This window comes from Monodelphis domestica, chromosome 5 (assembly GCF_027887165.1).
Source record: "Monodelphis domestica isolate mMonDom1 chromosome 5, mMonDom1.pri, whole genome shotgun sequence".
NCBI classification, from domain to species: domain Eukaryota; kingdom Metazoa; phylum Chordata; class Mammalia; order Didelphimorphia; family Didelphidae; genus Monodelphis; species Monodelphis domestica.
Window position 1 is genome coordinate 118,314,349 of NC_077231.1, and position 144,179 is coordinate 118,458,527.

General features: G+C 38.1%; 2 protein-coding genes across 4 annotated transcripts; one reads left to right on the forward strand and one right to left on the reverse strand.

The window, feature by feature from the left end:
• The first annotated feature begins 11,970 nt into the window (after positions 1-11,970).
• FAM234B (family with sequence similarity 234 member B) lies at positions 11,971-50,610 on the forward strand. Of its 3 annotated transcripts, none has more exons than XM_007503695.3 (13): positions 11,971-12,650; positions 24,645-25,043; positions 25,805-25,903; positions 26,983-27,171; positions 29,309-29,439; positions 32,403-32,550; positions 32,888-33,029; positions 35,076-35,219; positions 35,395-35,476; positions 44,411-44,566; positions 44,960-45,077; positions 46,653-46,870; positions 47,923-50,610. In XM_007503695.3, the coding sequence occupies exons 1-13, from the start codon at positions 12,614-12,616 to the stop codon at positions 47,926-47,928; spliced, it is 1,869 nt and encodes a 622-aa protein (XP_007503757.2). In that variant the 5' UTR covers positions 11,971-12,613; the 3' UTR covers positions 47,929-50,610. The 3 variants fall into 3 exon arrangements, with proteins under 3 accessions (XP_007503757.2, XP_056655147.1, XP_056655148.1); XM_056799169.1 differs by having other exon boundaries at positions 12,171-12,650; positions 27,013-27,171; XM_056799170.1 differs by having other exon boundaries at positions 12,604-12,650; positions 24,629-25,043.
• Positions 50,611-50,705: 95 nt separating this feature from the next.
• GSG1 (germ cell associated 1) lies at positions 50,706-69,740 on the reverse strand. Its single transcript, XM_007503696.3, has 5 exons — positions 69,419-69,740; positions 68,170-68,217; positions 64,166-64,318; positions 55,936-56,047; positions 50,706-51,784 (listed from the first exon to the last, which is right to left on the reverse strand). Exons 1-5 carry the CDS (start codon positions 69,738-69,740, stop codon positions 51,415-51,417), a joined length of 1,005 nt encoding a protein of 334 aa, XP_007503758.1. The 3' UTR covers positions 50,706-51,414.
• Between the last annotated feature and the right edge of the window lie 74,439 nt (positions 69,741-144,179).

A 144,179-nucleotide genomic window follows, 5' to 3' on the forward strand; every position in this document is an offset into this window, starting at 1 on the left:
GGGCTGTGTCTATAGAATTGAATGCTGTTGTATCCTTTTGGCATATCCTTGGAATGTTGGGCTTCTAAAAACCTCCTTTTATTAATTGTAATGGATTCTATTTCATTTTGTCTTATGATCAAACCTAAACTAATGGAGTACTGGCATTGGACTGGCCATTAATATTTGAAGCAGTAAGTAATTGAGAATGAGATGGGAAGTCCTATGGTTCACACTGTGACTGAGTTCAGGAAAGGGCACTGCAGATATGAAGAATGGGACAATCATATGACTGTAGTCCCCATAGTAGTATCTGGTAACATGAGCTCTGTCGGTCAGGTATGAGGAGTCCTCTCAAGGAGACAAGGAGTCATCTTTAGCTCACCCAGAGAGATTAGCTCAGTGGTGACTGGAGGAAGCTGCCCCAAAGGGTAGAGAAAGTGCCAGGTCCAACATTTCCTGATTGCTATTGATGATCCTGCAGTTCATAATAGACTGAAAGTGAACTTGCTCAGGAACTAGAGACAGAGCTCTAGGCACTATGCAATGAAGGTTTAGGGACAACTAATGGAATTAGTAGCATTGGAAAGTGAATGGATCACTTTCCTTTCCTGGTGGGGGAGGGAAGGAATACATAGCCATTATATATAGGAATATACGGCATCCAACCCAGATGCTTTATTTCCAGATGCTATTTGACTGAGATTGGAAGCAGGAGCCAGAGAAATGAGCCTTGTTGTGTATGAGGAAGTATGTGAGAAGTAGCACTGGTGATTTAAACCCCTGGAATTATCATACTGCTCCTCCCTGGAGAAGGATGATTCCCGAGAGAGCAGAGGGAGGGTAGACTTTTACCACCAAGGAACTAAATGTGTTTCATGTCTCATGCTTAAACAGAAACCCAATGAGTCAATGGAAGTAGAGCTTCTTGTAGTGGTCTAAATGGAGTCAGTGCTGTAATGTTTTATGCAGCTGCCTTCCATTACAAAAATAGCAGTCATTGTGTAATTAAGAGTGGGTCTGTTGTTCATTTGGTCACTTTAATCAATTTAATTAATTGTGTCATTAAGAGTGGGTAGTGATGCTTTGTTGTACTGGACACAACATATGATCCACCTAACTCAGGGCAAGGCAGCTACTCTTGTCCATTGGGTTTCCTTGGATCAGCTAAACCTAAGTGATCCTCAACTTGTCCCCAGTGGCCAAAATGACACTCTTCTGTCTCAAGAAGAGGTTTGCCCCCAATGATCAGCAGTGGCATCATCACCAAACTGAGTCCTCAGGTCACATGTCTAAATTGTCTATGTTGACCACCTGCTCAAATGGGACATGAGTATAACCCAAAGAGTTCAGTTGCTTTAAAGTTTTATTCTGTTGAAAGGAAAATACAAGTTATGATGTGCTGGGGAAGACTCTTACCCAAGTCCAACCCCAGATGCCAAGGTACTGCCTTGATATATATGGTTGTGACAAGGCAGTGAAGGTATAGCTGTAACAATAGTGAAGCTTGCTTGGTGACAAGAGAGTTTTTCCAGCATCAAAGAGAGGTACAATCAATTTTTTTGTGGGATTGAAAGCCTACTCACGAGGCAGTCATTTTGCTGGAATGTGGTTTCTGCAGGTGTTTTTCATTACTCAGAGCTGACATGGTTGGTTGGTCTGAGTTGACCCATGGTTCTGGTCTGTGGTTGTGACAGTAATAGATTGATAGCAAGAGAGTTCATCCCGAGTGTGAGTGTATGCACTCAAAGGACTATTATTATGCCAAGCTCACAACACATCTTGATTGGGTGAGATATGCTCAGCAGCTAGCTGGGCCTGGAGCTTCTGGGTCTGGACCTAGGGAACATGATAAGTCAGGAAAATGAGAGGCATCAGCAAGAGGTAAATTTTGGGGTCCTGACATCTATGATGAATCAATGAGAGCACAGAAAGAGGAAGGGCTCTGAAGTCAGGTCGTTTCTGGCATCCTGTCTTCAAGAAGGCTCACCTAATAAGATTAGATTGCTCTGACTGAGCCCCTCTATCCTGTCCCTATTCCTTTCCAGCTGAGACCTGGCATTGCTCTTAAAGTCTTTGCCCCTTAGAAATATATCAGGTCCTCCTCAATTGGTTTGGGCAATTGCCTCCCAGAAGGGGATTAGAGGGAGAAAGAGTGGTATTGTTGTGGAGTACCTAGCTTTCTAATAGCAGGAGTGAAGTGAAAATGTCATTACATAAATATGGAGAATGCATATTTACTTGGGAGAAAAGAAATACCTTAGCTGATGTGGTAGTAATTCTTAGCCTCTGGATAGGGGTGAAAAGAACCCTTATTTAGACCTCACAGAAAAAGGGATAGTTCTTCCATAGAGGTTTATAAGAGGTCAAAGATTTCATTTAATTCCTTTAATGTGGTTCTTAGGAAAGAAGAAGTTTTGGTGGGTGAGCTAGGAAATACTGAATGGGTATTGGTATTAGGAGAATCTTGGTATATCAGCTTAGATATTGGGACAGGTGGCATGCAAGAAGCATATTTCTTAGTCATTTTACTGGTAAGCCAGAAGTGTCATCATCTGTGCCCTGATGTTTGTGGAACTGCTTCTGTTCATCCTCACCACTTTGCCTTCTCTTCAGGAGAAAAATCTGTCACATGTTGGAGGTGTCATCATCTGCTACTGGTTCTTTTCTGTCTCATTGGTTTATTGGCTCATTGGCCATCCTCACTTTCTTCCTTGAGGAAAACTTGTGAAATGCAAAGGTTTGATATCATCCACCACATGGACCAGATCCAGATTTGGTCCTTCCAAATGCATCATCTATCACATGGACCAAATCCAGATGTACTTCTTCCAAATGGCAGAGAAAAAACCCAACATGTCTGACTTTGTTTTCCATATTTCTTTTTTTCCCCTTCCTTTACTTTATGGTGATTCTTTGGGGGTGGAGTGAGGCTTGTAAAAAATGGAGACTTGAACCCCTGACTTCAATCCCCAGAAGTCCTTGGCCACTTCCCAGAATGCTTTGTAAATCTCACTGAGATCCTCACCTGGGCGAGATAAAAAATTTCTATTTAACTGGCTGTAAAAGCCTACTGAGTTCTCTTTTCCTACTTCAGCTTTGGAGCACACCTGGCTCTCCACCTAGCAGGCAAGATGTGAGTGGTCGTGAATAGGCTTTCTGGGCCTAACACGTGCCTTTCTTACTTGTATTTTCCTAAATTCCTTATCTTAAATAAACCTCTAAAAATATAATACTTCTAGAGAGAAACTAATTTCTACCTGCCTCAGTTTTCCCCTAATTTTAACTGTTACAGGCTGTGATTTTTAATTTTATTTTTCTTTTCTTTAGTGCTGCCCATGGCAGAAGGATTAAAAAGTTAAAGCCCTAAAAGCATTTAAATCATGAGACGTCCTTGGGATCTTGTCAGTATCAGGATAGTATTTGATAGGAGTGATATTGACCAGAGTTCTTTGCTATATCTTTGTAATAGGAATAATTTCCCACCAAAAGTTAACAAAGATGTCCCAAGAACCTACCTGACTATCCTGTGCTTCCCTTGACACAAATTCCAGGTCATATAAGGGCATAAAAAGTCTTACCCATGTGAAAATGAGGACCCTCAGATTTGGTGGATGTCTGAAGATCATGTGAGACATTTCAATATGCAAGTGAAGGGTACCCTGACCATACAAGGCCAACTAGGTAGTGGTACACTGAATGGAGCATGGAACCTGGAGCCAGGAAAACCTGAATTCAAATCCAGCCTTAGACATTTACTAGCTGTTTTACCTTGTGCAAATCACTTAACCCTGTTTACTTCAGTTTCTTCATCTGTAAAATGAACTAGAGAAGGAAATGACAAACCACTCCAGTATCTTTGGTAAGAAAATCTCAAATTGAGTCATGGAGGGCCAGACATGACTGAAAGAACTGAACAACAGCTGTCTATACAAACTAAGTGCCTCTGTATCTTTGTTCCATATCTTTCCTATATCAGGGCTTAAGAACACTTCCTTTAACTTTAGTGACCCAAATGTCTTATTTTTGTCCCCTAAATAAGCCTGAACTAACATGGCACTGGTATGAGGCCTGTTTCATGATATATATTATATACGTGGTATAATATACAGTTCTGGTATTTTAATTAAATTCCCCTTTGTGACAAAAAAATTAATAAATTGTAATCTAAAGTGTTACTCAGGACAGTGGATACTAAACAGACCTAAAGTGACCAATTTTTTTAAACATAATCTGTTCCAGGGATAGATTTATTAGGAGGAAGCTTAGCTTTAAAAGCTTAGAGGACAACAGACAATATATTATACTCTTAAGAAGTCTTGCAGTATGTTAACAAATTGGTTCATGAACCAGAACTGTTGTGCCCCTGTTTTATTAGAAAATGTATCTGGAAATGAAAACCTGTGGCCTTCTAGTAAAGAGGTAGCATGGTGTGGTGAAATGTGTTGACTTTGGAATGGGAATACTTCTGTTCAAACCCTGATCCTGTTACTTATGATTTTGGGCTTGGACCTTAGGCTGGTCACAACTTCTCCATTATTGTTGTTCAGTCATTCCAATTGTGTCTGATTTCCTGTGACCCTATTTGGAAGTTTCTTGGCAAAGATACTGGAGTGGTTTGCTATTTCCTTTACCAACTAATTTTATAGAATGGAAACTAAGGCAAACAAGTTCAAATGACTTGCCCAGGATTACACAGTTAGAAAGTGTCTGAGGCCAGATTTGAACTCAGGAAGAGGGGGTCTTCCTAACTCAAGACTGAGCAACTTTTCACTGCACCACCTAACTGCCCTAAAACCTCTCTAGCATTCAGTTTTCTCATATAAAATGAGGGAAAAGCACTAGAAGACATCTAAATTCCACTCCAATTCTATGATTCTATGATTCTGATTCTATCTTGGTATAACCTCTGAGTTATAATTACAGTGAAGAAATTGGAATGTTGGCACAAACTGAAATTTATTTGTAATTTTGTAATGCATTTTATTTTGTGCCATGGTTATTTCTGAATATACACTTCCTCCTCTTTGGCATAGTGAGTATTCTTACAACAAAAAAAAAGAAACCAAGCTAAACAAAAACCATTTTAAATACTGATCACATCTGATATTCCATACCCAGCAACCACTTCCTTTCCAACAAAAGAAAGAAGGTACATTCCTTATCTATACTTCAGGAATAAGTCAGGTTATTCAAATCATACACTGTTCAATTTTCTTTTATTGTTTATTTAATGTAGTTAGTGAATGTAGTCATTGTGCATATTATTCTTCTGGGTTTTACTTAATTAATTCTTTGTCAATTCAGAGGCTGTGTAATGTAGTGATTAGATCACTGAATTGGTGGTCACAAAGACCTGTGTTCAAATCCCGACTTAAAAACTTTTTAGCCATGTGACTCTGGGCAAATCACCTTACCTCTTGGGGTCTTCAAAATCCTCATCTATAAAATTAGGGAGATTCACTTTCATGACTTCTAAAATCCCTTTTAGTTCTAAACTGGCGATCCTATTTCTTGTTACGTTACTCTAAATTTCTCAAATTCATCATTTTGTAAGTGGGGGTAGAGAGGGGATGGGGACTGGACAAAGAAGGTCCTGTAAAGCATGTACATTATTCTCTGCCTGGTATCTACTTATTTGGAAACTTGAGAAGTCCACCATCAGAAAGGTGTAATGGAGGGGCCCTTCCCCTTTCTACTTCAGGACTGTTTTTTGTCTGTTTACTGCATGGTAATGAAAAGTCTTTTGAGCATGTTGAGGCAGTCTTACAGGTGCATACAAAAAAAGGAATAGAGGGATGAATAGAATAGCTGTCTCATTCGTGGTACCAAGGAAGGTAAGAACTTCTGTGATACTGTAGTTGGAGAGAGTGTCAGAAATGGAAGCCACCTTCTGCCTGCTGCTGGCTGCCTCATCTCCCCACCTGAATAGCATGTGCATGATTCCAAATGCATTCTGCTATTGTCTGATTCTTTTCGGATTCATCTTTCTGGATATTAAGGGAGTATCAGAAACTTAAATGAGTAAAGAATATTTAAATGAGAATCAAAAGTCAAATGGCTTAGGTTATAATCTATTATCTCAGAAAGAGTCCCTAGAGAGTCCCAGAACAAAGTTTGGTAGTAGCTTTCACCAATGACCTCACTGAGGCATGAGCCAACTACTTGTAATAGTAGATAAAGTGCTGGACCTAGAGGCAGAAAGACCTGGGTTGAAATCTGGCTTCAGACACTTACTAGCCCTGTGACCTTGGGCAAGTCACTTGATCTTTCTCTGTCCTAGTTTCTTTGATTGGAAAGAGGGATAATAACAGCACCTATCTCACATGGTCTAAGTCGAAGGAGATAATATTTGTAAGTGTTTGGCACAAAGTAGATGTTAAGCCAATGCTAGCTATTAATATTAGTGAGGAATGATGTGCGGGTTTGATCCAGTCTTGCAGTTAATCGCCCCAGAAGCTATGCCTTTCAAGCAAGGGAACAGCTAATCCTGGAAAACATTTTGGTCTCTTTGCATTTGGAATCTCTAGATTTAGGGAGCCACTAGAGAAAAATGGATAGTTTTATTTTCTCTTTTATACTAGACTGTAAACTGTAGTCATTTTCCTGGTATATTTGTGACAGTTTTCCCTTGATAGCTTTTGCTTATTTGAATGCTTGTGAAGTGATTTCGGTTGTATTACTATACCTGGTATCCTTAGCTTAGATAAAAAGTTTGGATTTTGAATCTATTAAATACTAGACCCTAGCTCATAAAGGCTCTTTTGCTGACCTTTTATTTGTTAAAAATTTTTTTCTTTTTTTCTTTAGAATATTTTTCCATGGTTCCATGATTCATGATTCCTACCCTCTTCTGCCCCTCCTCACAGAGCTGCAAGCAGTTCTACCGGGTTATATATGTATCATTGTTCAAAGTCTATTTCCACGTTATTCATATTTGCAGTAGGGTGATCCTTGACCTTTTAAATAGATTTAAACTGCTAATTGTAAGGGTTATAAATGGTTTCACTAAATTTATGAGTTAAAAAAGATGATTGTGGTCACCATTTATAAAAATGAAAAAATTAGTACCTTTATTACAGCAGAGAAGAGATAGAAAAGAGGGAAATGTAGGAAGGAGGTAGAAAATACTGCCTAGCTAAAACCCCTCTAATTTCTGATCCAAAGAAATACCGACAAAGGTTCCCTGGGGTTCTGATCTCCAACCAGGAGTCACAATAGTCTCTTCAGCAAGAGTCTTACCAGCACAGAATCAATCTGCAAAGCAGAAGTCCAAGCAGAAGAATCCCTCTAATGCAGAAGACCCTCCAACACAGAGTTACCAATGCAGAAGTCCTCCCTCAGCAAGAGCCAACAAGACAGCAGAATGAATTAGAATGCCCTTGGCTGGCTTTTTTATAAGCAGTTTTCTCCTAGGCACTTCCTGTATCTCTGGTTTCTCCATCCTTTCACTGTGGGCTGGTCTATCACATCTCAGGAACCCATCACAGCCTTTCAATTTGCCTAAGGGGGAGAAGGGGGAAGGCAGTGCTTATGGCCTTTTAGATCATGAACTTTCTTTCTTAGTGACTTACTAAGTGTTACATAGGGGTCCTTGAAGTTCTTGATTGATTAACTTAAAATAGACAAAGGAAATAAAAATTCCCTTTCACAATTCCCCCTCCCCACCATGACTCTATTGGGAGACCAACATGTTGAAATCTCGCAGATTTACATGCCTAGTTTCCCCAATGAATCATTTTAAATATCCAGCTTATACCTCTAAAAATCTTCTAGCTAAAGGTGCATTTTCTACTGCACTTTCTAAGGGGAAATTACAATAGTTGGAGATAAGAGGGAAATAAAAGAGAAAGAAAGCAAAATCAATGATTGGAAGGCACATTGACAAAAAAGCAAAAAGACAAAAAAAAAACCCCTTCAGTATAAGAGTTTACATTCAAAATAAATGTGTTCAACCCCCTTCAATTAATTTCATTATATCCCAAAGTTCATTCTGGATCTTTGATGCAGTGCTTGGTTTCTGCAGGCTTCTTTATGGCACCTTTTTAAAAAGAGTTCATTTTCTTGATTCAGAGAGTTAGCGAGCTTCTTTTCCTGAAATTTCTCTCAAAAATTTTTATTTCTTGGATTTTACAAAAATTATACAATCCCCCCCCTGAGGAAGATGTTGACTAATACCTGGATCAACCCAGGATACATGCCTGAATTATGGAGTATATGAATCATTCTCAAAAGAAAAACCAAAAACATTAAAAAAAAACCCAAATAGAAGAAAAAATTTAAATTTTGGGGAAAAAATTTATGTGTATAAAATATTCTGAATAAGCAAGAATAAGCCCATAACAGGTCCTTGAATCAGGACCCAATTAATGTGATTTATATTCTACAAGTCTGTAAGACAATTGCAGTAATATTGCACTTACCCATTGGCAGCCAGAACTACAGAAAATTGCCATACTACAGAAGAGAAAAGGGATTAGATTCTGAGGTAAAAGGGGAATATGTGATTCCCTAGTCTTATTTTATCTTCAAACTCAGGGATAGGGGAGCCAAAATGGCAGCCAAACTAAGGTACTTGTCAGAATATGACACAAGGAAGTCCAGCATCTGACATTGGTGCAAATATTCTTCTATATTTGAGCCTCCAGACCATGAATGAGAATCTGAATCTCACCAGTCTATGAGAGTGTTTCCAGTCAGGCCTTCTAAAACCAAAAACCAATGCCAAGGAGGCTGAGCCACAAAAGCCAGTGTCTCATGCCTAGGAGGCAGGAACCTCAATCAAGTAAGCATCCCTCTTCAGCCCTAGTCTCCAATGTAGGAAGCTGAATCTTCACCAGAATCCAAAGTCCGGATCAAGAAGCTGAAATCCAAAGAGCCAAAAGATGCTGAAAACTGCTGAGAACCTTCAGTGCCCAAAAGGTCAAGACCACCAAATCCCACCAGAGTTCATGCTCCCAAGGCTAAGAACCGCCAAGAATCCAAGAATGAAGAGAGTGAATCTCTTCCAGGCTCCAACTTATATACAATTTTCTCCGCCCATCAGCTCTCCTGTCACATCTTAGGGATCAATCATAGCCTTTCAATTTGCCTAGCAAGTTGGCAGAGGAGGCAGTGCTTGTGACCTTTTAGGAAGTGAACTTTCTTCTTTAGTGACTTACTAAGTGTTAAGTAGGGTCACTTCAAGTTCTTGATTAATTAATTTAAAATAGACAAAGGTAAAAAAAAAATCCCTCACAGAGTTTAACTGTGATATGTCTCTGTGGAATGCAGGTCCATAGGCTAAGGTTTGCTCAATGGCCTAGAAATCCTGAGAAATCAACCCCAAGTACTTAATCTCTTTTTGGGAACCACACAATACACACACACATATACACACATATAACATATATGTATAACATATCCACATGTATATAACTGATCCTATTTCCTTTCAGATGGAGAATGCTTGTCTCATTTTTGGATGCATTTGGAATAAAATTTAGGTTGTCTTTTCTATGGAGAAAACTGAAGAGCTATGTTGTTTCAGGGACTCAGAGGACTTGGTTGTCTTGTGTAGAAAGGAACGCTTAGAGATTTTGTCCATTAGATTCTCTATGTGTTTCAAGCCTCTCTAGAGAAAATTCCGGGTTCCCTATTATTGTTATAGGGACTCAGAAGAATTTTAATAACTTACATCTATCAAGTGTAAGCCCAAGAGGGCCACTTTGTTTTAGCATCTCATGACCTCTTGAATGTTGCTACATAAGCACAAGCCAGTTTGGTGTGGTTTTTCACCTGATGGTACAGGTGTGACTTCCAGTTGACTCCAGGCCTGTGGTGGAAAGAGCCTTTTTGAGATGGGAAGCTTGGTTTTCTTTGCTTTTTTCTTATTTTTATTGCCTTTGGTTTGGGGAAGGCCAATTCAAGTACCTAAATAAACTCTTGTTAAGTGCTAAGTAAACAGCAATATGACAAACATAGTAAAATATTCTTTGTTGACTCTGAATCACTTTTTTTAGGAGAAATTGTGATTCCTGTACACGTGGGACCATTATGTCTATGATACATTGCCTACTTTGAGACTTTCTCCTGTATAACCCTTGGGAAACAAGCCAAAGGATAATGCTTATGCTTTCCTGGGATCCCAGAGATTTGTTCTGAATTGGAGATATGGACAATGGATTCAAAATGCACCCTGACTGATTTGCTAAGTACTGCACATTTTTAAACAGGCCTGGGGAGGGGAGAATGTGATTACATGAGGAATTGGCCTAAGGGGGCCTAGTCCTTAGAGCATGGGTTCTTAACCTGGGGTCTGTATACTCTCAAAGGATTTGTGGGTAGATTTTAGGGGGATTTAAACTCTTGAATGAGAAAAAAAATCACATTTTCATTTTCATTAAGCACTAACTGAAATAATAATGGTTAGCACTTATATTGATCTATAAAGTTTATAAAGTACTTTAGATATGTTGTCATTTGAAATTTAGCATTTCCTTCAATTATAAATTTAAGCAACAATTATTATTCTATGGGGTCATAGGCTCTGCCAGGTTGTCAGAGGAATTTATGACCAAAAAAAGGTGAAGAACTAATGTCTCAGAGTAAGCTCAGAAGCCTGTATATTCTACAATTTCTTATGATTTAATAAAATTGTTATATTTGTGCACCTCAGTTTGTTTAGTAAATCTCCAAACAGTGGGTACCCATTTATTTCTAGTTCTTTGCACTACAAGGATTGCTCTGAATATTGTGATACACACACATACATGCATATAAATGTATATGTATGCCCTTTCCCTTTGTATTTCACTTGTTTGGGATATGTGTCTCATAGTGGGATCTCTAGTTCAAAAGATATGGGTCTTTTAGTTACTCATCTTTATAATTCCAAATTGTTTCACAAAATGGTTGGATCACTTCAGAACTCTGTTTATTTCCCCACAGACCCCCACCATACAACATGGATTCTTCCCATCTTTTGTTAACTTGTCACTTTGTTTAGTGTGAGATAAAATCTCAGAATTGTTTCAATTTGCATTTATTTGATTTGAAACATTTTTTCATATGACCCTTAATAATGTAAAATTCTTTTGGGAACTGTTTGTCCATATCTTTTCCCTACTTATCCACTGGGAAATGACTCTATTACTTCATATATTTGCATTTGCATTAATTCCTAATGAAGTTAGATATGAAGCCATTATCTGAGATATTTTATGCAAAGATTTTTTTCCTCAATCACCAGTTTCCCTTCTAATCTTAGCTGCATTAATTTTGTTCATGAAAAAATTTCCCCATTTCATCCAATCAGAATTATCTATTTTATTTTTTTATGATATACTCGACCTCATGTTTGGTTAAGAATTCTTCTCAAACGCAGAGGTACATCTTTCTAGTTTCTTCTAATTTTTTAAAATGATTTTTATACTTGTCATTTCCTTTTATAATTGTGATATTGAGTATAAAATGTGGTTCTAAATCCAGTTCCAGCCAACTGGTTTTTAAGAATGTCATGATTAATATGATTTGGTTCCTTCCACAGGATGGGTAGAGATTGGTTACTGGGCAAGGATATTAATAACTAAGGTAATGCTGATGAATGGCCTAAATTGTGACTCTTGGCACTCTCTGACCAATGCATAGTGTTGGCTTTGGAGTTAGAAGACCTTAGTATGAATCCTATCTTCCTAGTTGTGTGTGACCCTGGGAAAGTAACTTAATCTCTCGATGCCTCAGTTTCCTTATCTGTTAAATAGGGATAATAATAGTACCTGCCTGCCAGGATCTTGAGGATCATTGTTTTGCAAATCTTAAAGCATTATGTAAATGCTGGTTATTTTCTTTCTTTTTAAATTATTTTTTAATGTTGGTTGTTTTCAACAATCTTCTTCCATCACAAGATTGAGGATCATTTTGCTTTATGATATCTGTGACTGATTTTTTTTTTTTTTGAGAGGGTGTATAACTTCCATATAAAATCTAATGCTGTTCCTGTCTCCTAGGGTGGTTAGGTCAGAATTATCTCAATCTCCAGGTAGACCGAACGCAAGTAGGGAACAAAAAGCTAATGCTAGACTCTCCCATATTCCTTTACTTAGAGAAGAAAGTCTGCGATGTCAGGGAACAAAGTGGAAAGTGTGTGATGTCATGCGGGGGTGAGGGTGGGGGCAGAGAACTCCGAAAGAATCTGCAGCCTAGGAAGTACCAGACCTTTTCTGTCTTAGCCCAACCACTACTTGCTGTGTCTCGGCCCCGGACCAGGGGAATTATCCGGCCAGTTTGGAGGATATAGTTTACTTCCATACATCTATCGGCGTGTGTTTGGGGCAAGATAGGAGGGAGAGGAGGGGAAGAGGAGAGGAGATGGAGGGAAGCGGGCGTAGTCCACTGCCCGACCCACATTTAACAGCATGCTGAGATGCAGTTCCTTTTACAATCAGCGCCCTGCTGGCTTTCATGTACTCAGACATCCCGCTTTTGCCTGCGGATGAATCCTGAGATGCAGCAGCACACAAGCGCATAGCTAGACTGCAGCGAGCACCTCTACGGAGCTGGGTCGGTCTCACTTTCCCCTAAGCCTCGGCTCCCCAGGAACTTCATTTCCCGTCAGGACCCGAGGCTCCGCGCACGCGCACTAGTGGCCTCAGCCATGGCTACCGTGCTGTCCCGGGCGCTCAAGCTCCCAGGTAAGGAGCTGGATTTCCAGGACCACTCGGTCCCCTCCCCTGCCTGGAGGAGCCCGGGGTGGGGGAGAGAGAAGGAGGAAGCCGGACTGCCCCCAGAGTTTGATACCCCTTCTTAGGGGGGAGGGGAGTGGAGATGGGGCTGAGGAAAGTAGAGGCAGTAGAAGCCGGGTCTTGCTTGGGGTCGCCGGCGGCCGGAGAGTCTGTCCTTGGGGCATCTCCCGGCGCTTCTAGTAGGGTCCACTCGCTGTCCAGGTTCAGGGAAAGGGTTTTCAGGAAATGGGATCTATTTGGAAAATAAGCCCTGGATGGATGTGCGTGCCCAGGAGTGGGGAGGAACGAGCGACCCCGTCTTTGGCCTCGGCTGGTGGAGATCAGGTGCGAGGGGCAGGCGGGTGCGGGCCCAGCCATGGCGCTTACATCAGCTCCAACATCCTCACCCCCAGCATACTCAGCATCCTCAACCTCGGCCTCATCACCAGCACCAGGACCAGGGTCAGCACCAGTGTCTGGGGCTGCCTCAGCGCCCTCACCAGCAACAGCACCAACTAGCTGGTGCTCCGCTGTTGAGACTTTAGGTTTCTTCTTCCCCAACACTTTTTTTTTTTTTGGTGGAGCTGTAATGGGGGATGGGGTGCAGGAGTCAAACCAGAGGGTCAGTCTTTTTCCCCTCCCACCCCCACCCTCTTTTGGAGGTGGAGAATAGGGAAGGAGGGGAGGAAGGTGACCGCCTGAAAGTGAGTGTGGGGGCATTCATTTCTCTCTTCTTTGTCAGCTGAGGTTTTGCAGCCTCAAAGAAGGTATTCCAGAAGATGATATTGATAATGGTGTCTCTAGGAAAGGGTTCATCAGTACAAGACTGCTGTGCTTGCAGAATGAATTCACTATTATCATCAGGATGGGATCATAAGCTTAGTTTTCCTTTAACAGAAATAAATAATGTAAACTCAGATAACTATCTGACATTTGTTTTGTCCGAGTAAAACACTTCTCTTCAAGAAAAGTAATTCAGCTATATGTATAACCTTAATATTAACATTACACTGACAGAGAAAAGTGAATTCCCTCACCGGCTTCATCAAAAAGTGTTTGTTCCGTAGCATAGCACTCTGGTATAGGTCCTTAATGTCTTGGACAAAACAGAACTCTCCAGTGTATAATCTTAGCACTGGCTGGGAGAGTTCTGTTTTGCCTCCTAGACTTTTCGTTTCATCTGAGACCAATCTTTTCATTGGTACTTGCATTCTAGGTCACAAGGGCACTGGGATAATTATTAATGTGATCTCTCTGGGAATTTATGTAGAGACAAGGGTTAGAATTGTGATTTTATTGATATAAGGAACTCCCTGTACCAACAATGTAGGTCAGCACTTTCTCTGCAAACATATTTTTGGTACATTGTCTATGTTACTGAGAATGGCCTGATATGTGACCAGAGGTGGGACCCAAACCCACATGATCCTAGCTTTTGAGATTGGCTTTTATCCATTACACACACACTGCCTTTTCTAGGAGGTGTTAAATATATGAGAAATTTAAATTTAGGAAGCAGTATATGCCCTTACGTGATGAAACTTGTTAACTTTACATGAATGAAGATATATTGCATTCTACTCTGGTATTTCTCTAGGTCTGGAGATAAAGTCCCAATGAATGAATTAAGCTTGTACTATGAAGGTACTATGCCAAGTACTAGAGATATAGATATAAAAGAGAGGCAATTCCTGCCCTCAGCAAGTTTACATTCTAGGATGGGACCCCCATAGAGTTATGGTTAGGGAAAGATATTTTAGGTTAGGAAGATATTGGAATAATTATTAGATTGGCACCACAGGGCTGTGGATTGAATCGCCCTTTCCAGAAGCAACAGTAGTGTTGATATGAATAGTGATCCCAGGATAAGACTTAGAAAGCCAGAGTGGTGTGCTCAGGCTCCATTGCAAGATGTCTGAGAGAAGCATGGTCAGGGTCCTTGGTGAACTAGATCACTAGCAATGAGGACAGCACAGTCTATAGAAATTCTAAAATTAAATGACTCAGCTCTTCTAGAATAAGGGAAGGGCTGAAGCAAAAATATTCAGAATTTCTTCTTTAAACTTTTTTTTTTTAAACTTTAGCATAGGCTATTAGGTATGCTTAGAAGATATGGATGTAGGAAGGATATTGTTTCAGAAACTATTGAGTCCTTCTAGATTGTCTAGATTAAGCCTGGGGCTAGGGTACTCAATGAAGTGTTTAGTTTCAGAAACTTGGCTTCTAGTCAAGGTGTAATACTTTGCCAAAGTCAGTTTATATTTCAGGCTTGTATGTGGAGGTAGCATGCTTTAAAGCAGTCAGGTGTGTCTCACCTGTTTTTAATTTTAGATCTAGAAAATAATTGCTTTATGTTCTGACTTATAGAGTTGTTTCTTTTCAGTTTTTCTTTTTCCTTTTTTCCTTGGTCTCAATTATGAAATAAATTGATTTTTTGCACGAATCTTCATTTTCTCACACTTTAGGGACAGTCAGCTTGGTGATAGTTTAGAAACTCAGGAGATATAATTCGGTGTATCTCATCATTATCTTAGTTGACACTTTTAGTTAGGACAAAGGGATCTGAGGTAATAATGAGCTAATGACAGACCCTAGAAACATGAGGTTAAAAATTATGCTGATGGATTTCGAAGTCACTTAAACTTTCAATAAGGACAAAGTAAGGAAGAACATATTTGATTTATCATAATATAATGAGTTTAATTAGTAGCAGTGAAAATGTGCTTCCAGAACAATCACTGAGGTCCAGATTTTCAGGGCTATTTTAAGCTTAGTAGTCCAAGACTGATTTTTACTGAGAACTAAGCATGAACTTAGTCCAAGTGCCACCAGGACATCTAAAAACATATATTCTTAGGCTGTATCTATGTCCCTTACTCCCTAAAGTCTATCATCCTTTAGGTGTCTGTCATTCTGATTTTTCCCCCCAGAAATATTTAGAGAAGTTTCAAGCTTATGTATTTCTGACCTATTTATGTCTCTTATGTACTCTTGGTCATGCTCTGTAAATAACACCTTTTAGTTGTTTTTCCTAGGAAGAAAATGAATCACAGTTGAAAATTCACCTTTATCTGTTCTGCAATTTGACTAGGCCACTGGATTATATCTTCTCCTGATTTTATTTAAAAACTTTTACTTAAAGAAAAAACCAAACCCCTACTTTCTGTCCTAGAAGCGACTCTAAGACTGAGGGTGAAAGACTAGATTTGTCCAGGTTTACAAGTAGAAAGTGTCTCATGCCAAATTTGAACCGAGGTCCTTCTGACTGCAGGCCTGACTCTATATATTGAGCCACCTCACTGCCTCTCTTCCTTATTTTTTTTATTCTTTTTTTCTTTAAAATGTTATTCCATCATTACATGATCCATGATTCTCCCTGCCCCCTGCTCTTTCCTCCTCCTTTCCAGAGCTGACAAGCAATTCTGTTGGGTTACACATGTATCACTATTCCATTTTATTCATATTTGCAGTTGAGCAATCTTTTAACAAAAAATCCCTAATCATATCCATATTGAACTACATTATTGATCATATGTTTTTCTTCTGCATTTGTTTCCACAGTTCTTTCCCTGGAGGTCAATAGCATTCTTTCTCATAAGTTTCTCTGAATTTTCCTGGGTCATTTCATGGCTGGTAGTAGAAAAGTCTATTACATTCGATTGTGCCATAATGTATCAGTCTCTCTACATTGTTCTCTTGGTTCTGCTCCTTTTGCTCTTCATCAATTCCTGGAGGTTGATCCAATTCACATGTAATCCCTTCATTTCTTTATTCCTTTGAGCATAATAGTATTCCATCACCAACATATACCACAATTTGTTCATCCATTCCCCAACTGAGGGACACTCCCTCATTTTCCAATATTTTTGCCACCACAAAGAATGTAGCTATGAATAATTTTATCCAAGTCTTTTTCCTTATTATCTCTTTTGGGGTACAGATCCAACAGTGGTATGGCTGGGTCAAAGGGTCAGCATTCTGTTAAAGTCCTAGGGCATAGTTCCAAATTGTCCTCTAGAATGGTTGGACCAATTCACAACTCCACCAGCAGTGTATTAGTTTCCCAATTTTGCCACATCCCCTCCAACATTTGTTACTTTCCTTTGCTGCCATATTGGCCATTCTGCTAGGTGTGAGGTAGTACCTCAATGTTCTTTTAATTTGCATTTCTCTAATTAGGAGGAATTTAGAACACTTTTCAATGTGCTTATTGATAGTTTTGATTTCATCCTGTGAAAACTGCCTATTAATATCCCTTGACCATTTGTTGATTGGTGAATAGCTTGATTATTTTGTAACTTTGACTTAGTTCCTTATATATTTAGGAAATTAAACCTTTGTCAGAGAGTTTTGTTATAAAAATGTTCTCCCAGTTTGTTGCTTTCCTTCTAATTTTGGTTGCATTGGTTTTGTTTGTATAAAACCTTTTAAATTTGATATAATTAAAATCATTCATTTTACATTTTGCCATGTTCTGTATCTCTTGCTTGGTCTTAAATTCCTTTCCCACAGATCTAACAAGTATGCTATTCTGTGTTCACCTAATTTATTTATGATTTCACTCTTTATATTTAAGTCATTTACCCATTTTGCATTTATCTTGGTATAGGGTGTGAGATGTTGATCTTAACCTAATTTTCCCCATATTGTTTTTCAATTTTCCCAGCAGTTTTTGTCTAATAATGAGTTCTTGTCCCCAAAACTGGATTTCTAGTAGAAGTCAGATAAGCTGCAGAGTGAGAGGTGGTGTGGGCAGGGGGGGCAGCCTGCACCATTGAGGAGGAGGACCAGATGTTGGGAGACATCAGGGCAGGCATCAGCAGGAACAGAGGGTGACGGTCTTTCCTCCCAGGGTGGCTCTGCTCCCTGTCAAGTTCCTTCCCAGCCTGCACTTTGTTTTCAGTGCCTTTGATCTTGAAGCCCTTTCCCTCCTCATGCTCCTTCCTTCTCCCTATTTCTTAGCTCCAGGACCAGACACCCTCGTTTGTGGTGCTGGTGGCACGCCTTGGGGAGGGGGGTACCAATCCCCTTAAGTAAGACGGACCGATGGATGGACAGACGGACCATTGACTTAGTTCTTTCTGAAATGAACCCCCCCCCCCCTCCCGCCCTCACCATCTTCCCCCCCCTTCCCAGCTGCTATTGATTAGAAAGCTGAATGTACCTTGGACTGTCCAAAGCAGAATTGCTAAAGCCTTGGCAGTCCTGCATGGAGGGAGAGGTGTTGGTTTGGATTCTGGTGCTCAGCCCATCACCCTGACCTAAGCCCAGTGGGAACAAAGGCTTGGTCACACCAGAGGAAGTTTGCTCAACACGTTGCCAAATTTTGTTTGCTTTCCTAGAAGTGATTTATAAAGAGAAATGGCCACAATGGGCTCTCTTGGCTTGGATGCTTCAGATGGGAGGGGGGATACCCCCGTCTAATCACCATAATAAAACCAGGTGTACATGCAAAAAAAAATTATTTTTTTAAAGGAAAATCAATCTAGAACTTGGGGAATCTTCGTTAAGACTGGCAGGGTATAGAATTACCAAATGACTTGAGAATTGGAGCATAAAGTTTAAATTCAGTTTTGATAATTAAGAACAATCATGAACAAATCATTATATATTTTAGTACTTTTAAGTCAATTCGGGTGTGCAAGCATTTATTAAGTACTTGTATGCTAAGCACTGGTGTTACAAATAGAAACAAACAAACAAACAAACAAACAACAGGCAGCCCCTGATCTCAAGGAGCTTACATTTTAATGATGGAAGATAACACATAAAAGGGAGCTGAAAGGTTGAGTGGAATAGTAGACCTGAAGGAAAGCTGGAGAAGGTATTTGTATCAGGCATGATAATGAACCTTTGGGAACAACAGCTGGCTGGACTGGGCCCTTCCTCAAAGTGGAAGTTCCAAAAGGAAATCAACAAGGTAACCATAGGTGGGGGGGAGGTAGCTGAAACTTGGCAAAGATATATTTTACTCGGTGTCATTCTGTGAGCATTCAGGAAGTTCTCATTAATTTATGGCTTGCTAATTTGTAATTTATTGATATTGGGTAGAAGTTTACCTTTATACCATCTAGGGAAAAGAGTTTGGTAAGTAGATTTTAAAAGTATAAATAAGATATATTTAACTTGTTTTAGAATGAGGCTAAGAATTGTTTTTCAAAACCACCACTTCAGTAGCATTCTTGTTTTTATTTTTTATTCTTATTTTTTTAAAATTTTATTTAGTCAATTTAGAACATTATTCCTTGGTTACAAGAATCATATTCTTTCCCTCCCTCCCCTCCTCTTACTCTCCCCATAGCCAACTCGGAATTCCACTGGCTATTATATGTGTCCATAATCAGAACCTATTTCCATGTTGTTGATGTTTGCACTAGGATGTTCATTTAGTCTATATCCCCAATCATATCCCCCTCAATCCATGTGATCAAGCAGTTGTTTTTCTTCTGTGTTTCTACTCCCACAGTTTTTCCTCTGAATGTGGATAGTGTTCTTTCTCCTAGATCCCTCCATGTTGTTCAGGATCACTGCATTGCCACTAATGGAGAAGTCCATTACATTCGATTGTACCACAGTGTATCAGTCTCTGTGTACAATGTTCTCCTGGTTCTGTTCCTCTCACTCTGCATCACTTCCTGGAGGTTGTTCCAGTTCCCATGGAATTCCTCCACTTTATTATTCCTTTTAGCACAATAGTATTTCATCACCAACAGATACCACAATTTGTTCAGCCATTCCCCAATTGAAGGGCATCCCCTCAGTTTCCAATTTTTGGCCACCACAAAGAGCGCAGCTATGAGTATCTTGTACAAACCTTTTTCCTTATTATCTTTTTGGGGCACAAACCCAGCAGTACTATGGCTGGATCAAAGGGCAGACAGACTTTTAGCACCCTTTGGGCATAGTTCCAAATTGCCCTCCAGAATGGTTGGATCAATTCACAACTCCACCAGCAATGAATTAGTGTCCCCACTTTGCCACATCCCCTCCAGCATTCATTACTTTCCATAGCTGTCATGTTAGCCAATCTGCTAGGTGTGAGGTGATACCTCAGAGTTGTTTTGGTTTGCATCTCTCTGATTATAAGAAATGTAGAGCACTTTTTCATGTGCTTATTAGTAGTTTTGATTTCTTTGGCTGAGAACTGCCTGTTCATGTCCCTTGCCCATTTATCAATTGGAGAATGGCTTGATTTTTTGTACAACTGATTTAGCTCTTTGTAAATTTGAGTAATTAAACCTTTGTCAGAGGTTTTTATGAAGATCGTTTCCCAATTTGTTGTTTCCCTTCTGATTTTAGTTACATTGGTTTTGTTTGTACAAAACCTTTTTAATTTGATGTAGTCAAAATTATTGATTTTACATTTTGTGGCTCTTTCTAAGTTTTGCTTGGTTTAAAAATCTTTCCCTTCCCAAAGGTCTGACATGTATATTATTCTGTGTTCACCTAATTTACTTATAGTTTCCTTCTTTATGTTCAAGTCATTCACCCATTCTGAGTTTATCTTGGTATAGGGTGTGATATAGGTTGATCCAAACCTAATCTCTCCCACACTGTCTTCCAATTTTCCCAGCAGTTCTTATCAAATAATGGATTTTTGTCCCAAAAGCTGGGGTCTTTGGGTTTGTCATAAACTATCTTGCTGAGATCATTTACACCAAGTCTATTCCACTGATCCTCCTTTCTATCTCTTAGCCAGTACCAAATTGTTTTGATAACCACTGCTTTATAGTATAGTTTAAGATCTGGGACTGCAAGTCCACCTTCCTTTGCATTTTTTTTTCATGATTTCCCTGGATATCCTTGATCTTTTGTTCTTCCAAATGAACTTAGTTATGGTTTTTTCTAATTCAGTAAAGAAGTTTTTTGGTAGTTCAATGGGTATGGCACTAAATAAGTAAATTAATTTGGGTAGGATTGTCATTTTTATTATGTTAGCTCGTCCCACCCATCAGCAATCAATGTTTTTCCAATTGTTTAGATCTAGTTTTAACTGTGTGGTTAAGTGTTTTGTAGTTGTTTTCATATAGTTCCTGTGTTTGTCTCAGCAGATAGATTCCTAGATATTTTATATTGTCTAGGGTGATTTTAAATGGTATTTCTCTTTCTAATTCTAATGATTTTCCTTTAACCTGGAGTGAATTGGTGAGATTTTATTCTTCAATAATCAGAGTCGAAAGGGACTTTCGACATGATGGAGTCTACAAATGAGAGAATTGAGCCCTAGATTAAATTACTGGGTTGATTGGAATAACTAGTTAGTGATAGAGCTGGAATTAATAATCCATATCTCTGGGTCTAAAGTCTAGTGCTCTTTCTACTGTTACTTCCTTTTATCAGTAATATCAAAGTAATATCATTTTCACCCAAGTGCTACTTTAGCTTGAGGTTTAAAGTTTGAAAAATTCTCTTTTGATCACTGTTTAAAATAAAGTATTTTAATTAAAAAAATACTCCTAATGACAAAAGGCTACAAGTTCTATATAATAACTGTTATCAAGAATGAATCCTGAGCAAGTACACATATACGTAATTTACACATACAACATGTGTGAATATAAGTTAATAGCTATGGTATTGTTTTATCAAGCTCTTGAGCTAAAATGAGGAAACTGCTTCTTCCTCTACAGACCAACAATTGTTCTACGATTTATGAATACGGAGAGTTGTCTCCAGCACTGAGAGTTTAAATGACTTGCCTGGAATCAAAAAGCCATTATATATCAGAGTTAGACCTGAACTCAGGTTTTCCTTACTTTAAAGACCTTTCTTCATATTCTATATCACTCTGCTTTTTAGCTATTATATACTTGTATCATCAGTTATCATCAAAGTAGAACATAATAGTAAAATATAGTTAATGCTAAAGTTGCACTGAATATCTGTTTTAATTCATCAGTGCTACCTCTATAACATCTCTCATATCTCTCTTCTCATGTCAGTCCCATCCTAGTTCAGGCACACATTAGCTCTCACCTGACTATTTGAAATAGTCTCCTACTTGATTGATTGGTGCTTCTTCCTTTCCCTTTTCCAATCCAGCCTTTACATTGTTTCTAGGATAAAATACACACTCCTTTATCTGACATGAAAAAGCTTACTATAATTTGGTTCTAGTCTGTCTTTTCATTATCATTTTTACTGATTCCCTTGCACATAATAATACCTATTAGCCAAACTGTTCTATTTGCTGTTTCCCTGTATAGTAGTAACTTGATACACGAACACCTTAAGTCACAAGCAATTTGAGATATGAGCTGTCAGGATCTGGATTTTTTGCTTTAAATCACAAGCAGATATTTGAATCACGAGCTTCCACTACCCTCCACTAGATAGCCTGCTGAACGATGGATTTCACAAGTTACAAGAGGCTGTCTCTTTTAGTTCAGCATTTATCTGGATGTGCGAGCATCTGTTTTGAATTACTTTTGCTTTCTTTTTTATTTTTGTCTTTATTATTAGTTTTGGGGGCAATTTTCTTAATTTTTAACCATGGAGCCTGACAACAGAGGTATTGAAGGAGTTCGAGCAGCAGCAACAGATGGAGGTTTTGTAGGAAATTAGTGGAGAGGAACTTGGGGTGGATGAGGTAATCAGTACAAGTGAGATTAAGAAAATGTTGAGGATTTGGGAAAAAAATAAACAGTTTATTGAAAAGATACACCCAGAAAAAGTTGCAATAGGTTGTGTGTTGGAACTGTGTAACAACACTTGTTTCATACATTATTGAAACCTTCTGAAAGGGAAGAATAAACTAACTTCCATGGAAAGATTTTTGTTGAAATGGTCTCTTAAGTGAAATCAAGGAAAGTGTGGCAAAATAGCCAAAATTCAATGAAGAAAATGGTGATAATTAAGTAAAGTAAAAAAATAGCAATTAAGTTTTGCAGTAAAGTTACATATCATAAGTAATGTGTAAGATCAATTTTGCATTTAAATGTAGCATTACATGTGTAGAGAGTAAGTTATGGTAAGCGATAGCACATGAAAACCTCCACCAGCTTCTTTGCCTGACCTTGAAGGTAAATAACATTTTATAAGTAAGTTTATTTCTTTACATTCTTTCTTGTTATCTATAAATATATTTATTTGTTATTTATGAAGTACATTTTTGTACTTAAAAGCATATGAAACAAAAATCCTTATGATTTTTTGGGGCCAGAATGAATTAATTGCATTTCCACTCATTAAAATGGGGAAATTCGATTTGACACATGAGCAATTGAGTTATGAGGTTGGCCATGTAACAAATTCATCTTTCAAGACATTCCATCTTCTGCTTCTGCAAAAGTTGCCCTCATGTTTGGAATGGTTAACCTTTTCCTCAGTTTCCTCAACTGTAAAATTGGCAGAGAATCTACTTCCAAGGGTTGTTGTGAAAGTCAAGTGAGATATTTGTCAAATGTTTATTGTAGTGCCTAGCACATAGATAATGGAAGAAAAAATAGTTTCCTTCCTTCCTTCTCCCCCTATTTCATATTTATTTTATATTGTATGAATGGGCGGGGGCTTTGTGCCTCATCTCTTCTTGCCCAGCCTACTCTCTAGTTGCTGCTTTTTTTCACCCTCTGTTAAATCAGTTTCTTTCATGGTATTTACTGCTGCTGTCCATAGCTTGGTTTTGGCCATGTCAGCTTCCAGTTGAATAACTACCTTACTCTTCTACTGCTGTCATTTGTGTCCAGCAGTTGTTGGAGTTATCCTGTCACTACTTGTCTCTCTTACCACAGATGACTCATTGCTTGTAGTTCCCAATTTCCCACAGTCCTGTTTCTTCATGCTTTAGAAAAGAGTTTCATGATTTGTTCTTCCCCAAAATATCCATCACTTCGTGGCCATTTCTTTATATATAATCTTCTCTGAAATTAGCAAGGTTGATGCAGGTAACCATCCATCCTAGGGCATGTAGGAAAAATGCCTTGATAGCTTGGTAGGATCTTCATGAGCTTAGACTCTTCTGAAATGTGTTCAAGGAAGCACAGTGACTTCTAAGTTATAGCAAAGCAGTGAATTAGGACTGTACACATATTGGGTTTCATTTTGTTACTTTGATTCATTTACTTTATGGTACAGCCAGACTGGCCTTTTTGCTTTTCATCTCATCCACCTTATTTCTTATCTTTATGCCTTAGCACTCATTGTTCCCTCCTCAATTACTTTGTATTTACTTTCCTCATGTTTACATAGTTGTATATATGTTTTTGTTGTCTGTCCTATTAGAATGAGAGCAGGGATTGTTTCTTTATATTTGTATCCCCAGTGCCTGGCATTTATTGTGATTCATTGTGTATAACTCTTTGTGACCCCATTTGGATTTTTCTTGGCAAAGATACTGGAGTGGTTTACCTTTTCTTTCTCTAGCTCATTTTATGGATAAGGAACCGAGAGGCAATAGGACCATAGTTAGTAAGTGTCTAAAGCCAGATTTGAACTCAGGAAGAGAAGTCTTCCTGATTCTAGGCCCAGTAGTCTATCTACTACGCCACTCAGCTGCCCCTACTGCCTAGCATAGTGCCTGGCAAATAGTAAGTGCTTAATATATGTTTGTTTACCTATGTATTCCCAGTGACTGGCTTTTGTTGTGATTCAGTTGTGTCAAACTCTTTGTGACCCCATTTGGATTTTGACTGATTGATTGATATGTAAGACAGTATTTCATATCAGCTAGAGAGCTGGCCTTGGAGTTAGAAAGTCCTACAAGTACTGTCTCTGACAAATATTGGTGGTATGATCCTGGCTAAGTCATGCCTTTTCTCAGAGCTTTAGACTTTTCTCTAGGACTCTAAATTGCAAAGTAATTGCCACTATGAATTAGTAGAAGGGGTTTTCTCACTTAGAATTCATAAACTACAGAAGACTCTGGTCTGCACCATAAAGGAATCCACTCTCCAAAGAGCTCAGTGTTCATCTGGGGTTTATCTTTTTTTCCTTTTTATCCATGATGATAGCTCTCCTTGTCTTTAGGGAAGAAGAGCCCAGATTTAGGAGAATATGATCCCCTCACCCAGGCTGACAGTGATGAAAGTGAAGATGATCTTGTTCTCAACTTGAAGCAGAAAAATGGAGGTGTCAAAAATGGAAAGAGCCCTCAGGGAGAAGGGCCAGACCCTGACTCAGATGCAGAAGGAGGTGGGCCTGCCAAGCAACATTTGTCTGAAGTCACCACGGAGGGCTATCCCTCTACACCTCTTGGCAGTCTGGAGCAGAAGACAGCATCTTCGCTTGTGTCTCATGTGCGCACATTGATTTTCTTGCTGACTGTCCTGATTTCAATGATTCTGGTGTTAGTATGTGCCTTTCTGATCCCTTGCCCTCCTAGGGATCTGCAAAGCACATGGAGCCGCCACTTGGGTCCAGAAGGAGGTGAGTAGAACCATTTTCTGAGACTTCATGAGGCTCCTGATTATTTCATTATTCTTCAATTGTAATTAATTAACCTCTCTGCTCAAACAAACACCATTCTAGTTTCAGGCCCTTATCATCACTCACCTAGACTATGGAAATAGCCTCTAATTTATATCCTTGCCTCCCCTCCAATCTATCCTCCATACAATAACTTAGGAGATTTTCCTAAGTTATTTAGGCCTGACTATGTTTCTCCCCTTCTCAGTAAACTCCATTCATTTCCCATTACCTCTATGACCTCTGTTGGCTCTGTTGTCATTGAAAACTGATCTTTTCAGCCTCATTATCATCATTCATCATCTTTTACTTTACAGTCCAGCCAGACTGGTCTTACTAGTGTTTATCACACATGACACACCAACTCCTTTCTCTGTACCATGGCTTTGTCCCTTTCTCATTATACAAAGTATGCACTTCTTCCTTAATGCTCCTTCTGAGAATCCTATGTTTTTTTCCCCAAGGCTTGATTCCAGTATCACATTCTCCTTGAAGTCTTTCCTTATTCCTGCAGATTACTGTTACTGACCTCTACATTCCCATTACTTTGTATGTACTTTGTGTATATTTTTGTACATATTGTCTCTCTGATAGACTATAAGCTTTTTTATGAAGTTTGTTTCATTTTTGTTATTGTATCCCAAGTTCCTAGAACAGTTTCTGGTGCATAGTAGGTGTTTACTTGTTGATTGATTTGCTAAACACCTTATTTTCCATAACAGGGGGGGACTTGTCTCCACTGGAGCTGGTTGATGTCAATGGTGATGGGTTGCCTGATGTCCTGCTTTCCTTCATGAACCTAAGAAATGGGAGTATGATAGGTAAGAGTCATGATGCTAACTCTACTTGATTGGGAGAGTTTTGGGGAAAATATCCAATTGAGGTGTCTCTTCCTATGTGGATGCAACATCAATTATAGAGGATTAGAGCTATGTAGCTTGTGAAATTGTCACTTTTTCTCCCTTGTATAGGAGAACAATCTATTCAAGTTCTTGTCCCAAGACATTTATTTGGGCTTCCATTATGAAAATCTAGGCATTCATCAAAAGGATCAAACTTTGAACGTTGTTTTTGCTGTTAGAATTTTTCCTTTTTAAATTTTTTGCAATGCATACAAATCATTTGGGCATAAATAGAATATTTAAAAAAAAAGTCCAGCCTTCAATTAGAGGGCATTACACTTATTTATTGTATTTATTTAATGCGTAGTGTTTTGTTCTTCATTTTGAATTTAGAAAGTTGATCAGTGAAATATTTTATATATATGGTTCTTGCTTTTTTTGTGTGTGCATACTTTAGTAGCCCTCAGTACAAAAACATTTCTTTTACCAGCTTTTAATAGCTCATATGTAGGGTAGCTCCCAGCCTTATTATGTTTCATGTTGTTGGTTATATAGCACTGTGGTTATGATCACTTAAACCTATGATTAAAATCATGGGTGTATGCACCATTAGACCTAGCTAGCTTTATTTTGATCCATGGCTACAGGTCCACATTGTACTCATACTCTTGGAAACTTGCCTCATAAATAAGTGCCATTCATTGGTTACAAGAGGGATGAATGACAACATATAGATGGATAAATGCCAACCCATCACCACCCCTAGACAAACAATTCAGAGCACTCATAATAGGGTCAATAGCATTGTCTATTTATATGTAGAGAAGCACAATTTGTTTTTCATAGACAAAAAGAATCACTGTCTTCATTTTACAGGAGAAACTGAATCTTCAACTGTTATTTGAATCTTATTCTTTAACATTTCATACATTTTTGTGTTGATCCCCAAATAGATTAGAAACTCCTTGAGGAGAGAGCCCTATGATATATTTTTTTGGGTACATAGACAGTATTATTAGATAACTCTTTTTCTACTCCTTTTTTGTCTATGCTTTCAGGTGTCCCTAAGCAACAGGCCTCTCTTCTAGCTCTTTCAGGGGTAAATGGTAGTACTCTTTGGACCAGCACTCTCTCAGAGGAGGCACAAAGTTTGCAGTGTTCTGGGCTGACTTCAGTAGACTCTGCAGAAGCCATCTGTCTTGTGACTGGGATATCCAAGCTGCTCAGTGCACTCAATGCCACTTCAGGTAAAGAGCAAATGTCACAGAGAAATGACTATGAGCCATGACAGTAGATTAGATTATTGCAGCAGAGTGGGAACCCTTGCCCTTCACCATAATAGGAAGTTTGATTTCTTAGTATGAAAGACACATTTTATAAGGCATAGGGAAAGAATTTATAGAATATTAAACAAAACCAGATTTATCTGTTTTGTGTAATTTGGACAAAAATAATATGCTATTCTTCAAACAAAAAATTCCCCGAAATCTTTGGTTTGCAAATATACTTCCCTATTTATTTTTCCCCAAAGACAACAGAGTTTTGTAATGTCAGAATTGGCACACAAGAGTTAATTTTTTTTTTTAATTTTAAACATTATTTTATTTGGTCATTTCCATACATTATTCACTGGAAACAAAGATCATTTTCTTTTCCTCCCCTCCCCCCCTCCCACCACCTTTCCCTCTCCCATAGCCGATGCACGATTCCACTGGTTATCACATGTGTTCTTGACTCGAACCCATTTCCCTGTTGTTGGAATTTGCATTATAGTGTTCATTTAGAGTCTCTCCTCAGTCATATCCCCTCCAACCCTGTAGTCAAGCAGTTGCTTTTCATCGGTGTTTTTACTCCCACAGTTTATCCTCTGCTTGTGGATAGTATTTTTTAGATCCCTGCAGATTGTTCTGGGACATTGCATTGACACTAATGGAGAAGTCCATCACCTTCGATTGTACCACAATGTATCAGTCTCTGTGTACAATGTTTTTTTGGTTCTGCTCCTCTTACTCTGCATCACTTCCTGGAGGTTGTTCCAGTCTCCATGGAATTCCTCTACTTTATTATTCCTTTTAGCACAATAGTATTCCATCACCAACATATACCACAATTTGTTCAGCCATTCCCCAATTGACGGGCATCCCAAGAGTTAATTTTTAAACATGTAATCTAGCTACTTAGAAATTCAAACTAAGTTTGTTAAGTGATGCTAATTTGGCTATTTATATGCTTACTTAATTGAATAAGCTGAATTGCACTTTTGCTACTAGAATTATTTATATGCTACCTGTAAAATGCATAACTGAGGCACATTTTGTCATTGGATTTTGCCTCTCAGGTTAAATTTTGGAGTAAAAATAAGAAAAACTTAATATGTATGATTTATGAAATGACATGTCCAGATTTTTAGCAAATGTTCCATAATTTATACATTCAGGTGAGTATTATTTTCTTTTCAAGTAGTTATCTTGGGGAGCTATATATTTATAATTGTTAGAATTCCAGGGGGCAGCTGGGTAGCTCAGTGGATTGAGAGCCAGGCCCAGAGATGGGAGGTCTTAGGTTCATATTTGTCCCCAGACACTTCCCAGCTGTGTGACCCTCGACAAGCCACTTGACCCCCATTGCCTAGCCCTTACCACTTTTCTGCCTTGGAACCAATACACTGTATTGATTCCAAGACTGAAAGTAAGGGTTTAAGAGTTAAAAAAAAAAGAATTCCACTTTTAGAATTAAAGCCTTTTTTTGAGCTTTCATCAGAGCTAAATCAGGTAAAGCTCTGATGCATTCTTTTGAATGCCCTTAGCTTTTGTTCTTTGAAAAGACTATCTAGTTGATTCTTGGAAACAACTTAAAATCATTAGAAACCAAACCTACAAAATAAAGTGTGTGATTAATCCAGGAAATGCAAGATTTTGGTTAAAAACAGGTAGTAATATTGGTGTTCTCATATATGATTCATAAACTTTCTTTGAAGGCAGTTTCCAGAGGTTTTTTTTTTGTCATTTGTTTAAGTGACCTTCTGGTAGACACAATAGAATAGTTTTTCTGAATAAATAACTATTCCTTGTACATATGACAAGTCACACTATAAGTCACCTGCAACACCCCCTCCAGGAAGAAAAAAATCATCTGCTCTTTCCCAGGATGATTTCAGTTACTTTTTTTGAATTATATATGAATTTAATACATTGTCTTTTTTAGTTACACAAATCCCCCCCTCCACACCCTGCCTATGAAATGAAGCTGTAGCAAGGGAGGAGGTGATTGCATTTTTCTTTAATACAATTTTTTTCTTCTTTTGGGTGGTGGTGGTGGTGGTGGTAGTGAAAGGTTTGCTAATACAAAAACATAGCTGTAATTATTCTGCTTGTTCTCCCATAGGCAAAACCATTTGGACTCTAAACCCAAGCCATTTGTTCAATGGGACTTTGACCACCCCAGCTGTGGTGCTTCCAGATTTGGATGATGATGCAGTTAGAGATCTCATGGTTCTGACCACTGGGGTATCAAAGGTATGGCCTCAATTAGGTGATCCTAATTTTTGAAAGACTGTGAAAGTAGAAGTACCTCAATTCAAGTTTAGTTATTTCTTGGTTTTCCCACTATACTGAAGAGATAATATATGGGAATTTTTTTTTAACCTAAAAAGGACTCTACAGATACTGAAATTTTTCCTTTCCTATAGATAACTATGATATAGCCTTTTCTGTAGGGTCCTGCTAGTTGTTTCAGTGGATATAGTGCCAGGCCTGGAGTCAGGCTTTTATTCCTGACTTTAAATCTGGCCTTCAGTACTATCTGGTCAAGTCACTTAACCCCATTTACCTCAGTCTCCTCATCTTTAAAATAAGCTTGAGAAGGAAATGGCAAGTACTCTAGTATCTTTGCCAGGAAACCCCAGAGGAGGATAGAAAGGGTCAGACATGACTGAAACAACTGAACTATAGTAAAAAACAAAAACGAAAACGAAAAAAACCATAGTAAAAAAAAATTGTAGAATAATCCCAACCCCTACTTCACCTCCTTTAAGATAGAATAAAACAAATTATTTATTTTTTGTAGTCTTCTAAGGTTTTTTTCCCCCATTTTTCCTGCAGATGTAGGTAGTTATTAGTTATTCTCAGTGAACTAAGACCTAGGCCAATAATGCCAGAATCAACCACGATATTTATTTTGTTTAAGAATCTGTTAAATTGGAAGCAAATTTCTTGATCATTATCAATAAATCTAGTCTAGGGACTCTAGGGACTAAGTGATAGTTCCTAACTTTGTGGAGAGTAAGTTTCTTTGATGAGATTATGATTCTGTGGAAAAGGAAACAAAAGAGCAATGGTTAAATCAGGTTTCTTCCCACTCTAGCTTCTTTCTGGGGTAGGGCTTCTTTCAAGATGGTGGATGAGGCTAGGATTAAGGCCTTTATAAGGAAAAGGCTTTATGGAGGCTTTAATTTCTTGCCTGCTCTAGATCCAGCAGAAGTTCTATGCCTTCCCACCTGGCTCCCTCCTTCCTCCAAGCTATATCTAGGACATGGCATTCTAATTATTGTTCTATGTAGGAGACACTAAGTGATGGTATAAAGGGAGCAATTCTCCCTAGGAAGTGGTAGAGATAATAATGGTGAAATCAAAGATAATAGAGAAATGGATTTCAATCTTTTGTTGACTTCTTTTGTTCCTTGCAATAGCAACACAAGGTCTGTGATAGTGTCCTATTTAATTCAGGATATGTGTATATCAAGGAGATGATTGGATTTATATATAAGGTCTCTCACTATGATAGAGTCTCTGATAAAATTTAAGCCTATGTTAGTCTCCCATCTCTGGAGGTTGTCTAGTTCTCTATATTTCAGTCCTGACTGAGGTGGACCTGGTTAGTTCAGAGGAGGTAGCTTACCTTAAAACCCAAGACAACTAATCTAAGATCATCCCACTAAATGGAGGGGATCTGTGAAAGGTGGTTATCCAGAATCTTGCTCAAACAATTTAAGAGATAGGGAACTTTCTGCAGCCCATTTCACATTTGTATTGCTCTCTTCAATGAAATATATTTTTATTGATTAATTTCCTACTGGGGGCAATGAGATATTTGATGTATGAGAAATCACTTTCACTTGGTAAGGTGGGGCCAGAGAAACACCTAAGTTTAGACCTGGACGGAAGAAAGGTATAGCAGTAGGTAAAAGGGAAAAAGGTAGGAGTCCATTCCTAGTATGGGGAAATGGTGTGAGTAAAGACAGAAGTCTAAATGAGTATAAGAGATAAAGTTGTTCAATTTACAGTAATATTAGATATGTGGGAGTTGATGGGATATTGCTGGAAATTAAAGTTGTAATAAGACTGTAAAGGGCTTTGAATGACAATTTTAGGTTATGTATTATTTGATATAAAAAAGGGATAGACAAAAGGATTTTGAGTAGAGGAATGAAATTAGAGCAGTGCATTTATTAGTAGGATAGCAGTACAAAAATAATAAATTGTAAAGAGATTATTATGGTAGCAGTACAAAAAAAAGTAAATTGGTAAAAGAATAGAGTATAGTCAGGAATACTAGTTAGTAGGATCTTATGATAGCTTTAGGTAAAAAGAGATGAGGGCATACACGAAAGTAGTTGCCATGGTAATGGGAAGATAGAGAAAGACTGAAGAGATAATGAAGGTAGAATTGGCTTGACATGGCAATCACTTAGATATGGGAATTGAAGGACAAGATGACTCTGAAGCTATGAATTCTGGTGACTAGTAGAATAGTGGTGTCAGCATGAGATAGAGCAAAATTAGTGGGGAGAGCAGAACTGGGGATAAGAATTTAGAGACAGAAATGAGGAGAAAGAACAGATTTGACAGAAAGAATTTGAGTTCAGTTTTTGAAATGCTGAATTAGAAATGTCAATAGAAAGCTGTTAGCAGCAGGAATAGGCCTGCAGGTCCTGTTTGATAACAGTCTGGGGTCTTCGAAGGCAATAAGAAGAGTGATTGTGAAATATAGCAGGGACAGAAGGGCCAGAGATGCTGATGGTAACCAATGGAAACTTTATTGGGAATAATCATTACTTTTACAGGGGGGTGAAAATTCTAGATTTCCTGGTGTCTTCTTATGTTAGTGAAGAAGACCTTCTGGCCTTCCCCTAATCTGTAGCCACACCCTAAACTGGGCTGGTTACTGAGGATGGAAGGATGATCTAATAGCTGGTATTTACCTTGCCTGGGCATTTACCTTTGTGCATTTTTAGTTCCATTAGTATGAGGGATTCTTTTTACCTTCATACTAGTAGATGATGAGCAACATAATTTTGACTATATGTATACTGATTCTGGGATGTGTTAATGAGGCTAACTGACTGAGGATTTCAACTAAGGGGGATAAGTCAGATAATCTTTGCCATTCATTCCAGTATGATGTTTGATAGGAAATGGTGCCTGCCATTAGCTTATCACTTTCTTTTATAGCTACCAACCTTTTCTTTTCACTTTTACAGGGAGATCTCTGTTTCCTGCTAATTTCAGGGAAGACAGGGATTCCTATGGGCCGGCCTGTGAAATACAACATCATGAGAGAGGGGAATCTAATTGGTCCTCAGGTTTTCATTACCACACACGGAGCAATTTATATCCTGTTTGGCTTTGGTAAGAAGCAAAACTAGATTCTGTTGCTGTTCTGCCTAAGGGTTTGATGAGGCCTCTCTCATGGGACATGATGAAAGCAGGAGAGACTTTAGCCTGTCCCCCACAGTAGCTCCTGCTGGCAGAGGCCTAGGAGTCTTCCCTGTCCACTTGCTTGTGCTGACCCTGGTCTTCCCTATTATATCTCCTAAGAGGCAAGTAATCTTTCAGTTGCCTTAGTCACTTCCCTATTCTTTTCTGGGTCAGATCCGTCTAGTCAGGCTGTGTTGGATCCTCTTGTACAACCTGGACTCTGTGATTAGCTTATTAATTCAGTGTTGGTTTCTTCTTGTGATGCTAGGTAATGTTCAGGCTGTCGCTCTGAGGGATATTTTTGTCCAGGCCCAAAACCGGGACAGCTCACCGCCTTCTTTGCAACTAGAGGAACCAGAGTGGGAGAAGAGAAGATCTATTAATATGTCTGAGTTCATCGAGGTTTATAGGTAGGACTGATGTCTTCTAGCTTTGTTTATGGTAAAGCAACTTGGTTAATCAGCAGATACCCATGTGCTATAGGATCCTACAGTGCTGTCTGAATCACAGGAATAGCAAACAGACTGTATTAATTATAATATGCCACCATGTGCACCTGTTGCTGTATATTAGTTTGTCAGTAATATCAGTTTATGTGGAAAAGCATGTCATGGTCTCCTCCTTCCCTCCCTAGCTCCCTCCCTCCCTCCCTCCCTCCCTCCCTCCCTCCCTCCCTCCCTCCCTTCCTTCCTTCCTTCCTTCCTCCCTCCCTCCCTCCCTCCCTCCCTCCCTCCCTCCCTCCCTCCCTCCCTCCCCTCCCCTTCCTTCCTTCCTTCCTTCCTTCCTTCCTTCCTTCCTTCCTTCCTTCCTTCCTTCCTTCCTTCCTTCCTTCCTTCCTTCCTTCCTTCCTTCTTCCTTCCTTCCTTCCTTCCTTCCTTCCTTCCTTCCTTCCTTCCTTCCTTCCTTCCTTCCTTCCTTCCTTCCTTCCTTCCTCCCTCCCTCCCTCCCTCCCTCCCTCCCTTCCTTCCTTCCTTCCTTCCTTCCTTCCTTCCTTCCTTCCTTCCTTCCTTCCTTCCTTCCTTCCTCCCTCCCTCCCTTCCTTCCTTCCTTCCTTCCTTCCTTCCTTCCTTCCTTCCTTCCTTCCTTCCTTCCTTCCTTCCTTCCTTCCTTCCTTCCTTCCTCTCTCCCTCCCTTCCTCCCTCCCTCCTTCCCTCCCTCCCTTCCTCCCTCCCTCCCTTCCTCCCTCCCTTCCTCACTCCCTCTCTCCCTTCCTCCCTCCCTCCCTCCCTCCCTTCCTCCCTTCCTCCCTCCCTCCCTCCCTCCCTTCCTCCCTTCCTCCCTCCCTTCCTCACTCCCTCTCTCCCTTCCTTCCTCCCTCCCTCCCTCCCTTCCTCCCTCACTCCCTTCTTCCCTCACTCCATCCCTTCCTTCCTTCTTTCCCTATCCCTTACCTTCTTTCTCAGTAATAACTCTAAATCAGAAGGGGAAGACTTAGGCATATGGGGTTAAATGACTTGCTCAAGGTCACACAGCTAGGAAGTGTCTAAAACCAGATTTGAACCCAAGTCCTCCTGACTCCAGGTCTGATGCTCTATCTACTAAGCCACCTAGTTGCCTTGCATATATAATTTTTTTAAATTAAAAAACCCACCTTTCCTACTACTTTAGAATCTAAATATCAATTCTGAGGCAGAAGAGTGGTAAAGGTAGGCAGTAGGCATTAGGTGACTTGCCCAAGGTCACACAGTTAGGAAGTGCATAAATATACTTTTAAGTCTTGCAGGGACAGGTGATGATGCATGCATTCATAGCTAGCATTTATTTATCAGGTATAAAGGACCCAGGAATCTTTTAAACTTTTTTAGTCTATAACAAGACTGTAATAAAATACTTACTCCATAGTTTATCCATATACTTCCTTCAGTTTGAGCATTTTTTTCTATTTTTGCATAAATCACGTTAGCATGATAACCCTATTTTCTTATTTATTATCTTATTGGGGGAGTATCTTATATTAATAGACTTTCACTGTAATTTTTGCTTTTCTCTTTGGGACTTTAAAGGGCTTTTTTAGCATTCTGTTACTAACTCTCTTTGTATCTCTAGGAGGTACATAAGTAATAAATGCTATGGTCCCAATTTTACAGACATTAAATAATTTGATTATGTTCAACCTGTCTGATTGTAATGCAAGATTCAGGCATTCAGTTTTTCCATCATACTTTATCTTCCATCTTTCTGTAATTTTGTCCTGATCATCTTTCCCACGCTCCTAGAATACTTAATTGGGAGGTGTGTCCAAGAAATACTCTCTTGTGTGCCTCTCTTGATATTATATGAGGACCAACAAGGAGTGTTCTCAGTATGTATCCTAAGGATCAAGAAAATCAAGTTAGGTAGATTTTGGCAGTATTCCCATTTGGTAAGTGAAGGTGAGAGAATATAAGGATATCAGTATTCAAAGGGCAATCAGAAGGGCCAGAGAACATAAATTGCTGATGTTTTATTTCCCTTAGTGATGATGTTGAATTCCTTCAGATGGTAAAAGCTCCAGACAGCAACTGCAGCAACCTTCTCATCACAACCAGACAAGGTCTTGTCCTACTTCGGGGTCAAGACCTTGCACATCATTGGGTACTGAATTTCCAAGGCCTGTACAGGTTTGCAATATATCTATTGTAGTGTCTTTTATTTTTTATAATTCCATTTTCCTTCCCTATCTATATCTTAGCATTGCCTAGAGTAATTGCCCAGTTTGATGCCTGGGACCTGTACATGAGAAGAGGGAGGGAACTTCCTTGTCACTCTGAGTGTTTCCTTTGTTTACACTCTTAGCCAACCTACTCCTGGATATTTCACAAATGACCAGACCTTGGATTTCCTCCTGGAGGCACAGTATGGAGACGGAATGAAAAAGGTAAAATTGCAGAAATTCATTTGTTAGTCAGTAAATACTTATAAATAATGATTCATATCACAAAGTATTGGGAAAAGGATAAGATACTCTTTCTATCCTCTAGAAGTCTATAGTTTAGTTATGAAACAAACACAAACCTTTAGAGAACAACTAAAATTGTGTGGTATTGATTTTAAGTAGAATTTAATAAGAAAGAGAAAAGATCAGTAGGATTTTAAGTCAGAGAAAGCTTCATGAAGATTTAACACTTGAACTAAAGCTTGAAGAATAAATCTGGCAGTTCATTTCAACAAACATTTGTTGAGTACCTAGTAAGGCACTAAGGCACTATACAAGGTGCTGAGGATACAAATGAAAATGAAATGATCCCTTTTCTTGAAGGAGCTTGTATTCTTCTGTGGGGATACTATGTGTATACATAGAATATTTCCTACAAGCAAAACTTGTACTATATTATAGAGTATATGAAAAATTGAGGAGTGAGAAGCTATTTGTGTTGAATTTTGAAGAAGAATTTTGAGAGGGAGAGATAAAGGGACAGGAGGGGAATGCATTCTAAGTATAGGCAATCAATAAGTCAGTCCATTACTATTTAATGTCTTAAGGGTGGCTATGTGTTATTTGCTAGAGACAAATGAAGCAATCCTTGTTCCAAAAAGTAGCTTCTAATGTATATGTAAGAGGCGCCTTATACCTATGCAAGAAAATACAAAATAGATAAAAGATAACAGGGATGGGGATCATTAGAGCTGTGGAGATCAGGAAGGGTTTCAGGTAGAAAGGGGGACCCTTGAGCTTTACCTTGAATGAAACTAAGGATTCTAAGAAGCAAAAGTGAGGCAGGAGTACATCCCAGGAAGAATGGACTAACTCCATTTGCAGACATACAAAGATCATGTGTAAGGAAAAGGAAGAAAGCAAATTTGACTAGATTGTAGCATGCATGTATAATAAGTTTGGAAAGGTAGATTGGATCCAGGTTGTGAAAGACATTAAATACCAAGTGGAGTTTATATTTGATCCTAGAGATAATAAGGAGCTATTGGAATTTATTAATTGATATGGACAAGCCTGGGCTTTAGGAAAATCACTTTTAGTAACTATGTGGAGGATATATTAGAATGAGAAGAAACTTGAAGTGGGGAGAACCATTTGATTTGTTCTTTTTTTAAGAGTACATTTTAAAATTTGTTCTTCTAGTTTTTTTGGGGGGGTTAAGAATTTAGAGATATACATTTCCACACAACTACAGTTTTGGCAGCATCCCATAAATATTGGTATATTGTCTTCTTGTTGCTGTGCTCCTTAATGAAATTATTTTTTTCTTTTTTTTCTTTGAATAAGTTTATTTAGTCAATTTAGAACATTATTCCTTGGTTACAATAATCACATTGTTTCCCTGCCTCCCCTTCACCCACTCTTCCCCCAGCCAACCGCAATTTCATTGGGTATTACTTGTGTCCTTGATCAGAACCTATTTCCATGTTGTTATTTACACTAGGATATTCATTTAGAGTCTACATCCCCAACCATTTCCCTTCGACCCATGTATTCAAGCAGTTTTTTTTTTTATGTGTGTTTTTACTCCTTCAGTGTTTCTTCTGGATGTGGATACTGGTTTTTCTCATAGGTTCCTCTGAGTTGTTCAGGGTCTTTGCATTGCCACTAATGGAGAAGTCTGTTACAATCGATTGTACCACAGTGTATCAGTCTCAGTGTACAATGTTTTCCTGGTTCTCTCCTTCTCACTCTACATCAATTCCTGGAGGTCGTTATAGTTCACATGGAATTCCTCCACTTTATTATTCCTTTGAAAACAATAGTATTCCATCGCCACCATATACCACAATTTGTTCAGCCATTCCCCAATTGATGGGTATCCCCTTATTTTCCAATTTTTTTGCCACCACAAAGAGCGCAGCTATGAATATTCTTGTACACATCTTTTTCCTTATTGTCTCTTTGGGGTACAAACCCAGCAGTTGTATGTCTGGATCAAAGGGCAGACAGTTTTTTAGCGCCCTTTGGGCATAGTTCCAAATTGCCCTCCAGAGTGGTTGGATCAGTTCACAACTCCACCAGCAGTGCATTAATATCCCAACTTTGCCAGACCCCCTCCAGCATTCATTACTTTCCTTTGCTGTCATGTTAGCCAATCTGCTAGGTGTGAGGTGATGCCTCAGAGTTGTTTTGATTTGCATTTCTCTGATTATAAGAGATTTAGAACACTTTTTCATGTCCTTATTAATAGTTTTAATTTCTTTAACTGAAAATTGCCTATTCATGTCTCTTGTCCATTTATCAATTGGAGAATGGCTTGAATTTTTGTACAATTGGTTAGCTCTTTATAACTTTGAGTAATTAAACCTTTGTCAGAGATTTTTGTAAGGAAGATTGTTTCCCAATTTGTTGCTTCCCTTCTAATTGTGGTTGCATTGGTTTTGTTTGTACAGAACCTTTTTAATTTGATGTAATCAAAATTATTGATTTTACATTATGTGATTTTTTTCTAGCTCTTGCTTGGTTTTAAAGTCTTTCCTTTCCCAAAGATCTGACAAATATACTATTCTGTGTTTGCCTAATTTGCTTATAGTTTCCTTCTTTATATTCAGGTCATTCACCCATTCTGAGTTTATCTTGGTGTAGGGTGTGAGATGTTGATCTAAACCTAATCTCTCCCATACTGTCTTCCAATTTTCCCAGCAGTGTTTTATCAAAAAGTGGGTTTTGGACCCCAAAACTGGGATCCTTAATGAAATTATTGGTTGGTTTTATGATTTTTTTGATGCACTCATTCTTTATGATAAACTTATTTATTTTCCAATGAATTTTTAGTCTTTCTGCTATCTTTTATTGAAAATAATTTTTATTGTATTATGGTCTGGAAAGGATGCATTTAATAGTTCTGCTTTTCTACATTTGTTTGTGAGGTTTTTATGTCCTATTATATGGTCAATTTTTGTGAAGGTGCCATATGCTGCTGAGGAAAAGGTATATTCCTTTCTATTCCCATTTATTTTTCTCCTAAGGTTTTTCATATCAAACTTTTCTTAAGTTCTGTTTACCTTAGGGAGACCAATTTGGAGGCTATTATAATAGCCTGGGGAAGAGGTTATGAGTACTAGATCTAGGGTGGTGACTATGGGAGTGGAGAGAAGATAAAAGATTAAAAATGTTGTAGAGGTAGAAATGATAGGAGTTGTGAGATAAGGAAGAATGAAAAAGAAAAAAGGATGGGAATTTAAGTGAATGGGAAGACAGTGATGACCTTGACAGTAATAGAGGTGCAGAATGAAGTATATTATCAGACATTCCCTATGTGTGGAGTTGTTTTGCTTAAATACACATATTTATTACAATATATTTTTGGGGTTTGGTAGAGAAATATGGGAGAATGGGGTGGTAATGATGGAAATACCCAAAAAAAGAAGGGGAAAAAAAGGAATGAGCATAAATGAAATATTTTTTTAAAGCAATACGCAAAACAGAAGGCGGTTCAGAACAGGAGACAGAGACTACTTAGGTAACTTTGGTATTACTGTGTTAAATTGAATATAAATTTTTCCTGTTTGTGATGTGAATTCACAGTTTCATATAAAATCTGTTTTCTTTATATATGGAAATGTTTGTGTTTGATGTTTATAAAGTTTGGAATTAAAAAAAAAAGAAAAAAATGGGACAGGCTTTGAGGGAAGATGCTGAGTTCCACTACCCAAACCTCAGAAGGTACATGTAGTTCCTCATGGATTTTTGTACTCATGTGACTTGGAAGGGATGTCAATAGCCTGAGCCTTTAGTCCCCGGAGCCAGTCAAATTAAGGATGATTTTGATAACTTTTAAGGAAAGAAACAAAAACTCAACTAGCCTAACTTACATAAAGAAAAGGGGTTTAGGATATTGTTTCTAAGACAACAACTTATTGGGAATGGTAGTGGGGGGAGAGGAAGAGATGAGGGAGAAGGAAAGTCAAGGTGACTGAAAGGATAGTGGTACCCACAATAGAAATAGAGAAGTTTGAGAAATAGAAAGTTTTTAGGAAGGAGAAAATGAGTTATGATTTGGAGATGGTGGGATCTAGTGACTTTATTTTTTTAAGGATAGAAAAGACACAGGTGTATTTGTAGCAGGAAAGGAGCCAATAGCTAGGAAGTGATTGAAAAAGAGAATGAGGGTGGGTGATGAGAGTGGGAAGAAAGATGGTAGGGAAGAAAATCAAAAGTTCATGTAAAGGATTTGGCCTTGGCAAGAAGGCCCACCTCATCAGAGACTGAAGTAATAAGGAAATAATAGGAGATTCTGTACATCTATAAGGTGAGAAGGAAGGGAGGAGAGGGAGCTTTTGTGAAATGGCCTCAATTTTCTCAGTAGAATGTGAAACAGAGTCCTTGCTCAGAGATTTGTAGAACAGGTATTGTGGGTGGTTTGAGAGAATAGAGGGTGAATAGGTGCTGTAGTGGATAGACTAGAGAATCAATTAGGAAGGAGTAAAAGGATTGCCTTGCTGCTGGTTGAACAAAGTAGTGGTCTGACTTCTCTACCTTCAATTACATCAGTGGGAGCAGAGAAGTGGATGATGGGAGTGATGGAGTATGGCCTTGTAAGGCATGAGCAGGGATAGACAAAGGAAAAGAGAATTAGAGAGTAGGACACAGTTGGACCAATTCAATAAGTAGTCAAGGTAGGGAAGGGTGGAGAATGACAAATCAGACTGGAGAAGACCTGAGGGTGGGAGAGATTATGGGCCACATAATAAAGGATAAAGAATAAGGTCAGAAGGGATAAGATATACAAAGAGATGTAGTAATAGGAAATTATTATCAGATAAAGGATAGTTAGAGGTCTTGATCATGGAAGCAGAATGCTTGTGTGTGGGATTGCTTAAAAGGACCTTCCAGATTATTGTTTTATTGGTGGCAAAATTGAGGCCAGGGTGAGTCAGAAGCAGGACTAGAACCTGATTTGCCTAATTAGTTTCCTGGTCAGAACTTTTTCTCCCACACCATGCTGTTTAGGGTGAGCTTTTAGATGGGTGTTTTTGGGTTTTGGTTTAAAGTCAAGGATTTCAGGATTAGTGCTGGATATTTGCCTCTTCTTGAAAATTTAATGGTAACATTTTCTTGAGTAACTTTTCTATATGATTCTACACTTTTTGGTGCTCAATCCTGTCCTACAACTGCCTACTCCACAACTCCTGCCAGATTTACAGATAGTAGTAAGATTATATTTTAGATACAAAAGACCTTGGAGATAATCTAATCTAGATCTGAGAAGAAATTGAGGCCCAGAGATATTAAATGACTGCAGTTTTAGGTAGTGAGTCATAAATCCCAAGATTCAGGCCTGGGTCCTTTGATTGTAAGTTCTGTGCTCTTTCTTCTAATCCGTTGCTGCCTTTCTCTATCTCTTATTAATTTTCTGCTGCCCCAAACTCCATTAAACTTCAGTCTTACATCTTCAAATGCCTTTTGGATATCTTGAACTGGATGTCCAGTACACATCCTAAACTTAATATGTTCAAAATAACTCTTTCTCTTTCCCCCTAAATCCTCTCTCCCTCCCACCTTCCCTATTACTGTAAAAGGCAACATCATTTTCCTAGTCCCTTAGGCTCACAATCTAGGAATCATCCCAGATTTATCACTATTTCACCCCTATCCCCCCACCCCTGCCCCAGTATCTAAACTGTTGTCTAGATATGTTAATTACATTGTTTTTTCAGCATGTCTTGAGGAATCTCCTCTCTTCTGACACTACCACCACCCAGGTACAGGCTTTCATTACCTCAAACCTAGACTATTTCAATAGGCTGCTGGTGGATCTACCTCTCCCCACTCTAATCTATTCTCCGTTCAGCCACTAAAATGATTTTTCCTAAAGTACAAGTCTTATGCCACCATCTTATTCAATAAATTCTATTGACTTCCTCTTACCTCCATAAGCAAACCCATAATTCTTTGGCATTCAGAACCCTTCCTAACTATCCCCTTCCCACCTTTCCAGTCTTCTGGACTTACTCCCCAACATATACTCTTCAATTCAGTGACACTAGCCTTCTGACTATTTCAGAAACAAAACATTTCATATCTTGTCTCTGGGTATTCTTTCTGACTGTCCCTCATACTTGGAATGTTCTCTTTCTTTTGCTCCAACTGCTGACCTCCCTGGCTTCTTTTAAGTTCAAACTAAAATCCTACGTCCTATAAGAGGCCATTGTCAACCCCTCTTAATTCCAATACTTTCATTCTTTTAAATTATTTCCTATTCATTCTGACTATAGCTTGATTTGTAAATATTTGTTTGCATGTTGTTTTTTCTGTTAGACTGTAAGCTTCTTAAAGGCAGAGCCTATCTTTTGCTTTTTTTTTTTTAAATACCTAGCATTTAACACAGTTCTTGGATCACATAAGGAACTTAATGTTATTAATTGATTGACCCATTTTTGGTCTCCCTGGAACTTGCATAGTTCAGAGTCTGCAGGGCTGCTAAAAATGTTATTCTTTTGCATTTCCTGTGGGCTACAGAAAGATGTTTCTCTTTCTGACATTTGCCAGGGCCACAAAGAGACAGATTTCAAAAAACTCTTGATTCATTAATATTCCTTTAGTTGTTATATTATTTGAATTTGCAGTCAGATAAGTGGACCATCTTTTCTGGTCACAGAGGGAGCTGAACTTCAGTTTAGTCATTCCAGGAAAAACAGTTCTTATCTGACCCCTGACGCTTCCTCTCAGCAGGGGGCATCTCCCTCCCTTGCCTCACCAAGCAATATTCCCTCTCTCCCCTCCATACCTTGCTACAAACCTCCCATTATCCCTGTTTCCCAAATTCCCATTTCCTTTCCCAATAAATATTACATAGTTCATTGCATTTAAGTAGTGAAACCTTGTTGGGAGCCATCAGACCACGACACCTTGACAGAGTCACGCGTGGTAGCTGGGAAGACCACAGAATGGTCCTTGGTGAGATGTGACTGCACACTCTATACCCCTTTATATGACCTCTTTCATCAATGCCCCTTACCTATGAATTGGCATGATTATTATTCCCTTTAGTCTCAAAAGAAATAATGCAAGAGCAAAACACCTGTACTCTAATTCCCTAAAAATATCACCAAAAGATCAGACCCTTAAACCCAATCCCAAAAAGACTATCATGGGTTAACTTTCATTTAGGTACATAATTCCCAGCAAAACCGCAGCTACAGGCCAAGCCCAAAACTTTTTCATGAAGCCAGCACACAAATCAACCATAGAGGCCCAAGTGATAAGTACAAGTACATCGAGCTTCAGTATGCCTCAGTGACTTGATTACACAAATCAGTAACTCAGGAACTCCCTAGAAGCCACCAGTCTAAATTTGAATTATGTTCCCAGTACCCCTCAGCCTCAATGATATGATTGTTGAATTGTCTTCTAAGAACTGCTGATTAATTATTCCATTTTATTAAAAGCAATAAGTAATTTTCCTTGATTGTGTAAACCTTAAAATTTCCCAGACCCTACTTTATAAGATTGGATTAAGACTATTCCCCATTTGGGCCGTGAACTCTACTTAAAGCAGGAATGTGAGAATTCTACTTTACCTACTTGGGTCTGCCCTAGGGGAAGATAAAGCTGGAAACTCTTTTCTGAACAATGAAAAGTACTTAAACCCATACTTTTCTTAAGCTAAGTACCTATAAAGGTCAAGCAACTTGTGAATTTACAAGGAACAAAGAACTGGAAAACTTACTCAGAGCTTTCCTGGTGTGAATTACTCAAAAATCCACACCTTCTTAGGTGTGGACTAAGAATGGGCGGTCCTTTAGAAACATCTACAGTGATTGGTAGATGTAAGGACTTAGGGGAGGTGACAGAGGAGATTTTGCCCTTAAAAATAAGAGCTCAGGGGAGAGCTGGGAAGTCATTTCTGAAACATTCAGATTGGAGAGACTCATTCTGAGGAGACTGATTCTGAAACATTCAGATGGAGGAGGGAGCTGGTGAAAGCAGCTGAGATGCTGCTGGCCTGGTGTCAGTAGAATTCCTTACTTAGACAGATCTTATGGTGAGTTATAAAAAACTGACTGATTTCTCTTTTAAGACTCAGGTCTAGGCCATATTGGCTTGAGGCTCTTCATACTTATTCCTTTCTTACTCTCTCTCTCTCTTTCTTTGATTACTCATTGTATTGTTAATTAAAATCTCTATAAAACCCAATTGACTTGGGTATTTGAATAATTGGGAATATTTCCCTGGCGACCACCTTATATTTGATTTTAAAACCCAAGACACTGTAGTGAAACATATTTCTGTGGTCAAATTTACTCACCCTCTCTTATATCTATCACAATTTATATCTTCCACTATTTTAATCACTACAGTTTAAGACCTCAACCATTTTAAATCTCACAGTTTATGGCTCCCACTCTTTTATCTACAACAATTTAAGCCCCACGACTAATTTAAATATTACAATTGTAAGCACAAAACCTCACAGGGTAATGAGAAAATCAAGCCACCTGTGATGAAATAATTTATTTTGTGTGTAACCTTTATTCTGTCTTTAATCACAATACAAAAATATAGAATGTTAATCAAGTGATTTGTTAAAAGTTAATGTATCACTTTTCCAATTATCTCTCTTTGATTTTGTGTACCTGCATGCCAAGAAAATGGGTATAAAAATAAAGACCAGAAGGATGGCAGAGCAGCTGTTAGATGCAAAGCAATCCCATGGCTGTTATGATTAAGCTATCTTCCGTTTGTTATTTTAGTTGACTGATTATTCACCACCAGTCAGGAAACCCTGGCATCATGGGCAAGGGTGGACTTTGCCCGTGGCAAAATCTGTTGCCACATTCTATAGTTTTCAATATTGCTTTCCTTTTTCTGATTTCTCACAAATTTCCAAGAACTTGATTGTACTTACTCTGTATGTTTCCTGCTTTTCAGGTGGTGGTGGTAGATGGTAACTCAGGCACAATCATTTGGAATTCCAGTTTCTCATGTCACATGAAAGAATCAGCAGCTATTTCAGTGATGACATCAGATCAGAAATCTGTTTTTCTCTTTTGGGCTGAAGGCGTATCAGCAGAACCATCCAATTCAGTGAGTAAAACTATGAAAGAGAATATTTTACTGCCATTTCCTCTGTCAAAATGATATTCTTCAGAATGGCCTATTGACTTTTTAAGGAACTGCTTGACCAATTCCGCCCCCCCCCCCCCCCCCCCCCCCCGCCTCTTTTGGTGAGAACATTTTTAGCAATAAGGGAAAGTTAGTGGTCCAAGGATTTTCATATATTTAAAAAGTAAAACCTCTTGTTTCTGGATATGTAGGGTTTTGCCTTGTAATTGGAGATCCTTCTCATGGGAAGAGGATTTAGTCTTTTACTGTGAAAGGAATTCAATCTTAGCCAGATTTATCCTCTGCCCTCTGAAGTAGCTGAGCAGGATATGTATGGGTTTGTACTTTTCTTTCATTTTTTTCTTTTCCTGTTAGGATCTCAACTCAGGAACTGAGCCACCTGGGCTCCACCATCTTTACCTTCTGCATCCAACATTCCCCACAATCCTTCTGGATCTGGCAAATTACACAGGCACGGTGAATGCTTCAGCAAGTGAGTTTTCTGATGGTAGAAGCCTACATTCACAGGGAAAACATTTTCTAACTGTTTTATATACTACACATAAAAATTATTCCATTGAATTATCATTTTTAGGACATCCTTTTGAGTTTTTCCCTCTTTTTCATGAACAACATTTATCCACAGACTCTTTTGCTTAATCTCTGTTGTGAGCAGCAGCATAAAGAGATGCAGTAAAAAATATGTGCAACTTATTTGGAATTAGTTAGCATTGGCCTTTAAATAATCTTAAATTCTCAAAGTTAAATAGTGTTTATATTCATAGAAGTCAGGACAAATAAGCTAAGAGTTATTCAGGAATGGCATCATGGGGTAACTGATTTTTAGAGAATTTTTAAAGGAGGAAGGGATTTTTTATAGGAAAGATAGTTAACAGGACATTGGGAAATTGTTTTAGTCTTCATCATTTCAGGATTAGAGAGAATTACATTTACTAAAGACATGGAAAATTAGCCACTGTCTCTTATTGGACTGGGATTCCATTCCCTTTTCTTCATCATCATGTTCCTTTTCATGGCATTAGCTCTGAAGAGTCTTCATACTTGAGATATAACCACATTGTCCAAATTCCCTTCCTTATCCTTTTCTATCTGCCACCTGGAAGCCAGATTTCCCATTTAAAGACCCACCTATTACCTCTAAGATTGAAACCCAGTGCTAATGATTATGGTTCTTTTGGGCTTTTGTTGCCACTCTTCAGATCTTTTGATGTAGGCATATGCTTTGTTTCTCTAAAGAGGAGACAATAGACTATTCAAGAGAGGGATGCCTATTGGTTGTGTCTCTCAGTATTTTAAGTGCCCCGTGCTTATAAAATTTTTATATAATATAAAACTGATTGATTTTTAACGTGTCAACATCAAACACATTAAAAGTCTTCAGAAATTAGTGAATAATAATGATAATTGAAAGCCATCTTTTTATTACAGTGCTTATTATAAAGGTGAGGCAAATTAAGTAATGACTAGAAACATATTAGGCTGCCAAGCCAGCATTACAATTCTCAGCCTTTTTAATCTATTAATCTATTAATCTATTTAATCTATTAATTAGTTCATTCTCTCCTGATTCCTTCTAGTTGCTGCCATAAATATTTATCACAAAGCAGTAATAACATATGTATTATATGTAAATCCAGTAACCCAATAATGTTAATATACATTGTCTCATTTGATTCTCATAACAACACTGTGAGGTTGATAGTGAAGGTTTTATTATTCCCATTTTGCCTGTGAGGAGACTGAGTCTCAGACTGGTCAAGAGACTTTCCCAAGATGATGTAGCTAATAAGTGGTCAATTCAGGATTTAAACCAGTTCAACTTATTCTCTCTCCGGTGATCTTTTCCTGCTAAATAATAGTTACCTATCAACTCCTTTGTTGTACTCTCCAACTGGAAAATAAGACAATGTGTTGATGCTGTTGGAAGCCACAGAAAGAAAATTCTGCTTTCCACACTTCCAATTGCTACAAAAGATGGCTTGCTCTCCTTCTAAGAGAGGAAGCATGATTCCCTTTGTTAATTGTTATTTCCTTTGTTTTTCCACAGTTGGAATTAATGATGTCTGGAAAGATGCTTTCTATGTTACAAGGAAAACAGGGCCAGGGTCTGAAAACCATCCGAGACCTCTAGTTGTCAGCAAGGTGAACTTAAGGTGGGCCCTGATGGAGAGCCAAGTGGTTCTGTTAAAGGAGACTACCCCAAAAATTGGCCGGGGAGAACTAAGAAGATTCCTTTCTAGGCTAAAGTTTATTTCCCCTCAGAAGGTAAGTGGATTGCTTGTGAAAGAAGTATTTGATAAATATTGTGACTTGGCATAGATAGCTTCATTTCCAGTCTTGATAATTAGAACCATAAAATCATAAATCTCAGAAGACCTTGGAAAAAACCTTGGTCTTTATCTATAACTTATAGCTGAGCAGAAATCTTCCCTCTATAGCATCCCAAACAAGTCATCAAGCCCCCATGTAAGGATATCCAGTGATGAGGAACTCATTATGTCCTGAAGGAATCTATTTTAGTTTAGGATAGCTCTTTTATAAGAGGAAAAGAATGTTGGAAGATAACTTTATTGATGTAGTGGTTAGAGTGCTAGACTTGGAGTCAGGAGAGACTTTACCTAGCTGAGGCTTAGTTTTTTTTATCCATTGAATGGGGATAATAATGTCTATAATATTTGCATTACAGAATTGTTGTGAGGATCAGATGAAATATACCAATAATGCCCAGCACTTTGCAAACTTTACTGTGCTATGAAAAAATCTTCTTATTGTCATTGACTAGATTCTTAGAAAAAAGTTCTTTGAGGTCAGCGCTGTTTCCTCAAAGATTCTGTGCCCTGTGAAAAAGCTCAGTAGCAGATTAATGGGGGAAAAAGAAAGTCTCTGTACTCAATAGGAGGACAGCTAAAGAGTTAAGGGAATAAAAAGGGAGAAAAATTGCGAATATTGAGTACCTGGAAAGAAATAATTTCTACTTAGAGGTCAAGTGGAAAGGTGGAGTGTTAGATTTAATGTCAGGAAGAACTAGGTTCAGATACTTTTTCAGACACCAGGTGTGTGATCTTGGACAAATAATTTACCTGTCTGATCCTCATTTCCTTATCTGTAAGATGAAGATAATAATATCTACTTTACAACAGTGTTGTTGAAGCTAAAATGAGGTGATGTATGGAAAATGCTTATAAACCTTAAAGCTCTATACAAATGTGAGCTATTTCTATTTCTTTTACTCTGAAAAATTTCTATTTCTATTACTCTGAAAAATCTCTATCTTAAAACAAAGTCTAAATAAAATATATGTTTATGTTTTTCTCTAGGTCTAGTCTGAAGTACCTCCGATTTCAGATGGGACTAATGAGGAACCTCTCTTTAGGCTAGAATCTTCTCAGTCAAATCTATAAAAGTCAGGTATATGGAGAGAACAAAAATACTTCTTTCTCCACGTTGTCTTGCCACTTGTGTATAACACAAAGCACTTTGGAGAGTAGGCTGTTACTTTTTCATAACAATTCCATTTGTCCAGCAATGGTATGTTTAGCTTTCCTTCTTGACTTTCATATCAAGACCATCCACAGGCTTTCTGTGGGTTGTTAAAAAATGTGAAGAGAGAGAGAGAGAGAGAAATAGAGAGAGAGAGAGAGAGAGAGAGAGAGAGAGAGAGAGAGAGAGAGAGAGAGAGAGAGAGAGAGACTGAATAATTTATAAGCAAATGCTGAAAAATGAGAGAGAAGTATTTATATATAGGAAACATTTTTTTGCTTTGCATTACTCCATGGGTTTTGAAGTATGGCATGTTTACTAGATGTATTTCAGACCCATTTCCTTGCACATGTGAAAGGGTCATTTGGTCATCTCCACTTCTTCAAATTTCCTACCTCTTATCGTAAGGCCACTATTTTTTTTGACCCTTTACTTCCTCTTAATCCATGTCAACCTTGAACTATGTCATTTGTCAGTCATTGGCACCAATTTAAAACAATATGGGAAGACTGGCTATTCTTATCCCTTCCATCTTTTATTTCTAATCTCCTATTCAAGTGCCCAGAGGCTATGAGAACAGCTACCTTCCCATCACAAATATATTAAGAGAAATAAGTTCAAATGAATTGTCTCTGACAATGCTCCATATTATTTTGGTTTTCTCTGTATTAGGGATGTCCACTGTTTTTTCTGTGATGTCAGAAGTAAGTGGGGCATTCCCACTACTCATAAGAACACTGAAATAATTGAGATTCATATCCTTTTTCTCATATTACATTAACATTTCCATAATGATTAGTATAATTCCCTCATGAAACCTCCTTCCTACCACTTGTTCTTGCATTCTCTATTGTTGAAGAATAGTTTTGCTTTGTTGTTCAGAATTCTTATGGGAAGGAAAACTATTACTGTGCCCTTCCCTTTCAACCTAAAGCCCTGATGTGTAGGTAATCTGTCCCACTGACCATATTCCATTCCTTTTAGAGCCATGGAACAGCTTGTATATATTTTGTGGTGTTTCTTTGTAAATACTGTAACTTTGTAAATAGCAAGTTCATTGGCGTAGTTTCCAGTTTTTAGTGCTCTTCTAGTCTGTTCTTAATAGAACCAGATTCTAGCTAGCCCTTCTAATAGGGGCTATGTATTGGTCTCAGCCTTTCAGTTGGTAAACCATAGGAAATCCCAGTCAGGAGTAGGTAGGAGGACTCTTCTTTCCTTTGAGCTATATTATGATTTGCCTTCACCGAAAACTTCAGTGGTTCTCCCTTGATCTATTTATCTTATGCTAATCTCAGATTTCACTGATGCATTGCTAAGTTTGAAAGGACATGTGTGCTTTTATCCAGTAAAAGTTATATAACATGTTATTAAAGAGTTAGGGTTAGTCACTGCCACTATACAACATGTGCTACTTGGAATATAGCCAATCTAGGTATATTAGATTTCCAAGCACTTGATCCATACCTGTGAAGACAGAATCAGTTCCAGTGTTGATTATGTCTCAATGCAAATTGGGACAGAAGAAGGAAGAAAAAGTATCCAGTTGGATCTAGAAATACCTTAGTAGGATAAAATGGTTCTGTATCATCTAGATTTTAGATCAGTTTTGAAGGCTCTGGTGGTCCTAGGTCTGCTTTGATCAAGGATCTTTCTCTGCTTTAAATAGACCCAGTGGCTGGAGTGTGTCATAAAGATTAATCTGAGTCAAATTGAATGTCATGTTGAGGAATTCCCTCTCCTACACCACTGAGAACTGAACATTTCATATTTCCCTAGTATCCCCAGGCTCTCTGACTGGCTACTCATATTTAGGCAGAGACATATGAGACATTTGTTATGGAATATGTGCTATGGAGATAATTTTTAGCAGTCATACTTCTTATTTGGTTGTCACAGAAATACAAAATATAAAAACTGGAAAGAATGTTTCACCTGAATTCCAGGTGATGTGCCTGCTGAGCACCTTAAATGTTCAATTTTGGTTATATTTGACATTGCTCTTTCTCTTTCTCAGCAAAGCATGAGCTCTAGATTCTCCTTGTAGATCTTTGCCTTTTTTCTCTTCCCCAAACCACTTACTGGACAATGAGTTGTGATGGAAGGTTAATATCTGAACAGTTTGGTTACTAACCCCTGTTCAGTTGTATCTAAACCTCCCTCTCTTCTCAGGGAACCATTACCTGGATGAATGAACATTAATCTTGGTCATAAGTGTTTTTTTCTTTTTTCTGCTCACATTGGGTCCCCGATATAGCTGAAGCAACAATACTAAAAGTAGTAATAATACCTTTTGCATCTTACTGCAAATGAATCTGTCCCATCTGTACTCTTTCTTGTCTTTGCATCACACTTCAACCAATTTACAAAGGATCCTTCTTTAATTTTGTTATTCTATAATATTGTTACATCAATTCCCATAAATGTGAACTGTTGTCTACATCTTCTGTATAAAAGAAACACCAGTCTATGTATTGTCAGAAAACTATTTGAAATATGAAGAACAAATAAATACCATGTATAGATTATTTATGTGTGCTACTTTTAATTTTTCTTAGCTTTGAATGATGGTTTATATTCACTTATATAAAAGGTAAGGAACAACCAACTGATGTATGGCATTATTTTGTAGAATAATAAATAAAAGGAAAGTCACTGGAAGGAAGAAGGAGAAGGAAGAAAATAGGATTTAGAGATGGGACAAAGATGAAAGTATGTTTCTTGGCTCTTCTCAGTCGTCTTGAACTAGAATCTTGGATTATGCCTTTTTTGGAATGTAGCATATGGGACTTTTTGGAAACCAAATACTCTCACATATATAGTAACAGCTTTCTTGTGCTAATACCATTGTATGGACTTCTAGGATAATGATTAATTAATATTTATTGAGTACTTCATAAGTGAAAGGTACAATACTAAACACTGTGGAGAATACAAAGAAAACTAAGACTTCACATGTGATGATGTATTGTGTTTTTATCTCATGTTAGCCAGGATGGCTCTGGTGTACTTGTCTATAAGAAAAGTGCTAAAAATGTAGATGCTAACCAAAATCACATTCATAGCTTCTAATTTTTCTGATTCTGGACAAGCTATGTATTAAGTAGGAAAGAGACCCTGGAAATGGTGAAGTGGCAATAGGAGGTATCTGGGGGAATATGGAAAGTTCTGGATTTGTACTGAGATAGCTTTGCTCCTAGTGCTTAAAAGCCTTACTAAAGAAAGTTAGTCTGGAGTTGTACACATATTCCCAGTGGCAGTAGAAGGCAGGACTTGTCTTTTCCATACCTCTTCCTCCCTCTTCCTCTATTCCCACCCCCACTATTATAGTCCTAACATTGTTCTTCCTCAACTAATGATTCAAGCACTTCACTCTGTTCCATCCTGGGCTCTTGTGGAAGCTCTTTCTCCTGTAGTTCTGAGCAAAAGTCAACCCCTGCTGAGACCAAGTGAACAGACTGATTTTGGTTCTGGTAGTAGCTGCTCAGTTGATCCCTGGAGTGTGTTGGAGATAGTGACTGCTGCTGCTGCTGTTGCTGCCGCTGCTGCAGAAAGCACTGGTAATGTAGTGGTGATGGGTGGCTCAGCTTCTCTTTGAAGGATTTGTAATGGCTACACTTGAATTCCAATACCATCTTAGTGTAGGTGTTGAGGGTAGTGACGGCTGATATCATACAACAGGTGAAAGAAACCCAGGCCATGCTAAGCATAAAGGAACAGAAGAATAAGACAATGAGAATCTGAATTTCTTTTCCTTTGTGATTTGAACTTGAGTCTATAAGAACAACAGTGCTTCCGCTTTTGCTGCATGTTATAACAGGAAGCTGTATTTTAGAAAATTAGGGTGGAGAAAACTCCCTTTTCTGAGGACCAATGGGGGAAAGGATATATAGTTTATTTAGGAGATTGTGGATCACATTATGGCTATCTTGGGGGTGAGTGAGCAGTGAAATCAGCCAGTCAAGCTGTATGAAGATTTAACTGTTATTTTATAACTTAACAATGTTGGGCAATAGATCAAAATTATCAATTATATCAGACACAGACATAGTCTAATGTGGTTTTCTATGGGCAAAGGTTTAGAGTTTGGCAATCTTATCCACTAGTCTCATGTTTGTTGGTAACAGTTTTGAGTACACAAAACAAAGTCTAGTTTCTTCCCATATTCTGAGTGCCAGGAAGTTTGTGTTTCTTCATCTAGGTCTCTAGTACCTATCTTTTGGCATTGTTACTGAGGAATTCTATCTCCTATGCCCATGTTGGCAAACCAATGGCATGTAGGCTGTTCCCCTCCCCCTCTCCATGTGCCTGAGAACATTTTCCCATCACCTGCTCCTCTGCCCAAAAGTCCAATGGAAGTGCTTCTTCCCTCCCCTGTATGAGGTAAGGTGGGGGTTCACATGTGGCATGAGGGTTGTAGTTTGGGCACTCAGTCTCTAAAAGGTTCATCATTAATGTCCCTTGCCTTTCTCTTTGGCACCTACCTAACCTAAGAACTACTGGGTCTGAACTTTGGGAGACAAGTTCTCCAATAAAGAGCAAATGTAAATTCATTAGAATCCAAATGCCCTTTGCCACATTCTAAAGAAATTTATTTAGTTTGGAGGAGATGCAATGTTTACTTCCAAAGACTTTAAAATAGAGTATAATGAAGGGGCTGGACAATTTAGAGAAGTATTTTAAGGCAGAGAAGGGAAATTATGCTAAAAAATAATCAGTAAGAGTTTCAAAAATCATTGCCTTTTCCCCCTGCCCCCTTTCTCAATAGTTCTGAACAGTTCAAGGTCAAAAAGTTTTATAAGTTTAAGGAGGGATCAAGAGGTGTTTTTTTTGTCCTCTGTCTCTAACAAACTAATCAGAATGAGTCTAGGTTTGCTTCTGCTATATTAGAACAAATAGCCTTATTCTGCTTAGTTTTCTTAGGAGACTTAAGGTCAAAGCTAAGAAATGCCCCAGTACTCTGCATTTATTATAAGGGAATACTGTAGCCACCCAAGAGAGTTTGTCAAGAGTCACCCTAAGTATGTAGTAGTTGGTGAAGATTTCTCATAAAAGAAATTCCAAGATCCTGAGCTTCTGAATTTACTCTTTAAAGTAGTAAATCTCAAGAGCAGGTAAGAGGTCAGATACTAAATATTTAGCCAAAATAGAACAACCTAAAAGCCTCCCCAAATATTCCTTATTGACTTAGGATTTTTTCCCCCTAGAATTATGAGGTTCAGTTGAAATATACAGCTGGAATAAGTGCCCACAGGATTCCATTGGACACTTAATAAATGATAATGCTTTAGAGGAGGGGTTCTAACCTAGTGCCCACTGAACCCATGGTGATCTGTGTATAGAATTCAGGGAGTCTGTGAACTTGGGTGGAAAAAAATACATTTTAATTTTCACCAACTTCTAATCAAAATCTAGCTTTTTTCAATTATTAATGTATGCAACAAAAAGCATTCTAAGAAGGGGTTTGGAGGCATTGCCAGAGTTCCCAAAGGGGTCTTTAGAGAATGGTTAGTAATTAGATGAGGACAGCATTGAGAAAAGCAAAATGATTTTGAAGGAAGAAAAGATTCTGATTTTTCCTTCTCTCACTTTTTTTTGGGGAAAAACTAAGATTTATAGAGCAGATAAATTTATAAAACAGGGCAGTTAGTTGGCACAAATGGATAGAGTGCCAGGACTGGAGTCAAGAAGACTCATCTTCCTGAGTTCAAATCTGGCCTGAGATTCTTGCATGCCATGTGATGCTTGGCAAATCACTTAACTCTGTTTCCTTCAGTTTCCTCATATGTAAATGGAGCTGGAGAAGGAAACAATAAACCACTCTAGTATCTTTGCCAAAAAAACTCAAATGGGGTCATGAAGAGTTGGACATGATTGCAAAAAAAAGATAAATAATATTTTTTCTCTTTTAAAAGTTATAGTATGGTGAGATAGGGGACACAGCATGGTGGCTCAGTGAATTGCGATCAAGGTCTAGAGATTGGAAGTGCTGGGTTGGAATCTGGCTTTAGTTTTCTGTAGCATCCCAAGCATATTCACATCTATGAATCATAAATAACTGTGCGGCTACTGTATCTCCAAGCACAAGGTTTTACCAATAAGATTTCTGAATGTAGGGGGCAGCTGGGTAGCTCAGTGGATTGATAGCCAGGCCTAGAGATGGGAGGTCCTAGGTTCAAATCTGGCCTCAGACATTTCCCAGCTGTGTGACCCTGGGCAAGTCACTTGACCCCCATTGCCTAGCCCTTACCGCTCTTCTGTTTAGGTAAGGGTTTAAAAAAAAAAAAGATTTCTGAATGCAACCTTGAAATGGCCATGCAGCCCTTGCCTAGGGCAAACTCATTAATATGATCGGAGCCTCCTTTGCTAGGGAAATCCAAGAAAGCGCAGTCTATAATCTACACGCCCAAAAAGGTGTTACTCTCACCCCACTATCCAATCCTTATTGTCCATGCTTTGTAATGTGGTTACTATGTGCTTGAGAATACTTCCCTAATCAGAGGAAGGCAATAAATACAGAGGTGGTGACCATGAATATCTCTCTTGGATCTTCAATCTTCTCTAGCAATGACTCTGTCTCTCTTCCTCTCTAGACCTTCTCCTTCCCGGAGGCTGTAACCCATCTCGGCCTGTATTCCTTGTCTTAATCTCCTCATCTACCTCGTGTTCCTTTCTACTCATATTTTCCTATCAAGGGGAGTATCATAGGTTTGTCTGCCTATTCAAACACTGACTTGTCCCTGTCTTTCATTCTCCACCCTGGTTCTCGGTTCCTATCTCTCCTCAGATCCCATCACAAAGGTGAGCCCCTTCCCTTGTGGGACCCTGCTGGTCAGAGAAGTCCATTAGGGACACCCCCACATTTTCCTGACTGTGATCTTGAGCAAGTCACTTGACCACCCCCCCCCCCCCCATTACCTAGTCTTTACCAGTCTTCTTCAAGATGCAAGGTAAGGATTACAAAACAAAACTACAATATGATTATGAGGTGGATTAGGGGGTAAAATGTAGGATTTTATAGAAAGGAATGAAGTAGATGACTTCCCAAATATGGAAGAATGAACTATTCATAGATCTAGGAATTAAACTCCACTTACCCGTGTCCCAAATATCAAAGGATCATAGATTTAGAGCTGGAAGGGACTATGGGAGTTATCAAGTCCAACTTTCTTAATTTTACAGTGGAGGACCAAAGAGTTGAGGTGACTTGTTAAAAAGTCACAGAGGATATAAGCTGGGCTTGGAATCCAGATCCTCTCATTCAAATCTAGTGTCCTTTCCAGTTGCATCATGGAACCTCTCACCAGTAAGATGTTATTCATTCTCTCTCACTCCCTGAACACCTAGAAATAGATGTATTCTTTAAGTAAGTGAGACTGATGTCTACAAATCACAAAAATATCTCATTACCTTCGTCACAGCTCTTATTTCTCATGGACAACTTGGATACCAACTAGAGAGACATTTGGATGGCGATGCAGTTGATATAGCTCTAAGAAGCTATAGAACAATGTACCATCATCAGTAGGACAACTGAACTGGACAGAGTACTTAAAAAAAAAAACAAAAAAAAACCCTAGGGGAAGCACATCTGTAGTTGCTGAGGGGCAGGTGAATTGGGTGTCACCTAATAGGCCTTTTCATTTGGCTGCATTCTTTTTGGGAGATTTAGTCTTGGTCTCAATTCTCTTAATTTGACAATGACAGCATATGAGGGATAAGATGAAGGCCAAGGGATACTACAGGAAATCTCTAGAATATCTTACAAAGGTTTTTGGGAGGTGACCTAGTGGATTTGAATCAGAGAAGAGGGCATGGCTAAGGGAGTGACAAGAACCTTTTAGTGAACATACTAGAAGGCCCAGCCATAATCCCAAGTGTGTGGCCTCCAGTCTTCTGGTCCCAAGTTGACTGTTGCCTGGAAAACTTGTGTGTACATCATGTGTGCCACCATTCCTAAAAGGCCTGCAGAAGAAATAAGAAAGCAGAACATGTTACTGTGTTTTATTATTTCACTAGATTCCCTACTTTGGAGGAAATGTTCAATTTCATGGATCATAATTTGGGAAACTATGGATTGCTGCAGAGTGGGTTGGGGCAGAAAGTATAAAAATGGAGGAGTTCCAATTGGCATTTGTCCCGACAGATTAGGAACAACTCCATCTCATAAAAATCAAAACCATAATGAAAAGTGGTTGAAGGGTCAAGAGCACTACTTTGATTAGTCAATCAGTAAGCATTTATTAAGTACTTACCACATGCCAGTCACTGTCCTGAGCACTGGAACTACAATGAATGTCAAAATACAGTGCCTATTCTGAAGAGGCTTATAATCTATGGTTATAAATTGTTTGGAAATAGTACTTAGAATTTTTAGGTCCATAGCTTTTGGAAATTTCTTATTCAAATAGTTCCATTTCCTCCCTCTCCCTTGAGCTTTCCTATCATTTCTTTTTCCTTCTTGGATCACTTTTTCCCCCTTGGACCTATATGTAGATAGCCTTCAGTATATTTAGTACATCCCTGAAAAGTTGTGTTAGCATCAAAAGCTATTTTAAATGCACTAGAAAAAACTTTAAATTCAAAGGGTCTTGTGGTAAATAAATCCTTATGAAAAGAAATGAAATTTTAGAAAATATAAATTAATTTCATATTTCATGTATCTGGTTTTAAAAAGTCATGTAGAAATTAGAAAGCGAACAAATGAAAAATCCTCAGATGAAGACTAAATTAGAGATCCTAAAACTCAAAGGAGAAATTAATAAAATTGAAAGTCAAAGAACTATTAATTTAATAAATAAGACTAGAAGCTGGTACTTTGAAAAAACAAATAAAATAGACAAAGTACTAGTCAATCTAATTAAAAAAAGAAAAGAAATAAACCAAATTGACAGTATCCAAGATTAAAAAGGAGACCTCACCTCTAATGAAGAGGAAATTAAGGCAATCATTAAAAACTACTATGTCCAATTATATGGCAACAAATATGCCAATCTAGGTGATATGGATGAATACTTACAAAAATATAAATTGCCTAGACTAAAAGAGGAAGAAATAAATTACCTTAACAACCCCATATCAGAAAAAGAAATTGAACAAGCCATCAAAGAACTCCCTAAGAAAAAATCCCCAGGTCCAGACGGATTCACAAATGAATTCTATCAAACATTCAAAGAACAGCTAACCCCAATACTATACAAACTATTTGACAGAATAAGGCAAGAAGGGGTTCTACCAAATTCATTTTACGACACAAACATGGTACTGATCCCAAAGCCAGGCAGGTCAAAAACAGAGAAAGAAAAATATAGACCAATCTCCCTAATGAATATAGACGCAAAAATCTTAAATAGGATACTAGCAAAAAGACTCTAGCAGGTCATCACAAGGGTCATCCACTATGACCAGGCAGGATTCATACCAGGAATGCAAGGATGGTTCAATATTAGGAAAACCATCCACATACTTGACCATATAAACAAGCAAACTGCCAAAAATCACATGATTATCTCAATAGATGCAGAAAAAGCCTTTGATAAAATACAACACTCATTCCTATTGAAAACACTAGAAAGCATAGGAATAGAAGGGCCTTTCCTAAAAATAATAAACAGTATATATCTAAAACCATCAGCAAACATCATCTGCAATGGGGATAAACTAGAAGCCTTCCCAATAAGATCAGGAGTAAAACAAGGATGCCCATTATCACCTCTATTATTTAACATTGTACTAGAAACACTAGCAGTAGCAATTAGAGAAGAAAAAGAAATTGAAGGTATTAAAATTGGCAATGAGGAGACCAAGCTATCAATCTGCAGATGATATGATGGTTTACTTAAGGAATCCTAGAGAATCAACCAAAAAGTTACTCGAAATATTCAACAACTTTAGCAAAGTTGCAGGATAAAAAATAAACCCGCATAAGTCATCAGCATTTCTATATATCTCTAACCCATTTCAGCAGCAAGAATTAGAAAGAGAAATACCATTTAAAATCACCCTAGACAATATAAAATATCTAGGAATCTATCTGCTGAGACAAACACAGGAACTATATGAAAACAACTACAAAACACCACACAGTTAAAACTAGATCTAAACAATTGGAAAAACATTGATTGCTGATGGGTGGGACGAGCTAACATAATAAAAATGACAATCCTACCCAAATTAATTTACTTATTTAGTGCCATACCCATTGAACTACCAAAAAACTTCTTTACTGAATTAGAAAAAACCATAACTAAGTTCATTTGGAAGAACAAAAGATCAAGGATATCCAGGGAAATCATGAAAAAAAATGCAAAGGAAGGTGGACTTGCAGTCCCAGATCTTAAACTATACTATAAAGCAGTGGTTATCAAAACAATTTGGTACTGGCTAAGAGACAGAAAGGAGGATCAGTGGAATAGACTTGGTGTAAATGATCTCAGCAAGATAGTTTATGACAAACCCAAAGACCCCAGCTTTTGGGACAAAAATCCATTATTTGATAAGAACTGCTGGGAAAATTGGAAGACAGTGTGGGAGAGATTAGGTTTGGATCAACATCTCACACCCTAAACCAAGATAAATTCAGAATGGGTGAATGACTTGAACATAAAGAAGGAAACTATAAGTAAATTAGGTGAACACAGAATAGTATACATGTCAGACCTTTGGGAAGGGAAAGATTTTTAAACCAAGCAAAACTTAGAAAGAGTCACAAATGTAAAATCAATAATTTTGACTACATCAAATTAAAAAGGTTTTGTACAAACAAAACCAATGTAACTAAAATCAGAAGGGAAACAACAAATTGGGAAACGATCTTCATAAAAACCTCTGACAAAGGTTTAATTACTCAAATTTACAAAGAGCTAAATCAGTTGTACAAAAAATCAAGCCATTCTCCAATTGATAAATGGGCAAGGGACATGAACAGGCAGTTCTCAGCCAAAGAAATCACAACTATTAATAAGCACATGAAAAAGTGTTCTACATCTCTTATAATCAGAGATGCAAGTCAAAATAACTCTGAGGTATCACCTCACACCTAGCAGATTGGCTAACATGACAGCTATGCAAAGTAATGAATGCTGGAGGGGATGTGGCAAAGTAGGGACACTAATTCATTGCTGGTGGAGTTGTGAATTGATCCAACCATTCTGGAGGGCAATTTGGAACTCTGCCCAAAGGACACTAAAAGACTGTCTGCCCTTTGATCCAGCTATAGCACTGCTGGGTTTGTACCCCAAAGAGATAATAAGGAAAAAGACTTGTACAAGAATATTCATAGCTGTGCTCTTTGTGGTGGCCAAAAATTGGAAAATGAGGGGATGCCCTTCAATTGGGGAATGGCTGAACAAATTGTGGTATATGTTGGTGATGGAATACTATTGTGCTAAAAGGAATAATAAAGTGGAGGAATTCCATGGGAACTGGAACAACCTCCAGGAAGTGATGCAGAGCGAAAGGAGCAGAACCAGGAAAACATTGTACACAGAGACTGATACACTGTGGTACAATCGAACATAATGGACTTCTCCATTAGTGTCAATGCAGTGTCCCTGAACAATCTGCAGGCATCTAAAAAACACTATCCACAAGCAGAGGATAAACTGTGGGAGTAAAAACACCAATGAAAAGCAACTGCTTGACTACAGGGGTTGAGGAGATATGACTGAAGAGAGACTCTAAATGAACACTCTAATGCAAATACCAACAACATGGAAATGGGTTTGAATCAAGAACACATGTGATACCCAGTGAAATCGCATGTCGGCTATGGGAGAGGTGGAGGGAGGGAGGAGGGAAGAAAAGAAAATGATCTTTGTTTCCAATGAATAATGTTTGGAAATGACCAAATAAAACAATGTTAAAAAAAAAGTCATGTAGAGACTAACATGAGCTAATGAAGAATGAAATGAGAAAAACTAGGAAAACAATTTATATAAATATAATACTATAAAAACAACTTTGTAAGACTTAAGAACACTGATCAATTCAGTCACTAACCATCATCGGGGAGTACTGATAAGGAAACATGTTCCCTATCTCCTTATAGGAGTGATAAACAGTGCAGTATGAGGCCTACTTTTGGGACATGGCCAGTTTGAGAATTCTTTTTACTTGACTATGTATATTTATTATAAGGGTTTTCTTTTTCTTTGTTTATGGTGGGGGAAGGGGAAAGAAAAATCTATGTTTGTTCATTGAAATAAATACAATTATTTTAAAACTTTATTGTGATATCAAAATAGATCTATACCGAGTCATTCCCTAAATGGATGAATGGTCAAAGGATATGAACAAACAGTTCTCAAAAGAATTTCAAACTATTAACAATTCTTTGAAAGATTGCTCAAAGTCCTTCATAATGAGTCAAAACAACTTTGAGATTCATTGTACTTCACACCTGGAAAATTGGTAAAAATGACAAAATATGGATGTAGTCAATATTGGAGGGTTGCAGAATGTTAGGCACACTAATACATCATTGATTGAACTAAATAATCCTGGAAAGTAATTTGGCATTATGTTAGGAAAGTGACTAAAACGTCTATACCTTTTGACACCTTTTGATACTCTCTGCTAGGTATATACCCAGGGGAAGACAAAGATTGAAGGAAATTTTCCATATCTACCAAAATATTTATAGAAATACTTTTCATGGTAGCAACAAAGCATGCTCAAAGGGCAGGTCATGTCAGACTAATCCAATTTCCATTTTTGATAGGATTGCTAGACAGATTAGGATAATGCTAGGAACACATTTACCTGAACTTTAAGAAAATATTTGGCAAAACCTTATTTATCCACAGCCAAAGAAGGAACTGTTGGAGTTTTAGAGCGGATCACAGCATGCCATCTTCCACTTTATTTTCTTCATGAGATTTTTATTATAAGCGTGATATGTGTCTTCTATTATGACATGAGCAATGTACAAATTACAAATACAAAATACAAAAATACAAAACATGTATTACATGAAAGTATTGTTATAATCTATATAAGACTATCTGCCACCTTGAGGAAGGTGGGAGAAAGGAGTGAGGGAGAAAATCTGAATCCTAAAATGTCAAAAAACAATGGTCAAAAATTGTTTCTACACGTAACTGAAAAATAAAACATACTCAACTTCACCAAATCCTTTTTTACATTTGTCTGTAAAAATATCCCTTTTTATGGGTATTATACTTTTGGGGGAAAATGGTGAGAGGTGTGCTAGACAGTAATATAGTTGAGTAGACTTTGAATTGTTGAATGGCAATACCTTGAAAGTGGTTGTCTACTTGGGAGGAGAGCTGTTGAGGAGTGCTCCACAGATCTGATTTTGACCCCATATAGTTTAATATTTGCATTAATGACTTGGATAAATGCAAGACTAGTGTGTTTTTCAGATTCATAGGTAAAAAAAAACAAACAACCTATCCAAATGGATGACTAAACCATAATCTAAAGAAGTCTTGATAGTTGCAAGTATGCCTATTTGAAAAAGTACAATAAGATGAAATTTAATGTAAAGTATTGCATTAGAGTTTTAAAAAAAGTTAACTTTATAACTATAAAATAAGAACATGGCTAGACATCAATTCATCTAGAAGTATTTGGGGATTTTGTGAACTACAAGCTCAATAGAAGGAAAAATATGATTTTTGGGGGATGCAGGGAAATAAGTAGTTCAGGACTTGTGATCCCATCAGTGTTAGAAACTCCTTCCACTGATACAGAAGGATTATTCTTCTGCAACCTGCAGTGTGTTGCCTGGAGGTACTTAGAAGATAAATGATCACACAGCTATTATGTATCAGAAGCAAGTTTTAAAGCTAACTTTCCCTAATGCCACGATTCTCTCCACTAAACCAAGCTGTCTCTCAAAGCAGTGTGGTATTGTAGTCAAAAAAGCTAATAAAGTCTTAGATTGTCTTGAAAAGTATAGTTTAGAAAGTATGTTTGTGGGGGAGGCAGCTGGGTAGCTCTTTGCATTGAGGACCGGGCCTAGAGAGGAGAGGTCCTGGGTTCAAATCTGGCCTCAGGCACTTCCTAGCTGTGTGATCCCAGACAAGTCACTTAACCCCCATTGCCTAGCCCTTACCACTCTTCTGCCTTGGAACCAATACAAAATAGTGATTCCAAGATGGAAAGTAAGATTTTTGTTTGTTTTTTAATTTAAAGCATATTGGCAAGTTAGATAATGTCTAGAGGAAAGCAAATGGGATGATAATAGACCTCAAGATATAAGGATAAGTTGACAGATTGGGAATATTTAACAAGGAGACCAGAATATTTATGGAAGATATATTGCTGTCTTCAAAATATATAGTCTGGGGGGCAGCTGGGTAGCTCAGTGGATTGAGAGCCAGGCCTAGAGACGGGAGGTCCTAGGTTCAAATCTGGCCTCAGACCCTTCCCAGCTGTGTGACCCTGGGCAAGTCCCTTACCCCCATTACCTAGCCCTTACCACTCTTCTGCCTTGGAGCCAATACACAGTATTGACTAAGAGGAAGGTAAGGGTTTAAAAAAAAACCATACATACATACATATATATGTATATATGTGTATATATATATATATATATATATATATATATATATATATATATATATATATATATAGTCTGTCATAATGAAGAGGAATTGGGCTGGTTTTGTTTGGTCCCAGAGGATAGGAGCAATGGGTGAAAGCTTAAAAGAATCATCAACTTAATAGGTAGGAGAGAAGGAGGAAAAGAATGGAGAAGGGGGGGTGGCATCTTGTTTTAGAGGGTAATTATTTGAGGCAAAAGGAAATGGCAAACCCTAAGGGCTCGCCTAGGTGGCAAGGAGACCCTGAACCTTAAGTTGCTGGTTACTTTCGGCCTTTTTGTTGCCTGTTCTAAGACCTGACAGTAGACAGCATTAAGTGCGGGCAGTGGTAAAGTCTCTCTAGAAACACATGGCAGAAACAGATATGTGCTTGACCATATCTCACCCAAGAGGGAACGTAATGGACATTGTTTCTGAATTCCTACCTTGTGTAAGGGAAAGGAATTTCCTAGGCAGTTATCTTGGAACTTAGCAAGGAAGAGAAATTTCTTGGGCAGTGCCCTGAGACTAATGCCAAGTTTGGGAGTTCAGGGAACTGTTTCCTGAAGAAAGAATTCCCCAGCATCCTCTTGTAGAAAGTTGACCACATGACCTCCACTCCTGAATGGGCAGCAAGGTGAAAGCTATGCCTAGAGGGAACAAGGTATCTCCTTTGCCATTCTGAGATGTCACTGTAAGTTATTTAGACACAGTAGATGCAAAGGAAGAGGTTATCTGTCTGGTTGCTCCAAGGCATGTTGATTCTCTGAGGAGTCCAAACTCCAGGGAACACAAATAAACTGGGAAGGACTAGAATAGTTCCTTGTAGGAGAGCTGAATATTCACCAATAGGTTGAATTAAATCCCTGGTAACTCTGAGCTCAGTTCCTTTTAAGGGGAAGTACTGTGAGTGTTTTGTGTTTTCTTTATCTGTTTATGGAACTGGTATGTCATTGGTGTCCTGTATTTTCTGTGGAGTGGTAGAAAAGCCTTCCTATGGGCAATATTTATTTATTACTTGAGCGTTTATAAGGAGCAGGGAACCCTCTTTACTCACATCTGTGAAAGCCAGACACAGACCATATTTGAAGGTTTCTTAGGGTAAAATGGGTTCAGTCATAGTAAACCAAAGAGAAAATGACCCTTCAGAGTTAATCACTGAGATCATAACTATTTCAGGCACTTATATCTGTATGTTGGGCTACTTTTGTATATATTTGGAATTAACTGTGTTCTTGTTTCCCACCCAAATAATACAAGAACCTTTAAAGCAAGCATTGCTTTGCTTTGTTTTGTCTTTCTATCCCCAGAACCTAGCACAATGCTTTACATATAGTAGGCACTTGAGAAATGTTTATGGGTAAAGGTGTGACCAGTGAATTTCCAATGGATTCTTGAAGCAAAGGCTGATGGTCACTTGTTGATTATGTTGTAAAAAGGATTCTTGTGCAGGTATGAGTTGGATTGGATGACCTTTGAGGTTCCTTCCACCTCCTGAGGATTGTGACTCCTTGGCCCCAAGGAAGAGACTTACCTGACAAGACTGAGGAAATAGCAGCAAAGGCATTAAGCTTAAGCCCACAGCCAGGGTTCCCTGGGAAGAACATTTCCAGCAGCATCAGCAGGAGGCTCATGGAGAGCAGACTAATGTAGACAATTTCTGACCCCAGGGATAGCCAAAGTATTCCTGCCAAAAACCAGAGCAAGGAGGCACCCTCACTGTCAGAACAAAACAGTAATCCAAAATGCCAATGGGGGAAAAAAGATTGTACACACAAGAGTTACTATGAGCTCTAAGGTTAGAAGTTAGTAAGAAAAACAGCAAAGGCGATATTGTATTCAAGTGGAGAATAGCCAACGAAATCAGGAAAGTCTGATCTCGTCCTCTATGTCCAACTTCCTTTTCCTTGAGATTCCCTTCCAGAATAGTCTTCTCTGCGCTGCACACAATGGCTATTTCATGAATGTTGATGACTGAATAAATTTATAAACTGCGAGAGAAGTTCCTAGAAAGTCATTGTATTCTCTTAGAATCTTTTATAGATGGAACTGTTCCCATTTCCAGATTTAGAGAAAATGTCACCTCCCACACCATTCTCTCTTCCCACTTTGTTTGCTTCTTCAATACATGGTTAGGATAATGGAACCATTGGGTGAGGGTGGTGAAGAGAGTGCAGAGCATGGAATTAATAATAATAACAACAGCAACAATAACTAACATTTAATTTTCAGTGCTTTGAGGTTAGCAATTGTTTAAAGATAAATGTAAATATAAATGATACATTTAAGTACACATTCATTGAGAGTAGCTTAAGTTGTTTTACACATGACTTGAAAATAAGCAAATAGTATTAACTTGTAATATGAAGTTACAAAAAGTTTTTAGAGACAGGTGAGAAAGATGAAATTCTGGGCTTCGAGTCAAGAAGACCTGAGTTCAAATTTGGCCTCAGATAATTATTAGCTGTGTAACCCAGGAAAAGTTTGCCTGCCTCAGTTTCCTCAACTGTAAGATAAGAATGGTAATAGCATCTTCCTCCCAGAGTTGTTGTGAGGATCAAATGAGATAATATTTGTAAAATACTGAACACAGTGCCTGGCACATAACAAGTATCATACAAATATTGCCATTATTATGATTATTATTCACACACATATTAATATATATTATTTACACATATATTAATTTCATTTTGTGCAATCTAAGAGCTATAAAGGATCTCTGAGGCCATCTACTCTAACTTGTATATATATGACCAATAATCCCTTCTACAACTTTCGCAACAGGTGGTCAATCAATCTCTGCTTGAAGACCTCTAGTAAGGTATATTCAATCTGAGTAAGGGGATGTTTAGCCTGAGAGGAAACTTTGGGGAAGAGGGTGATGGGAAGAGAATGAGCAGAGCCTTTATTAGGTGCCTTCCCTGTGCCAAGCACTATTCTAGGGACTTTTTTCTGGATTAAAATTTTTTTAATTTAACTTTTTAAAAAATTATATTTTTATTTTTTACCAATTATAAGTAATAACAAGTTCTACACAAGTTTTCCAAAGTGATATTATCAAACTTATCTCCCTCTTAGTGCTGGCAGGAGGTTCAATCTGGGTTATATATAATATCACGCAAAACATTTCTATATTGTTCTTTTTTGTAAGCAACTGAAAAATTCTATGTTTTCATCTGCACTTTTACTCCAACAGTTCCTTCTCTGGAAGTGGATAGCATTCTTTGTCATAAGTCCCTCATAATTGTTCTGGATCATTGTATTGCCGATAATAGCTAAGTCTATCACAGTTGATCATTCTATCATATTGTCTAAGCATTTTAGAATATTAAACTATTTAATGGGGACACAAGAACTATCTTGAACTATCTGAAAAGTTGTTATGGGGAAGAAGGATTAAATTTAGTGCTTTAGAAGCTGCTCCTTCCTTGTGTTAAAATGATGACCAGTTATAGCTGCTCTGTGATTCATGTCTGAATAGGGGAATTGCTAGGAGTAGGCATGGGAATGGCTGGGATTTGGTACAGAAAGAGTGAGACAGAGGTCTGAATCTTTCATATAGCTGGGATTTTATCAAAGCTTTTTATCAAAGTGCTCTAAAATGCATTAAGATAAAGAATGCCAAAATCTCAGTTATAAGTAACTTTACCAAAGTAGAATTTATCTTCTGTCTCTTAGATTAAGATCATGGTTTAGGTAGCTATCAGAATCTGGTGAAGGGGATAGGTGCATGTGAGCTACAGCTGCCTTCTGCCTTTGTTTCCTCTCTGAGTAGACCAAGGAGAAGCGGTTGGTAAGAGGAGTACCTTGGAGAAGAGGGACCATACTCCTCAATTAGAAAGGTGGGAGCCAGAGCAAGAAAGCAAGCTCTTGTCTCCTTTTGCTTTTGCTTTCACTTTCCATCTTAGACCTCCAAACCTTGACAGGTACAGGTTTACTCCCTGGTTACAAGTTAAAAAAAGAATTGCCTACTGAGGAAATATAGTTAGTGGCCAGTGTTGTTGTATAGAAAAGGCATCTGAGCTTTCTTGGAATATCCCCTGGCTCCAACCTCAACCAATAAATACAAGTAGAGTTGTTTATCCCTATGGGTTATTCTATCCTTGAACCTCACACAGTACGCAGTCCAGAGTCATGGATAGTATCTGGACAGAAGGAAGTCAGTTATCAATAATTTATCATGGTCACATGCTACAAGCTGACAGACAACATTTGGATCATCTAGTCCTCCAAGTATCCCTTTATCTGAATTATGTGAAAATGTGGTTGTCTAATCCAACTGAGCCAAACAGTCTCAAATGAGAAATTTTGCATTTAAAAGTTCTAAAAGGTAGCTGTTGGCATGACTCAAATGTGGCACAGTGGAAAGACCATTGGGTTGAAGCTTTTGTGCAAGTTGCCTTTAACTGATTGGTCTTGGCCAAATTACTTGTCCAACATGGTCCTCAGTTTCCTCATTTGTAAAATGAGAGAATTGAGTTAAATGATTTCTAAGCTCTTCTCCAGTTCTAAATTTGAACCAGAAAATTCACAATTCTCCTGGTTCACATTGAACTGAGCAATTTAATTTAATTTAATAAACATTTATTAAGTACCTTCTGTGTGCCAGACACTATGGTAAATGGTGGGAATATAAAAAGAAGCAAAAGACAGTACCTGCCCTCAACATTACAGTCCAATTAGGGAGACAATGGACAAACAAATACATACAAAGCAATCTATATACAGGAGAAGTCAGAAATAATTCAGAGAAGGAAGGTACTGTAAACCTTAAAATTTCTTAGACTTTAAAGTGATTTCCTTGTCACATACTAGAATTAAGAGGTGTTAGGGAAGGCTTTCTAGGGAACATAGGGGTAGTCAAATGTAAAAAAAAAAAGAAGCGAAAAACCAAGCCAATTGCTGTTGAGAGGCTCAGCATGTCTTCCCTTTTACTTGTTCTCAAGAAGTGACATTACAAAGAGGAAGGAAGCTGACATCATGTGGCTGGTTTATATCTGGCAGCTTAGAAAACCACCCATTTAAGTCCAACCTTCAGGAAAAGTCAAAAGAAGACCGAGTTTGACATCAAGAGATGTCCCTTATCGGCATCATCAACATCTCTCTGTCCTCTCCCAGCACTCATCTCTTAATGCTGTCTGGGTGTGTTATAACCAACACGGTTCAGTACCAAGAATATCCCTTTCACCTCTCCCAGCTGCACTGATTCATTCTATCAAGGTCTTGAGAGATGACGGCATCCTCAATATATAATGAATTCATTAAAAGTTAAATGTTGATCCTTTAATGTCTTATTCTTCCCAATGCTATTTGCTTTAAAAAATGAATTTCACTTAGGTTCAACAGCTTAACCCAAAGGGAATTCTAGGGATCCGAGGAAGGGGAAGGAGGAAGAGGACTGAACATATTTAGGGAAGGACTTTCTTTCCTTACCCTCACATCATATCAGGAGGCAATAATATACGCTGCCCACTAGAAGGCAAGCAAGCCCCTTTATGCTCCATTTTACAGAGAAATATCCAGACACAGTCTTACCTCTTTCTCCTGGGGGTGTAAGGTCAATGAAACTTCGACACTTCTCCCCTGAAACAAAAACAATAAATACACATAGAAGCAGGCTAGATGATATTATGAGGAGGTAGAAGAGACCACACATCCACCATTCATCAATTTTCCTACTACCTAAGCTTCCTTAAGATACAGAGCATAAAATAAGTTTATTGGCATCATCATTATTAATGCACCAGAGGTTGAATTGGAGTCTTCTCCATGGAACCTGCTTGGGAATGGAGCTGAGAGATAGGGCGGACATCCAAGGGAGCATACTTGGAGTTGAGCCATTTTCAGTGACACATGATATGAACTGGAAAGGATTTTAATGGTGAACTACTCCAAACTCTTTATTTTATAGGTGGTGAAGCTGAGGCCCAAGAGATCAACTGACTAAATCACAAAGCTAGAAGGAGACAGGGACAGGACCCAGATTTCTTATTTCCCATTGGTTGGTTCTTTTCACTATAGAAATACTGCCCTCTCTTTCTCCTTACTGGGTTTACTCTAATAAAGCAGGCTTTCTTTCCTAGGGACCTATGAATTTGTTCTACCTATCTCTCCATATACACATATGTACATATATAATAACTATTTTAATATAATCAATTTTCTTTTAAGCTCTGTATATTTTCTTTCATGCTTTTAAAGACATTCTCCTGAGGAGCTCTTGGGCCTCACCAGACTGCCAAGGGAATTCTTGACATTAAAAAAATAAATAAATTGAGCAATCCTTATGGTGTAAATTATTTCTGTGCAGAATTTTTTATAAAATGTGAGTAGTAAAGGAAATTCTCAAAGTTAATCATTTTTTTCATTCGCTCTCTCTACAAAAGAGCTCAGAAATGAAGAGAGTCAATGAAGAATACTGGTTTTTGATCTTTTAGGGGTCAGCAGTTTGAATCCTGGCTTGGCTGTCAGGCTACCATTGCTCTAACATTGGCTCAAGTTGTGTGACTTTAGACATGTTATTGTCCTACTCTTTGGGTCTCATCTGCAAAATAAGTGGCTAAGATTTTCAAAGGTACACTCTATCCTACCAGTGAATGGGTCCATGGGAGATCCAAATGGAGTAGAGGAGATGCAAAGATTTATTAGTTTCAATATGTATGCTTGGCGAGGATTTAGGGCTACTTATTATTGTATTACTCCTTCATTTATATAGCCCCAAACCATTTCTGTGTACTGAACTTATTTGAAAAGTGACATGAGGCTTTTGGAATGGAGACATTACCTGGGCTTTCCACGTTTTCCTCACAAGAGAGCCACATGCCAGTATGGAAGTAGCGAAAGGAGAAGCGGTCATCTCCTGTCTCCCAGCTGTAGTTTACCACCTCCTGGCTTGATGTATTGCTGCCACCCCCATCCAATGGCACTGGCATGCCAATACACTTGGTGGTCAGACTCTTCCCACACAAGGGCTTGGGCACTTTCTGGGTGCCCACACACCAGTAGCTGCCTAGGAAGGATGTGGTGGATAGGCAGAGGGCCATTATGTTGAGGATGACTGCTACAATGGTATGGTGGTGGAGGGTCAGGAGCTTCAAGAAATCCATCTGCAACAGACAAGCATTTGCAAGGGAAGGAGCAGGAATACCCTTTCAGATCTGGCTACTTTGCCCTCCCATTCCTTGAATTCATATCACATTTCTGCCTTCACTGGAAGCTAAGCCCAAGATGAAATCTTTTCTCTGTGCTTATATGAGAGCTCTATTGTACTCAATAGAGCCAAATAAGAACTTGTTATTTTCCTTCCCAAAGCAGGCAGCCTTTCTTCTAACTTCTGTGTTTCTATTGACAGTACCAGCATTTCTCCTGGCACTAAATTTCCAACTTATGGTAGAAGTCATCTTTGTTTATGTTTGTCCTTATCCTAACATGCCATCTATATCCAGTCTGTTGCCATGTCTGATTAAGTTTGCCTCTGAATATCTCTTACATTTGGCCTTTTATCTCTACTCACAAAGCCATGGCTCTAATTCAGGCTCCCATCCTCTCATCTGGATAATGCAAGAACTTCTTAACTGGTCTCCCTGTATCCAGTTTCTTCTCTCTCCTACACATTTTCTACACAGACACATTTGATATTCTTAAAACATAGTTATGACTATGTCACTCTCCTGCATAAGAAACTTGATTGGCTTCTATTTTCCTCTAAGAGAAGAAATCCTCCATTAGGAGGTTAAAACCTTTTACAATATGGTTTTAATCTCTACATCCAGGCTGATTACTTGTTAATCTTTTTCCTGTTCTATATTTTGTCAAATTGACCTACTTGCTATTTCCTGTATATGTCCTTCCATCACTTGCCTCCATGCCTCTGTATGGACTGAATTCATCTGGAATTCTCTCTCTGTCTCTGTCTCTGCCTATGTCTCTCTCTCCCTCTCCTCCCTCTCTCTCTCTGTCTCTGTCTGTCTTTGTCTCTGTCTGCCTCTGTCTGTCTGTTTGTCTCTTTATCTGTCTTTGTCTCTGTCTGTCTCTCTGTCTCTGTCCCCACCCCCATCTTTGTCTCTGTCTCTGTCTCTTCTTGGAACACCCCTAGCTCCTTTCAAGTCTTGGTGGAAATGCTACTACTGCCAATTCTCCCAGTTTTCAGAGCTCCTCCATGTAGTATAATTGTTTTGCTTGAAAGCATTCTTGAGTACTAACCTTATTCAAAAAGGAACATGAAGGTCCTGGGTTGGAGAGGTTACCTGGGATTTCTATGTCTTCATCACATAAGAATAGCATGCTTAGCACAGTGCCTGGTACAGGGTATATGCTTAATAAATATTTATTGACTAACTGAAATGTTGTCATGGGAATGGTGAAAGAAAAAGTGAATACCTCTTGTTTCCAACTATAGTTTATCCCCTCCTGGTATCTATGTATGTATTATTCTTATGTATCTATGTATGTATTATTCTCCACCAAATCTTACTCCATTGTTATTTGTGGTGTGGACATGAGCCAGGATACAGAGAAAAATGAAAATTTCTTATTTTAACTTTCTTATTCTGCAGTGAGGGGTGGCAGAATATCTACTTTGATGAAATAAAATGCTTCTATAACAATGTCCAGAAAACACTAAAAGACTGCCTGCCCTTTGATCCAGCCATAGCACTGCTGGGTTTGTACCCCAGAGAGATAATAAGGAAAAAGACCTGTACAAGAATACTCATAGCTGCGCTCTTTGTGGTGGCAAAAAACTGGAAAACGAGGGGATGCTCTTCGATTGGGGAATGGCTGAACAAATTGTGGTATCTGTTGGTGATGGAATACTATTGTGCTAAAAGGAATAATAAAGTAGAGGAATTTCATGGAGACTGGAATTACCTCCAGGAAAGTGATACAGAGTGAAAGGAGCAGAACCAGGAAAACATTTTACACAGAGACGGATACACTGTGGTACAATCAAATGTAATGGACTTCTCCATTAGTAGCAATGCAGTGATCCTGAACAACCTGGAGGGATCTATAAGAAAGAACACTATCCACATTCAGAGGAAGAACTGTGAGAGCAGAAACACTGAAGAAAAACAACTGCATAATTACATGGGTTGAGGGGATATGACTGGGGATGTAGACTCTAAATGAACATCCTAGTGCAAACACCAACAACATGGAAATGGGTTCTGATCAAGGACACATGTAAAACCCAGTAGAAGTGTACATTGGCTGTAGGAGGGGTGGGGGGAAGGGAGGGAGGAATAGAAAATGATTTTTGTAAACAAGGAATAATGTTTGAAATTGACCAAATAAAAAAACAATGTAACCCCCCCCCCAAAAAAAAATGGCCAGAAAAGGAAATAGGGAGTGCTAAGTTTTTAGACCAGCTATCAATCTGAACATAGTTACACATGACACTTTGACCAGTGATCAAGGAGTGAACATTCAAATGAAGGAATCATAAACATTTTGTCAATCTTACAGTAAACAAAACAAGAAGAAAGAAGTCGCATCTAAATGGAAGGATGGCTCACTGATTCCCCTTGGAGAAGAATATAAAATAATTGATCCAGTTGATTTTATCCTGTCCCCAAAGGCAAAAAGAAGCATCATTGGGGGCAGCTGGGTAGCTCAGTGGATTGAGAGCCAGGCCTAGAGACGGGAGGTCCTAGGTTCAAATTTGGCCTCAGCCACTTCCCAGCTGTGTGACCCTGGGCAAGTCACTTAACGCCCATTGCCTAGCCCTTACCACTCTTCTGCCTTGGAGCCAATACACAGTATTGACTCCAAGACAGAAGGTAAGGGTTTAAAAAAAAAGCATCATTTTATGAGGCAGTGGGTAACCTTATACTGAATACTCATGACAAGTATTTAAAACAAAGGCCAGTCTAAAAACCATTGCAGCTCATACTCTAATGTCTATTAGAAAGAATGATGTATACGTGTGAATTGGGGATTGGCCAATGAGGGCTCATTCCTTAGGATATGTACAATATGCTCTGACTGCAGCCATTTCCACTAGAGTTGTGGTGCTCCCACTCATAGAAATGTGTGCAAAGATCCTTTATCTCACCAGCCTGGCATGCATAGGGATTTTTCATTTCATGTTGACTTGATTTGTGATGATGAAAAGCCTCTTAATTGCTACTGAACTGGAAATGTGTGCACATAAAAGACTAGGACTGAGGAATTCTCCTTTATTTCCTTGGTCACCATTAAGGCAGTGACTCCCATAAGCCCAAGGAGGAGAGGTAGGAGGGGTAAAAGGCAGTGACCTGCCACTGGCTAGCTTCCTTCTTCTTGGCTACCATGGGGCCATGAATGTATGTTAGCACTGTTTCATTTGTCTTTATTGTAGTTATTCCTTACTGATCTTAGGGGAATAATTATTGGAGGCAGAATGGTTCAGGTGAACTCTGAAAGATCAAAAAAGCCACCAGAGGTTCAGCCACTGGTACCCATAAAGAAGTTGGCAGTTAGCTGTAGCAGCTTGATTCCTGTGAAGAATTATATAGCCTTAAGACTGGACTTGCTTGACCCAGCCTAATTGTGAATCGGCATTGTATCTGGGACACTATGTCTTGCAAGCAAAAGAGTGACTTGTGCCAGATCCAGAAGTGAGTTTGGTGGAGATTCCTAAAAGAGAGAAAAGGGTTCTTTGCGCCATGAAGTATCCCTCTGCCTGCACTCAACTCTATGTGGAAATTTTTTGTAGGATTGAGTGTAAGTTCGAGTCCAGTCTTCCCAGGAGTCAAGCGGATGACTAGAGGGGAGAGCGTGCTTTTTGTTTAGAAAGTTTTTATATTTTAATCTTTGCTATGCTTTTCCGGTAAATATTCCTTTGTAAAGTTAATTTTAATTGTGCTGGGGAGATATCAACTGCTTGATTGAGATGTGGGGATCACATCAAATGGACACTGATGAGCAGGAATAGCATTCGATTCTTTATTTCTCAGTGTTACTGCTCGGAGCTTCAGGGTAGACATAGCCAGCTTCACCTCGGGAATCCAACCTGCTGCTCTGCATACATTGATGGGTGAAAGATGAAATGACTGAGGGAACACAGCACATCTATTTTATTAAGCAGTACACACCAATTACCCAACACATGAGACCAGTTGCCTTCCTTAACTTTGGCACTGAAATCTGAATACACGGGGATACACTTTTATAGATTAAAGACAATCAAATAAGACCAACTAAAATAAAAGACAGTTATCAGGGCAGCTAGGTGGCTCAGTGGATGGAGAGCCAAGCCTGGGTTCAAATCTGGCCTCAGACATTTATCAGCTGTGTGACCCTGGGCAAGTCATTTAACCCCAATTGCCTAGCCCTTACACTCTTCTGCCTTGGAACAAATACTTAGTATCAATTCTAAGACAGAAGGTCAAGGTTTAAAAAAATACAACCAATTAGCCAGAATACAAAATTAGGTACTATGGTTTCAAGAGGAGGAAAGATCAGGGACTTTCCAAGTGGGGGGGGGGGAGTGAAGAGGTGCAATACCTAAAATCAAATAAGGAGGTGTCCCACCCCTCACAGTATCTGGATTCAATAAAAGAAACATGGAACAACAACTAATTGTTCAGCATGAGGACAATTTTCAGATAAGACATATAGGCTGCCTGAGCTGTATAATTATGAGAAAACTCTTTGCATCAGGTTTAGGATTAGATTATGTTTCCAATCAGAATAATCTGGGTCTCCAAAGAACAGTCAGAGGTGGTCCGGTTTCTAGGTCCAAACAGTGCAATAAGGTTTCCCTTCATCCCCCAACTTCCACAACTGAATAAAGTTGTCTCACAGGACGGAATTTTATTCATAATTAAATAGTAAGGGAGCTGAGCTAGCTCCAGAATCGAGTGACAACATGGAGATAGACAGTGTGGTTCACTCAGTTCCCACTAGGAATCACTTGCTGTCCTGATCTTCTCAATTTCTGCAGGTTGAGAAGTGAGCCTTAGAGCTTAGAGTTATAGGATTTTCCCTAGAAAGAAGTCAACACACATCTGAAACTTGGCAATGCCCATGCAGGGGCAGCTGGGAGACACGGAGCACCGGACCTTGGGCTCAGGAAGGTCACGTTCTGGATTCATCCAGCCTCAGATAATTCCTCCCTGCATGACCTAGATGCTTAATCTCACTGTTTGCCTCAGTTCCTCATCCATAAACTAAGCTGGAGAGGGAAAAGCAAATCTCTCCAGAATCTTTTTCAAGAAAACTTCAAATGGGGTCACGAAGAGTCAGACGGGACTTAAACATGACTGATGAACGAACAATGGTAATGCTCACACAGAAGCAGGAAGAGAAGATGATGATAAGAATGTCAGAGTGCATGGATGAAGAACAGAAAATAAGTGATGCTAAGGATATAGAGACAATGCAGAATCTTTTCCTGGCTTTTTCAAGAAAGTAATTGGTAAGTGCTAGACATAGCATGCATGAGATATAGCATCACAAACTTCTTTAGGAAAGTGTGTGGTAGGATCTAGACATGATGACTATATATCATGTAACATCACACACACATACACACAAGAAATTGATTATAAAAGGGTCAGAACCAAGATGGCATAGTAATGGGAAGGACTCATCTGTGCCCTCCCAAATTCCCTTCTAAATAACTTTAAAATAAGGGGCCCATCTGGGTAGCTCAGTGGATTGAGAGCCAGGTCTAGAGACAGGAAGTCCTAGGTTCAAATCTGGCCTCAGACACTTCCCAGCTGTGTGACCCTGGGCAAGTCACTTCACCCCCATTGTCTAGCCTTTACCACTCTTCTGCCTTGGAGCCAATACACAGTATTGACTCCAAGATGGAAGGTAAGGGTTTAAAACAAAAACAAAAACAAAAAATAAATAAATAACTTTAAAATACATCTCAAAATGAATTCTGGAGTGACAGAATTAATAAAAGGATGAGAGGAAACCATTTTCCATCCTAGGAAAGATCTGTCTCCATGGGGTGCTAGTAAAGTACAATCCAGTATAAGCCAAGCTGTGGCAAATGAGCAGCAGGCAGCCTTGGGGGGGTGGAGTGGGGGAGTAGATTGAATTAGCAGCAGCAACTTCCAGAATCTTCAGATCACAGATGGTAAAGGTTTTTTTTTTTTAGGTAGGTAAAAAAAAAATTAATAGTAACTTCATAAAAGTAAACCAATATACAAAAATCAAGTATTTATTTTTGAATGTTAAAGATAATATATAGAATAACTTCAAACATAGTACTTCTGTCAAGCCTGTTTTTATTTTTAAACTCAGAGATTTTTTGCCAATCAGGCTACCTTGGCTCAAAAGTGAACATCCTCTATCTGGGATGTCAGACATTTTTTTAAAAAATGTGACAAGTTAATCACATTTATCAATATTAGAAGGATCCAACATGTCAACTGATAATTCCTCCCATCAGCACAAATACATTTTAAACACAAATAACTACAAGTAGTTATTATCATTTTACTTTGAACACAACGTTGTCATCCAACTACCTCTATTTTGTTTGCCTTATAAATTAAAAAGCAAAACACACCAGCAGATGATATAGTTTGCTCCTTCCAGGTATTTTTTTTTTAACCCTTACCTTCCGTCTTGGAGTCAACACTGTGTATTGGCTCCAAGGCAGAAGAGTGGTAAGGGCTAGGCAATGGGGGTCAAGTGACTTGCCCAGGGTCACACAGCTAGGAAGTGTCTGAGGCCAGATTTGAACCTAGGACCTCCCGTCTCTAGGGCTGACTCTTAATCCACTGAGCTACCCAGCTGCCCCCCCTTCCAGGTATTTTTTAATTCTAGTCCTGCATTTATGATATCCCAGGCCATAATGGTCTTACTCCCAACTCATGTAAGTCTTCAGACTCTAACAAAATTTTGTTTTTTTAAACCCTCACCTTACATCTTGGAATCAATGCTGTGTATTGACTCCAAGGCAGAAGAGTGGTAAGGGCTAGACAATGGGGGTTAAGTGACTTGCCCAGGGTCACACAGCTGGGTCTAACAAAATTTTAAAAAATAAGTTGTTTTACTCTTTAGCTCTCCAAACAAAATTAAATAAGAAATGACACTTTGTAGTGGGGTTATCTAGAACAAATAAAAACAAGAGGAAATCCATTTTAGCAGGCACAGAGAGGACATGTTCTGGTGATCTGTGTAGCTGGTGGCACATATATGTTTCTGACACCAGCAATTAGCAAGCTTGCCAAAATTAAGTAACTCCTAACACACTGGGTGACAGTCTAGATCTGACAAGATGTGATTCTCTTTCACCCTAGGACCAAAATACAAATCCTCTGTTCAGCAGTCCCTCCTTTTTAACCTACCCACTTCCTGCCTTTTCAGTCTTCTTATTCCTTACACCAGTGATGTTTACCTCCTGACTATTCCACAAACAAGACACTCCATCTCCCTCCCAGCTTTGGGCATTTTTTTCTGGCTGTCTTCCATGACTGGAATGTCCTACCTCCTCTACTCTGATCACTGACCTCTCTGGCTTCCTTTAAGTCCCAACTATAATCCCACCTTCTACAAGGAACCTATCCTCCCCCCCCCCCCCCCCCCCGCTTCTGTTAACTCTTTCCTATTTATTCTGTATGTAGCTCGTTTTTCTCTGTCTCTGTCTGTGTCTCTCCTCTTTCACAACCTGACTAACATGGAAATAGGTTTGGTATGACTGCACCTGTATAAACTTTCAAACTGCTTGCCTTCTCAGTGGGGGGGGGGGGGAGAAATTAGGCAGGAAGGGAGAGAATTTGCAATTCAAAATGTTTAAAAGGGTTAAAATTTTTTTCACACGTAATTGGAAAAATATTAGTGGAAATTGATCACTAGAAGTGGCTCATCACTGACATGGGAGTCATTTCTGAATTAGATTTTTATATGTAGTTATTTCAGCAAAATTTAAGGGCAAAAATCAAAAGTATCAAGCTAGCAAAAAAGAATGCAAGGGACGTAAAGATATGCCAATTGCCACAACTCAATCCTGACTCATCGGACAAGGTACTGATAGTGAAACATGGATGATGGTTGGGAGACAGAACACAGGCACAGCCTATAATGATTCTACATAGAAAATCATGATGTAAATCATAACCAGTTGTAATGAAAAGTCCAAAAAAAGCTGAAAATCATACTTGAAAGTAAATACTTGATGAATATGTCAAGTAGGCAGAGATGGAAATAAAAAAATACCACAAATTTAGTATATAAAACTAATTTTTAACATCTCACAGAGAAAGATGATGGGAAATTCTGGACAGGATTGCCTCACAAAGAGTGGTAAGTAATAGAGGATACAACACTTTTAAAGGGAAGTTTAGTAAGAGATCCAATTAAGCTAAATTATCCCAAGGACATTTAATCATGAATCTGGAAAAAAGGCACCAGAAATAATAATTTAAAAAAGTCTGCAAAGATTTTTATAAATAAACTTTTTATATAACTAAGAGCAGTAAAGTCACTAGTTTTAGCTTGAAGGAGCCAAACTTAGCATAATTACCACTGCATAATAAAGAACAGCTTCAAGGATACAGGAAATTTTGAATTTAAATCTTTGTCCAAAAGAATGGAAGGGGGAGAGGGGAAAAATATGGAGGACAAAGAAGGCACTCCTTGAGGTGTAAGGGAACTTCCCTAAAGGATGGTCCATTCTGGTTGCAGCCTGTGGCAAATGCTGGTGTAGACTGGCCCCATTAACACCATTTCGGCTGCCTCTACTCTAAAAGCTGTTCTCCCTCCTTTTCCCTCTCTTTAAAGACCTATTTAACCTGCTGATTCATGTGATTTTACTCTGCTGTTTTAAGCTGAGAAATAGTTTCATGGCTAGGAAAATAAGCAAAAACTCTAAAACCTAGAATTCTCTGCAAAGCAAAGGTATAAATGATTTCCCTTGTGATAGATATGGCATCACCCTCCAGCCTGCAGAATGGGGTCAGATACCTTGGAATACACAGATATAATACGCACATACACACACACACACATACATACACACAGGCACAATTTAATTAGGTAATAACAAAACTATCTTATTTGCTGACCACCATCACTCCATCACTAGGGTTTTTAAGTAAATTAGACAAATATTTTATTCATGCCCTCCCCCCTTAGATCTCACTCATCTAAATGGAATCCTTTGCTTGTTTTTTAAAAAGCATAGTTTTAAGTCAACTCTTTGGTCTTATCTGAGTCATTCAGCTTGGACAAATGTTCCTCTTACCTAAGAGGGAGGCATCCATGTGAGGAATGTGAGGGATCTTGACAACTCCCAGAGTCAGAAAAGTCTCTCTCTAGGAGTTCATGCAGAGCATCAACATTAAGGAAAATTCATGCTGGATTATATTATTTATAACTAATATTTCTCTCTGATCCATCCATTTCCTTAGACTCTCATTTCTGAAGGTCAGGCAGTTAGTTCCTCAGGGGATAACTGAGTAAGGTTACTCCCAGATCCTTTTCCTCCAATAAGCAAAAACCAGCCCAAGCCAGACTTTTCCCAGCACCTGCCCTTTGTGTCCTTTCCATTCCCCTTATCAAGATTTGGGATTCCTCTACAATAGAGGAAACTTAGCCAGCAAAAACCTGATTGATAGATCTTCTGTTTTTCTAGTCAAAGATTGCTAGGGGAAGTTGGGTTTCCTAAACCAGCTAAATTTCCATTTCTTAGTGCCAGAGAAGCCTGGGTCAGCTACATTTGCCTACTTAGCTTAGTGAAGCTGTAAGGATCCACTCCTCTGAGTAGTCTTTCCCCTCCTTATGATGAATGGGGGAGAAGCTGACCTCTCTAAGCCCACCATCTCATTAAATATTCACCAATCAGGATGACCAGGAGAGGTCCAAATGATGCACCATCAAGTCAATCAGAAGGAAGACATACTTAGGTATAAAAGACATTGCCAGGACCTTGCTCTAGGTCTTTGGCTTAAATGGAAGAACTTCATTGACCTGTCTTTTATTAATAATTCACATGTTCCTATTAATAAAAGATATTATATTCAGAGAAATGATCTCATTAATTGGTTAAAAATTCTGGGTGTTACAGCACCATGCACTCAAGTTGTTGGGGAAAGGGTCACCTTTCCCTCCTCCTTAGTCCCTGAGACCTCCCCAAAATGGAATGGGATTTTGATCTTTTTTTTTTCCCTTCATCCTTTTCAGTTCTAGCTACAGAGAGTGTAGTTGCTGACTCTGGGGTTCAAGCCAAGATAACCTTGGAATTAGGTTTCCAGGCCAGAGTAAATTACTGTTACAGAGGAAAATATCTTTTTAATTCTCTACCTCAAGTTCAGAACCTTGCTGTCAAAAGGTGGATTGTTCCATGCCCCAAGGTCTATAAAACTGTGTATACCCTTTGATTCAGCAATATTGCTACAAACTCTATACCCCAAGGAGATTATAGAAAAAAGGAAAAGACATATTTATAGCAATTCTTTTTGTGGTGGCAAAGAATTGGAAAGTGGGAGGATTCCTATCAATTGGGGTGTGGTTGAACAAGTTATGATATTTGAATATGATAGAATGTTGTTGTGCTATAAGAAATAATTATAGGGATGACTTCAGAAAAACCTGGGAAGATTTGTATGAACAAATATACTGAAATGGGCAGAAAAAAGAGAACAATTTACATAGTAACAGCAATATTATAAAGATAATCAATTTGAAACACTTCATAACTCTTATCAATACAGTGATCCAGTATAACTCCAAAGGACTTATGATTAAAAGTGCTATCCAGGAGGAAGCCACGTGACTCAGTGGATTGAGAACCAGGCCCAGAGATGAGAGGTCCTGGGTTCAAATCTGACCTCAGACACTTCCTAACTGTGTGACACTGGGCAAATCACTTAACCCCCATTGCCTAGCCCTTACCTCTCTTCTGCCTTAGAATCAATAATGATTCTAACATAGAAAGTAAGGGTTAAAAAAAAAGTGCAATCCACCTCTGGATATAGAACTAGTATACCTGGAGTGGAGATTAAAGCATATTTTTCTTTTTTCTTTTTCTTCTCAGAAAATGGCTAATGTAGAATTATACTTTATGTAAATTTATATAGACATCATATTTGTTGCCTTCTCAATGGATGAAGGAAGTGATAGAGGGAGAAAAAAATTGGAATTCAAAATTTAGAAAACTACCAAAAAAAAGGTAGGTTGTATGTTTCATCATCAGATTTTTGAAATCATGATTGGTCACTAGTTTGGAAATTGCTTTTAGGTCTTTCAAAGTTGTTTACTCCGCAAATTATTATTGTTCTCATTACAAAACCTGTTTTTGTGTATTTCACTCTGCATTGTGTCATACAAGATTTTGTATATTTTTCTGAACCTATAGCATATTCATAATTTTTTGTTGCACAATTTTTCTCCTTTTAGTGAAGGATTTGATACTATTCTTGTGATTATTCCTACCCCTCAGTATTCTCAAGAACTAAAATCTCTGAAAAGATATATGAAATGATGCAAAGTGAAGTGAGCAGAACCAGAATGATATATACAGTAACAGAGATATTGTACAGGCTTCAACTATGAAGGACTAAACCATTATCAGCAAAGCAAACTTATCATGGCTTCACTATATTGTAGTTAAAAAAAAAATCTAATTCTGTGTCGCAGAGTTTCACTATATCATGGGATTTTGTGGATGAAGACTGTACTGTAAATAATGGAAATGCAGTATGCCACTACCACTTGTGCAAAGGTGACCAACTATTGTGCTGTGTTCTATATTGTGGGCATTGATTGACTCAGTGACTATAGCATCAATCTGTTTACTCTCCTGCTACTTTGGGAATTTTCACCTATCTCAGGGGTCTCTGGAATGAATGTAACTCCTGAGATGGGTGAGAGATCACTGTACAGCCAAAGAAGAAATTGTTGGAGTCTGAATGCAGATCAAAGCCATCTTCAACTTCATTTCCTTCATGAAATTTCTATTGTATGTGTGATTTATATCTTTGAAAGCACAGGCATAACCTATATCAGACTATTTTACTGTCTCAGGGAGGGACAGAGAAAATATGAATCTTAATATGTTGGAAAACTATTGTCAAAAATTGTTTCTACATGTAACTGAAAAAAAATAAATAAAAAACATAAAAACATAAAAAACCCCAAACTATTAGCAGGATGGAGATCTATTTGAAGGAATTGAGATAGGCAAAAGGATTAACCCAAAGATGATTGTTTTTTGTTTTGCAATAAAAAATAAAGACACTTGTACCTTTTTCTTCCCTAGGTCAGAGCAAGCTTAATAATAGTGTTCACATGCTTTATTAGGAATCAAAAAATTTCCAGGAGAAACAAACTCTATTGAAAGACACTGACCTTTCAAGTTGTTCTATTAGATTGTTTCCTCTGAGAGAAAATGAAAAGACAAAACAAAAAACAAAAAAAAAGAAAGAATAAAGATTCTCCAGTTCTGTTCAGTTAATCTAAATTTAGTATTTTCCTCCACTTCCCCCTTAAGAGTTTCTATTCCCTCTTTCAAACACTTTGAATCCTAAGTTGGGAAATGAGAAAAATACTTTCAACAATCAGGGATAGGATGATTTAAAGCAATGGACTTTGACTAATATCTCTACCTTTTGCCAACACACACAGAGGCTTACTGGCTAGGATTTTTATTTTAGACCCTACTCAAAGGCAATATCTGTATTAAGATGTTGAATACCAAATTGCAAGCAGGGGTATTAGAATTTTTCTTGGGATCTAACATATCAGAATAAAAAATACTTGTTATTTTAGCTTGAAAGATAAAGCCTCATCTCTCATTATTCTTGGCACATAATTTTTCTCCTTTTAGTTAAGAACTCTATCCTAAAAGTGTGATTATATTTTCTCCTTAGCATTCCAAAGAACCAAAATCTCTGTGTACTAATAATTATCTAGTGGAAATAATTTATAATGTATAAATAATTTACATGGAAAATTGTTTTTAGATCAAATACGATTTCAATGGCATAGGGAACTATTAATGAAGTATAAATGTATCTGGGCTGCCCACAACATTACCATGCCATCTCTTGAAAGAGGTATCAGGCCTTAGAGCCCAGAACCTGTGATCACTCTACACTTAGAGAGGATCTTCCTCTGAAAAGCTCAGCTGAGGCTGGGGTCACAGTCTTACAAAGTTCCATTATACCAAGTTTTAATCTTCTTATCATCTATCAGTCACTGCTGTATCCCCCAAGGCTAGCAAACTCCCTCTTTCCTGCTACTTTCACAATCTCTCTGATATTGAATTGTTGCCCACTCCTTTCATTGTGCCTTTGGAAATACTTGTTCCATAACTAATAGCTTCTTTGAATTTGGGATCTCTTTTTCTCCTTGGTCTTCTCTCTTTCTGTGCTCACAGACACTAGGCTTCCCCCCAGGTGATGCTGCTTCCCTGGTCATCTCTAGAACAGATTCTTATATCATACTGGTACTGGAGGAGGAGTGGAATATTCATTGTTTCCCATTGCTATTTCTAAATTCTTTCTTTGCCACAACCACTTAACAACTTCTTCTCCTCTGATGTTCACTCTATCAAAATTTATTTTATAGTGCAGTTCATGCTAGTATCTGACACTCTCTGACCTATTCCAGGAATTTTTCCACGTTTCTCAGAAAACCCAGTACTTGGCTCTCTGTATTCTTTTCTCTCCCAATTCCTTCTTTCATCCTAGAGAGGACTTCAAAATTCATATTCAGGATGCCTCAAATTGCTTAACCTCCTGATTCTTTAAATCCCTCAAATCTATGCCTTATTCTTCTTTTCTCCTTCAGTTATGCACAGGGATGATCATATGCTCTAGATCTTGCCATTATCTATGTGTTCTACTTCCTTGATAAAAACTCTAGCATTCTGCTATTTGTTCACACTATCATTCATCTCTCCCTTTGCTTTCCTATTCCCAAACCTATTCTTTTTTTTAAATGCTTACTTTTCATCTTGGAATCAATACTGTATATTCTTTCCAAGGCAAAAGAGTGGTAAAGACAAGGCAATGGAGGTTAAGTGACTTACCCAGGATCACACAGTTGGCAAGTGTCTGAGGCTAGATTTGAACCCAGGACCTCTGGTCTCTAGGCCTAGCTCTCAGTCCATTGAATAAAACCTGTTCTCAATCTTGACCTCCAAACTCTTAATCTTTTAGTATTTCCTTAGGATCTGATTTCATTCTCCTCACTTTCCAAATTTTGACCTTAGAGTTAACTAGTTCATCTCTATCTGAGCCTTTCTGGTTGAATCCCTTATTCTCTTGTTCTGTCACCATTACTCCCTTTACAAATCCCAATCCTGGGAAAGATTCTTCCAGTTGGAGGAAATCTCACAAACAAGCTAATTGGGTCTAACAAATTTGTTTGCTAACTTCACCTGGTTTTTTAGTATGACAAGACAATCCTTTCACTCTTTCCAAATTCATTTCTTATTCTCCCCACAAACATTGTCCTAAACCTTTTCTTTCTTCAAATCTCTCACACCTTTCATTTCTCTACCTTTTAGCTGAGGATTCTGTTTCATTATGAGCTCCCCTTTATCCTCTGATTTAAAACCATTTATTTTCAAATCCTTGGGTATCATCTCCCATTCTCTTTTGCTTTATTTCAGTCTGTGATATCAAGGGTCTTTGTCTTTGCCAACTCATCTACATGTGCCTTTAATCCCTTCTTTTCTTATCTTCTTCAGCAATAATGGTCTCTCAGTCATACCCCTCTTTTTCTCTTTTACCCTTTCCATTGGCACCTTTCCTGCTGCTTTTGAATATGCTTCCCTTTCCCTTCTCCTTAAAAAAAAATCTCCAATAGTCCCTTCCATTCCCTCATGGTATCTATCACCCAACATTTCTCCAGAAAAAGTTATCTTCTCTCATGGCTTCTTTCTTCTCTCCATCTACTTTTCATCTCTTACTAATCTGACTTCTGGCTTCATCACTCAATTGAAATAACTTTCTCCAAAGTTATTTGTAGTTTTTAAATTGTTGATTCTCAGTCTTCCTCCTTTTTGACCTCTCTGTAGGGACAACCCCACTGTTGTCCAACTTTTCATCTGAATAATTAATCTTGGAGTTTTCTGAGTTTTGTGATATAACTCTCTTCTGGTTCTCCTCCTACCTAGCTGGCCAGTCCTTCTCAGCCTCCTTTTCTGGTTCATTATCTATTGCAGTGAACCTTTCATGACTTCATGGAATGGAGTTCTTCTTTCAGGTGTTTGTGACCTACCATTCCTGCTGAGTACGCCAAAACATAGAAATCTCAGTTCAAGGCTGCATAAACAGTTCCAAGAAATCCTGGGAATGGGTTAACTCCCCTGTTCACATTCTGGGGAGGATTGGGGAGGGTAGATTGTGTCACTCAAGAAGAGTTTAAAATCTTGTGTGCTGCTTACAATAAATGTTCGTTATCCCTCTTTGATAATGTTCCAGGCTTTCTTTCTTGTGACTCCATAGCTGTTCTCCGACAGCTCTAAGCTGTCCCCCAACAGTTCTAAACTGTCCCCTATTGCAACTCCGTGGATGTCCCTGGCAATCTATGCTACACTCATTCGCTGTGGGTGTATGTCAAGACTTTGTTCTGGGACCTCTCTCTATACACTTGTAAAAACTGATATTATCAACTCCAATGGACTTAATTCTCATCTCTATTCAGTGATTTCCAGTTCGAGGTATCTAGTCTGTGTTTCTCTATACTTTTCCCAAGTATTAACGGATATCTTCCTCCTTCCTGCATGTTATTCTCCAGACAATCTAAACTTGCTGTTCTTCACATTGAGAACTCCATTTTCCACCTCTGTGCTTTTGCATGGTTATCCATCATGCCTGAAATTCACTCTCTTAGCATCTTTGCTTCATGAAATCCTTTACTTTCTTTGAGACAACTCAAGTGTCACCTTCTACATGAAGCTTTTCCTAGTTTCCACAGTTGTATGGACTTAAACTGTTTGTTACATGCAGTTCTTGAAAGAATGTAAACTTCTTGAGAACCAAGAATGTTTCATTTAGTCTTCATGTCCCCAATGCCCTACAAATAGTGGGCACTTAGGGGGTGCTTATTGATGGATCGGCTAAAGCTCCTTTGGCCAATGCATATTGGTACATATAACTTTATCTTAGAGTGTTGTCTGTGATGGGGAAGTCAACTGATTTGCTCAGGGACACACGAAGTATGCATTAGAGGAGGAACTTGAACCCAGGTATTCCAGATTCTGAGGCCAAATATCGATCTCCTATGACATACTGCCTCTTTTACTCACACATGTATTTGGTACAAATATTTTATATATAGGTTACATGTAGAGTTTATATTCCTATACATACATTGATAAAAATTATGAAGACTTACTTCTAAGTAATGCTCTTCAAAAACAAAGCAAAGCACATGAAAGTATTCAGCAAATTGGTTTCTTTCAGGGACAATCCTCAGCACTGCTGAGTCTGTGATCTTGCTTGGCTCAGCCAGTCACTCAAATGGCCATAGTGGCTTGAAGATATGCAAATGGACTCCTGGTGTCAGAATCATAGCAAGATTTAACACTGGACCCAGGCAACTTCACACTCCATTGGATTGCACTTCTGTTTCTAGGGATGCTGAATCAGAGAGGACTATTTCAACTTGATTATCCCAAAGTTAAATTACCTACTTATACTGGTGAGATAAATTTATCTATTAGTACAAAACATGAGGTTTATGAAAGTATTGTGTTATATGGAAACAGGGCTCTGCCTAAATTACACACTGGATTCCACTAAAATGGTGGGTGTAGTAGATGCCTGCACTATGCCCGTCTAACCCTTGCCGAAAAGCAGTTTTCCTCTCTCTGACACTTCGATCAGGTATCTTACCCTGGGGGCTTGTCACACACACATACACATACATATAGATACTTATATACACATATACATATAAATACCACACACATATATATGTGTGTGTGTGTGTACACACACAAATGTCACTGATCCCAGATACACACACACACACACACACACACAGAGATAACTATTTCAATAGAATTTGTTTCCTTTGTAATCTTATGTATTTTATTTTAGGCATTTAAGAATATTTTTCTGAGAAGTTCATAGGCTTCTGCCAAATGGGTCTATCACATGCCAAAAAGGTGTTCCTGTCCTAGATCAATGTCTTAATTGGTATCTCCAGAATTGCCAAAATGAGGTTTTGGCAGCTTTGCAGTAAACCTTTCCTCTCTAGATCTGGGAAAGGGAATGGGTTCTCTGGGAGGTTAAGGATTGAAAATAATTATGTGTCATAGAATATACTGCTCTCTAAGGTAGACTGATAGGAAAAATTTCCAGACCTAAAGTTCATCATTAAATGGTTCATGAGGACCAGAAAACTAATCCTGTGGAACAGAGAAAAATATGAAACTGAGCCAAGAAACATTTAAAATATGGAGGTAAGAATTAAAAAATGGTCAATGAACATTTGGACCTTGAACAAGGATGCCAGACACAAAAAAGAATAAAAACAAAAACTAACATGTCAACAATGTCCTCTTTCTTCACCTCTGCCTTTTAGAATCCTTGCTTCTTTTAAAGCTCAGCTCAGGGGCATCTATAATAAGAAACTTTCCAAAATTAATTTCCTGAGAAATGAGAGAACAGTTACCTTGCTGTGATGAGGTTCCTTTTACATTGGTGCTGTGTACGGCAAAGCAGTAGGGCTCACTTCTTATTCCAAGTCTTTTGGGTTAAATGATGAAGGAATTAAAATTGTTTATATTCTTCCCACTACCACCCTGTTTCTACTTTCCCCTCCCATCTTGCACTCTTGGAGTGCATTTCGATTAAATGTGACCTTGCAGGAAATATAGGCATTTAATAACTTACAATGTAATCATGGTCCAGCTGTTCTGGAAGATTACACAAGCAAGATAGTGCCAATGGTAGTCTATGATTAAGGAGAGAGAAGAGTTGATCTGCATTTAGAGAGGATTTCATTTAAAATAGAAAAGGAGATTTTTCTTCTGCCTAAAGGCTATTCCTCAAATTGTTGGTGAGAGTGAATCATGTGCTGTTTTCTGGCTCTCTAGAGATAATGTCACAAGGTCACTACTCTAGACTATGCCAGCTGAAAGACCAAGGCTTCACACTAGTGTGTACGGTGTCTTGAACATAGTAGGTACTTAGTAAATACTGATTGAGTCAAATGCAATTAATCAGTTTAGAATCTGTTCTCTTTGTGCTAGGAATTGCCTCCCTAGTTTTGGATGTACTTTTAAATAGAAAAGAGTTAGGTAAAGACCATTTGAGATAATCTGCCAGAGTTTATAAATGAAACATTTGTGAATTGATAGTATCATTGTTTCACTGATGTAGGTAAATAGCAGGTTAAAATGAAAGCTCCAAAGAGATGTCTATAATAAGTAGGACTAAGAACAGAATAAGTAAGACAGGCTGGACGGAATTTACAATGATAAAACAAATACAGAAATATGTACAGAAGTATGAAAGTTTCACAATATCTACAGTGGAATTGGCAGATTGTTAGTCTTGAAGCATAACTAGGCCTCTTCGGCTTCCAAGAATGCAATCTTTCTTCACTTTCCTTTTCTGCTCATGTTTCCTTCGTTGATCTTCTCTGGTCTGGAGATGTGGTTGTTTGTAAGTTTTTTTGTGGAAGTCAATTCTTTTTGCTGTCTCCTTCAGGGAGTTATTTTTATTGTGGTGTAGTATATTTATGTGTATGAAAGAAATGAATAGTTATCATGGGCTGAAGTTTGGGTAAACTAACCAGATAAAATGTATTAAAATCTATCTTCTGTTTTGAAAGGCCATTCTAGAGCTTCTCTCAATAACATCCAATCATTTAATCAACAAATATTCATTACCACTGTGCTCAGTACTATTAGATCATGTAAACCTGGTCCCTACATTCAATTAGATTTAATTTTTTAAAATTTAGAATATTTTCCTATGGTTACATGATTCATGATTTTTCCCTCCCCTCCTTTCCCCCCTCCTCCTGGAGCTGACAAGCAATTCCACTGGGTTATACATGGATCATTTTTCAAAGCATATTTCTATATTTCATATTTGCAATAGAGTGATCATTTAAAGTCAACATCCCAATCATATTACCATCAAACCATGTGATCAAACCTATGTTTTTCTATTGCATTTCTGCTCCTACAATTCTTTCTCTGGATGTGGATAGTGTTCTTTCTCATAAATTCCTCTAGATTGTCCTGGATCATTGCATTGCTACTAGTAGAGAAGTCCATTACATTTGATTGTGCCACAGTGTATCAGTCTCTGTGTACAACATTCTCCTTTCACTCTGCATCAATTCCTGGAGGTCATTCCAGTTCATACAGAAATCCTCCAGTTCCATCATTCCTTTTAGTACAATAGTATTCCATCACCAACAGATACCACAATTTGTCCAGCCATTCTCCAATCAATGGACACCTCCTCATTTTCCAATTATTTGCCACCACAACAATCATATCTATAAATATTTTTGTACAAGTATTTCCCCCATTATAAAAGCATTCATATTCTAATGGGAAAAACAGTGCTTAAAAATGAACCCTTAAGTGGACTGAAAGCAGAGAAAAGGTATGTACATGGTGCCTTAAGAATAGAGATCAGATAGAAATGAGGCATAAACATGACTGACCAAGGCACTTTCCTTAAAATGAAGGTTCCAGGAGGAAATGACCAATCTGAAGAAGAGTGAAGAAGTTGATTCCTGAATCAGTGCTCTTTCTATTGTTTTGAATGATCCATGCTCTTATTGGTATGAGTACCTTCTCTACTAGTACAAGGATATAACCCCTTTTGCCTTTTCAATTTTTGTTAATCTCATACTTTCAAAATCTCTTCCTCCAGAGAGGATTTGCTCAGTCTTCTTGGGGCTTCTTCCTCCTTTTAAAAATATCTTTCAGGTACCAAAATAGCATTTGGAGTCTATTGTTCTCACTAAAGAATTGGCCTCCCCTTTTCTCCAGTAATATATGTTCTTTAAGCTGTCTTATATATCATTTATCAAGTAGAAGTGATAACTTCTGTCTATACTTACCATGCATGTTTATAATTTGCAGTACACTTACTGAATTTACTTACCATGCATGTTTATATCATTTGAAACTTCAATTCTTGGGATTGTGACATTTGGTGGAAGAATGTCAATACTAATGAGATGGGTTTTGGCAACAATAAGTAGCTTAAGATCATTAATAAAAATAATGTTTTATATCCTGGATGTAGAAGTAGAGGAAATGGAAGAAATTGCTAGTGATGAGGTTAATCACTGTTTCTGGAGAAAGATTCTTTTGAAAATAAGAGCAGGGTCAGAGCAAGGATCCATGAGTTGAAAAACAAGAATCAGGCCAGGTCAAAATTAGAACCATAAATTGGGCATTCTAACAGTAGAGGTTACTGCCATAGGTCTCCACCTTCTTCTGCCTCCCAAGGATTCAAGCCTTGTCTCAAGCTGAGTCTTCTCAAGAAAAGGAGGAAGAGAAAAATGCCTGTTACTGAACCTCGTCTTCTGTGATGTGCTTCCTTTTACCACTCTTATCCCCATGTTCCTTCTGGGAGCAGTACCATACATATACACTTGCTTAGTCTGGGTCTGATAATCCTACTAAATCTGAAAACTTTTTCTGTTTTCTTTTTTCTTTGCCTCTTTGTAGCTCTTTAGCAGTATTAAATGTACTATTCTTCTGAGTACTTTCTACTCACTCAGCTTTAGTGACATTGTTCTCTCTTAGTTTTTCTACTGCCTGACTCCTTGATCCCTTTCGATGAATAATCATCCAAGTTCTGCTTGCTAACCATGGATAAATACCCCAAAGTTCTGGGATTTTTCCTCTTCTTCCTCTAGGTAATCTTATGAATTCCTATGGGCTCAATTATTGTTTCTTTCAGATGATTCCAGATCAATGGACCTAACCCTGATCTTTTTCCTTAACTCCAATACTGGTATCAACAATTGCCTGCTAAACCTATCTCAAAATCAACATGTCTAAATGGAGTGCAATGATCATCCTCTCTAATACTCACCCCTCCTTGTGACTCCCTTATTTCTGGCAAGTTACCGCCATACTTTTCATCACCCTGGCTTTGAATCACAAAGACTTCATTCCTCCCTTTTTCTCACTCTCCTCATATCCAATTGGTTGTCAAGCCTTATAGATTCTGCCTTGAAACCATCTTTCATATCTCCCATTATCTCCACTCAAGGTCAAGCCATAGTTCAGGTCCTTGCTACTTCCTTCCTGGACTATTTATTGTTAAAGCTAAATTAAAACTCCAGTCCTTAATTTCCATAGAGTTTATTAATATTTACTTGAATTAGAGAGCATAGAAATAGAGGGAGATTTAACCCTATTCTAATTTCACCACATGGGTGCTTCTTCACATGGCTATTTCTCTCAGCCACAGTCCTCCAAGGAGAGAGTATAAGAACCTTTTAACCTCCCCTTTCCCTTCCAGGTCAAACTCAATCATCTCTGGATCAAGTACATAGACCACAGTCTTATGACCTATGTTGGGGTGCACTCCCATGATGTACACTCCTGTGACATAAGGAAAACCCCAGGGGCTTCCCTTCACACACTCCTTAATCCTGGCTTCAGGGATCTCCTCTCTCTATTTCATCCTTCACAAAAGCAACCAAAATAATCTTCCTAAATCTCAGGTGCAGCCACATCACTTCCCGTTTCAAGTACTTTTAGTAGCTTTCTAAAATACAAACTCTTCAACTTGCTATTTTAAAAAATTATTGATGTGTTATTTTTATGTTTCCTACATTTACAGATTATTCCTACTTTGAAAGAGGTCCCTTGGACCAAGGTAAAACAGCGAAATAAATCTGATCTCCTCTGCAAGTGCATGTAACATTTCACATTGACAATACCCTCACATCTCTATTTCTAAAATAGAAAGGACCATCTAAAGACTATTACACAAATTATTTGTGAGAATCAACCACATGCCATTTTCTGGCTGCCTGGAGATATGTCATGGGGTCATCACCAATAGGCTCTCCAAATAAGATCAAAGCCTCATGCCAGCATGCACAGTGTCTTGAACTTAGTAGGTACTTGATAAATGCTGACTGAATTAAATGGAATTAATCAGTTTAGAATCTGTTCTCTTTGTGTCAAGAGCTTTCTAGCTGTTTAGAATTTTGAGAGAGTTATTAATGCTACAGTCTTTCTTTACTTGATTCCAGATAGAATAATAATGTGACTCAACACAAGTCATACATGAAATTAGCTTGATAAGGCCTTTTGTTTGCAAAAAGAGAAGCATCCCTTTATTTCAAAATTGATTCATTTCTTCAATGGGATTACCTTTAAGAGATCTTAGAACTTGAAATATAGAACATATAAAGGGTAGGTAGGTGGGTAGAAAGCTCAGGGGTAAGCATAGGGACAAAGGAGAGGCACACATTATGACACTTTGGAAAGCAGAAACTACCTATATTTAATTGGAGACCAAATGGTAGCGATTAGTTGGATATTTGTCTGTGGAAAACCTCCAGTGGATTAAATTCAATCTAATAAGCATTTTTCTAAATTTAAATTTTCTTTTATATATATTATGATTTTGTTAATCATCAAAAATACATTTTAACAATGAATATAAAAGAAAATTATATATGAAATCATGAACTTTTTTTGCATTTTTTTTTCTAAAAGTAGACATGAAACTTATCAGAACAGAATCAAAATTGCCCTATTTTTTTCCCTCTTCTGAACTTCTTTTTGTTTTCTTTTGTATATTTTTAGTGTGAGTCTAACAAGAGTGACAGTTCTAATCCAGTCTAACAAGAAATTTCCTTTCCCTATATTGTTCCATGCTGGGTGGTAGAAATATTGAAGGGCGGGTTCGGAGCTAAATAATATTCATATTCATCCTTCCACAAGATGGCAACCTTTATCAGTTTCTTTCGGCCAATGCTCCCCACCCTATGCTCTCGCCCAGCTTTCCTGGGAAGGGAGCAATTGCTAATTCATATGTCTTTTGTTTTCTCCTTTATCTCTCTCTTCTGATGTGATGCCAACCCATAAAATGCAGTCTCCCACCATCTTGTAATGCTAGGGTTCTGATGAACTTCGGGGACTTTCAATCTACCCCTCTGGGAGGAAAAAGGAGGAATATCATGAGATTATTTCCCATAGCAAGCATATTTTCTACTCCCAGTTCCAGTTCTCTGTGACTCAACAAGACTACAATTGCTTCCTCTGGGAGAAGCAGTTTCAGAGAATTAGGAGATTCACTGTTAAACCAATGCTTCCTGTTAGGTCTTCCTCACATTTTTCTTTGCTTAATGGTATCTCAATCTCCCTTCACCCCAGAAGGGTGAACAATTCTTTTCCCTCCTCTGCACTTACACTCTTTGAATACTTGTGGACACTTCTCATATCCCGCCTGAGTCACCATTTGGCCCAGCCACATGTCTTCAGTTTTTATGGTCTCTGCTCATAAACCAGTTCCCTCAGGCCTTAGTAACAAGAAGACTGACTTCTCTACTGAGAGAATGGGAGAGTCCATCCTTAATAGCATGTTAAATAGCATGGTAGTGTACATTGGTCTGTGTAGTTGTGTACCAACTCTCTGTGTGGCTGAATGCTAGAGGAAATACATATTTGTGAGCCCACCAAGGCCCCAAAGACAACAATGTCTTTGGATTTCCTCTTCCTGGCTAAGGACAAGTTTTGATGACTCCCTACTAAAATCAAGATATTTCATTTATTTCCTTTCAAGGTAAATTGAGGATAACAACTTCCTTTTTTCCTCTGTTCTCTAAAGATAGAATAAAATAATTGCCAAAAACCTTGCCAGAGCAATATAATCAGTCACTCAGGATTTCAATGTAACTAGGTTAAGAAGTTCAAAAGTTAAAGTTTTCATAGTGATTCACACAGATGTGAATTATTTTAAGACATTTTTCTAAGCAGTTTGCCTTTATATCCTTAGAGTTCCTGGTACATATTAGGTGCCTAATAAATACTATTTGACTGACCATTGGTGATACTGCTTTAGGATTCAATAAATCAGCTTTATTGTCTTGATAATGATCTGTAAGCAACCCTAAGAGATATAGCATAAGTCAACACACACAGTATCTCACAAAAACAAAGTTTGGAAATATTTAACTTGAGAGGAGAAGACTTGGGTTCAAATATTAGCTATATCACTTACTAACTGTGTGATCTTAGATGAGTCATTTCATCTTTTAGGGTCTCATTCAGTTTATTCATCTATAAAATGAGAGTTGGGCCAGATAATTCTAGTCTCTTTTAACTCTAAAATTCTATGATCTTAGATGTTATACCCTGACATGTCATATCCCTAGAGAAACATAAGACCATTTTCAAGTAAAGATTAGGAAAGTGACAGTGACCCAGGAATATCTACATGTGAATTGTTAGCATAAATTAAAATTATTTGGGGGTGAGCAAAACAGACTGAAAATAATATATGATGGATGTAAAGCCAATTGATCTGGGTTCTATTCCTGGCTTTACCACTAATTAGATGGATGACATTTGGCAAAATCACTGGGACTTGAGACATCATCTGATTGTGGTGTATGATTCTTATGATAAAATGTTGTAATCTTCTTGCTAGTATTTTATTTAAAATTTTTGTATCAATGTTTATTAGGGAGATGTCTTTTTGTTTTAGCTCTTCCTGGTTAAGTAATCAATACCATATTTGCATTAAAAAATAGCTTGGAAGGATTCCCTCCTCCCCTATTTTTCTGAATAGTTTGTCTTATTGGAGTTAGTTGTTCTTTGAATGTTTGGTAAAATCCATCTGGCCTTGGGGCCTTTTTCTTAGGAAGTTCTTTGAGCGTTTATTCAATTTTTTCCCCCATGATTGGGGTTAAGTATTCTATTTTTTTTTTTGGTTAATCTAGGTAGTTTATACTTTTAGAAGTATTCATTTATTTCACTTAGATTGTCAGATTTATTGACATATAGTTGGGCAAAATATCTTCCAATAATTGCTTTAATTTCTTCTTCATTGGTTGTGATTTCCCCTTTTTTCATTTCTGATATGAGAAATTTGGTCTTATTTTCTTTAAAAAAAATCAACTTAACCAATGATTTATTTATTTAATTTATTTTTTCATAAGACCAACTCCTTATCTTATTTATTAGTTTGATAGCTTTTTTAAACTTTCAATTTTATTAATTTCTCCCTTGATTTTCAGGATTTCTAATTTGGTGTTTAATTGGAGATTTTAAATTTGTTATTTTTCTAATTTTTTAAAATTTTCATGTCTAATTCATTGGTCTAATCTTGTTTGAATTTCTTGATAGAAGCATTAAGAGATATGAATTTTCCTCTAAGTACTGCTTTGGCTGCATCCCATAGATTTTGATATCTTATCCCCTCATTGTCATTTTCTTTAATGAAGTTGTGGATTGTGTGGAAGAGGCATGGAGGAAGAGAGAATTTCATGCTTGCAAAACAAAGCTAGGGACCTGCCAATCAAGGTGAAGATTCCAAATGGAATGTTCCCAGTGAAAGGTAGTTGGAGCCTGGCCAGAGGACGAGAACTGAGGACCTTTTTCTCTGGGGTTCCTGACCAAGGGAGACTGGCTTCGTCTGTCCTAAGTTGATGGATCATTGGGGGGGGGGGATTCTGGAATTAATCTGAGAAGAAATTAACTTCTATTGGTAGCTTTGTGTAATTAGAAGAAGAAAGAAGATTTAACATTTGCCTTTCATCTCTCTAACTGTCTCTGAGTCACAGTTGTGATAGGACTGACATCTCCCAAAATCCTCCCAATCCTCCTTGTAGATTAGGGACAAACCTCATCCCTCTCACCTCAATCTCCATCCTGTTGTTCCCAATAAACCCCTTTACTTGAGAAAGGAAGAGTGAAGGATATTTCTCTGAAATCTCATAGTTCCCCTGAGTTACATAGAAGGTGACTGACTAAGATTGGGGGAGGGGAAAGAGAGGCAGAAGGGCATGAGTGGAAACTGGGATGTGAAGGGAGGAGAAGGTTAGGAAATATCTTGATCTATTAGCCATCAATAGTGATCAATAGGCAACCCCAGAGTAATCCCTTTAGTAGCATCTCTATATCTCTCATTATCTCTCATCTATCTCCAGTACAACTAGACACTCACAGGTGTCCCCTAGCAGCTCTCTAGTCATTGCCAGAGTACCCAGTTATTGTAACCTGAAATAGTTACAATATTTCAATAGTCACAGATTATCTATCTTTATTACAATTGGCACCCCAGATGGGACTAAGTTACTAACGAACTAATTTAATTGGAATAGTTTATTAATATTCTAACTACTAACAATAAGGACAGCCTAGTGAATTTGTTCAAGTCTTAGGAAAGTAGAGACTAAAGTATAGAAGTAGATTGCATCATAATTGTAGATTAGCATTTGTTAGTGATAGGAAATTTTACTTAGTGAATTTATATATAACAGTCGTCCTGCGACTGCTACATAAGGAATTCTTTGGTGGGTTGTAGCCTGAGAAGGAGCATGGAATCTGAGGATTATGGATAATCATTCGAGAGACAGACAGAGAGTTAACAGATAGTTAAGTTTTTGTAAGGAACGGCTTAGTTCCTGATAAGGTTTTCCTTTGAAAGTAAATTTAAGGAAAAACCTGATGATAGAAAGAATGGGTGGAATTGAGTATTCCGAGATAGAAAACAGGTGGTGACAGAGTGCTGCTAGGAAAGGTGGGGAGCCTTAGCTCCTGGTGCTAAGACACGTGGGGGAGAGAATAAGTGGTGGGAAACAAAAGAACAAAAGAAGAAGATCTTTAGAGACCAGAGTAGGGCTCCAGAGAAGGAGACATCCAGATAGCAAAAGCCAAAGCCAGAGAGAGGGAGGAGCTGTGCTGTTCCTGTCTTTTATTTTGGTGATGATTGGGAGGTACATAATGCATATGTAACAACACAGTGGATTGACATTAGTTTAAATGCTATTGATGTACATGATAGGGGTGTGAGTGAATCTAGCCTGCACTTTGCAAATGAGCCTACTTAGAACAAAGGCTGCTGCCCTGCCCCCCCCACCCCCTTAGGATCTAGCTCAGGAATCATACATTGGAATGCTACATTATAGATAATAGGAAATAGGACAATTGCATATTCTGAATGTTAGTGTAATTGTTGGAATGATTTGAAAAATTGTTACAGGATTTGTGATGTAAAACTATGTTCATGTAAACCCCTTACCTAAACCATTTTCCTATAACCCATTCTTAGCTTAGCATCTAGATAGAATAGCTAATTTAGGATTTTGTTATTTTGGGGGGGGGGTAAGGGAATATTTAAGATGGCACAGAGCTGAGAATAGATTTTATTCTTTGATCCATTCATTATTTGGGATAAGATTGTTTAGTTTCCAATTAATTTTTAGTCTTTTTTTCTGCTGCCCTTTGCTTAGTTTAATTTTTATTGTATTATAGTCTGAAAAGTAGGTATTTAATATTTCTGCTTTTTCACATTTGGTTGTGAGGTTTTTACACCCAATTATGTGGACAATTTTTGTTAAGGTGTCATGTACTGCTGAGAAAAAGGTGTATTCCTCTTTATTCTCATTCAATTTTTTCCAGAGGACTATCATATCCAACTTTTCTACTGCTCTATTTACCCTCCTTAACTTCTTTCTTGTTTATTTTATGGTTTAATTTATCTACTTCTGTAAGGGGAAGGTTGAAGTCCCCTACTAGTAACATTTTACTGTGTATTTCCCCTGTAACTCGTGTAGCTTTTCCTTTAGGAATTTGGATGCTGTACCATTTGGGGCATATGTTTCATATTGATATTTTTTCATTGTCTATGGTGCCTTCATCACAATGTAATTGCCTTCCTTATCTCTTCTGCTTAGATCAATTTTTACTTTGCTTTGTCTCAGATCATGATTGCTACCCCTGTTTTTTGTTTTTGTTTTTTAACTTTAGCTGAGGCATAGTAGATTCTGCTTTAGCCTCTTACTTTTACTCTGTGTATCTCCCTGTTTTAAATGTGTTTGTTATAGAGAGAATATAGTGGGATTTTAATTTTTGTGAGATTTCTAATCATTCTAATTCCAATAATTGTGGGGGATTTTAATTCACTCTGCTATCCTTTTCTGTTTCATGGGTGAGTTCATTCCATTCATATTCACAATTATGATTACTTATGGTATATTTCCTCCATCTTATTTCCCCCCTGTTTACTCTTCTTATACATTCTCCTTTTAGATTTTTCCTGTTCATAGATGTTTTGTCTTCAGTGACTACCTTTCCCTGTTTACCCTCTTTTTTGTCCATTTTCCCCTCCCTTATTCTACTTATCTTCCTACTTCCCTATTGCAGAAGGTAGGTTTCTATAGCTGGTTGAATATGGGATTTTTTTCCACTTTGAACTTGTTCTGATTAAAGTAAGTTTAACCTTAGTCACTTAACCATCTTCTTCATTGTATTTGCCTCTTATGTACCTCTTTTTTTTTTTAAATTAAAACCCTTACCTTCCATCTTGGAATCAATTCTGTATATTGGTTCCAAGGCAAAAGAGTGGTAAGGGCTAGGCAATTGAGTTAAGTGACTTGCCCAGGGTCACACAGCTGGGAAGTGTCTTAGGTCAGATTTGAACTTAGGACCTCCCATCTCTAGGTCTGGCTCTCAATCCACTGAGCTAACCAGCTGACCCCTTATGCACCTCTTAATGAAAGATAATTTATCCCCTTCTATCTCTCCTTTTCTCTTTTCCCCATCTTCCTATCATTTTTGGGTGTGTGTGATATCAGCCCATCTTATTTAGCTTCCTTCCTTCTTTCTATGTATACTATTTTTTCATTCCTCTGATAGTTATAGATTTCTTAAGTATTTTAGGTACTTTAGTTATCTTGTATACTTTAGGTACCTTATATTTTTTTTAAGAATATAGGTATTTAATTACTTCAATTATCATCTTCCCAGATATGAATGTATACAACTTATCCTTATCAAAACCCTAAAAATTTCATTTTACTTTTTATGCTTCTCTTGACTATTGAATTTGCTCATTGTTTTCTTTTTAACTCTGATTATTTTGTCAAAGTCTGAAATTCTTCTATTTTGTTAAACATCATTTATTCCCCCTGAAAGTTTTTGCTTAGTTTTTTTGGGGTATATAATTCTAGATTTTAGTCCTAGGTCCTTTGCCTTTCAGCATATTCTGTGCCTTCTGCTCCTTTAATGTAGAAACTGCTAGGTCTTCTGTAATGCTGTGGCTCCATATTTGAATTTTTTCCTTCTGGCTGCTTTTAGTACTTTTCCTTGTCCTGGGAGTTCTAATATTTGACTGTAATAGTCCTGGGGTATTTTATTTTAGGGTCTCTTTCAGGAGGATATTGGTAGAGTCTTTCAATTTCTATTTTTCCCTCTTGTTCAAAGATACCAAGGCAGCGTTCCCTGATGCTTTCTTGTAATATGATGTCCAGACTCTTATTTTGATTGTGACTTTCAGATATTCTAGTTATTCTTTTATTCATTTCATTTTTATGTTTCCTCACATCTTATGGTTTTATAAACTTCTATTTGTCCCATTCTAATTTTCAGGGAGTTTTTCTTCCTTGAATTTTTGTTTTTCCTTTTCCATTTGGACAATCTTATTCTTTAAAGAATTATTTTTCTTCTTTTTTGCCTACATTTCCATTTTGGTCCATTCTATTCTTTAGGGAATTGTTTTCTTCAATTTGTTTTGTGCCTCACTTTCCTTTTGGCCTATTCTAGTTTTTACGAAGTTGATTTCTTCAGTTGATTTTTTCTGAGCCATTGAGTTTTTTTTGTCAATTCTCTTATTGTTTGATTTTTAAACTTCTTTATTAGTTCTTTTTGGGGCCTGGCATCCTTTCATACTTTTCTTTTGTGAAAGGGAATTCTTAATTCCTTTTCTAATTTAACAGGGTACCTGGAGGTCCTCTTACCATAGAGATATGTAGGGATTAATCAGCCCACTATGACAGGAAGTAGAAACCATAGAGACAGAAAGTGAGGTATGAGGAGTTTATAAAAGGGGCTGAGTGTCAGTTGGTTGGTCTGTCAGTTGCTTAAATTTACAGTCTGTCAGTTGCTGACAGTTAGAATTGGCAGTTGCCAGGAAGTTGGCTGCTGGGTGTGAGTTGGTCATTGGGCTTTGGTTGCTGGTGGTGTGGGTTGGTGATTAGTTGGTGGTTATCATTTAGTTGCTGGAATATAAAGGCAGTCCTGAAGTTTCTGAGAGGACTTTTGGCTTTAGACTTTAGAGGGCTTTTTACCTTTTGCGTTTTTGACTTTTGGTTTGGACTGTTAGGTTTTTTCCCCTTCTTTGCACTTTTTGGTGGCTGGTCTTCATTGCTAGACCTAATTGGGGTTGGATTAAACATTGATTAGGTTGGTTTTGATTGGGATGGATTGGGTTGGAATTTTGTGGGGTGGTTGTTATTAGATAGCAGTTATAGACAATTGTAGGATAACTAGATAGCAGTTATAGACAATTGTAGGATAACTAGTAAAGATATTAGAAAAATTTCTTTCTTTACCTCTTTCCTATATTTCCCTCCTTTACTATATTCATTTTACTATATTATTTTACTATCTCTATTTTAATAAACTAAATTGTTAATTGTTAAAAGCTGCTAGTAGTTTTCTTTGCTCTGGCTTAAAGGGAAAGTATTAGTTTACTGCTCTACTATATTCTCATTAAAACTTAAGTTAGATGTTCTCTTATTTTGTCAAAACCCCTATTTTAATTCTTACACTTTGAAGCTTCATGTTTTTCTTTTTTGGCATTGTTGTCCCTTTCTGAGTTCATATTTTGGTCTTCCCTGTCACTAAAGTAACTTTCTAAGGACAGGGGTGTTTTTTTTTTTGTTGTTGTTGTTTTGTACTTTGCTTATTTTTCTAGTGTTTTTCTTTTTTCTTTACTTCCATTACCATATCTATCTGTTAAAGAATTCCTCTCTTCCTGGGATAGAGGGCACACTACCCTAAGCTTGCTAAGTACTCTTCTTTGGTGCTTGGGGTGGACCTGGCTGTTTTTGTTTCTCACAATGTATCTGTTGAGGGGATGACCCTGCTGGCTTACTCTGGAGAAATTTGCAACTGTTTTGTTCAGCTATATTCAGCACCATGTGTTAGTGTTAGTCATTCCCCTATTGTTTGGTGGGCTGGGCTGGTGGTGATGTAGTTGGAGTTCTGCTGCCTTAGGCCCTCTGCTGCCATGTGGAAGTGTAGGGTTTCTTATGGTTTCGCCCATCCCCTCTCAGCTCCCTAGTGGACTCAGGACTTCACTGCCACATGGAAGTTCAGGGTTTCCTGCCTTCTTTGACTTCTTTGACCTATGTAGAGTGGCTCAGGCTGGGCTGCTACCCATTATACAGCTTTGTTGCCTCTGTTGGAGTCATGGTATATTGGACTGCTCTGTGTTTTGCTGGTTCTCACAGATGCTGTGCTGCCTGGGAAATTCTCTCTTCTTACCCCATTGCAATGTGTTCTTTCAGTTTTCCTTTGTTTTGAGACAATTCATTTTGTGTGTGTGTGTGTAAAGATCAGGGGGTAGAGTGTCCTTTACTCTACCATCTTAGCTTCAAGACTTATTTATCCAATTCTTAGCTCTACATTTTTTGAAAGGACATTGATGGAGGAGAATGATAACTTAGCACTGTTGTTCACTAAGGTCTTGTCCTGAGCCCTCTTTTCTTCTCCCTACATGGCCTTTCTTAATGATCTCATTATTTTAGTTACCATATCTGGAGACATGTATTCTAATCTGTATCTCCATTTTTTTTGGTTGATAAATTTGTTGTTTGTTACATTAAAAGTCTGAGATTATCTCCCTTCCTCCCCTCCCAGAATTAGAGAAGGCATCATTTGACAAAAAGATATATATATAAAACTATGTCTTGCTTGTTTTTATTTATCATTTCTTTCTGTGGAGGTGTACAGACACAAGTCATTCCTCAAACAACATTTCTGTTGCTATACATGCTTTCTTGGTTCTGCTTATTTCATGTAGGCCTTTCTATGTTTTTAAAAAAATTAATCTATTCATCATTTCTTATGGCACAGTAGTATTCTATCACAATCATTTGTGCAAACTTGCTTAGTCATTCCCCTAATGATGGGCATCCCCTCAATTTCCAGTTCTTTGCTACCACAATGGGAGCTGCTATAAATATTTTAGAACATATATCTCCACTTTCTAATCTCCATCCTGAATTCATCTTTCATGATCTAATGCCTGTATCTTATCTTTATGGATGATTCATTTATGCCTCAAACAGAAAAAAGTCTAAAATAAAACTATCCTTTCCATGAAAGTAATACAAGTTTTAACTTTTATTTCTGTTGAGATAACCATTATCCTTTCAATCACCCATATTCAAAAGTTCAGAATCTTCTTCAATTTTTCCACTTATCTCGCATCCTATATCCAGGTAGTTGTCAAGTTTAGTAAAAAAAAAAAAACCCAACAAAAAACCAAACAAAAAATCCCCCTATCTTCAAAACTTCTCTTCTATTACCTCACTCATTTGGCTACTACACTAGTTCAGGCCTTCATCTCTTAGACTAGTGCAACACCTTCCTAATTGCACTCTCAGTTTCAAGGTCCCTCCCTCCGAATTCTCTTCCTTTTAGTTATCAGCATACTTATTTTATTCCCTCCCCCAGTAGAATATAAAGTTCTTGGTGACTGAGGCCTTTTCATTTTTGTTTTTGTAATCTTGGCACCTGATAGCGAATGTGGAATATTAGATAGAAGAGGTCGGGAAGATATGGGTTCAAATACTGCCTCTGACACATATAAGTTGTACAACCAAACAATTTAATCTCTTTGTTTCCATATGACCCTTTATTATTATGAATCTCTGGTATGCATCAGTAGAGGGAATTTTCTCACCAGAAGTTCCCGACATGGATGAAATTAAAAGCCAAGTCTAAAAACACCACTCCCCCCAAACAATGGGAAACATTCATAAGCACAGTGGCTTGCACATAGTAGATACTTAATACATTGAATGGAATTGAATGATCATTACCAGAAAATTCTCTGCTCAATGGCCAAGCATTTGCTTATGACTTTCTTTGTATTTTCTAGGATCATTTCTGTAGTTCAAGCTTTGCCAGAGCTAGTCCTCCACTGATATAACCTTCCAGAGCCCAAGGTCAACTCCACAAAATCATGAATCATTGGAATAAGACTTCTGTGGATGCTACATAAAATAGACTCACCCAACCTCCTTCCCACTCCTCTTGAAGGCCTAACTCACTTGTTAGGTGTTCCTGTACTGTCATACATCTTCCTGCCTATCTTTACTTTCCCATTCTTCCATGCAATAAGCCTAGAATACAATGATTGTTTCATTTGTAACAGAATTTATAGAATCTCCTTCTGGGGGTCCGACCTTTCTCCTTCCTGAGCAGGCACCTGCACTTTTCTTCTCTTTGGAGATCTCCAGAGAAGCCTTAGGGGGTGACTTTTCCTAGTAGGTCATCTATCTTAGTGGCTGCAGAGGATTAATGATCATAGCTATCACTCACATAGTGCTAATATATGGAATGGTGTATCATTTGAATCTTACAATATCCCTCTAAGAAGGCACTACAGGTATTATTAATAGCCTCATGTCACACAGAAGGAAACTGAGAGGGCAATTTGCCCATGGTCATGAAGCTAGTAAATGTTAGAAGCTGAGATTAAACTGATTTCTTCCTGATGCCAAGGACAGTGCGTTATCCACTATATTTTATGGTACCTCATGGAGGAAGATGGTAAATGATGAGGAGCAGATCTGAAGTGGTAGAGGGAATTTCCATACCTAGAAACCTTTACACAAATGAAATCACTGATCCAGATGCACTAAAAAATCATTTACATTTTGTAAAGTGCTTTCCTTATAGCCCTGTGATATAGGCAATACAGATTTTGTTATCTCAGTTTTACGGATAAAGATACTGAGGCTTAGGAAATAATTTGCTCAAGGTTACACAATTAGTAAGTGGTGGGCTTGAGCCAAGTTTTAAAAAAACTGCTAAATGCTACTATGTGACCTTGAATCTTCACCTTGGTTTTTTCTATCTGTAAAGTGAAAGGTTTGGACTATAATGGCCACTAAGATATTTTCTGGTTTTATATTTAATGATCCCACGATAAATAAATAGGTAAAAAAAAAAAGTGAACATAATGCCATTTTGAATCTCAAAAAGACTCAGTGAGGAGTGTTTACCAAGTAGGAGACACATGACCCAGGTTGAAAGAGGGAGGAGTGTCAGATAAATTCACCATAATGGAAAATGTTAATGCCTTAAAGTGATCTAAAATGGACTTTCCATAGCTGCTAAAGAAACTCTTTTTATGAGAATTGATTGAAAGAGTAGAAAATTTTGAATAGCTCAGAGGCATATCTTAGACCCAGATGTGTGAAAGAGCTGAAAATTAAAAATAACCCTGTAGATTGTTGACTGTAGCTATTTCATTAAAAAAAAAAAATTCTTACCTTCCATTTTAGAATTAATACTGTGTATTGGTTCCAAGGCAGAATAGTGGTAAGGGCTAGGCAATGGGGGTTAAGTGACTTGCCCAGGGTCACAGAGCTAGGAAGTGTCAGAGGTCAGATTTGAACCTAGGACTTCCCATCTCTAGGCCTGCTCTTGATCCACTGAGCCACCTCGCTGTCTTCCAGCTATTTTTTTGTAAAGAGCTCTGACATTTGTGACCTTTCTCTCTCTGTCTTGCTATTTGCACTATCTCTTGGGAAGAAAGAACTAGAGAGCATTGTCAGGAAGAGAGAGATCAGTGGAGAGAAGAACTCATGATAGCCACTGGAAAAGAAGGGTCAGCGTAGCAGGAAGATGGAGCAGCAAAGTCAAACTGAGGTCAGTGGCAGCAGAGACATAATGTATATGAGAAAAGAAGCTGTTAACAGTAATGAGATGAGGACTGATGAGAGGAACTGCAGCAGAGAACAAATGAATGGTGCAAACCTTATCTTGGCTCCCAACAGTCTCCTCTAGAATAGAATGATAAGTCATGTGGACTTTATAGGTCTCTAGAGAGGGCTAGACAGAAGGGAGGGATCTCAACTCTAGTGAGCCCTGAGCTCTTTCTCTTTCCTTAAGACTCCTCCCAGGGAAATAACTTAATTTTAGAGGACTATATAGGCTTCTGAGAGGAGACGGGGGAAGGAGGCAGAGCTACTCTGGAAACAAAAGGGGATTTCTTAACTGGTTATAGATGTGAATCTTTCCTATGCCCTTTAGTACATAAATACAGCTTGTTCTATTTCTGAAGTCTTATAAACCTGAGTACTTGCTAGAGGAATTAGTGGCCATCGTTCGAAGGGGAATAAATATGCTGATGTTCTTAGTTTTCATCTGGGTGGTACTTGGATAAGCAAGAGAAGTTGGAGAAAGCTTCAAATTGTATCTAGGTGTTTCATATCCAAAGAGAGCTTCTGGCACAAGGGTTATACATGTTATTGTTATAAAGGCTTAGATACAAAGAGGCCACATAGAAACCTGTGAAAAATGACAAATACTATATCTTTTCTCAAACCAGCTGCTCCTGGATACAGGTATTTGGGGAGAAATGATGTTTGAGTTTATCCTAAACCTTAGAAACAGTAGTATATTTCATTCTTCAATGGACCACCAAATCACAGGTAGAAAAGTAAAATTGACACCATGGAAAAGGTCTTTTAGGCCAGAAAGGAAGATTGACTTCCTCATTCCTACCACCAAATGCATGTGTTGAGTAACTATTACTAAATTGAAATCTCAGGTGGCACAGTGGATAAAGATCAGGGTCTGAGGAAGACTTGATGTTTCCCAAATCTGATGTCAGACACTTACTAGATGCTGTGTGACCCTGGGCAAGTCATTTAACTCAGTTTGCCTATGTTTCTTCATGTCTAAAATGAGCTGGAGAAGAAAATGGCAAATTGTTCCAATATCTTTGCCAAGAAAACCCCAAATCAGGTCAGAAAGCATTGGGCATGACTGAACAACAACAAGGAAACTTAATTCTGAGACTTCCCAGCTTTGACGTATCTAATTCTCAACTATAACCATGTTTAGTACCCACTGTCCTCCAGGGGTGGGGTGGGGAATGATATTTCACAAGGAAAGAAAGGTCCTATTTTAAACAATTTGAAGCCTAAGATGTTGGGACCTCTTAAATGTCTTCTGCATGAAGACTGAAGATTTTTAGAGCCCCTCCTCTCTTCTTTTCTTTTTCTGCTTTTAAATGCAATTGTTTGAGGCCTTTTGCTAATGCAGTCATTTCCAGGGGGAGGAAATGGGCTTTTCTTTCATTTCCCAAGCAGCTGGAGTGAATCAGAGACCAGGCATCTGCACATCCTGTGTAGCAATCACATCGAGAGCTGGAGATGGTCTGTTCCGAGACTGCATGTGAGTGGGTGGGGGCACAGCCAGCAGTCCTGGGTCTCTTTATCATGAGAAGAAGGAGTGATGCTGTAGAACGTGCCCTCGGGTTGGGTTAGATGGACTTCCTTCCTTCTTTCTGTGAGCGCTTCCATCTTGCTCACGTCTCTCCTTTAGGGACTCTCCCCTCCCCTGCCCACCCCTCCTGCCTGCGAGCCTTTCTCGGGCCTCTCCCCTGATCCGTTTCCTTCTGGCTATTTCTCCGTGTAACTGACTCTCTTCCTTCCCGTTTTTCCTCTTCTCTGGCTGGTCCTCTCCTCTGTTTACTACGGGGCTTCCCGTCACCTAGCAGCCAGATGCTCCGTTGTCAAGGCAACTCACCCTGGGTGTGTTAGGAATTGTTTGGCGGGGCCAGATTTTAGTGGCAGGGAATGAGCTTTGGACTTCCTGAACGGGTGGAGCAGGGGAATGGGGGACGGGGTTGTTTCTTCCTCCCTACTTTCCTTCATCATGAGAACAGCTTCCCAGGAACACTCCCAGAGGCTGAGTGAAGAAGATCGAGGATGGGAGAAAACGGGGAAAGAGTAATAGGAAGTAGTTATGACCACTGAGAGTCCAAATTCTGATGTCACAGTGAGGACCGTGAACAAGATTTATTTGAGGGGACATGAGATGTGGTGAGGGAGGCTGATGAGCCCCTCACTGCTAGCCTGGCCCTTGAGAATTGGGGTCTCAGGACAGCCAGGCTATTCTGGAGCCTGCCTGTCTGCCTGGTTGCCTGAGCTACTGCTCCAGCTGCTGGGGAAAAAATTGGCAATAAAACAGCTTCATCTGATAATTCCTAGCATCCCAGGCACTTTGCCAGATGGGTGGGGTAGGGAGTTGCCATGGAGTCTCATGTTATGTATTGCCCCACCCCCAAGGGCCAGATCCCTCCTCTGCCAGCCAAAGTTTAGCAAGGGACTAGTGCTAACCTTCCGAGAAGATTCACAGAATCAAAAATTTAGAGCTGGTTTGGTCCAACAACCCTGATTTTAGAGATGAATGAAGTGGGACACAGAGTCATACTAGTGTTAAATAATGGGCCTAGGATCTAAATTCAAGTTGCTGGATTCCTAATGAAATGCCCCTTTCACTGGATCTTTACGAACCCATCTGGGTTTGAATATAGACTGCCCTGAAAAGAGTTTGCATCCTGAAGGGAGATGCTGTTGAGGAAAAAAAAAACGTAGGTAGACACTGGCAACATAATACTGATTAGAGGCCCTGCTCTGATTTTATCTCTGCCAGATTTGCAGGCAAAGTGTGACCTATCTATAATTATGTCACTATGGTACATATATGAGTGTCTGCACTTTGTACCTCTGCATATGTGAGCTAGGACAGAGTACAGTTAAAAAAAAAAGGAGTAAAGAGTAAAGAAAAATTTATAGCATGAATGATGTGCTTGCTCTAAGATCTCCAACCTCCCTTCATTTCTTTAATGCATGTTCAGAGACACATTAATGATATCCCATGAGAAATGAAATATTGAACAAAGTATGTTTTATGTCCTTTTCCTTCATTTCCCCTTCCCTCCTCATTAAAACATACCAGAAAAACACAAAGAACATATACTAGCAGCTCTTCACTCTTTTTGGTCAATTTTATAGGATTACAGATTCAGAGCTCACAGATCTGAAGGTCATATGGCCTAATTCCTTTAATCTTATAAATGAGGAAACTAAATTTCAGAGAGACTAGTTCTTAATCAGACAGCAAGTGGTTTTGAAAGCTGGTCCTTGGACTCCCAATTCAGTGCTCTTTCTGTAGCCTTCTTATCAGCTCAGACGTCTTGCCTATTTCCTTATCTTTATTGTTCCTCTTAAATTATTGGTTCTATTTGTTTTTACGTCAGTTTACTTCTAGTAGTAAATGAACTTTGCTGCCAGAATTGTCTCTTGATTCAATATCTTCATTTTCTTTTCTTCCTAGGGATTTTGTAGACCATGAATCAGACCCCTTATTAGCTTGGAAGGCTATTGTAACACAATACCTTTATTATATCTACCCAGCTGAGTTGGACAGCTCCCCAAAGATGGGGATCTCTATTTTTATTTCTACTGAAAGTCTCTCAAATGCACCGTTCTGTTTATATAGCAAGGACCCAATAAATATTAAACAACATTGGCATGACTTTCAGAATCTATATTTTCTTGGTTTCAGGAAATAGCAATCACATTCAACATTTTTATTCACTTATTTACCAACCTGTTCTCCTGGACATTTTCTTCTCTCTAGATTTTTGTGATGCTCTTTCTTGGTTCTTTTCCCAAGTGTTTGACTATTCCTTTTGAGTCTGCTTTGCTGGATCACCAACTATATTCCTTTAATTCAATAGTGAATAAGTATGTATAAATCACATTATGTGCCAGGCAATGTGCTTAGTGATTTGAATATAAATACAAACAGAAAGACACTTCTTGCCCTCAACTAGTTTACATTCTAATGAGAGATGACAACACATATAAGGGACCTGAAAAGAGGGAGATAAGAAAATATCCTAAAAAAAAACCACACACACAAAATAAAAGAAGTTATAGTGTGTTTGTATGTACATGCATGCATGTACAGGTACAGGTGTGTGTGTGTGTGTGTGTGTGTGTGTGTGTGTGTGTGTGTGTGTGAGTGAGAGTGTTTGAGATTTGTAGAGGAAGTCTAGGAAGTCAGAAGGGCTGCCTGGAGAGGAAAGAAGGCATAGCTGACCTGAGCTTCCTCCTTAAAATGATGTTCTGGCAGGGAATAATCAGAGAAAGAGGCCACAGGGGAAGAGGTTACTTCCAAAACGTGAAGTGCATGGGTGAAGTAAAACTCCAGGATCAAGATTTTTCAGGGATATTCTAGAGAAAGACCTGGAGAGTCATGAGTGCCCCAGGTATGTTTCCTAACTATTGATGTCTCCTAAAACTCTGACCTAGACCTTCTCTATTCTATTTTACTTGGTGATTCTCATCAATTCCTATAGACTTAATTCTCAACTCTATGCAGATGAATCCCAGATCAATATATCTAGCCCTGGTCTCTCTCAAGCTCTAGTTCTACATCTCCAACCACCTATTGGACATTTCTCATTCAGTGTCCCATGGGCATCTCAAACTCAACATGTCTAAAGCAGAACTCATTCTTTCCCCTAAAACTCATTATTATTATGAATTTCCACAGTTCTCACAAAGATTATCATCATCATCATCATCATTCTAGTCACCTGTAAAACTTTTATCTAAACTAATAGATACTTTTACTCGATGTTTCCAAAAGTATCTTGTAGTTTATTGTGAGGTAAAACTAACTACCCAAATTTTCTATTCTACACTAATCTATCACTAATATTATTATTACTATTGTATACAAAATTTAATTTTGTCTCTAGATCTCAAAAGCAGCAAGGGTAAACTGACTGAGACTTAGTCAGTTTGCCTGTGAATCTGAGTCTCATGGTGAAAGATAAGATCTTCTATGTCTTCTTAAACGCCAACAGCAGTAGTCAACAACTGTTTTCAAGTCCCAGTGATCTCCAAAGGTCATGAAAGGAAACACCAAGATCTTCCAGAATTTATCTTCTTTCCCTTCAACTCCAAGGCTGAGAGGAGAGAGACAGAAAGTAGCTAGCCCTTCTCCAGCATCCAGAGAAAGATGAACTCCCTCAGAAAATCACTTAGACTTCATCTCCTTTCAACATCCCACAGGATCTTCTGCACCAACCCTTCTGCAGCTCCTGAGACAAATTCTAGCTTACTTATCGATAAATCTATCTTATCAATACTCAATATTTATTCCAATATACCTAAATTTGTAGTCTTGACTCTCATATATATTACCTCATACTCAGTCAGTTTCAGTGTCTTTTTTTTGAAAAATTAATTTAGTCAATTTAGAATATTTTTCCTTGGTTACAAGAATCGTCTTCTTTTCTTCCCCTCCCTCCACCCCGTCCCATAGCCAACACGCAATTCCATTGGGTTTTACTTGTGTCCTTGGTCAAAATCTACTTCCGTATTATTGATGTTTGCACCAGGATGATCATTTAGAATCTATATGCCCAATCACATCCCCATCAACCATGTGATCAAGCAGCTGTTTTCCTTCTGGGTTTCTACTCCCACAGTTCTTACTCTGAATGTAGATACTGTTCTTTCTCATAAATCCCTCCGAATTGTTCTGGATAATTGCATTGCTACTAATAGAGAAGTCCTTTACATTTTATTGTACCACAGTGTATCAGTCTCTGTGTATATTGTTCTCCTGATTCTGCTCCTTTCACTCTGCATCAGTTCTAGAAGTTGTTCCAGTTCACATGGAATTCCTCCAGTTCATTATTCCTTTGGGCGCAATAGTATTTCATCACCAACATATACCAGAGTTTGTTCAGCCATTCCCCAAATAAGGGGTGTTTCAGTGTCTTAATAATACTGCCTCCACAACATGTCATATCCCTCCCCTCCAAATTCCTTTTAGCTAGGTACCTACATTTCTTTCCTGTGAGATAATTTCTGCCTAATCTCAGGTGGTATTGTTTGTTCACCATCCTAATTCTATTCCTCTTAACATCTCAATTGAGCTATTGAAATAGCTTCTTTATTTACCTTCACATTTTCAAGTCTTTCCCCTCTCCAGTCCATCCTTTATATAGTTGCCAAAGAGATGTTCCCCAGCCACAAGTATAAACTCTGCAGAATAAACTCTCTTGACTTCCTATAATCTCTAGAACAAAGACTTTTAAGCTTTTTTATTGATTTATTATTGTTGATGTCATAGACCCCACTGATAGTTTGGTGGTGCTTAGGGAATCCTTCTTGGAATAATGTTTTTATTTAGTTATTTTTTTTACTTTAAACATTATTTTATTTGGTCATTTCCAAACATTATTCATTGGAAACAAAGATCATTTTTCTTTCCTTCCCCCTACCCACCTTCCCACCACCTTTCCCATAGCCGATGCACGATTCCACTGGGTATCACATGTGTTCTTGATTCGAACCCATTTCCATGTTGTTGGTATTTGCATTAGAGTGTTCAATTAGAGTCTCTACTCAGACGTATCCTCTCCACCCCTGTAGTCAAGCAGTTGCTTTTCATTGGTGTTTTTACTCCCATAGTTTATCCTCTGCTTGTGGATAGTGTTTTTTAGATCCCTTCAGATTGTTCAGGGACATTGCCTTGACACTAATGGAGAAGTCCATTACCTTCGATTGTACCATAGTGTACCAGTCTCTGTGTATAATGTTTTCCTGGTTCTGCTCCTTTCGCTCTGCATCACTTCTTGGAGGTCGTTCTAGTCTCCATGGAATTCCTCTACTTTATTATTCCTTTTAGTACAATAGTATTCCATCACCAACATATACCACAATTTGTTCATCCATTCCCCAATTGAGGGGCATCCCCTCATTTTCCAATTTTTTGCCACCACAAAGAGCACAGCTATGAATATTCTTGTACAAGTCTTTTTCCTTATTATCTCTTTGGGGTACAAACCCAGCAGTGCTATGGCTGGATCAAAGGGCAGACAGTCTTTTATCGCCCTTTGGGCATAGTTCCAAATTGCCCTCCAGAATGGTTGGATCAATTCACAACTCCACCAGCAATGAATTAGTGTCCCTACTTTGCTACATCCCCTCCAGCATTCATTATTATCCATAGCTGTCATGTTAGCCAATCTGCTAGGTGTGAGGTGATACCTCAGAGTTGTTTTGATTTGCATCTCTCTGATTATAAGAGATTTAGAGCACTTTTTCATGTGCTTATTAATAGTTTTGATTTCTTTGGCTGAGAACTGCCTGTTCATGTCCCTTGCCCATTTATCAATTGGAGAATGGCTTGATTTTTTGTACAATTGATTTAGCTCTTTGTAAATTTGAGTAATTAAACCTTTGTCTGAGGTTTTTGTTATGAAGATCGTTTCCCAATTTGTTGCTTCCCTTCTGATTTTAGTTACATTGGTTTTGTTTGTACAAAAACTTTTTAATTTGATGTAGTCAAAATTATTGATTTTACATTTTGTGACTCTTTCTATGTCTTGCTTGGTTTTAAAATCTTTCCCTTCCCAAAGGTCTGACATGATACTATTCTGTGTTCACCTAATTTACTTATAGTTTCCTTCTTTATGTTCAAGTCATTCACCCATTCTGAATTTATCTTGGTTTAGGGTGTGAGATGTTGATCCAAACCTAACCTCTCCCACACTGTCTTCCAATTTTCCCAGCAGTTCTTATCAAATAATGGATTTTTGTCCCAAAAGCTGGGGTCTTTGGGTTTGTCATAAACTGTCTTGCTGAGATCATTTACGCCAAGTCTATTCCACTGATCCTCCTTTCTGTCTCTTAGCCAGTACCAAATTGTTTTGATAACCACTGCTTTATAGTATAGTTTAAGATCTGGGACTGCAAATCCACCTTCCTTTGCATTTTTTTTTCATGATTTCCCTGGATATCCTTGATCTTTTGTTCTTCCAAATGAACTTAGTTGTGGTTTTTTCTAATTCAGTAAAGACGTTTTTTGGTAGTTTAATGGGTATGGCACTAAATAAGTAAATTAATTTGGGTAGGATTGTCATTTTTATTATGTTAGCTCGTCCCACCCATGAGCAATCAATGTTTTTCCAATTGTTTAGATCTAGTTTTAACTGTATGGAAAGTGTTTTGTAGTTGTGTTCATATAGTTCCTGTGTTTGTCTCAGCAGATAGATTCCTAGATATTTTATATTGTCTATGGTGATTTTAAATGGTATTTCTCTTTCTAATTCTTGCTGCTGAAATGGGTTAGAGATATATAGAAATGCTGATGACTTATGCGGGTTTATTTTGTATCCTGCAACTTTGCTAAAGTTGTTGATTATTTCGAGTAACTTTTTGGTTGATTCTCTAGGATTCCTTAAGTAAACCATCATATCATCTGCAAAGAGTGATAGCTTGGTCTCCTCATTGCCAATTTTAATACCTTCAATTTCTTTTTCTTCTCTAATTGCTACTGCTAGTGGTTCTAGTACAATGTTAAATAATAGAGGTGATAATGGGCATCCTTGTTTTACTCCTGATCTTATTGGGAAGACTTCTAGTTTATCCCCATTGCAGATGATGTTTGCTGATGGTTTTAGATATATATTGTTTATTAATAATGTTTTTAAATGAAACAATAAATATGTAGAATTCCAAAGGAAACAAAAAAGTCCATGAACTCAGGCTAGGAATACCTGCCCTAGGATAAAATCCTTATTAGCTTATCATTTAAAAAATTAAAAAAAAAGCTTATTAGCTTGTCATTTAAATATCTTTCCAATATGGCTCCAAATGACTTTTCTGGCATTATTATTTGTTTCTCTCCCCTAAGTATTACAAGGTCCAATGGAACTGGCTTTCTTCATGTTCTCATGTTTGACATTCTATCTCCTGGTTCTGTGCTTTTTCTTCTTTATGTTTGCCTCTTAGTTTCAACTTTAAATGTCTTAAGAATTCTTATTAAAATTTATTTTTTATTTTTTATGTCTTACCTTCTGTCTTGGAACTGATACCAAGTATCAATTCCAAGGCAGAAGAGAAGTAAGGGCTAAGTAGTTGGTGTTAAGTGACTTGCCCAGTGTCACACAGCTAGGAAGTATCTGATGTCAGATTTGAACCCAGAATATCGTATCTTGGGGCTGGCTCTTTATCCACTGAGCCACTGAATTGTCACATGACTTAAGAATTCTGATCAATGCAACTACCACCTTTAATGTAACAATATGCTTCCCATTGCCTGACAGAGAAATGATGAACTCAGGGTGCTCACTGAGTGCAGGGTACAGACTAAGACATATATTTTTCAAACAAGAAAATTTGTTCAGCTTTCCTATGCATACCTCTTTCAAGAATTTTGTTTTTCCTTTCTTCGAAGGGAAGGGAGCAATGAGAGAGAGAAAATTTTGTCAATTCAACAAAAAATTAATTAATTAAAAAACAGCTATAGGTTTATTCAAAGTTTATTTCAAGAATCACCTTTCTCCTAAGTCTATCCCTGATCCCCATACTAGTACATGCCCTCAAATTATCTTTTATTATTTTATATATATTTTGTTTATGCTTATACACGTGGTTGCTATATATAATTATGAAGCAACTAATTGGCTCAGTGGCAGAGCACTGGGCCTTGGAATCAGGAAGACCTGAGTTTAAATCTGGCTTCTGACACTAGCTGAATGACTGATCAGATCACTTAATACCTATTTGCCTTCATCCACCAGAGAAGGAATAGCATTCTAGTATTTTTGCCAGGAACTCCCTATGGACATGATTGGCATGCAATATAGTCTATAGGGTCATAAAGAGTGAATGTAACTAAATGCCTAAATAACAACAATGATGATGCATAGATATAGTGCACTTTATCACCAGATAAAATGTAAGCTACTTGAGGGCAGACACTGCTGCTCCATTTTTCTTTGTATTTATGGTGTCTAAGCCCAGTCTTTTCCATTCATGCCCATTTTTGCAATAATTATTTATAGATTAGGAGCTATAAGCAGATCCCACTCGCAGAAATCAATTCCACGTGTACATTCTTACATGCATAAAACTGGAGGAGTCCATAGTGGTTGAATCATTCTTGGTCTCAAGGACCCCTATTAGAATTCAGAGAATAGAGAATTTCAGAATGGGAAGGAACTATGGAGGACATCTAATCTAACACATACCTGACCAAGAGTCTCCTCAAAAACTCCTCAAGGCAGTCATTACACCTTTGCTTGAATACCTCTAGTGAGGAAGAACTCAGTATTTCCCAAAGTATCCACTTGCATTTTTTGATATTTATAATTGTTAGGAATCATTTTCTTTCACTGCCTCTTGATAGGCCATCCACTCATTGCTTTTAATTCTACTCTCCACAGTCAAGCAGAATAAAACAATTTCAATTTCTCTTTACATGTTACCCAAGTGCCAGACAGAACTAAATCCTCATAAACTTGGTTTCATAACTGCTGGGGATATTTTCTGGTAAATGTTCCCCAGTTGAAACTTCCACTCCAGTGTGAAACTGAGGACCTCTAAAATCAACTTCAGTATTTATACTTACCAATTTTAATGCTAACAGAAACCAAGACTAGTCAGAGTATGGAAGCAATAAAAACATTTACCTGGAATGGAAAAGGAAACAAAAGAAACATTATTAGAAACCACCCAAATGAATATGTTACTACTTTCTACTTCCTAAGAAGGAAATCCTTTATCTAAGAAAAAGCTTCCCTTTATTTAAATTACCACTTGGAATGTGGAGAAAACACTGCAGTCTCCCAGCATCTCACTCATTAATAACACATCACCAATCTGTTGGTCAGTCTTTGGCGATCTCTGTGAACTGGGACTGCTTACCATCTCTCTCCATCTTGTCATCTAGCTGCCTAGAATGGAATACAGTTAAGTACTATATAAATGCTTATTCCCTTCCTTTCCCCCTGATTTATAGTCATATGAACAAAGATTGAAGGATGAGAAAGTAGTGTCATAGAACTGAATTAGTGTGGAATGAGGGAAGGGATTTGACTCTCTCACCTCAATCATCAACAGACACGATTAGGTTTTAAAATTTGTAAGTAAGATTATATTCACCCTTTATTTTATTCTTCTTTAATTGTCAATAAGAGAATAACTGATTGGCTAATTAAGCAAAATAAGCATCCCTTGGGGGCTTTAAGAATCTGGAGGAAATTCAGAAGGGGATAGTCAGTAGAAGACCAATTGAATACTGGAGAATTTTTGACTTGTGAATGCCTTTAGAATGCCTTTTTCTAGACCAGAGAACAGCAATGGGTATAGATGGGAAGTGACCTGAGAGACAGGTTACACTCCTCCCTGCCTATCCCTATTTTGACCCCCTCATCAGCCATGGTGCCTAAGAGACTAGATTATTAGCAGACAGTGCATCCAGGAGACATACATAGGACAAATAGAGGCACAAACAGATATAGAAGAATAACAAACTATAAGAGGAAGCCAGCTTTGAGGATCAGAACCTTATTTCAGAGAAGAATGCTGGCTATCAACTGGAGAAAGGATTTCCAGCAACCTGGAATTTTGAATTTACCCTTTGGTCACATGCATTTTCTACATATATACCTCATTAATATTCTATTTTGAGTTTAAGGTCATTCTTTCCCTGAACTCTGTATATATTTGTGGAAAAATGTGTCCCAGGCTTTTTTGGAGGAAAATAGTACTTTTTAAAATCTATTTGTAAATATTATTTTCTAAAAGTTAATTATAGTCTGGTGGCAATTTGCTAATGGGAAAACACTAATGGGGGCCTGTTAACAATGGTACTAGAAACCTAGCCTCACAGAGTGAGGGAGAAATAGTTGGCTACCTTCTAGGAACTCTGAATTGTGAACAACTTGGGAGAGTAGTCTTAAGACAGAGCACGACAGAAGCAAAAAGAAGAGGACAGATGAGAGGACCTCAGGGAGAAGAAGGGACCTAGGAAGGCTGAGGGAAAGTAGAAATGAGGGGTTTATTAATTTACTACATTTTGTTTAGATACAATAGACATACACCAATGAACATCCCCACAAAGTACATTTCCAACAAACACTAAGCAAAATTGTCCAAGAAGAGGATTGTATATTTCTCTCAAATCTTTGTTATTTTCCATATGTTTATAGAAAGGCCAAATATTTTTACTTTAAAACTTTGGTACCAACATTGTCCATTGCATCTGACCTGAGTAGTTTTGGCCTTTTCATGCTGTCTCCATTTAAATTGTTGTATACATTGAGAATTGTTCTTTTGACTCTGCCTTCTTAAATCTTTGATTGTGCTCTGAAGGGGGACTGCTTTACCCCTTTTTGTTTGTTGGTTTTTTCCCTTCTGTTTTAAAATTAAAATTTTTTGGGGGGTTATATTTTATGTTTCATACTGTTTCTCTCCCTCCCCAATTTACACTAGAGAAGGCATCATTTGACAAAGATATATGTGTATATACATATGTGCATATATATTTAAAACCACATCATGTAAACTTCTATTTCTCTGGAGATTGATATTCACAGTTATTCTTTAGAAAATATTATTGTTGCTGTATACAAAATTCTCTTGGTTCTGCTCATTTCAATCTTCATTATTTCATGCAAGTCTTTCTATGCTTTTCTAAAATCTAAAATTGCTCATCATTTCTTTCAGCACAATCATATACCACAACTTATTTAGTCATTGCTCAATTGAGGAGCATCCCCTCAATTTCCAGTTCTTTGCCACCACAACAAGATACTACAAACATAGAATATATAGGTTCTTTTCCTTTTTTCTTCATTGCCTTGGGAAACAGATCTAATAGTGGTATTGCTGGATCAACAGATATACACAATTTTATAACTCTTTGGGCATAATTCTGGATTATTCTCTAAAATAATTGGATCAATTCATAGCTCCACCAACAGTGTAGTGGTCACAGTTTTTCCACATCCCCTCCAACATTTGTCATTTTTCTCTTCTATCATTTTAGCCAATCTGATAAGTAAGAGGTGATATGTGAACTGTTTTAATTTGTATTTTTCCAAGCAATGATTTAGAGTATTTTTATGTGACTATACATAGTTTTGATTTCTTCTTCCAAAAACTGCCTGATCACATCCTTTGCCAACGGATCAATTAGAAAATCATTCATATTCCTATAAATTAGACAAACCTCTATATATTTGAAATATAAGACTTTTATCCAAGTTAATATCTATAAAATTTTCCTCTCAAATTTCTGTTTTCCTTCCAATCTTGATTATATTGGTTTTATTTGTATAAAACATTTTTAATTTATTAAAATTATCCATTTTACATCTCATAATTTATTTTTTGTTTATTCATAAATTTTTTGTTTATTCATAAAATCCATAAGTCTTATAGATAATGTATTCCATGTGTAGCAGTTAAAATTAGCTTCTCTTCTAAAAGTATTATATTTTTCTGAGGTTTATTAAAGATTAAGAAATAAAGAGAATACAAAATAAGAAAGCAAGTGTCTAGGCACAGAGCCATTCACAACCACTTACTCTACATCTTTCCTGTTGGGTAGAGAACCACATGTGCTCAGAAGCAGAAGCAGGGAGAGAGAGCAAGTAGGCAGTGCAGTTAGTTTAAATACCCCTTTTGTTCTCAGCCCAGGTGAGGACCTCATGTGAGATTTTAGGGCATTCTGGGAACTATCAAGGACTTCTGGGAATTGAAGTCTGGGGTGCAAATCTCCATTTTACATTCCCCCTGTTTGATCCTATTGGGAAAAATTTCCCCAAAAGGATCATGAAAACACAATCAACTTAAAGATTAAAACAATTTGAGGATAAGAGGAAAAAAGAACAAAACCAATAATTGCTAGATGCATTGACAAAAAGCCAGTTGGGGGCAGTCCCCTTTGGCATGAAAGTATACATACAAATAAATGTTCAATCAACCACACCCAAAGTTCATTCTTGATCTTCTCATGCAGCTTGTGGTCTGGAGGCATCTTCATGGTGTCTTCTCCAAACAGTTCAGTTTCTGGATTCAGAGAGGTAGCAAGTTTCTTAACCTAAAATTCTTCTCAAAAGGAATTTAAACTTTGTAATTAAAATAATAATATTTTTACATTCCCCCATGAAGAGGGTGATTTAAAAACACAGGAACACTTAGGGATTCATGACTGAGTTATGAGGTATCTGAATCAAATGGCGAGAGGAATTAAAATGACATCAGAAAAATCCAAATAAAAAAGATAATTTCTGGATGAAAATATAGACTAGCAAAGTATTATGTGTAAAAATTCCAAGTAAAAGAAAAGTAAATCTATAACAGGTCCTTGAATCAGGGCCCAATTAAAATGATCTAAGCAATTATGCATTTACCCAGTCAGTAGCTAGGACTACAGAAAGTTTGCCACACTAAGGACAGAAAAGGGACTAGATTATAGAAACCAGTTTAGGAGCCAAATTTGGGATACTCGTCTGTAAGTATTTTCACAAAGAGTGTGGATACAAGGAAGGCCTACGTCTTAATGTATGTTAAGCATAGCAAACTTGAGTCTTCACACTAGGTTCAAGTCCTTTGTATTGGCTTAGAAGTACATCGATTCATCCTGGATTGGTTTCTCTTTGGCCCTGTGTAATGGCTCTTTTGTATATCTTGTCCTGGAAAAAGACAGAATCATTAAGCAAAGTCCCATAATTTTTTTTAAACAATTAGTGGCATAATTTTTATAGTCTCAAGTTTTTGGGGCATGCATTGATTATAGCAAATGTATTTTAAACTTATATTACTGCAAAATCAAAAAAGTTAAAGGAAATCTTAATGCTGGTGACATGTGCTCCAAATATAAAAAAGAGAGAAAAAACTGAAATAGTATTTTGCACATGAAAATATATCATAAGAATATATAATATACATAATATAATAATATAATAAAAGAGTTTTAAAAATTCAAAATGTAGCTTATAATCTTTGACACACTGTGTCAGCCAAGAAAATATAGAATACAAAGCTTTCTCACCAAAAATGAGATCCATTTCCTCTTTATATCTGGCCATGATCCACTGCGAGTACAAGCAAATGAATTTTACAAGGTAACAGTTTTTTTAATAAAGAACAGTAGTACAAATATTATCCCCCAAATTCTCAATAGCCCAGTTAATTACAATAACAAAAAAATCATGATCATATTTCATAGCATCATAGCATAAGTTGCTATATGGCATTTTTAAAAGCCTGATGGATATTTGTCACAATTTTTACAAACATAGCAAATCTTTCAACCTTGGTAAACATATTTTTAAACAAAGTAAAACTTATTTCGGGTTTTGAACATCATCAAGAATTCTAGATATCATTCTGGTGAAATGGTAAAGTGAACTGAAGTGTTATAAATGAGAGATTCTCCCCCTTTTTTTGGAGGCTTCTAGGGGTACAATGCCCTGGGATTAACTTCCCAATTTCCATTTCCATTTTTATAAATGTGGGAGTTGGGGTTTATAATTGTATTTCACTTCAGGTACTAAAATAGGCCTTACCTCATGTTAGGGGCAGGCAAAATGACCAGAGATTGTTAAGAAAAAAATTCAAAAAATCATGTCTAAAGAACTCTTAAAATCAATTTGAGATATTTAGCTCATTAAATTTTCCAAAGGTTGTTATAGCAATTTTATTATGGAGTCCATCTATCCTCTATGTGACAATTTACAAAGTCGAAAATAGAAAAGCTGTTTTTATATGGGCCTACTCAATAATGTTTGTTCAGGATAGTTATAGGGGAAAAGCAACAGAATATAACAGTAGTTAAAACCCAGTACATTAAAATGATCCAGTGTAACAGAATAGTATTGAATTCAGTAATATATGAACTTAAAATCACAGTTAAATCTTAAACAAAACAATCAGTAAAAGAAAAGAATGCAATAGAATACAGAGATTTTTATAAAACATTGGTGTCTGAATATAACCTCCAGTCTCTTTAAAGTTCCTTGGTTTTTTTATCCATTTAGATGCCTATTGTCAGAAGTCAGAAGATTGGTAAGGGCAAGGCAATGAGGGTTAAATGACCTGCCTAGGGCCACACTGCCAGGAAGTGTCTGAGGCCAGATTTCAACTCAAGACCTCCCATCTCTAGGCCTGGCTCTCAATCCACTAAGCCACTGAGCTGCCTTCCTATAGTGAGGGTGGGTTTTTGGAATCTCAGTTTTCCAAAGAATTGCAGGGAGTTGAATTTTTTCCCTGGCTCCTGGGTGAGCTAAGTGAAAGAATCAATACAGTCAAAAGATATCCTTTTAAAGTAGCCATGCTTTAAGTTCAAAAGTCTCTTCTTTCTCTTTCTCCCCCTCTGCTATCCCCTCTCCCTTGCTGCAGAGGCTAATCATAGCCTAAGGAGTGAGTCCTGGGCCTGGGGCACTCCCGAGGCTTGAGTTTGCTGGGGCTGAGCGGGCAGGTCATGACCAGGTGAGCAAGATCTGGGTCAAACAGGTCCGGATTGCAGGCAACAGGAGCCGGGACAAGGAGGCCTGGGAGCAGGTGAGCGAGAGAGAGACCAGGAGCAGCAGCCAGAGCAGGAGCGATTTTCTGAAAATTCTTGGAGGAACTTGGCTTAAAAAAATCTAGGCAGTAGCTATTAAAGGCTGAACTTAGTAACAATAGAGAAAAAATTTAGGAAAGTTAAGAATATTGAGGGTATTTTGTCACAACCGACATGGTTTGCCAAACTGTAGCAGTTAAAATTAGTTTCTCTTCTAAAAGTATTATATTTTTCTGAGGTTTATTAAAGATTAAGAAATAAAGAGAATACAAAATAAGAAAGCAAGTGGCTAGGCACAGAGCCCATTCACAACCACTTACTCTACATCTTTCCTGTTGGGTAGAGAGCTGCATGTGCTCAGAAGCAGAAGCAGGGAGAGAGAGCAAGTAGGCGGTACAGTTAGTTTAAATACCCCTTTTGTTCTTGGCCCAGGTGAGGACCTCATGTGAGATTTTAGGGCATTCTGGGAACTATCAAGGACTTCTGGGAATTGAAGTCTGGTTCAAATCTCCATTTTACACATATTCTTCTAATTTGCTTGTAATATCTCCTTTCATATCTAAGCTATATATCAATTTTGACCTTATCTTAGTAAATAGTTTAAGTTTTGGTCTATACCTAGTTTCTGTCAGACTTGCTTTCCAGTTTTCCCCAGTGATTTTTACCAAATAATGAATTCTTATCCCAAAAGCTAGAATCTTTACATTTGTCAGACTCAGGGTTATTATAATTAGTTACTACTGTATGTTGAATATCTTCTCTGTTCTATGGATTTACCTTTGCAATCCATTTCCTTTCTATTCAATTCCAAACCCATTTTATTGTCCATCTGTAATGTCTTTCTAGACTACATCTGTAGGCTCTTATTGGCAAGGGGACTGACATAAAGTATAATTTTTCTTAGATCTGAAGAGTGATAGAAGTGGAAACTGTATTGGGCCGGGGAATTCCAGGAACTTTGGAATTAAGCAGGGAAAATAAGCAATGGTGCAAAATGCCAACACCAACAGATTGCAAGTGAAGGGCACTTGCTACCTTAAACTGAATATAACCATGAATTGACTCATGGTCCTGCTTAAGGTCAAAATTGTTCTGAGGCTGAATTTTGCTGACTGAGACCTGGTAAATTTGTCTCCTCTCCATGGCCTGCCCTTCTTCTGCCTCATGGCTACCTGGCAAACTCATCCTTTGCCCTTAAATCTTGAATATTTATTTGCTGTCTCTACATTAATAATTGGTTATATTTCCAGATAAAAATAGAAGGGTTTTCATTGTATTCTGAGTGAATGTTTGCTATTAAAGAATGTACCATATAATTTGAAAAGGCTAAAAAGGATCCATGTTTCTAGATTTAAGTGTACACCTATATTGACATCCTTGTTCTCTTTCTGAAGACTTGAATATGCAAAGCTTTCTATTTGTCTATCAATCATCTATCTCTCATATGCCAATAATCTATCGAACATCTGTCTCTATCATCTATCATTTATCTATTAGATTAGCTCTTTAAACTACACTCTACACCAAATTACACCAAACTTCACCTCATAGTATGATCAATAGACATAGTATTGATTTATAAAAGAAGCTATTACCTTGAGTTTTCATCTTGGGATCTCTTTCAGATGGTGGTCAGTAGATATTTTCAATTTCTATTTTAATTTCTAGTTCTAAAACTTCAGGACAATTTTTCCTTAATTTCTTGAAATATAGTGTCTAGACATATATTTTTAATCATAATTTTCAGGTAGTTCACCAATTCTTATATTGTATCTCCTCAATCTTTTTTTTTCTAGATCAGCTGTTTTTGTAATAGTTCATATTCTTTTTAACTTTTTTTCATTCTACTGATTTTTTTGCACTATTTTTTGGTGTCTTATGAAGTCATAAACTTCTTGCCCAATTCTAATTTTTAAGGAATTATTTTCTTCCATGAACTTTTGAATCTCTTTTTCCAATTGGTTAACTTTTTTTTTTTCTAGAGCATCTGGGAGACAAAGCAGTGGAAGATAAGGATATGTGGCTAACTTTTTCCCCTATAATTTTCTTGATTTTGCTGTATTTCTCTTATTTTTCCCTAATTTTTCTTCTCTTGTTTAATTTTATTTTTTTTTGTTTTTTTTTTAATTTTATAGTATTTTATTTGTTCATTTCCATGCATTTTTCATTAAAGACAAAGATCATTTTCTTTTCCTCCCTCCCACCCCCCGTGGCCGACGCGTGATTCCACTGGTATCATATGTGTTCTTGACTTGAACCTATTGCCATGTTGTTAGTATTTGCATCAGAGTGTTCGCTCCGAGTCTTTCCTCTGTCATGTCCCCTCAGCCATTGTAGTCAGGCAGTTGCTTTTCCTCGGTATTTCTATTCCCTCAGTTTGTCCTCTGCTTTTGGATAGTGTTTTTTTCTCCTTGATCCCTGCAGATTGTGCAGGGACATTACACCACCACTAATGGAGAAGTCCATTATATTCAATTATACCACAGTGTGTTTGTCTCTGTGTACAATGTTCTCCTGGTTCTGCTCCTCTCGCTCTGCATCACTTCCTGGAGGTTGTTCCAGTTCACATGGAAATCCTCCACTTTATTATTCCTTTGAGCACAATAGTATTCCATCACCAACATATACCACAATTTGTTCAGCCATTCCCCAATTGATGGGCATCCCCTCATTTTCCAATTTTTGGCCACCACAAAGAGCGCAGCTATGAATATTTTTGTACAAGTCTTTTTGTCCATTATCTCTTTGGGGTACAAACCCAGCAGTGCTATGGCTGGATCAAAGGGTAGACATTCTTTTATCGCCCTTTGTGCATAGTTCCAAATTGCCCTCCAGAATGGCTGGATCAGTTCACAACTCCACCAGCAATGAATTAATGTCCCTACTTTGCCACATCCCCTCCAGCATTCATTACTTTCCATAACTGTCATGTTAGCCAATCTGCTAGGTGTGAGGTGATACCTCAGAGTTGTTTTGATTTGCATCTCTCTGATTATAAGAGATGTAGAACACTTCTTCATGTGCTTATTAATAGTTTTGATTTCTTTATCTGAAAACTGTCTATCCATGTCCCTTGCCCATTTATCAATTGGGGAATGGCTTGATTTTTTGTACAATTGATTTAGCTCTTTATAAATTTGAGTAATTAAACCTTTGTCAGAGGTTTTTATGAAGATTTTTTCCCAACTTGTTGTTTTCCTTCTGATTTTAGTTACATTGCTTTTGTTTGTACAAAAGCCTTTTAATTTGATGTAGTCGAAATTATTTATTTTACATTTTGTGATTCTCTCTATGTCTTGCTTGGTTTTAAAGTCTTTCCCTTCCCAAAGGTCTGACATGTATACTATTCTGTTTACCCAATTTACTTATGGTTTCCTTCTTTATGTTTAAGTCTTTCACCCATTTTGAATTTATCTTGGTGTAGGGTGTGAGGTGTTGATCAATTCCTAATCTCTCCCACACTGTCTTCCAATTTTCCCAGCAGTTCTTATCAAATAGTGAATTTTTGTCCCAAGACCTGGGATCTTTGGGTTTATCGTATACTGTCTTGCTGAGGTCGCTTTCCCCCAGTCTATTCCACTGATCCTCCTTTCTGTCTCTTAGCCAGTACCAAATTGTTTTGATGACTGCTGCTTTGTAATATAGTTTGAGGTCTGGGACTGCTAGGCCCCCCTCATTAGTGTTTTTTTTCATTATTTCCCTGGATATCCTTGATCTTTTGTTATTCCAAATGAACTTTGTTATGCTTTTTTCCAAATCAGTAAAGAAATTTTTTGGGAGTTCCATGGGTATGGCACTAAATAGATAAATAAGTTTGGGCAGGATAGTCATTTTTATTATGTTGGCTCGTCCTACCCATGAGCAGTTAATGTTTTTCCAATTGCTCAAGTCTAGTTTTAGTTGTGTGGCGAGTGTTTTGTAGTTGTGTTCATATAGTTCCTGTGTTTGTCTTGGGAGGTAGATTCCTAGGTATTTTATTTTGTCTAAGGTGATTTTGAATGGGATTTCTCTTTCTAGTTTTTGCTGCTGAGTTGTGTTGGAGATATATAGAAAAGCTGATGACTTATGTGGGTTTATTTTGTATCCTGCAACTTTGCTAAAGTTGTTGATTATTTCAATTAGCTTTTTGGTTGAATCTCTAGGATTCTTTAAGTAGACCATCATGTCATCTGCAAAAAGTGATAACTTGGTCTCCTCCTTGCCTATTTTGATGCCTTCAATTTCTTTTTCTTCTCTAATTGCTACTGCTAGTGTTTCTAGTACGATGTCAAATAATAGAGGTGATAATGGGCATCCTTGTTTCACTCCTGATCTTATTGGGAATGCATCTAGTTTATCCCCATTGCAAATGATATTAGCTGATGGTTTTAGATATATACTGTTTATTATTTTTAGGAATGACCCTTCTATTCCTATGCTTTCTAGTGTTTTTAATAGGAATGGGTGTTGTATTTTATCAAAGGCTTTTTCTGCATCTATTGGGATAATCATGTGGTTCTTGTTGGTTTGCTTGTTAATGTGGCCAATTATGTGGATGGTTTTCCTAATATTGAACCAGCCCTGCATCCCTGGTATAAATCCTACTTGATCATGGTGGATGACCCTTCTGATCACTTGCTGAAGTCTTTTTGCTAGTATCCTATTTAAGATTTTTGCATCTATATTCATTAGGGAGATTGGTCTATAGTTTTCTTTCTCTGTTTTTGACCTGCCTGGTTTTGGAATCAGTACCATGTTTGTGTCATAGAAGGAGTTTGGTAGAACTCCCTCTTTGCTTATTATGTCAAATAGTTTGTATAGTATTGGGATTAACTGTTCTCTGAATGTTTGATAGAATTCACTGGTGAATCCATCAGGCCCTGGGGATTTTTTCTTAGGAAGTTCTTTGATGGCTTGGTGGATTTCATTTTCTGATATGGGATTATTTAAGAATTCTATTTCCTCTTCTGTTAGTCTAGGCAGTTTGTATTTTTGTATATATTCATCCATATCACTTAAATTGGTATATTTATTGCCATATAATTGGGCAAAGTAATTTCTAATGATTGCCTTAATTTCCTCTTCCTCAGAGGTGATGTCCCCCTTTTCATCTTTGATGCTGTTAATTTGCTTTTCTTCCTTCCTTTTTTTAATTAGATTGACCAGTACTTTGTCTATTTTGTTTGTTTTTTCAAAGTACCAGCTTCTTGTCTTATTTATTAAATCAATGGTTCTATCACTTTCAATTTTATTAATTTCTCCCTTAATTTTTAGGATTTCTAGTTTGGTTTTCTGCTGGGGGTTTTTAATTTGGTCACTTTCGAGTTTTTTTATTTGCATTTCCAATTGATTGATCTCTGCTCTCCCTAGTTTGTTAATATATGCACTCAGGTATATGAATTTACCTCTGGTTACTGCTTTGGCTGCATCCCAAAAGGTTTGAAAGGATGTCTCGCCATTGTCATTTTCCTCGATGAAATTATTAATTGTTTCTATGATTTCTTCTCTAACTAAACGATTTTGGAGTATCATATTGTTTAGTTTCCAATTAGTTTTTGATTTGGTTTTCCATGTACCATTACTGATCGTTATTTTTATTGCCTTGTGGTCTGAAAAGGCTGCATTTATTATTTCTGCTTTTCTGCATTTGTGTGCCATGTTTCTGTGACCTAATGTATGGTCAATCTTTGTGAATGTGCCATGTGGTGCTGAGAAGAAGGTGTATTCCTTTTTATCCCTATTTATTTTTCTCCATATGTCTATTAATTCTAATTTTTCTAAGATTTCGTTCACTTCTTTTACCTCTTTCTTATTTATTTTTTGATTTGATTTATCTAAATTTGATAATGGTTGGTTCAAGTCTCCCACTAATATGGTTTTACTGTCTATTTCTTCCTTCAATTCTCCTAGTTTCTCCATTAGAAATTTGGGTGCTATATTATTTGGTGCATATATGTTGATTAGTGATATTTCCTCATTATCTAAAGTCCCTTTTAACAAAATATAATAACCTTCCCTATCCCTTTTGATCAGGTCTATTTTTGCTTTGGCTTTATCAGATATCATGATTGCCACTCCTGCCTTCTTTCTGTCACTTGAGGCCCAGAAGGTCTTACTCCATCCTTTAATTCTGACCTTGTGGGTGTCTACCCGCCTCATGTGTGTTTCTTGGAGACAACATATGGTAGGGTTTTGGATTCTAATCCATTCTTCTATTTGTTTACGTTTTATGGGTGAGTTCATCCCATTCACGTTCAATGTTATGACTGTCACTTGTGGACTCCCTGGCATTTTGATATCCTTCCCTAATTCTAACCTTTCTTCTTCAGCTCTACCTTTTAGTCCAGTGATTTACTTTAAATCAGTCCCCCTTGTATTTCCCTTTCTACCCCCCTCCCTTCTAATTCCCTCCCTTATTTTCCCCTGTAGTCTTTTTAAAAATCCCCCCCCCACCCTCTCCCTCCCTTGTACTGCTTCCCTCCCCACCAGTCTGTTTTTTACCCTTCTACTCCTCTATAGGGCGCAAATCTATTCTCTTCCCCAATGGATTGGATTGTTCTTCCCTCTTTGGGTCAGTTTCAAAGTACGTAAGAGTTGAATATTTCCTATCTCCGACCTCTTTACCCTTCCAGTGTATCGATGTTCTCCCCCCTCCCGCCATGAGCTTCTTTGTGACATATAAATTTACCCCCATTTGTTTCTTTTCCCATTTCTTTTAGTCATAACCTCTTTTCTTTTTTAGCTTTAGTCATGTATATATATATATATATACATACACATGTATATGTATTTATGCATGCATATCTCTATATACCTATTTATGTCTTGTCCTTTCATCCTATACAGTTTGTCACTGTTCCCTCTGAGTGTAGTTTTTCTAGCTCCTTAGGTGATAGCAACAGTTTTTAAGAGTTGCCAATGACCTCTTTTCTTATAGGGATACATATCATTTTAACTTATTGAGTCTCTTAAAAAAAACCTTTGTTGTTGTTGTTGTTTTTCCCCTCTTTTTTAATTACCTTTTGATGATTCTCTTGAATTCTGTGGTTGGACTTCGAATTTTCTGTTCAGGTCTGGTCTTTTATTTATGAATGCTTGGAATTCCTCTGTTGTGTTAAATGACCATACTTTCCCCTGTAAGAATATAGTCAGTTTTGATGGGTATTTTATTCTTGGCTGTAGGCCTAGTTCCCTTGCTTTCCGGAATATCATATTCCATGCCTTTCGGTCCTTCAGTGTGGATGCAGAAAGATCCTGTGTTATCCTCACCATGTTTCCATGGTATCTGAATGGTTTCTTTTTGGCAGCTTGTAATACCTGTTCTTTTATCTGATTGTTTTTGAATTTGGCTATAACATTTCTTGGTGTTGTCAGTTGGGGATTAAATACAGGGGGTGATCTGTGGATTCTTTCAATCTCCACTTTCCCCTCTTGTTCTAGGATTTCGGGACAGTTTTCCTGGATAATTTCCTCTAGTATTATGTCCAGGCTTTTTCTTTTGTCGTGGTCTTCTGGTAGTCCAATTATTCTTAAATAGTCTCTTCTTGAACGATTTTCTAAATCGTCTGTTTTGTGAATGAGATGCTTCACATTTTCCTCAATTTTTTCATTCTTTTTGTTTTGTCTTATAGTGTCCTGCTGCCTTGTGAGGTCACTTGATTCTAGTTGTTTTACTCGGGTTCTTAAAGATTGGATTTCATCTTTGGCTTTTTGGTCGTCTTTTTCCTTCTGGTCTGAGTTTCTTTGAAGACTGTCTTTCATCCTCTTTATCTCGTCTTTCATCTCCTTTGCTTCATCTTTCATCTCCTTTGCCTCATTTTCCAGCTGGATGATTTTGGCTTTCAGGACACTATTTTCTTGTTTTAGTTCAAGTGCCTCTGTTTCCAGATGACTTATCTTAATTTTTAAGTTCTTTTCCCAATTGTCTTCAGCCTCTCTTAGCTGTGTTTTGAGTTCTTCCACAGCCTGTATCCAATTCGCTGGGATTTCTGGTTTATCGTTTGCTGATCTCTCCCCCTCTGTTCCATTTGGTGAGTAGTAGCTGTCTATTGTAGTTTCTTTCTTCTGTTTCTGTTGTTTGTTCAAATTCACCCTTTCTTTCCTCCCTGTATTTGTCTGTGCTCTTGTTCCTCTCATTTTTTTGTTTTTTAGGGACTTCTATCAGTCTCCCCTCTTGGAGCTTTAACAGAGGATCTCTTGGTGTAATCTCTGAGGGAGGGTTGTTGGGGGTTTGAGCTTTCCTGTCCTCTGGAGGCTTTTGATTGGCTTAAAGTTCAGCAGTCAGTGAGGATGGATGGGGAGCCTGGGCTTCCCTATGTTCTGGAGACTTTTGATGGGATTGAGTTCAGCTTATTTGGGATGGGTTTATTCTGAGTTTTAAACTTCCTGGACGGCTGGAGCAGATATGGAGGATCTCTAAAGCTCTGGCCAGGCTGCCAGGTCTATGCTCCTTCTAGGCTGCCATCTTGACTTCGCCTCTAGGTTTCTGTTTTTTCAGAAGACCCAGCTCTCTAAGGGGGGAGGGGTTGTGGCTTGCCTGGACTCTGAGGGCTCCTGATGAGATTAGGTTCAGGTGGTGTGGGCCGAAAGATCCCAGAGCCAAAAAAGGGAAGGGAAAAAAAAACAAAGCAGCCACCTCCTCTTCCACAGTCTGTGTTGAGTGCCCAGAGACTGGCCGAGTTACTTTCAAGGAAAGCTTTTTGGAGCAACCCCTTTGCCAGCCCTGAGTTTTCTGTCCTTTCAGTAGCTCTGAGGGCTCCTGATGGGATTAGGTTCAGCTGGTTCTTTCAGAAGACCCTGCTCTCTAAGGGGGGAGGGGTAGTGGCTTGCCTGGACTCTAATGGCTCCTGATGGGATTAGGTTCAGGTAGTGTGGGCCAAATGATCCCGGAGCCAAAAAAAAAGAAGAAAGAGAAAAGCAGCAACCTCCTCTTCCACAGTCTATGTTGAATGCCCGAAAACTGGCCCGGGTTACTTTCAAGGCAAGCTCCCCGGAGCACCCCCCTTGCCAGCCCTGAGTTCTCCGTCCTCTCAGCAGCTCTAAGGGCTCCTGATGGGATTAGGTTCAACTGGTTCTTTCAGAAGACCCTGCTCTCTAAGGGGGGGAGGGGTAGTGGCTTGCCTGGACTCTGATGGCTCCTGATGGGATTAGGTTCAGGTAGTGTGGGCCGAATGATCCCGGAGCCAAAAAAAGGAAGAAAGAGAAAAGCAGCAACCTCCTCTTCCTCAGTCTGTGTTGAGTGCCCAGAAACTGGCCCGGGTTACTTTCAAGGTAGGCTCTTCGGAGCCACCCCTTTGCCAGCCCTGAGCCCTCTGTCCTTTCAGTAGCTCTGAGGGCTCCCGATGGGATTGGGCTCAGCTGGTGCCCCGAAGCTGGGTCCTCCCCCGAGACCCAGAGGGAAGAACCGAGCCAGGGGGCCACAGGCTTCCCCCTTCTCTCTATGCTTCCCTGCCGTCTGTGTTGGGCGCTCCGGGGACTGGCTCGGGTTGCTTTCAAGGTGAGTCCTCAGAGCCCTGAGGTTCCCGCTGCTGCCTTGGGCTCAGCACTCTGGGTTGGGGGGGATGGGTCCTGGGACCTTCTTTCTGTCTACCCCTTAGATCTGAGTGATCTAGGGTTCTGGCTTTTGGGGTGCGGTACCTTTTGATCCAGGTCCAGGAGGAGGTTTCCCCAGGTCTATCCTGTTGTTCAGCTTGAATTTCGGTGGCCTAGGAGCACTTTGTTTGCGATCGGTAGGGAAGGGTTTCGGAGGTCTGAACTTTCGCTGCTTCTACACCGCCATCTTGACCGGAAGTCGAACCACCTCTTGTTTAATTTTAACGTCCCCTTAAAGCTTTTTCAAGAACTTTTTTTGGGGCCTTTTGATCATTTTACAATTTTCTTTAAACAATTACAAGTAGTTATTGTGATTTCACTTCTTCTGAGTTTGAACCCTGATCGTCTCTATTATCACACCAACTATTTACATTTGGATTCTTTTTCTTTTGTGTACTCATTTTTGGTAGCCTATTGCTTGGTTAACTTCATATTAAAGTTGGGCTCTAGTTCCCAAGTTTGGGTGATAACGTCTTAGACTTCAAATTTTTCCTGCTGTTATTTTCTGGGGACCTTTGACCATTTGATTCTTCTTTTTTTTTTAAACCCTTGTCTTCCATCTTGGAATCAAAACTATGCATTGGTTCCGAGTCAGAAGAGTGGTAAGCATGAGACAATGGGAAATGAATGACTTGCTCAGTCTAGAAAGTATCTGAGGCCATATTTGAACCAAGTACCTCCAGTCTCTGGTGTCTGGCTCTCAATTCACTGAGCCACCAAATTGCTTCCTGTTCACTTGATTCTTCCAATTTCTATAATCCTGGGTCAGTGGTGGTCAGTGCTCATCTAGCTCATGCTTTAATCTTTGCTCTGCTTCTGAGTCATTACCAAGGCCCCAAACAATACAGCCAGTGCAAACAGCTCTTACTCTTTGTGGTCCCTCTGGTGGCTGGAAGTGTCAGCTTGTCCCTATTTTCTGGAACCAAAACCAGAGATTCTGCCCTCCTATTAGTGACTTTAGGAAACAGGGTCCCTGCCCCTCTGCAGTTACCCTCACCTAGGTATGCTCACTTCTTTCCACCCATAGCTACAGCCTAGGACCAAGTCTAGTCAGCATGCTGACCTGAGTTTAGAGCAAAGGAGAGGGCCCACAATCTTCTCCTGATCTGCCATCTACTCCTAGACAGTCTGTGTGGGAAGACTCCTGAAGCTGAGGCTGCTATCTGAACAACAAAGAGGGGTTATTTTTTTCTCCCATGGTTTCTACTTCAATCTGACCAGACCATCACTCTGGAGGCCAGATCTTTCCTAATGTCATCCCAAGTTGTCTTAGGCTGTACTGTTATACCCCAAATTTTAATTATTTCTGGCACTTTAATGTTCACTTTGAGGCACTTAAATAATTTGGGGGTGGGAAATTTTGAAAAGCTAGGCAATTTTCTGCCTTATTCCAGCATTTCCCCACAGTCCTAGACTGCTTTTTCCAATGACTTTATCTACTGGAATATCTTTTAGCAACCTTAGTACAACCTTCTTTGCTTTCATTTATTTGACCTGAGTCAGCTCTCTCAATACTAATATGGAAATATCATGGAGGTATAACTTTAGTTCTTGAAAGCATGATCTTGCATGTACCAATTCCATTTCCTTTTGGATAACCTTCACCTTTAATTCTTCAGAGATTGTGGCATTCTACTATTCACAGTCATTTAGCATTACCAAGAGATTATTCATGTTAAGAACATTTACCTTTTTTTAGAGAGAATCTTGAGGTGATTAAAAAGATAGTGTAATTTCTCAAAAGAAATGCAATCCATTTCCTTTCTATTCAATTCCAAACCCATTTTATTGTCCATCTGTAATGTCTTTCTAGACTTCATCTGTAGGCTCTTATTGGCAAGGGGACTGACATAAAGTATAATTTTTCTTAGATCTGAAGGGTGATAGAAGTGGAAACTGTATTGGGCCGGGGAATTCCAGGAACTTTGGAATTAAGCAGGGAAAATAAGCAATGGTGCAAAATGCCAACACCAACAGATTGCAAGTGAAGGGCACTTGCTACCTTAAACTGAATATAACCATGAATTGATTCATGGTCCTGCTTAAGGTCAAAATTGTTCTGAGGCTGAATTTTGCTGACTGAGACCTGGTAAATTTGTCTCCTCTCCATGGCCTGCCCTTCTTCTGCCTCATGGCTACCTGGCAAACTGTCATCCTTTGCCCTTAAATCTTGAATATTTATTTGCTGTCTCTACATTAATAATTGGTTATATTTCCAGATAAAAATAGAAGGGTTTTCATTGTGTTCTGAGTGAATATTTGCTATTAAAGAATGTACCACATAATTTGGAAAGGCTAAAAAGGATCCATGTTTCTAGATTTAAGTGTACACCTATATTGACATCCTTGTTCTCTTTCCGAAGACTTGAATATGCAAAGCTTTCTATTTGTCTATCAATCATCTATCTCTCATATGCCAATAATCTATCGAACATCTGTCTCTATCATCTATCATTTATCTATTAGATTAGCTCTTTAAACTACACTCTACACCAAATTACACCAAACTTCACCTCATAGTATGACCAATAGACATGGTATTGATTTATAAAAGAAGCTATTTAAAAGTATAGTATCTGAAAAAAAGCTCTTCCTCTGGCATCTTTTCTTCTTCACAATGACCACATGAAGTCTCTCAACACAATCTTCCTTCTATACTCTTAGATTTGTGACTTGGCAGGAAATTATTTCCTGTCCTGTATCTTTTGCTTGGAATATTTGATCTTTTTATGCGACTCTTTCTCTGGGGCCTCTCAAAACACCTTCCTCTCTGCTTGCCCTTGATTTTTAATTTCTCTACCGATCTGTACTGTAATTATAAATTACTATTTTAGTCTGTAAGCTTGCTGGGTTTTTCTTTTTAAAATACATGATGCAATACAAAAGGCCTGCTAATTTGCTATAATTCTCCCTCCTTCCCTCCCTCCCTCCATTGTTCCCCCCACCCCATATTATGGCCCCGCCATTTCTGGCCCATCCTGTTTTTCCTGCCAATGTGATCTGGTCCTGGAATACTCAGTGAGGCAACCTAGCACTCAAAGGGTGCCCTGTTCCAAAGGTTCCTTTCTTTCCCCACCCAACTGCTCAAAGACTTTGGAAACCCAAACCCAGAAAAACTGTACTCTCCAGCCTTTTCTTTTCTGTTGCACAGTTGTGCATTTGTGATTCTTCTTTTTTTCCTTTTCAGTGTGACTCTCACAAATAATATGAAAATGGTAGGTGTGGGAGGACTGTGAAAGACCATGCTCCACTAGACAGTGATTATCTTTTAAATGAAGGTAGAAAGTAATAAGCGGTGTCAATACAAATCATTAGTCAGATCATCATCTCAATTAAAAAAGAAGCTCTTTCATGTAATTGAAAAAAATTATATGCTTGGAGACATTCTGAAACTTGAAAGAAATGATCCACCGAGAGGCGCGTATCTGCAGAAGTTCCTCCTACTTGCTCTGGCTGAGCAGTTTCTCTCTTATTCCTACAGATAGCACATGAATGGGCTTCTGTCAATATGGCATTCTGCCATACTTTTTAGGTCTAGGTGAGGAGAAGTATCTTATCATTTTCCCTCTAATTCTCCTCACATTACGGCTGGAAGCACATAAGAGGAACCCTGGAGATTAAAAATCAAAACAAAACAAAGCCCAAAACATTCTTCAGAATGTCTCACTGAATCCACCAGGATTATAAAGCAGCCTATATACCTCACAGACTTTAATGTTCCTCCAAAACCAGCTGGATAATTCAAATTGCAGAATGGGGCAAAGAAAGGGATGTGGGCTTCTAAAAAGGAGCCTCCATTACAGTGGGATCTATTCTGTGGGATTTTTCCTGTGCCTAGCATAATGTTTTTAGCATAGTTGGCTCTCAATTAAAATGTGTTGAATGAATGGATAAATATATTTTCTATTGACTCAAGTAGGTGGAGTGGGTTGGGTGTTGGGCCAAGAAAGATGAGGTCAAATTTAGCCCCAGACGCTTCCTAATTATTTATCTCTGGACAAGTCACTCAAATTCTGTTTGCTTCCACTTCCTAAATTATAAACTATTATCAATTCTATATTATAAATTGGGGATTCATTACAAAATGGGGGTCGTAATAGTACCTACTTTCAATGGATCAAATGAGGATCAAGTGAGATAACATTTGTGAAGTGTTGAGCACAGGATATTGTGAGTACTTAATTAATGCTCCTTCCCTGTTCGTTATTTTTTATTTTTGGGTTCTTCCTTAATCTGTTTTTCCTGCTAGGACAGATTTGTATGGAAGGGTACAAGGAACTTCAAGAGTAAGGAGCAAAAAAGGCTATTGAGTGCTATTTAGATTAGAGCATGTGGTATACTTTTGTGTACATCTTGGTTTGCTAAGACTTTTCTCCCTGTTCTGAAAATGACAAAAGTTAAATCTGTGGTAATCCACTGCTCTCCTCAGCATCTTCTTCGTCCCTTCAACTCTTTTGCTTTTGCCTCTGGGGTAAGTAGCTGCTAAAACAGTCAAATTACATGCCACATGAGCCCTTCAGAGCAAATTTCACCTTTTGTCCTCCAGATTGCAGGTGTTTCTGTAGGAGGATAATAACACATAGAACCTATTAATAATCTCTTATGCCCTCCTTGTTGTGCCTTTCATCCAAGAGGATTCCAAGGCACTGAAAAAATAAGGCAAAAACATTAATTAAAAATATTCACATTTATATGGCAGGTACAACAAGTTGCCTAGCTACATCCTGCTATTAAACACAATAGTATTTGAAGCATGTGTGTTATCTATATAGAACTTACAGGATAGATAAGTCCCATATAACCCTCCAGACTTGAAGCACTGAGTCTCCTTCCCATTTTTCTTCCCTATCCCCAGCCATAACAAATGACAATGACCGTGAGGGTGATATAATCATTTTTCACAATGCTCCTTGAGACAGGGGAAGTAAGAAAGACTGGGAGAAAGAGGAAATCAGAAGAAATGCTAGAGTAAGGAAAATAATAATAGAATCAGGAATTTGACTTCTTGTTTTCTTGGGGCCTTTCATCTTAAGGATCTCACAGATCACTATCAGCTGATAAAATAAAATATAAAATATAATTATAATTATTTTAGCAAGAGAGCAATTTGACTTATTCATGGCTACAGGGTTTAATGTGCTTGACAAGAAAACAAACATAATGACATGTTGGGTCCTCTCAGAGAGTCCCCTCTGTTCTTATGGTGCTGTCATGTTGCTCCTACCTGGACACATTTCTTTAGGAAAAGCTATTCATCTGGACTTCTTAAGCCTTGACTTCTGTTGTTTGGCTCTAATGTCAGAGCTCGTTCTCTCTTGAATTCATAGTTGGCTCTCTTCTCTGCTTTTAGTGGTTGAACTCCACAAAGCCCTTCTGTCTTAACCATCTCCAAAGCTGTCAAGAAAGCTTTTAAGAGATCATCAAGGGTATGGTCAATATCCAGCCATCCAGTGGCAAACTGCCAACTGGAATTAGAAATTCCACAAAGGAAGAATTTCTTCTTTACATCCTATAAAAGTAAGCGGTTGTCTTTGTACTTCATTCACGACAATATTATCTCATTTGCCTCTGTTACCTGCCTTTCTGTGATTTCATCAACTGGGCTGAAGGGACAGGATATCAATTGATTAGGGATGCCCCAATCAACTCCATCCCTCACAAACAAAATACCAGACAGACTTAAGAAATATTCACTTCACTATTTTGAACAGTATAATCAACTAGATTCTCAACTACATTGCCATTTCTGAAAGAGCTATGGACAAAGAAGATACCAGGTTTCTCTCCTTTATTTATTTGTTTATTTTAGCAGGCTGGTTAAGATCTCCTCTATATACTCAAAGCAGATGTAGCCAAATGAGAAATAGTGGTACCAGATTTCTGCATGGAAAATTCTTTAATCTTCTTCCATGGCAGCATCTGTTTTTACCACTTGTGACAAGTTCCTGGCCATTCTTATCTACCTGGGCCAAGACAAAAGAGGAAGTGGTTGAAATAACTATTTTTAAAGTAGATCCTGGGAGTTTGTTGTAGGATGGGTCTGATTCAGACTAGTCCACTTGTTTAGGCTTGATATTGAAATAAAATGAGGGGCAGCAAGGTGGGTCAATAGATAGAGAGCCAGCCTAGGAGACAGGAGGTCCTGGGTTCAAATCTGACCTCAGACTCTTCCTCCTTGCTATGTGACCCTGGGCAAATCACTTAACTCCTGTTGCCTAGCTCCTACTGCTCTTCTGTCTTGGAACCAGTACTAAGTATTGGTAAAACCATTGGTAAAACCAATACTAAATATTGGTTCCAAGACAGGAGACAGGGGTTTTTAAGAAAAGAAATTAAACGAGACACTTAGAGACTAATATTTAGCAAAAGGAGATTTACTTAACAATAGTATGGAAAGAATGTTCAGCAGGGCTAAAACATTGCTTCAGTTGGGTACAGTTCTCTTGTCTCTGCATTTGCTGAGGTTGTGCAATTGGTTAGCAGGGTGTGTTATGCCTAAGGAGTCCTTGACTCCTTGTGTGCTAAGCTTTTATACTTAAGTGACCAGGGAATTATATTAATGGTTTAAGCCTAGGATGAGTTAAATCTTTTTTTAAATTTATATTTTTTTTTCAGATTACATGTTGATACAATTTTTATTATTCATTTTCTGTCAATCCATGTTCTCTCCCTCCGTCTCATCTCTCCCCAAGATGGAAGGTAATGTGGTATACATATCATATTATACATATTTCCATGTTTGTCATGTTGTGAAACAAAATACCTATCACTTGCACTAGAAAAAAATTCATGGAAGACATAAAGTGAAGAATGGTGCGTTTCAGTGTGAATTTGGGCTCTGTGTGTTCCTTCTTCCTTTTTAGTCTTGAATCCTTTGGAGCTGTCCTGGTTTCTTGCCTTGTCCATAATAGTTAAGTCATTCACAGGACCAGTTAAGTCTTAAGGATGATTTTGATTTAATTTAGGGAAAAACTAGCCTGCATAGGGTAGATGTCATTCCTGCCATAGAGTGGATGGCAGAATTTGCTTCCTAGCTCCTTGTTTCTTTAAAATTAGAATCCAAGGAATATCAGAGATAGCACAGGTTAGCATCACAGCAGATGAAGGAGCCTTCAGCTTAGACTAATTAGCAGTTACTAGGTGATGAACCTCACAACTTCTGTTACTAAGGTGATGAACCTCACAACTTGGGCAACATTTGCCTTCTCATTCAAGTATCTATATCATTCAAATTTCCTGGGGAAGCTGGGTCCTTTTCTAGGTCCTTATTATTTCAACTATAATATGTGAGTGGTAGGAGTAATTAAACCCTGGACTCAGGGATATGATCTCAAGCCTGGTTCTAACACAATACCAAGTATATGACCAACAGGCAAATCAATGAATTTCCTTGAGCTTCAGTTTCTTTATCTATAAAATGAAAATGATTCTACTTCTGTTACCTACCTCCTGTGATTATTTCAAGGGGAGCACTTTGTAAACAAACCATGAAACCTAATATAAATGTAATAGGTTATTGTTATCATCTCAAAAGTCTTATCTAGCATAAGTGTTCTATGATTCTACCCCTGGGAGATCTCCCCTGACTCTCATACTAGGTTTGTCTCTCTTTTTCACACACAGAATCTTTGCTACCTTTTTTTCTGGTAGGAGAGAGGGAGAAATGGGGAAGGGAACCCTCTAGTAATAATTCTGACTTGTTCTAGAGCAGCGGTTCTCAACCTCTCAATTTTTAGCAATGAGAATACATAATGCATATCAGGTATTTACATTCCGAATCATAACTGTAGCAAAATTACAGTTTTGAAGTAGCCACCAAAATAATTTTTTGGTTTGGGGTCACTGCAACATGAGGAACTGTATTACAGGGTCACGGCATTAGAAAGGTTGAGAACCACTGTTCTAGAGAGTCTTATCCTTTCCTGTGTGCCTATGTATGTATGTGCTTATGTATGGCAGCTCTTTTAGAGCTCTTTCAGTGTCAGACTATTGCAAGCCTTTTAATAAAATCTTTCTCAATTTTCTTTTTTTTCCCTTCATTTGTTGTAGTCCAATTTCCCTCCCTAACTCCCCACTTTCTATTTTTTATGTCCGTTTCTTCCCCACGTGTCTCCTTTAATCTATTCTTTTTTTCTCCTCCCTCCCTGACCACAGTTAATTTTTATCTTTTGATTTAATTTGCTTAGCAATTTTCTCTCAACTGAGACTTCTCTTTTCTAAAGAATCTTGTCAGAGATCCGCTGGGTAATGCCCAGAAATCATGCTATAAATAATAACAGCATGTCATTTCTATGACCCTTTAATGTTTACAAAACTCTTTCCCACAACAACTCTACAAGGCAAATAGTACTGTGGGAGAAGTGTACAAAATTTCTCTCCCTAGATGACCCCCAGAGACCAACTTCAGCAAGTTTCCTGAGATTGTCAGCTTCCAGGGAGCTTCTTTGCCTCCCTTCCCTTAATATCTCTTTATCCTTTTTCAAATATTATATCATGAACTTCCCTGAAGTGTTTGTGTATCAGATAAACCCTTCTCATTTTTCGAGGTGTGTTGTCTCCATCTTGCTCTGTATCATCCGTTTTGCTTTAAATGACCCTTAATGAACTACAAGACCAGCTGCCACAGCTTAAGTCCTTCAATATTTCATTTTTGCATCATTTTAGTGCAAAAAGACTTAGCCACTAAAGTCAGAGAATTACTGCCTTCAAAAATGGATTTCTGAGACCAGTTATAATCTGAAATAATTTCTTTGTTAATCTCCCATAATTAGAAACATACATTTTCTCTAACAAATATCCTATTCTTTTTATATACTCACCTGTGTTTTATCACTAACCATCTTTCTTTCCATTGTTTCACATAATGTTAGTTACTTTGAATAATTTGTAGCTTATAAATGCTGCTCTAAAGATTTGTATATATAGAAGCTTATGTTAGTTTTGAAGTAGGTGCCATCCATCTTGCTATCTATCCCCGATGGCTGGCTGGCTTGAATAAGTGGCTTCTGGGTTCACTCTCGATTGATTCCTTACTCTGTTATCTGACCCCAATATGAAGAACCCCCACTGGCAAGTAACAAGCCCTCATATTCTTCCTTAAAGTCCTATAGCAATTTGAGTATCTTTTCCTTTCTTCCCTGTTTATAGATGAAGGACATCTCTGTGCCATGCTGTCTCACTCCAGCCTTCATCTCTTTCTAGAAGTGAAGGTATCACTCTGTGACCCTGGGCTTTGGTGAGCATTTACCTTATCTTACCTGCCATTGTTCACATCATGCCACTCCCCACTTCCACATTTTCCAACTCAAGCTTTTCTGTGTTGTCTTCTTCTACTAGAATGTAACCTCTTTAAGAAGAGAATCTGTCTTACTTATTTGTATTTGTATCCCTAGCATTTAGCACAGTTCCTTGCCCATATTAAGCACTTACTATATGATTCATCATTTAATAATTTTTTCCAGGTCTCTTAATTTCAAGTCCAGGATTTTACAATTTATAAATGTGTAACATGAATGAAAAGTGAAAAAATATGTACAGAATCAAAATGTTTTGACTGCATGGAAACTTGTATTTACTGTTGTAATAGACTTGATTGGTATTTTAACCTTTTTTATCTGGGTAGTTTAAGGACCTGCAGATTATAGCCCATTGTTTAAAAAAAAATAAAAGAGGGAAGGGATGTACCCAAGGGAAGTTTGTACCCTGAGGTATGGAGAGGGGAAAGGGAGGAGAACCCCCTTCTCAAAGCGGGGTTCAGGGGAGAGAGCAGATGTAACGGGTTGGCTCAGCAGAGGAGAGGGGGTTTGGAGAATCCCCCCTTCTGCTTTCCCTCCTTAGCTAAAGCTTCTCTCCCTAATTCACTCTTGTCCCTCTTATCCCCCCTCCACTACTTGAGACCAAAAGGTCTCCCCTTGATCCATTCACTCACACTCAGCTTAGGGAACAGGTAACTTTTAATGTTAACTTAATCAGATAATATAAAAGGAATAATGGGCAGGGAAGAATGGGAAAAGGAAAGTGGGGAAAGGGGGTCCCTATCTCTTTCTAAACACTTTCCCCTCCCTCTTCGATTTGGGGGGAATTCAGGCCTTAGCAGCCTGAGCCCCCTCTGAGAGAAAGTCAGGTTGACTCACCCCTGGGCAATAGGAGCTGAGGTAAAGTCTGCTCAGGTTTCTCTTCAGAAAGTCCTTTTAATTGGGAAGTATTGGGGGGAAAGATTTCCAGGTACCAGTAGGAAAAGTGGGTAACCCTCAGGAGAAAGTCTTTTTCCCAGCTTCTCTCTTCTATGTCTTAAGGCTGAGAGACCCTCACTGCTCTCCAAGCCAGAGTCCTCTTCTCTCGATTCCACTCCTGGGGCCCCTCCCCCTTCAAGGTGATCAATTTCACATACTTTTCAGCCTGGGACTTTTTCCTAGTGCCAGCCACTGTAACACCATACAGAGGACAGCAGGGAATGATGTAAATAACTTTTGATTTGAAGCCCCCAAATCTGAATTTGAATCCTGCCTCTGCCAATTGCTACTTGGATGACCTTGTAAAAAATCACATAAGCTTTCTGGGTTTATTTCATATTCAAAAATGAAGAAGTTTGACTAGATGGTACAGTGATGGTGAATCTTTTAGAGATTGAGTGCCCAAACTGTACCCTCATGCCACATGTGAACTGCCCCCTTACCCCAGTCAGGGAAGGGAGGAAGTGCTCTCATTGGGCAGCTGTGCAGGTGATGTGAAAAAATGTCCTCAGGTATGGTGGAGAGGGGGAAGGGAGCAGCCCCCTCCAGCATGTGTGCTATAGTGATGAGACATAGTGAGAGAGAGAGAGAGAGAGAGAGAGAGAGAGAGAGAGAGAGAGAGAGAGAGAAAGAGAGAGAGAGAGAGAGAGAGAGAGAGAGAGAGAGAGAGAGAGAGAGAGAGAGAGAGAGAGAGAGAGAGAGAGAGAGAGAGAGAGAGAGAGAGAGAGAGAGGCAAGGGCCAGATGAGGGATGCAAGCAAGGGATCCATTTAGTATGACAAAGAGAAAGGTTTTTATAGAAAGTAGAGTATAAGCACTACATCATCCTTAGGTGTATAACTTTTCCACAGACTATTGTTTATGAAAAGCCTTTGCCCAAAACATTTCTAGGACATTTCTACAAACCCAAGCAATTGAGGGATATTGACAATAACTTGGAGGTAAACAGAAATCAGGGGAAAAGAGAGTCTGGATCATTTGCTCATGACATTACAAAATCTTCTTTGGTTATCAGAATAATGAACAACTCAAGGATTATTATGAAGGAAGCTTTCAGGAGAAGTCTTTAGCTAGACAATATTTTTGAGCTGCTACTTTGAGTTCTGGGCCCTGCCATGAAATCCCTGGCAAACTCCTTCATATATCTTCACACTATAGATTTCCCAACAAGGGTCTGTAAGATTCATTATCCCTTGAAATACATTATCATTCTAATGATCTTCAGTCAGTAGTTGTAACTCCAAGAATAACAATCAGTCAATCAACTTGTATTTATTAAGTACGTACAATTTACCTGAATTTATAAAAGAATTCAGGGCTGGTTCAATATTAGTAAGGAAATGAAGAGCAGATAAGCAAAGAAATCTTTCACACATGAGTAGAAGTATAGGTAGTTTTACAGAATTGCTGAAAAGCTGGCAGATATATAAGCTAGACAAAATGTGAAGCTTAGTAGAAATTGTGAAAGGACTTACTTGTTTTGTATATATGAGGTTGCTAAGAGAACCCCCCTCCCCCCAAATAACATATTGAATGTTTGCATATACTAGAATTATGTTAAGGGCTTGGTCTTAGTGCTAAGATGACATTTGCTACCATTCAGCACAATGAAGAATAACTTCCCAAGTTTGTGAAATGAATGGATAGCCTACTGCTAAGACTAATAGGTAAAAAAAGCACCTGGTAACTTAATAGAGCAAACAGTCAGAAGTTCTAGTGGAGAGAGGAGTAAAAGGATAGGCTGGATCAAGATACATCTAGCAAAAGGGAATAAACTTTTGACTTTTATGCAGTTACTAGACAAAGTAAAGGGGTGTATGGGGTGTTCAGGGAGGGGTAGTATCTCTGGTATGGAGGGCTTGTCGTGCCCTCCTAGGGCAGCTCTCCAGCCTCTGACCCTCACCTGACACCCAGCTCTCACTTGTGGCTCCCAGTAGCTGCTAGCATGTGGCAGCGGCCACACCCCGGGCAACAGCTTCGACAGGCCGGCCAAACCTTGTGAGGGTAGCCATCGGGTCGTCAACCCCTGGTGAACCAGGGCTTTGCTCACCCAGCATGTGAAGACTGCTTCGGCGGAACAGACGGAAGAAACCAATAAGAAGGTTCAAAGGTTGAGATGGCGACGCAGCAAAGTGTCAACACGGCCATCCAATGCAGCTGAGGAAGTCTCCAGGTGTAACGATTTTTCGTGCCACTGGACCCAGGCTTCCAACACCGAGAGAGTGGGACTGCCTCTGTGCATCGACTTTTCCACTTAAATCTCCTTCAAGCACAAGTATCTTTGTGCACACTCATCTATCCTAACCCCCATGAAAGTGCACAAAGACAATCGTCATCCTCGGAAATCAAGAGACTACTACTACTACTACTAGACAAAGTAAAAATATTTGAGTAGTCTAAGAGTATACAGGTTAGCTCAATTTAAGAAAACAGTTCCATGTAACTCAAAAATGTCTTCTTGTATGGGGACTTAAGAGGCACTAAAAGAGTTGCTCACACAAATCTGAAACACAAAAGATTACAGAGAACATGTAGGAAGATGACAACATAGACAGAATCGTCCAGGACCATAGATTACCATAGTCTTATACAAAATCACTATCAGCATAGAGCAAGCAGAGAAATGGAATAATTTGCTATTTTAAGCTTGACCAGAAGGGCGTATGAGTAATGAATATAAGTTGGAGGTCAGGAGGCTGATTTTCAAAAAATCAACATAAAGAAGCAAAGAAAGAGCCAGGAATTGAGGTTTTCCTTGATCAAAAGCCTAATTTCATCATCTATTGAATTATAACATTTTATATAAGAATATTAATATCAAGATTCAACCAGAGAAGAAGGATTAATTAATTTATTTATTATCTATTCATTCATTCAATCATGCATATATTAATTTACCTATATACTTATTTATCCTTTGATATATATATTTTTAAGAAGTTACTTTTAGTTGTAGTTGTTCACTAGATGGTTATAAATAAGCCAAGTGCACACAAGAGGAAGGTTAATATTTGACTTGAAGAAAGCTGATGCCCAAGGAACTAGTATTAAGGAACAAACAATGGTATGAGATCCAAGTTTGTTATTAAGAATTGAAGCAAGATAAAAGTTTTGGTAAAGACAAAAACAAATATAAAAACTTTGGCATTCCAGGAATTTTGGTGAAATTTTATTAGAGACTAAACAAAGACTTGATAACTAAATAGAAAAAACAATACAAGATATCTCAGATGAAGATTTTGGAAATGAAGAACAAAGACACATTTATAAGAATTAAGATATTTTTCTTTAATTTTTAAATAATTTATTTTAAACATTCTTTTTTTTTTATTTTGAGTTTAAATTCTCTCCTTCCCCACTTCTTTTCCTCTACCTACTGAGAAGGCAAGTAAAATGATATCCATTTAACATGTGAAATAA

Coding starts and splice junctions, on each gene's coding strand:
- FAM234B (XM_007503695.3), top strand. CDS start 12,614: ATGGCTACCGTGCTGTCCCGGGCGCTCAAGCTCCCAG. Junction 25,904..26,982: donor AAGAAATGGGAGTATGATAG/GTAAGAGTCATG, acceptor CTATGCTTTCAG/GTGTCCCTAAGCAACAGGCC. Junction 35,220..35,394: donor AATTTCCAAGGCCTGTACAG/GTTTGCAATATA, acceptor TTACACTCTTAG/CCAACCTACTCCTGGATATT.
- GSG1 (XM_007503696.3), bottom strand. CDS start 69,740: ATGGATTTCTTGAAGCTCCTGACCCTCCACCACCATACCATTGTAGCA. Junction 68,218..69,418: donor GGAAAACGTGGAAAGCCCAG/GTAATGTCTCCA, acceptor TTTTTGTTTCAG/GGGAGAAGTGTCGAAGTTTC. Junction 51,785..55,935: donor GATTATGGCTGGGCCTTCTA/GTATGTTCACTA, acceptor CTTTATGCTTAG/CATGGCCTGGGTTTCTTTCA.